This window comes from Dioscorea cayenensis, chromosome 8, assembly GCF_009730915.1.
Source record: "Dioscorea cayenensis subsp. rotundata cultivar TDr96_F1 chromosome 8, TDr96_F1_v2_PseudoChromosome.rev07_lg8_w22 25.fasta, whole genome shotgun sequence".
Taxonomy (NCBI): domain Eukaryota; kingdom Viridiplantae; phylum Streptophyta; class Magnoliopsida; order Dioscoreales; family Dioscoreaceae; genus Dioscorea; species Dioscorea cayenensis.
Genome location: NC_052478.1, coordinates 4,258,171 through 4,394,772, shown reverse-complemented (window position 1 = coordinate 4,394,772; position 136,602 = coordinate 4,258,171). Strand labels below are relative to the sequence as shown.

The 136,602-nt window shown below is 35.5% G+C and overlaps 17 protein-coding genes across 20 annotated transcripts in view; 7 read left to right on the top strand and 10 right to left on the bottom strand.

The window, feature by feature from the left end:
• Positions 1-2,133: 2,133 nt before the first annotated feature.
• Positions 2,134-6,260, top strand: LOC120266683 (probable folate-biopterin transporter 2). 3 transcript variants are annotated; one of them, XM_039274322.1, is made up of 6 exons: positions 2,134-2,430; positions 2,607-3,062; positions 4,317-4,576; positions 4,750-4,845; positions 4,937-5,107; positions 5,183-6,260. In XM_039274322.1, the coding sequence occupies exons 2-6, from the start codon at positions 2,648-2,650 to the stop codon at positions 5,798-5,800; spliced, it is 1,560 nt and encodes a 519-aa protein (XP_039130256.1). In that variant the 5' UTR covers positions 2,134-2,430; positions 2,607-2,647; the 3' UTR covers positions 5,801-6,260. The 3 variants fall into 3 exon arrangements, with proteins under 3 accessions (XP_039130256.1, XP_039130255.1, XP_039130254.1); XM_039274321.1 differs by having other exon boundaries at positions 2,528-3,062; XM_039274320.1 differs by lacking the exon at positions 2,134-2,430 and having other exon boundaries at positions 2,437-3,062.
• Positions 6,261-8,112: 1,852 nt separating this feature from the next.
• On the bottom strand, positions 8,113-10,679 carry LOC120266685 (aspartyl protease family protein At5g10770). The gene is made up of 2 exons (XM_039274323.1): positions 10,169-10,679; positions 8,113-10,065 (listed from the first exon to the last, which is right to left on the bottom strand). Exons 1-2 carry the CDS (start codon positions 10,332-10,334, stop codon positions 8,810-8,812), a joined length of 1,422 nt encoding a protein of 473 aa, XP_039130257.1. The 5' UTR covers positions 10,335-10,679; the 3' UTR covers positions 8,113-8,809.
• A 2,901-nt stretch (positions 10,680-13,580) lies between these two features.
• On the top strand, positions 13,581-18,262 carry LOC120266941. Its single transcript, XM_039274601.1, has 6 exons — positions 13,581-13,869; positions 14,766-15,053; positions 15,412-15,585; positions 15,662-15,768; positions 16,736-17,070; positions 17,489-18,262. The coding sequence occupies exons 1-6, from the start codon at positions 13,705-13,707 to the stop codon at positions 18,004-18,006; spliced, it is 1,587 nt and encodes a 528-aa protein (XP_039130535.1). The 5' UTR covers positions 13,581-13,704; the 3' UTR covers positions 18,007-18,262.
• A 430-nt stretch (positions 18,263-18,692) lies between these two features.
• Positions 18,693-21,990, bottom strand: LOC120267498 (protein HEADING DATE REPRESSOR 1). The gene is made up of 4 exons (XM_039275172.1): positions 21,820-21,990; positions 21,642-21,734; positions 19,417-19,778; positions 18,693-19,118 (listed from the first exon to the last, which is right to left on the bottom strand). Exons 2-4 carry the CDS (start codon positions 21,700-21,702, stop codon positions 18,909-18,911), a joined length of 633 nt encoding a protein of 210 aa, XP_039131106.1. The 5' UTR covers positions 21,703-21,734; positions 21,820-21,990; the 3' UTR covers positions 18,693-18,908.
• Positions 21,991-23,883: 1,893 nt separating this feature from the next.
• Positions 23,884-27,855, bottom strand: LOC120266515. The gene is made up of 4 exons (XM_039274154.1): positions 26,710-27,855; positions 25,020-25,412; positions 24,668-24,922; positions 23,884-24,323 (listed from the first exon to the last, which is right to left on the bottom strand). The coding sequence occupies exons 1-4, from the start codon at positions 27,407-27,409 to the stop codon at positions 24,082-24,084; spliced, it is 1,590 nt and encodes a 529-aa protein (XP_039130088.1). The 5' UTR covers positions 27,410-27,855; the 3' UTR covers positions 23,884-24,081.
• Positions 27,856-32,107: 4,252 nt separating this feature from the next.
• Positions 32,108-44,476, top strand: LOC120266485 (protein RRC1). The gene is made up of 18 exons (XM_039274121.1): positions 32,108-32,221; positions 32,434-32,523; positions 32,629-32,764; positions 32,918-32,963; positions 34,845-34,899; positions 35,674-35,826; positions 37,131-37,250; positions 37,346-37,511; positions 38,252-38,364; positions 38,642-38,713; positions 39,543-39,764; positions 40,746-40,804; positions 40,960-41,044; positions 41,133-41,270; positions 41,897-42,121; positions 42,203-43,026; positions 43,132-43,304; positions 43,918-44,476. Exons 2-18 carry the CDS (start codon positions 32,449-32,451, stop codon positions 44,202-44,204), a joined length of 2,949 nt encoding a protein of 982 aa, XP_039130055.1. The 5' UTR covers positions 32,108-32,221; positions 32,434-32,448; the 3' UTR covers positions 44,205-44,476.
• Positions 44,477-45,189: 713 nt separating this feature from the next.
• LOC120266669 (probable folate-biopterin transporter 6) lies at positions 45,190-49,683 on the bottom strand. The gene is made up of 5 exons (XM_039274309.1): positions 49,106-49,683; positions 47,740-47,985; positions 46,817-46,918; positions 46,027-46,197; positions 45,190-45,912 (listed from the first exon to the last, which is right to left on the bottom strand). The coding sequence occupies exons 1-5, from the start codon at positions 49,577-49,579 to the stop codon at positions 45,310-45,312; spliced, it is 1,596 nt and encodes a 531-aa protein (XP_039130243.1). The 5' UTR covers positions 49,580-49,683; the 3' UTR covers positions 45,190-45,309.
• A 5,587-nt stretch (positions 49,684-55,270) lies between these two features.
• LOC120267168 (putative leucine-rich repeat receptor-like serine/threonine-protein kinase At2g24130) lies at positions 55,271-58,518 on the top strand. The gene is made up of 2 exons (XM_039274868.1): positions 55,271-57,812; positions 57,905-58,518. Exons 1-2 carry the CDS (start codon positions 55,271-55,273, stop codon positions 58,306-58,308), a joined length of 2,946 nt encoding a protein of 981 aa, XP_039130802.1. The 3' UTR covers positions 58,309-58,518.
• Positions 58,519-63,222: 4,704 nt separating this feature from the next.
• On the bottom strand, positions 63,223-65,064 carry LOC120266426. Its single transcript, XM_039274051.1, has 2 exons — positions 63,666-65,064; positions 63,223-63,437 (listed from the first exon to the last, which is right to left on the bottom strand). Exons 1-2 carry the CDS (start codon positions 65,052-65,054, stop codon positions 63,414-63,416), a joined length of 1,413 nt encoding a protein of 470 aa, XP_039129985.1. The 5' UTR covers positions 65,055-65,064; the 3' UTR covers positions 63,223-63,413.
• A 1,238-nt stretch (positions 65,065-66,302) lies between these two features.
• Positions 66,303-69,420, bottom strand: LOC120266492 (calcineurin subunit B-like). The gene is made up of 6 exons (XM_039274125.1): positions 69,207-69,420; positions 68,993-69,117; positions 68,818-68,914; positions 68,616-68,725; positions 67,745-67,819; positions 66,303-66,686 (listed from the first exon to the last, which is right to left on the bottom strand). Exons 1-6 carry the CDS (start codon positions 69,274-69,276, stop codon positions 66,636-66,638), a joined length of 528 nt encoding a protein of 175 aa, XP_039130059.1. The 5' UTR covers positions 69,277-69,420; the 3' UTR covers positions 66,303-66,635.
• A 766-nt stretch (positions 69,421-70,186) lies between these two features.
• Positions 70,187-73,894, bottom strand: LOC120267566 (putative glutathione peroxidase 7, chloroplastic). The gene is made up of 6 exons (XM_039275245.1): positions 73,520-73,894; positions 73,082-73,158; positions 72,889-72,950; positions 70,805-70,923; positions 70,570-70,737; positions 70,187-70,481 (listed from the first exon to the last, which is right to left on the bottom strand). The coding sequence occupies exons 1-6, from the start codon at positions 73,787-73,789 to the stop codon at positions 70,452-70,454; spliced, it is 726 nt and encodes a 241-aa protein (XP_039131179.1). The 5' UTR covers positions 73,790-73,894; the 3' UTR covers positions 70,187-70,451.
• Positions 73,895-75,489: 1,595 nt separating this feature from the next.
• On the top strand, positions 75,490-76,035 carry LOC120267167 (pectinesterase inhibitor-like). Its single transcript, XM_039274867.1, has one exon. The coding sequence runs from the start codon at positions 75,490-75,492 to the stop codon at positions 76,033-76,035; it is 546 nt and encodes a 181-aa protein (XP_039130801.1).
• A 5,378-nt stretch (positions 76,036-81,413) lies between these two features.
• Positions 81,414-87,788, top strand: LOC120266897 (AUGMIN subunit 8-like). Its single transcript, XM_039274551.1, has 7 exons — positions 81,414-81,632; positions 82,691-84,087; positions 84,855-84,974; positions 85,444-85,560; positions 85,711-85,800; positions 86,896-87,003; positions 87,423-87,788. Exons 2-7 carry the CDS (start codon positions 82,807-82,809, stop codon positions 87,486-87,488), a joined length of 1,782 nt encoding a protein of 593 aa, XP_039130485.1. The 5' UTR covers positions 81,414-81,632; positions 82,691-82,806; the 3' UTR covers positions 87,489-87,788.
• LOC120266898 (pentatricopeptide repeat-containing protein At2g03380, mitochondrial) lies at positions 87,632-90,134 on the bottom strand. Its single transcript, XM_039274552.1, has 2 exons — positions 90,069-90,134; positions 87,632-89,974 (listed from the first exon to the last, which is right to left on the bottom strand). The coding sequence occupies exon 2, from the start codon at positions 89,702-89,704 to the stop codon at positions 88,004-88,006; it is 1,701 nt and encodes a 566-aa protein (XP_039130486.1). The 5' UTR covers positions 89,705-89,974; positions 90,069-90,134; the 3' UTR covers positions 87,632-88,003.
• Positions 90,135-90,401: 267 nt separating this feature from the next.
• On the bottom strand, positions 90,402-94,969 carry LOC120266896 (cellulose synthase A catalytic subunit 9 [UDP-forming]-like). Its single transcript, XM_039274550.1, is given in 14 exon segments — positions 90,402-91,143; positions 91,278-91,451; positions 91,454-91,633; positions 91,726-91,925; positions 92,016-92,217; positions 92,314-92,526; positions 92,661-92,924; positions 93,010-93,355; positions 93,443-93,709; positions 93,787-93,904; positions 93,981-94,086; positions 94,179-94,414; positions 94,500-94,695; positions 94,802-94,969. Coding segments are annotated over 14 exon segments (3,159 nt in total). The 5' UTR covers positions 94,877-94,969; the 3' UTR covers positions 90,402-90,561.
• An 8,266-nt stretch (positions 94,970-103,235) lies between these two features.
• On the bottom strand, positions 103,236-111,504 carry LOC120267856 (eukaryotic translation initiation factor). Its single transcript, XM_039275532.1, has 9 exons — positions 111,227-111,504; positions 110,473-110,544; positions 108,931-109,026; positions 108,597-108,794; positions 107,174-107,271; positions 105,608-105,695; positions 105,172-105,522; positions 104,840-105,082; positions 103,236-104,577 (listed from the first exon to the last, which is right to left on the bottom strand). Exons 1-9 carry the CDS (start codon positions 111,383-111,385, stop codon positions 103,558-103,560), a joined length of 2,325 nt encoding a protein of 774 aa, XP_039131466.1. The 5' UTR covers positions 111,386-111,504; the 3' UTR covers positions 103,236-103,557.
• A 15,054-nt stretch (positions 111,505-126,558) lies between these two features.
• Positions 126,559-136,602, top strand: part of LOC120267638 (putrescine hydroxycinnamoyltransferase 1-like) — a 22,101-nt gene continuing 12,057 nt past the window's right edge. Inside the window, exons 1-3 of one of the 2 annotated variants that reach the window (XM_039275308.1) lie at positions 126,559-126,746; positions 127,280-127,854; positions 127,964-128,307. In XM_039275308.1, the coding sequence (XP_039131242.1) occupies positions 127,453-127,854; positions 127,964-128,307 (746 nt within the window). In that variant the 5' untranslated portion in view covers positions 126,559-126,746; positions 127,280-127,452. Of the gene's footprint in view, positions 127,132-127,279; positions 127,855-127,963; positions 128,308-136,602 lie in introns of both variants that reach the window. The other variant, XM_039275307.1, reaches the window with a different exon arrangement.

The window sequence follows — 136,602 nt, the reverse complement described above, 5'->3', positions numbered from 1 at the left end:
TAGCTTAAGTTGCATTGAGTCTAAATAAACATAGAGTTAAAAAAAAAATCTAATTTTTTTTGGCACAATAGTTAAGAGTTTGCCATTTGTCCATATTTATAAAAACAAAAAAAATTATTTAAAAATTTTTGCTGACATTGTTGTCATAATTAGTAATATTATTATTGCTTGCACTCAACAAGGCAAAGTTTTCCACCATACAAATATTAAGACAAAAATAATCAAACATTTATCAGCAGTATATAAAGCATCATTGTCCTTCACTTTAAACAAATCTTGATTTTAAAATTTAATTTAATTCCAAGTTTTCCAATCTTTTGCTCCTTTTTGAATTTTAATTTCTTATTTATTAATTAATTTTTTATGGTCAATAACCATGTTGAAAAAAAGAAAATAATTAAAATAACACAAAACCAAAGTACTACTACTTATTATTGCTGTTGTTGTTGTTGTTGTTGTTATAACTGGTACCTTTTATTTTGCTTTGATTCAGGCTCCATTGACACCCCAACTTAGCCCCATCCATGCAACAATATAAATTTCACATATATACCATATAAAATTAAGATTATCATATGCACATCCATATTCCTAGCTAACCATTAATTACTGCACCAAATCATTAACCTACACTGTAAAGGACAGACTTAAGTACCTTGAAATTTCAATTCTAAGAAAATATGTCTCTATTATTATGGGAATGAATGCAATTACTTTTTAAAAACAAGTAAATAAGCAAATGCAATAATCATATAAGATAATGTAAAGAGCTATAAAGATGTAGCCCAAAGGCATATATAAAAGGCTGAAATGTTTAGAAGTAACAAAAGAGTATAAAAGCTATTTCTTTTATATATATATATATATATTGACAAAATATATAAATAAATCACTATCTGCACAGTTTATTACGCAAAGAGGGGCATTTGAACTCTTAACCTCTTATATAAGACTTCTGTGCCTTATTGTTGGGCAATATCAACACTGGCTATATATGAATAAATATTTTTTTTATGCTTGCATACACAAAAAGAAAAAGTAATTTTTGTTTTTTTTTGTTTATATATCTCTAAAAAACAAAAACAAGACATATACATTTCTTAATAAATAAAATATTATGTATACTACTTAAAATTAAATTTATTTGTATATATATATATATATATTCCTCCACTCCACACACTATAAAAAATATATCATAAACTATATAAAAATTATTTTTATAATAGTAAAATAGACTTTTATTTACATTCCTAAACTAGGTGTGATATAGCGGTATACATATAAACAAATTGAATTTTAAGAGACATACATGATATTTGGTTTATTAACAAATATATATTAGACAAATTTTTTTTAATAAAAACCCTTTGATGTTTTTCATGTTTGTACATAACAATCCACAAGACTGCAACAAAATAAAAATGAACTGAAGTGTTTTGTATATAACGATATTGCATTCCGTTTCCAACATTCCATGTTCCCAATAATATAATACAATACAAGCAAATTTATACTTTTCCGAGGTCTCAGATGCAAAAACGCAAAAAAAAAAAACTCTAAATTTTGAAATTAGGGTTGGTGTGTTGGTGGAGATCTCAAAGAATAATTTTGTCGTCATTATGAGGGCTTGGCCCAATAATAAGTTGTAGGCCCAGCCCAAATCTACGAAAAAGATACCCAAAGCCCACGCTGTACGAATCCCCAGACAAACATGTGCCGTAAACCCAGCAAAAGGTCCTGGATCTAATCATATTATGCCACGTGGACATGCTAACGTACTACCGATCTTGCCCCGCATTGGTTCAGTGCAATAACATCCCTTGTCTTTTCATAATTCCAACAGTTCTTCTTCTTGTGAGTGTGCTTTTTAAAGGAATTATATATATATATCTGGGAAAAAATAATTTTGTTGATAATGAATTGGGAAATATTTGAACCATCGACTTAGGATGAAGTTTATCAAAACACAAATAAAAATATTCCTTTATAAGGACTTCTTTTTTTTTTAATGGAAAATTAGGGATGTTTTAGGGTTTATAAATAGTTTAGGGATGTAAATGTAATAAATGGTTTTAATGGTCAATTCCATTATAATTTACGAGCTTTGGACTCTGTTTCTCTCTCATAGACCATTTCTTCAACGTTTTCATGTCCTTCGCTTCCTTGTTTTGTGAGAAAAACTCTCCTTGGATTTCTTGTCTTTTGCCTGGATCTTCATCAAAATTACATCTTTCTTTTCCATAATTTCTTTTTCTTTTTTGGATTAGATCCAAAGAAGAGAAGCATTGATGGTTTGGTGAAAAATCCGTATTTTTTTTGGCTTAAAGATTTGTCCTTTATGTGATTTGAGATCAGCACAGAAAAAGGAGAGATCCAGTGACTCTCTTTGGTTCAAATTGGGAAGGCTTGAATCCAAAGATGGTATTTGTAAGTAATCCTGTTTCACTTGTGATATTGGTGTTCGCATTGATGACAAATCTCCAGTTCTTTAGCTAAAAATTCAATTTTTATGTGATTTCGTAAGAGCTCAACTACGCAAGCTGCCTTCTTTTCTACAAATCTCTGAGTTCGAAGTGTTTGGATCCAATTTTTTTTCCTTTTAGAGCAAAGCTTGAATTTGTGAAAGAAATCTCAGTGAGAATCCATGGAATCTGCACCAACTTCTCAAGCTTCAGTGGATGAGGAGAGAGCTGAGGAAGGGGAGGCAGTAAGTCTTGTTAGACAGGACTCAGAGGAGAGTGGAGCTAAGGCAGAAGGGTGGCTTTGTGCTTCACTTTCTTCACCTGTGCATTGGTTCTTGATGCTCGCGGATGAGACACACTGGAGCTTTGTGTTTGGGGTTGTCACTGTGTATGGGATTAGCCAAGGATTTGGTGGAGCTATTTCGCGGGTTGCTTCTGATTATTACTGGAAGGATGTTCAGATGGTGCAGCCATCGGAGGCACAGGTGTATCAGGGAATAGCTTCTCTTCCATGGATTGTTAAGCCATTGTGGGGTCTTCTCACTGATGTGCTTCCAGTGGCCGGGTATCGGAGGCGGCCATATTTCATTCTATCAGGCAAGCTTCATCTTCAATATTGCCAGATCTGTTTGCATTTTTCTTTCATGCACACATAACAATTCCTGCAACCCTGAAGAAATGAATTCTTTTGATTTGCATAGCTTGGATATTCTTATCATGTTATAGATGGAAGGTGTTTGCTTACTAATTAGGAAGAGAAAAAGACAATGACAACCTTTTATAGAAATGGATGTACTACGTAACTCTTGTTGATTGGATTGGCCTGATCATGTTAATTAAGGTCATTGCTATCCTGTTTCGTTTTGACGGACAGATTGCATATTGGCATTGCTCGGATGGAAAGCATCTGCTTGATAATTTGATAAAAGAACATGTGAGAATTATGCAGATTGAATTCCCCTTGCATTATCTGTTTTGATTTTGAGTTTTATCTCATATGGCACATGTAGTTATAGAATGTGACGAATGAATAGACTCCACAATTACAAAGGAATATACCAGGCACTATTTTCATAAAGAGCTTCTTGTGATGTAAGGCATTTGCTTGATTATTAGAGAAAACAGGCAAGAAAGGGGAAGGAGAGATTCACGGGATCTGAGCCTACTTTACAAATGAAGTTATTGGAGAACTTTTATCCACATTGTATTGCATCAAATAATTCATAGAACCTTTTGAAATCATAAAAGAAATTAGTGGAGGAGATATTCTTATTCCTTTCTACACTACTTGACTGATGACACCTAAACAATTATGGATAAGCTATTTTTTGGTTTTTCTTTTAAGCACCAATACTCCTTGAACTCATGAATTTAAGAGGGTAAATACCTGCCCAGGGTATGAAATAATTCCATGCAGAATGCCTCTAAGTGTCCAATAAACATCCAGTTTTGTATATTAGTATTCATTAATTTAAAATAGGTTTTATCCTTCAGTTTGAATCTGGTGATCCTATAGTTCCTTTGGCTCCTGTTAGTGACAATGGGCATTTTATTTTGTCACAACTAAATGACCTGCTATTTTATCACCTTCATTACAAATGATTTCTAAATTCTAATCTCTCCACACCTCTTTTTTGTTTTTTTTTCTTGCTTGTGTACATTGTTTATAACTATAACCATTTCATTCTATTTCCTTACTTTTGAACTGCTCACCCCCTTTACCCATTTGTTGTCTGAATATGATATCCTTAATATTTAATTGTTTCTCTAACTGATTTGATTCACTCCCACCATTGTCCTTGCTATCGCTAGCGGACCTTTGTTCTGATTATCATGGACATTTTATTCCAGGTCTGTTGGGAGTGATCTCTATGCTTATACTTTCACTGCACAAAAAGCTTCATGTCCTTTTTGCGATACTAGCGCTGACTGCAGGCAGTGCTGGAGTGGCTATATCAGATGTAACTATTGATGCTTGTGTTGCACAAAACAGTATAAGTCATCCTACACTTGCTGCTGACATGCAGAGCTTGTGTGGATTAAATGCATCAATTGGAAGGCTTCTGGGGTTCTCCATTAGTGGCCTGCTTGTTCATGCCATTGGACCTCAGGTTAGCTTCTTAATTTCATAACTGGTAATTTTTTTGCAGCAATGAGCCTCCTTAATTAATGAAATTTGGATCAAATTATTTGTTGTACCATTATAAAGTTTGATGCTCACCAATTGATTCAAAAATTCAAAATTTCACTAACACTTAAACATATTTCTATCTCATTTTTAAAGGGGGTACTGGGTCTGTTAAGTGTCCCTGCTGCACTGGTATTTTCAGTTGGAATAGTGCTAAAGGAGTGGCGTATACCGAACTTCGTTTATGGGCAGGTGAACTTTGCTTTTCAGCTTTAGAACAACTAACAGTCCTTTTGCTTTTCTCTCAGCATGTGCAATTCTCTGAACTTTCTGCTCTGATCAGGTCCATGAGAAGTTTCTTCAAGCTACCCGAAGTATGTGGAGCACATTAAAATACCCAAATGTCTGGAGGCCATGTTTATATATGTACTTCTCATTTGCCTTAAGCTTGAAAATCCAAGAAGGAATGTTTTATTGGTATACCGATAAAAATGCGGGCCCATCTTTCTCCCAGGTATATCATAGGAACAACAATTTAATGCAATTGGGATCGCCTAAACCAAAATTAATACTTTCTTTTTTGATGCAGGAAACAGTTGGCTTCATTTTGTCAGTTGGCTCCGTTGGTTCTCTTCTCGGAGTGCTGCTCTACCAGAATCTGTTGAAGGACTGTCCTTTTCGTAGCGTGCTCTTCTGGTGTCAATTGCTTTCTGGTATTGCTGGAATGCTGGATTTAGTTCTGGTATTGCGTTTAAACTTGAGAGTTGGCATACCAGATTATTTCCTTGTTGTGATTGACGAGAGTGTGTCTCAATTGATTGGCAATCTCAAATGGATGCCACTTCTTGTTCTCAGCTCCAAGTTATGTCCCCCTGGCATAGAAGGCACATTTTTTGCATTGCTTATGTCCATTGATAATGCCGGCTTGCTAACATCATCATGGGGTGGTGGCTTACTACTTCACATCTTGAGAGTTACCCGAAAAGATTTCACTAATCTCTGGGGAGCAATATTGATCCGCAATATGATGAGATTATTGCCATTGACGTTTCTATTTCTTGTGCCGAATATTGATCAACATTCTACAGTTCTTCCAGCCGACATTTTAGTAGAAAATGGAAACACGAAAACTCATGAGGTTAAAACAAATGATATTGAATTGCTTTCTCTTGTTAACAGCAGCGAAATTGGAGTAGAAAAAGCTTGACTATTTTCTGGTCTGTGTCCTAGTACACACATAAATGACAAATTATCAGTTCAGGATGCTACATTGGTTGCAGGGGGAATAGCTTAGCGTATCATTCTTTTATCACTTCATTATACCAATGATAAACAGTACAATCAGAATCAAGACATCTATTGGTTACTGGTGATCGGCACTATGAATACAGAGATAAGTTCATACACTGCATGCAAACACAAATTTTTGTAGACTGGATGCAATGTAATTTTTCCTTCAAACAGAGAAGTTGTCCACTGATTTATGGAGAGGTGACCGCGATAATAGAAGATACCTTTTCATTTACTCTTAAGAATGTTGTTAGCATTCTCTACGTAAATGTAGTCCTTGAGTTTTAGCATCAATTTTTACCTCATTCTTTGTGGTTTCAGATATTTGGTTGCTTTAATAGAGGCATGATGCTTGTATTATTCTTCTTTAAATTCAATAATCAGGTTAACTCTGCTATCCTGGACTAGAAAGGTGATTCCACGGATCCTGGTATGCAAACAGGTGATAGTTGGGCCACATGCAAGTAAATGATTCTTTGTTCTCGTACTTGGTAAGTAGATTCTTTAAGTAACAAAACCATTTGCATTATTTATGAACCGATCAAAGTTAGGGGAACTGAACATGTTTGTTACTGACCTTAAGATGAATTTTTTTATTTTTTATTTTTATTTTTATTGATAAATGTGACAAGTACAGTAAAGTCATGAGCGTGCGCCCTCATCTGGTAACACGGGTTTAGACTGTAAATTTGCACTCACAATCAGGAATCTATTATCAGCATTATAGAGACTTGAATTTGAGCTGTGAATTTCTCACAGATAAGCAATCACACGAATCAGCCACACACCTGATGTGCTTTTCCCAGTGTGGTGTACTTGGGTTGGGAACCCTTGGCTTTCAGGTGAATTTTGACCTCGTTTTAGTAGTTTGTAATTTAGTGATCTCATGTTGTTAAAAATTTACTTTAATCAGAGACTCTGGCCACGTCAGTAGTTCTTTGAAGGTAATACGGTTTGTGTCTCTGCTCGGCATGTGAATATATTTTGAAATTTTCATGTTGTTCAAGTGATGCCATTTATTTCTTTAAACAGTGTCAGACATTCATGAAATTAATTACTGTTTTGACATTTTCACTACAAGACAGCCCACTGAAGCATTGCATTGCAGTAGAATGACTATTGTATGCAGCGTTTTAACATTGCCATAAATAACACGGCACTGTCTAAAATTTTGTTTCGTTTCTTTCCACATGTTTCAAAAGCAGTATTTTTCGTCCTTCTGTTTCTGTCTTCTTTTATATTATCATTCTGTCTCTTTCAGTGATGTATGAAATTTAGATATAATTTTTAAGTTATTTTTTATTGGGCAGTCAGAGTATAGTTTTCTCACTCTTCTGTACATACATTTTAAAAACCATTGAGAGTGCTTGCTAGGAATTTTAACTTCTGTGATTCTCTATTGGAATAAAGCACTAATTGTCTTTTATTGCTTGGGTGCAAAAGCAGTTGAAATTGATTGGCTACAAGTTGAAGCATGTCTGTTTGTGGAGGGATAATGATAGCATATTTTTTACATGATTTTTTTTTAATATCCTTTCTTTCTTCTCCTGAAGCATATTACTGCTATTACAAACAAGGTTCATGTTTGGTGTTTAAAATGAGTAAGGTTTTGTTGAAGGCATCCATGTTTTACCCTATGGCCATCTTATCTTCTTTCCCTGGAATCAAACTTCAAGATCAATGTTTTTCTCGGTCTCCAAGTGGCAGTTTCTTCTGGAATCTGGTGTTGATGAATTCAACTCATGTAGTATAGTGTTGATGAATTCAACTCATGTAGTATAGCAACATAGAGTTAATATATATATATATATATATACAGAGGCTAAACATCATCTGCGGATGTTCGTAGAGCGTCCGCAGATGATGTACAGTAATTTTAATAGGATTGGACGACTATGATTGATTTAATTACTGTGCTGAGATTGATTAGATGGTTCAGATTAAAATACTGTACATCCCACTTTTTACTGTGTTTATGAATAGTGCACAGTATTGCTATTTATAAAACGGTATGCAGCCGTTGGATTGAAATCCAACGGTCCATATCAATGTTCACAGATTACGAATCTGTAAACCTTGGCAGAGGATGCATCCTCATATATATATATATATATATATAGAGCAATGAATCTGTTTTCTTTTCTCTTTTTTCTTTTTATTTGAACTTTGTGGAACATAGTATCTACTACACAAACAAGTATATTGTTCTGCTGATCATGAATAGTACCATTTTTGCGTGTGTGGCTAACAATCATTTATCCAAGATAATACATTTCAGAATCATGTGATGTTTCTTGTTTTGTAGCTCGATTCGTTCAAATGTTGTAACTTGACAAGCTATTGTCCGGGTAAGATACACCACAGGAAATTGCTGACATGATCTGCTAATTTCTTGTCAGAAATTCAATTCTTGTGGACAGAGCAAAGTGGCAGAGTTTTCATCAGTAAAGATGAATTTTTACTATTCATGTCACACGTCAGTATTTGGAATTCAATTGGATTTATCTGCAGTTCAGATTCCCTTTACAGCCAACTTGCTAATGGACATGCTGTCTTTGGCCACAGAAAAATTATTATCAGACATGAATTGCTCTCCAGGACCATTCTGTGTGGAGAATTCAAGGTACCTGTCTACCCACTTGCCATGTTCTTTTATGCTACTTTCTCACTTCAAGCCAAAATACTTTTCTCAATTTCCATGATTCTCATTGTTTCAATTGATTACCTTGCATATCTTCGTAGAAACTACTGATTAACATTCTTTTGTTAGAGATTTGAAACTGCAGTTGTTGTAATAGAAATTACAGATACAAATTCGTCCGAAATCCAAATCAGATAAATGCACACAATGGAATCCTTGAATATACAATTCACACTACCTATGTTTTTTATACTTCTCTTAGTTATACTTATTCCTGCTCTTTCTCTAGTTATAACCACAGGCCTCTTCTGCAAATCCCAATCTATTTCCTGCAGTATCATATACAATGCGCAAATTCTTTTGCTGATAATTTCCAAAGATGGTAGTCTCATCTTCATACAAAAGACTAGCCAGAGCCAAACACACCTGAGAAGCATCCTTCTGAACAAAATACAACACACCTGTGGCATCTACATCCAGCTCCACCTCACCTTCAAATTGTAACCTCAATGTAGGAACACTCACTTCTGTGTATCCTGTCAAGTTGAAGCAAGTATCCAATATCGAGAAAGCCGGCGCAGGAGAGAAGCCGGAGAATTGCTTAACAAACTCATCTCTCAGAGCTCTGTAAATGGAAGGAACAAGCCTAGTGATCACTGTCCCTGAATCAATTAGAATTCTACCATTAGAGAAACCAGAAGCCTGCAATGTCATTCCTCCAACACTGATGCTAGTGAGATTGAGATAATAAAATGGTCCTTGCAGAGGATCTGAGATCAATCTGGTGTATACAATTGGTGTGGAATTTCTGTAAACTGAGGAATTACTGCCAAGAACTAGAGAACCTGATGAATCGAATTCACTTGCAGGCAAACAATAGGAGAAAACACCTCCAAATTGAAATGCAGTTTGAGATACCAGTGAGAGTTGAGTCCTGCCAAGCCCCATTAAACCTGATGTTCCTCCGAAGAGTCCTTGGTTACTCTCACCGCAACCAAAAATGAAATTTTTCACTAACGTGCCGCCAAGATTGATACTTTCACTGCTTAGCACTCCATGGCTGTAAGATCCATCTCCATAACTGAGTGAATAACTGCAACTCTGCTCATCAGTGCCACAAACACCTGAATTCCCTGTGGCCAATGAAAGGGAATCACAAGTGGGTGAGTTGCAAGGTATGTTTCGGTAAGAAGATGAAGCAGAGGGATCAAAAACAGGGTCTTGTTGGTTATAACAAGAAGTACAAGGCTTGCATTGGACCCAAGTAAGATCACTTCCAGTGTCCACAATAACTGTCATCTTCCTCCCTCCAAGCTCAATAGCCACAACATAGTTCAGTGTCTGCAGTGTGACTCCAGAGGACAGAGGAATTTGAACCTCCATTGAAGACCCTTCTTGTGCGCTCTCGTTGCTTCCATTTCTAATTCTGAACTGCAAGGATGAGACTCTTGCATCATCTGACACTAAAAACTTCAGGACATCATCAGCTTCCCGGGGTTTAGTTTGCTTCATTTCAAGTACTGTTGTTCCTTCTACAGTCCCTGCAGGCATTTATATATACAACCACAAAATCATCATTTCCAGTTTGACTGCTTGATAAAACATATATATATATATACTAATTACTAACCATAGTTATCTTACTTGATCTTTGTGGAGGATGAGGGAAGGAAGCATGGTTGAGGTTCCATTGGAGCTTGTTTAAGAACAAGAGTTTGGTTTCTTTGGACATAGGAACATCATCATGAATGGCAATGGCAGGGGAGAGAAGGAGATGTAGAAGGATGAAGATGAGCATTAATGGAAGCATTGAAGAAGAGTAACAGGAAGAGTAATGGAGTTAAGTGGTACTAAGAGAAAGAGAGAGAGGAAAAGGGGTGGTGGTGGTGGAGACTGGAGAGAAGGGATGTGGTTGGAGAGATTCTTTTGGGATGGGAAGTTGGAGGCTACCGTCACCGTGCATGAGAAAATTATTGATGCTTCACGTGCATGTCCTTACCTTCCACTGTCAACTCGGTCCCTCACTGAGCTCACTCGTTCTCACTTTCTATTTTTCTCTCTCTTACTCATTACACTGAGTGAACTCAGTTGTTCAGAGTATAATCCAGCCAAACTGTTCTAGTTTTTTAAAATTCACTTATATTACTCTTTTTAAATATATTTAATTTTGATTCATGTTTGAATTATGTGAAAGTTTGATCAATTTATATATAAATGCGCATTTTGACATTAAAAGAAGTTTTAAACTCATGTGAAGATTCCTTTTCTTTTTGTTTTTCTTTCAAATTTGATATTTTTTAAAATCATTTTATTTTAAATTCAATTTGATCGTAAAATATTAAATTATTTTAATTTTGACCGTTTGCGTCGATAGCAACCTGGTGCCAGCGAGCTGAAAGGGGTGTCAAGTTTGTCAGTGGGCATGCGAACAAGCATAAGGGGGGTAAGCTTACTTTTGTGTTTATTGTCATATACTTAAACACGAAAAAAATAAATTTTTGTACTAACAATTTAGGATATTTTTTATATTAAAAAAATATTAAAAAAATAAAGATTAAAAATAAGACACCAAAAAATAGGGGGAAAATGTTGAAATGATTGATTTGAAAACAATTTGTAAACTTACAACAATTGATATAGGTAAATTTTTCCCTGTTTATATATGAGATATGAGATATTATTTTGTTTTATATTTTTTATTTAAAAAAACAATCATCCCAAAGTTATTTAACAACCTTTTTTATATAAATTTAAATTATTTTAATTAAATATATATAATAATTTATAACAACATTTTCATGGGAAACCATCTAATCATCCCAAAGTGTTAATTAAATCATGATGAATTTTATATGATTTTTTTAAAAAAAGAAATAACACTTTGAACCATTGAATTTGTTAGAACCATGATACTAAATGTCACGGCCTTCCCGAAGGGTTCTACCTTACACTAAACCACCTCTTCATTTATTAATATCACATCGTTTACATACCTTATTTACTTATTACTAAATAAGTTATTTCAAATTTCAACTTATGAAGAACAAAAATCATATTTATTGAAATAATAGTTTTATGCATTTTTTCTGACGTGATTTGTACTGTATTTTATTTATCTATATATATGTCACATTGCAATGAATTCGTTAACTTAGCAACAATTCATATTATGAGCCCTTAGATACGCCAAGTTTCTTCATAACTCTTTTATTTCTCATTGCCATCAACGGAGCTTATTTAAACAAGTCGGACTTAAACCTATCATCCCATATTGAGCTTAACTTATATATAGGTTTGAATAAAAAATTAAATCCTATTCCTTTCCACACTTCACAAGGTACAACAATCAATGAATAATCAAATCATATTAAATGGATTTTTTTTAGTACTTTATATACTATAAATAAATCAATCAATACTCCTTTTGAAGTAAACAATTAAATTATTAAAGTGGGGGAAAAAGAATTAAAATCATTTAAAAAAGTAAGGGAAAAAAAGGCGAGAGAGACCGAAAAAAAAAGGGGCGAATATTTATTTAATTAATTATTTAAATAATTGGTGATTATCCAAAGGGTTGTTGGCGTCCGAGTCATCGCCCACGTGTGAATACAGCCGCCGTACACTCACGTGCCGCCGCCGATAAATGGCCGCCAGCGCAGCTGAAGGTTCATGAACCGGGGCCCACTGGGAATCTCTTTGGATAACGTTTCCCAAATAGGAATCGTTTCCCTTTTTAAATATATATATATATATATAAATATTTTTTTAGGAACAAAATACAAGGAAAATATGTACTTAAGAAATAGGGACCAACATTCTATTGATTTATTGGTACTAAGTTCTTTATGTGATGTTTTCATTTCAAAAAAACTAAGATTAAAATCTATTTAAGGTAAGGACATAATGTTATTAAGCTTACAGATACACTCCACATCAGTACACATCTCTGACTATTAATCTTAAATAAGAGTGTTTGTCATTTAGTGTAAAAAAATAACAATAACAATTGGGCCTTTGTATTTATGAAATAAATAAATATATAAACGGCTGGAAATATGGATTTGGAACTCCCACTTGTATTTGGCATGTTTTATGAGTTAAGTTCTTTGTTTTGAAATTTTGTTAGTTGTTGATGATTAATTTTTATTATATTAAAAAGATGTTTAGTTTTAGGTGTTCCATGTAGAATTTTGATTTAAAACTAGTTTTTAAAATTCTAAATTTTCTTCTTTTAAATAAAATACCCAATTATTTGAGCTATTTTTTTGGAAATGCTAAACACTCGATGTAAGCAGTGTGTGAAAGTGCTTTTTCATTAAAAAAATGTAAATATAAAATATGAATATCCTTATTTTTGGTGTCAATATTTGTTTTTTTTTATTTATAAAACAATTGAAACATTCATGCATTGGACATTGACTTGGTTTATATTAAGTTATATGATTTGCTGTACCATCTTCTTCATTATGGCATTAGACCAAGCCATTGGTTCAACTTTTCCTAAAATAGAAATTGACCATATGTTTTGAACAAATAATTTACCTATATCTATATTAAATTTTAAAATAACCATATCTTCAACATATAATTTATAAATAACAAACTATAAATATCTAAATTGTTTTAAATTATAAAAAAAATAATTTAATAACTAAAATTTATGCAATAGGATGACACTATATTATTGAGCTTGTGAATATGCTCCATATTAATGTATATTCCTAACTATTAATCTTAAATAGAGGTGTTTGTTACATAGCGAAAAATTAATTTAATAAATAATTCCAAATTATTGCTTAAATTTCCATATTTATATTCTCTTCAAAAAAAAATTTTAAAACTTAATTTTAAAAAATTCCACGTAATTCCAAAATGGATAAACCCCCGGTCAAACATAGAACAAAGGAAAGCCGGCTCGCAATCCAAGCCATCAATCTATATGTCCACGTGCTCTTGTTAGATATAGACACGTGTCTTTGTCGGAGAAATTTCTCAAATCCCCCCGAGTTTCTCAAAATTACGTCTAAGTATAACATGTTATAATATTCTTCTATTTTTCCAGCTACCTTCTCATCATCTCGCGGATTCCTCGCGTCTTCTTCTTAGCTTCTTTGTATCCGAGAATTAGGGTTAGGGTTTCTGGGAATCTTTGGATTGAGCTGTCTGGCTTGTGGATTTCGATGGTTAGGATGCCGAATACGGGGGAGATGAGGCCGGAATCACTATCGGTCGTGAAGGCGATGGGGGCGAAGCCGATGGCGGTGAAGATGGAGGTGGAGGACCATTTGGAGGAGGAGCATGGACCTCTTAGCAAGAGATCTAAGCTCGTTGGGGCTTCCCGGCAGGTGGATCTCTCTCTCTTGATTGTCTTATTGGATTTGGCGGAGATTGGTTTTGTAGGAACTCTTTTTCCCCCTTTGACTTTTGGATGTTGATCTCTGTTTTGGATCCTAAATTAGGGTTTTGCATCAAGTTGGTGTTTTGTTATGGTTTGATTGGTGTTTGATGGATTTGATGAGGTATTGGGGGCTGCAAATGGCTGCGCTGTTCTTTGATCTCGTAGGGCAGACTTTAGTTTTGGGAAAATATTTTGCAGTGTGTTATGAAAGTCTAATTTTTCTGTTAAATTTTGACTTTATGATGTATAAATCCAGAACCGTGCTCTTTTTCTTGCCCAGTAAAAGTGGGTATTAAATCAAAGGAACTTTATTCGGTTTGAATTGATCAGCGAAAATTTCTCGAATTTCATTCGTTGGATGGATACACATGAAGAGCTGGCCAGTTTAATGTGTACTGTGGAAGCGATTGCTGATTTTTTTTTCACCTGTGTTTAGACGTGTGTATTTTTCCTTCTCGTTATTACTCAACTGTTAGATGCGGCTTCTCTTTTTCTCCGAATCATTTCATTTTTATTATGGTTTCGTTTCAGATCTTGCACACGGATCTCCTGCCACTTTAGGATCTTTCTCTCTTTTAGACTTTTTTTTCTTGGTTAATTTCATGTACATTTGAAACCTATTAAAGTTTTAGATTCCCTGGATTACTCTTGAACTGCGTATAGGTTTGGTATAGCTGGACATTCTTTTTTAGGAGTATTAAGTATTTTAATTGTTAAGATACTGAATTCGATCAATATTATATTCAACTTCCATGCTGTTACAAAGTTGGCTTTTTTGTTTCGTATGAAGAATGTTTCTGACTTCTTTCCTCTTTGTTTTATCTGTATTATACTCAACTGCAGTGGAGTGAAGGTGCTGCTGATAATGTCCCATCAGAGGCCGTGTCCTATAATGTACTCAATGAGCCTAGTCCATTAGGATTACGTTTGAGAAAAAGCCCTTCTTTACTGGATCTGATTCAAATGAGACTTTCTCAAGCGAATTCTACGGCTTCGACATGCATTTCAAGTTGTGCGAGTCTTGAATCTGGGAAAAAGAAGGACCTTAAGTCTACTGCTGCATCAGCTATTACTGACAAGTTGAAGGCTTCAAACTTTCCTGCTTCTTTGTTGAGGATCGGGAGTTGGGAGGTATATAGTAGTTCTGTTTGATTGTGGCCTATAATGATTTGTCATGTTGCGGCATGATGAACTCTTGTTTGTAATTAGGTTTTCTCTTCTTTTCTCCTTAGCTTTGAAACACATGAACCAAAGCTATCTAAATACCGGAGTCTAACTAAGTATAGGCTAAACACAGTGCCTTTGGAAGCAAATCCTGAAATACGTAATTAAGTTATAAATACTTGTTATGGTCATTGAGCGATTTGATGGGTTTAAAATCTTGTTTAATGCCTGATGGATTGATTATAATTGTTAAATCTGTTTGTTTTGTTTTTCCTTGACTAACTGGTATTTACAGTATGATTGAATGAAGTCAGTTTGTAAACAGTGTGTTTCAAGATATGAAGGTGATTTAGTAGCAAAGTGCTATTACGCAAAACACAAACTTGTTTGGGAAGTTCTGGAAGGTGGTCTAAAGAGCAAGATTGAAATTCAGTGGTCAGATATAACAGCTCTGAAAGCATCTTGTCCTGACAATGGGACTGGCACTTTGGATGTTGTGGTAAGGTGTTGTTTCCATAGCGATGAGGTTCCTTCATTATTCCTGTGCATATCATCTCTATTACTTGTTTGTGCAGCTGGCTAGGCAACCTCTCTTTTTCAGAGAGACGAACCCCCAACCCAGGAAACATACCTTGTGGCAGGCTACTTCAGATTTTACTGGTGGACAAGCAAGTATACATAGGTAAGGGCATTACTTTCAGGCTGTGTTTGGACTGATGGAAATTGAGTAAAGACAAATTAAAGAAAGTAAAAAAAAAAAATGATGGAAGGAAAATAACAGAAACTTATGGAAGAAAAGTAACAGTAAATCTTAGTTATGCACATTCGATGATTTGCCTATCCATCTTCATTCCCATAACTGGACAAAATATTACAACTTTCTGTGTTAATTTTTTCCCCTCTAAGATCCCTCAATTCAAGAGTACTTTTATTGTTGTTGTCATGTGCTTATGTTTTTATGGACTTTCACGGTTTTAAAGAGTTTTCTATCATACCTAAGTAATCAGTGAATTCAAAGAGAGCTAATCTTGAGTTGCTGCTAATATTCTACCCTAACATCTACATCTCTTTAGTCTTTGTATAGTTTTGTCCCTTGCTTTAATTATTAACAGACTCATGTTCTGCTTTTCTTCACCAGACCAATCTCTCCTTTCTTAACTTGATTTATTAGTCATTTTCTGCCTGCAATCTTTTGCAAAATGGATTGCGTTAGGTGTTGATCATACAATTGTGAACATCTATTTATGATTTAGACCTCTAGTTCTAAACTGTTTGACAGCTGATATAAACTTGGTTTGATGAGGATAATCACTTTGATTTCTTTTCTTATTAATCATTCATTTTTTTTCCGTCGGAAGGCTCTTGAGTATGGTTGTTAGCCTTTAAGTGAATGTTACCCTGTACAAGTACAGCCATCATTTTCCTATGTACTAGCCCTTATGTAAATAGATACTGAGATTTCTTTTTATGATGGCTATTGAGTTCTGTTATCAACTCTCTTTCAAAAATTGCCTTTTTCTTTGGTAAATAGTAACTATTTCCATTGACCAGCATATCAAGCCTCATGGATCCTGACGAAAATCATTAATTTCTTTATCCACTCTTTACTTTTTATTCAACCATGATGCTGTTGACAATCCTTCCTGCAGGAGGCATTTTCTACAGTGTCCGCAAGGCCTGCTTGGCAAACATTTTGAAAAGCTTATCCAATGTGATCCTCGATTGTACTCACTGAGCCAAAAGGCTGAAATTACCATTGAATCTCCTTATTTTGAACCTCGGTGTTCCGTTTTCGAGGATCCAGATGACAGTAAACGTCATTCTTTTGATAATATGGATGATGATGTCAAGCCCACCTTCTCAGGATTCCACGAACCTGGATCCCCTTCTGATGCACCATCAACGTCAAATAAGAGCAAATCAAGGGATCTATCTGTTAGAGCACCTGACCGTGAGGCAAGAGAAACTCCTTCACCTAGCTCAGGTAATCTTGTAACCCTAAATTTTCAGCCTTATGACAAGCCTGTCAATGCTCAGGTTTCTCTTATCTCAGGCAGAAATAAATGATTTGGTAGTACTTGGCACTATTATATTTATACATGATTGAGGCACATATTTATTCGCCACAACAAAAAGTTTTTTGTCTACTGGAGTCTTTTATATGGTAATAGTATCCTGCGGTTGCAATCTTTAATAGCAAAGGAAGAACTTTCCTTTTAAAAAGTCCACATCAGAGTGCACAAATTTAATTTGGAAACCGTTTCATCTGGCATCTTGTCGCACCTGATACGCTGCAAATATTTGTTCTTTTTCAACTCCGTGAAAGTTTATTTAATTATTTCACTTTATCTTAATAATCTTATCCATAAGAAACTAAAACTTGTGGTTCATCATCTTCCCAGTGATGGATACTCGGGCAATCGAAGATAATGCTTGTAGTGAACCAGATGACTTAAAGGATCGGTTCCGGTGGGACCAGCTGAAAGTCCCAGGATTAAATCCATCCATGTCCATGAGGGATTTAGCAAATCACTTGGAGCAGTGCATTTCTGAGCAGATGATTTCAGGTGACCCGGGAATTAGCTTGCCAAGCAAAGGCATGCTGGAAGAGTTAACCCAATATCTTCTTAGCGACACCCAGGGTTCTTCCGCCTCTGATGAACTCTCGCTCATGTCGAGGGTCAATTCTCTTTGTTGTCTGCTTCAGAAGGATGGTCCCACGGCTCAAAATTTTCAGACAAGCGGCGGCAGCCACGAATCCTTGGATGAGGATGGACCACATGCAACTCCACAGGCTGAAAGATCTGAAGCCAAGCAACAAAGTATATCAAGAAAAGAGTCTTTTGGAGATTTATTACTGCATCTTCCTCGGATTGCATCAATGCCGCAGTTCTTATTCAATATATCCGAAGAAGACTGAGAATCAAGCCCAATAGCTTGACTTCTGTTTCCATGTTGAGTTTTACAAAACAGATCAATGTTCTGTCTGTCAATGATTGTATCGAAGTCCTATTATTACTGATCGGTATATGTATATATGTAGATTTACAAAATGGCTGTTTTGAAGGACCAATATGGCCCACCTCAAGCTCATTCATGGTTTTGTTGCGTTGCTGATGTTGTTCTGTGTGTATATATGTAGATTTGTTACTCTAAAAAAGCAGTCAGTTGGAGTCTCTTATTTCTTCCATGGATATCAAACATTCATTCAGTTTCTTTCAAGTCAAGCAAAATTGGAAAATTATGTTCGCTTGTTTTTCAGATTTCATATTTCAATTCCTGAGAGAAATGATGCTGATTACTGCTCATAGTTTTTGACATTTTAGAAAAAGAAACATTACTGTTTCTGTCATTATCTGTTGCTTCTCGAATTAAGTCTGCTGACTAAATTTTGTGAACCAGGTTTTCATGAATTTGTGTACATATTGCGTACATATTGCCTGAATTATCTGTAATTAGAGAAGTTTAACCAATTACCTGAAGTATTTGTGTACATATTGCTCGCAAATATTCAACAATATCTTATCAAACACAAATTTAGCATCACAAGAGGGAGACTCTTGATCACAATTTCAAAAGCTGAAAATTATAGAGTTATACACACAATAATAAATGATTTCTTTTATATATTGATGGTTTGATATAAAGTATAAAAACATAAATAAAGGTTATGAAATAATTACACATTGAAAACAAAAGCATCATCTCCAAGGGATACAATACTAACATTTCCTGTGTATTCACTGTATTGGGCAAAGCACGAAAGGAAAAGAACACATTGCACTCATAGGGCATAATATGAACATAATAAGATGGAGGCAATCAAGAATCCTCAGAAGCAACCTCCACATCTACTGGGGGTTCAGTTTCCTCCAACATGTTCATCAGCATTGAGATCTGCTCATGGAGCATTGAATTCTCCCTCTCCACATCCGTCCGCTTGCTGCGCTCCTGCAACAGCTGCATCTGGAGGTGTTCAAGGCAGCGTGAGTCCTCTGCTAATTGTTCATTAAGTCCATCAATTTCCCGATCCTGCATAAAGGTAATAAGCCCGACAGCAAAACAAGAAGCTAAAAAAATCTTTGAAGACACTAGTAAGGAAAATCTGTCAGACTTATCATCAGTGGCTGTTAAATTGACATCCGGCCTCAAAACCATATGCAGGCTTTGGTCTGTGAAATTATTATCAAGTAAAGGTGGGCACTAAATTGCTTGTTTGAGGTTTATAGTAACTACTTAATATTTGAGCAGTTAGTGCTATATTGACTTATAAGATAGCTAGTAAAAAGCAAACATTTAATTCACTATGGAAAATAAAATTATGTTAAACCTTTCGGTTCATCTCTTGGACAGCGATTCTCCGCATGCTCTCAACCACATCAACATTCACAAGCTTTCTCTTCTTCCCAACCAACCATCCTTTTGGGTAGGATGCAGATTCAAAGTCTGGTGGGGGGAGCAAGTCTTCAGCTGGGATGCGCCTTCCAATTGGGCCACTGCCGATAGGGTCCAATGGTTCAAACAGGGCTTTCCGTCGTTCAGAGAGGGCAGCATTGTCTTTTTCACCAATTGGAGTTTCATCTGCAGAAGTTGGTGGCACTTCATCCCCATTCATAGGTACATCACTTGGTTCATGGGTCGCTGTCTTTTCCAATTCCACTTTCAGTACATTCTCCAAGCTCCTTGTACTGGCTGAAAATATTGTTAGTTGGTTAGCTCCTAAGAGTTTAGACAAAGACTTTCTTTCGGTCATTCAATCACTTAAAACTAAATAAAAAGAGGAATACATCAGAGGATAGTTTTCTTTTTCCAACTAGAATTACTTGAGCTCAGGAATCAAGAACTTCTCTGTTATAATACAAGACCGAATCAAATGGGAAGGATCTAATATTGATAATATGTGCTGGGCCAAGAGAAATCTTGGAAGTAACTTGAGATAAATTTGCCTTGGCATAAGTTACTTCATTTACAAACTGCTTCATTATTAAGATAATTCTCCGAATTTTACTAAAGAAAAGAAATTCCTTGAATTGACTTTGCTACTTGGCCCTGATTTTCAAAAAACCTTCTGTGTTAGATTAGTTCAAACTACATAACATATCCTAAGCAAGCATAAGGTACTGCTAAACTAATCTCAATCTCTGACAAACAGGTTTAATTCAACCCTCGAGTTGTATTTGCAAATGCATTCAAAAGAGCTACAAAGTTCTTTCCTATGTGCTATCCTAAATTAGAACTAGGTTTTGAAGCATTGCATTGATTTAAGGCATGGGATTATCATATACTTTTGTTAAGAGGCATCCTGAAATTACTGACCCAGAGAAGGATACTATGAATATAACCTTAGGGATCATAATGTCTTGCTATTACTGCTGAAATTAGAGGCAAGACCATCTTTTAAAGCTGAAGACAATAAGAAGAATCTCTAACTTTGGCTATAAATGGCCTCAATCTTGTCAAATAACCATCCTCGAATATCACAAACACGTTTCACTCTACTAGAACATTGCTACAACACACATCATGAATCCAGTTAGGCATTATGTCAATAATTTTATGATGCATAAGATAATCTAACTTACATCAACCTGTGTAATTTCATTAAAAAGAAAAAAAAACCTGCAACTTACAAATGAGCATGATGGGTTTCACCAACACTAATAACGAAACAATGCAAAAAGTGCATTTTTTTACACAAGCGCACACAGGTTTAGGTTTCTACTTTACATAGAATCACCTAATACACATTCTACATTCAAATTAATATTTCAAAAAATTCAATCCTATCAAAAATCTTAAACTTTAAAACAGCAAAACACACTACCAACGCTGCAAATGAACTGAGTTTGCTTGAGCTGGGGACAACCTTGAACTTGGTTCAAAATTGAGTAGCTCGATCTCAAAATTAGCTCAAAACAATTTGTTCAAGCTTGGCTCAATTTTAATTTCAAAAGCTTGAGCTATTTAGCTCAAAATTAAAATAAAGTTAATTTATTTTCAAAAACTCATATCAGGCTCCATGTAGCTTGCTTTTTGTTCTATAAAATAAACAATACAAACTATATAATACACTCAATATGTTACATATACATATATATATATATATATATATATTCGACTGAACTCAATCTTTTGTCACAAACAAAAGTTAAGCTAAAGCTAAAGCATCTCACAAATAACTTCATCAATTAACAGCCCTGCACACAACCATTTGGAAATTAACAAATAGGAAATTTTCTTCAAAAACGAGCAAATATCAACAAATAGAAATATTTCTTGAGGAGCCGGCTAATATCAGCTACAAACAGGGACTAAAACGCAAAAAAAAATAAAAAATGCGAGCAAGACGGGAATATTCCCAAAACTCCAAGAAAAAGACCGCAACGTGCCGGTTAAGCAAGAGAAACAAGCAGACTGCACAGAAAGCAACCGGCAATAGCCGGTCAATACCCTTGGATACCGATCATCCTCTCCCTCTCTCTCTCTCTCTCTCTCTTTGAAATCTCTCAGAAACCCCCTCAAAAAACCTCGAAATTGAGATGGAGAGTTGCTTACCAGATCTCTTGCGGGAGTTCCAAAAGATCCGAGGGGGAGAGGATGGAGAGAAGCCCTCCATCTCCTTCTCCTCCGCCTTCCCTTGCTTTACTCCTATTGAATCCATCACCAAGAAACAAGTAATCAATAAGGAATCCAAGAAAAAAAAAAAAGGAGAAAAAAGGAGAAGATTGGAGACCTAAAAGAGTGAATTTGAGGAAAGGGCTTGGAGAAAGGAAGAGGGAGAGGACTGGTAATCAGAGAGAGAGAGAAAAAGAGAGCTCGATATTCACGAGTTCATTGTTTTTCTTGGAGTCTTGAGGGCCGGTATGTTTTGTTGGTTTTCTATCTCTCATTCGACCCTGGTAAAATTTCATAATTTTATTTATTTTATTCTTTTTTTTTTACATAAATGCCCCTGTGGGTATGGATAATTAAATAAATATCTCTGAAGATATTAAAATTATTTATTTATTTATTAAAAAATAAATTATAAATATATTTAAAAAAAAAACAAAAGAGTTGAATCAAACAGGATCACAAAAAGAAATATAACAGATTCACTAGTCGTGAAATATGAGAAAATAAAAAACAGGACTCCAGAGAAGAAGGGAGGGACTCTTCCTAGTACGACAACTCATAAATTTATTTATTTATACTGTTTTTGGCAAAAAAAAACTATTTATTATTTATATTTTATTTGTATAATTTTGAGATTTCACAGGCTATTTATAACTTACAAAAATTTACGGTATGTGTGACTGTACTCTCCATGAGCGCATAGATGGCAGGGTTGTACATGAAATTATGAGAGTTTGCAGGGGTATACATGCAGAAAACAGTTTGTTAGTTTTTGGTGTTTTCTCACATTGATAACGTTGATGATATGGTCATTGAGATAAAGAGGTGATTTTTTTTTTTTCTCCTTTTTTATTTTTTTTTTTATTTTAAAACATTAAAATTTGTTGGGATGTGAAACAGTGGCAATTATTGGTACCCTGTTTATGCAATGACATTATTAATTTGTTTTTTCTGGACAAATAAGTCATGTGTTAGAGATGGATGCACATGGTAAGCGTTCAACGCTGTAATATCTATACATTTATCTTACTTGTTTGTGTAGATTAGGGTTTAAATTTATTTTTAAAATAGAATACAAACATTTTATATAAGAAATTCAATATTAATAGATTATATAATTGGTGGGGTTTTTTTTTCTTGTTCTATAAATTATTTAACTAATTTATTTGCATTTACAAGAAAAGCTTTTTTCCCCTGTTTTCTCATAATCCAACACACTCCTTGGAAAAAAAAAAAAGGAAAATTATAATATCTTTTAAATCCATTGAAATATCTTCCTTCCATTCTTGATCCAGACACAAGAAAACATGTTCATTGAGATCCATTTTCAATGCCCAAACAAGATATCTTTCTAGCAATTAGTTCAACAAACAAAGATTTTTTTTTTTTTTTTTAAAGCAAACCATTGATCCATCATCCATGTGCAGAGAAGGTAATTACTATAACAAGTGCTATTATTTTTCCTTAGTTACATCGCATGACTCGAATACATCGAATTCAATTCAACTCAAAAGTTTAAACCAATGGAAGCAATCTAAACTTATTGCCTATATTAAATTAACCAAATAATAGTATCTCTGCAATGCATCCTGGAGCTGATAAATGGTTACCCAGAAATAAATAACCAATGTCAATGTCAAACACACAGTTACTTCAAAAATGTCAAACACACACACTGGCACACACAAAGAGAACATTTTCCTGATCAAAGAAAGCGATTCAGAGATCATACTCTGATTGATCACCTGCTCTGCTTTATTCGACAGGCAAGATATAATGGCACATCACCACGAAAGAAGAATGCAAGTTATTAACAGTGAAGAAGGTCTTTGCGCTGTTTACGGTTCCAAACACAGTTCACCAAATCATATCCTCTTTGCCAAAGGACTCATAGCCTAGCAGCATTGACTCCACTGTCAAAGTCGTTAGTGCCGAAAGTACAAGTGCCGAGTTCAAATCCTATTGGATGCAATAGTGGTAATGAGTCCCGATTATGAATGCGAGCTTCCAATCCAAATTCCGTCCTCAAATGAGGGAACATGGCCCGGACGAGCAATTCCGGGTCAGTGCACATGCTCTTATCGTATTTGTTAAAAAAAAAATCATATAATCTTCAATCAACTCCATAGAATGGCCAATCTCTTCCCATTCAATCACATCATATCGTTAGAAACTTAGAATGGAAGAATAAGACTATATATCATGGTATAATTTACTAAGAACAAAGACATTGAGCAACATTGACATTATAATGGCTGAGTATAGATCCCTGATCCTATCACTAATAGTTTGCACAGCCTTTTTTTTGTTATGGAGTTATAAGAAAAAATACAAAACATTAGATAAATGTCAATCAAAACCTTTGGTCAATGTTACTAATTCAGTTGGCAGAATTTGCTCCACCTTCAAGGCATTGGATGCAGGTAGGATCCTCGCCTGGTTGAAGAGGACCAAAAATATCTAGCAAACAGCTGTAATGGTAACAATGGCCGCAGGGCAAGACTGCATGAACGGATGGACCGGAGTCGGAGTTTCTTGACCCGTCTGGGTTGAATTTAAGATCGAGTTTGCATAGTTGGCATCTCTCTCTGAATAATTCAGGAGATTCAGCAAAGAAATCTTCTGAAAATGAACACAATCACAAGCATGTTCTTGTTAGTACTGTACTGAGTAAAAACAATAAAGAGTCAATTTATTTTGTATGACATATTATGTATGCAGTGTTGGTTGCATTCATTTTACATTTCAAGATAAATTGCCTCGTGTGACACTTCACTGTGCGCATGGTGTGCTTAATTCTGTATAAATCTTCATGATTCATGGGATAAAGGATATCAATTTCTAGACATTAAGGAGGGCAGGAACAAGATGCACCAAGGAGAGCAGCATGTATATTGATTCAACTCGAAGCATAAAAGATTCAAGAATTTGAATTGAAACACAATGAAGAGCATCTAGAAACAAACCAGCTTTGATGTGGTCAACTGGTTTCAGCTGCGGTTGTGTCTGACGCATCTGCAGCAGGTTCTGGAACTGCCGGATCAGATCTGTCTGCTGCTGGGTTAGCTTCCTTTGGTCCTGGAAAGCAATTAAGGCATTCTGCAGTTCTGACATGTTTAAGGTGTCAGTTGCATGAGCACTAAAGATTGGCTTTTTTGGCAACTTATTTGAATCAGTAACCAGTCCAGTATTCCGATTTATGCTGGGTGCAATTTCTTTACCTACAATGACAGACGACATATGCCCATTTACTTCATAGAAAGGCCAGAAATGAAAAATCAGAAGAATTGTATATATGCTACTGAAATCAGTACAAACCTTTATCAAGGATAACTAGACCCACAGGTTTACTAGAACCAGGTTCAACACTTGGACCACCACCTTTGTCCTTCTGAGCTCGACTGCGAGTTACTCTGGCAGCAGCCAAGCCTTCCTGTGGACCAGAAGGACTTTTTCTCTTGTTTGCTTGAGCTGGAGGTGCTTGTGCAATTGGAACACCACCAATATTTCTGGCTCCTGGACCTCGTTGAGCATCGAACTTGGAACCAAATGGAATTGCTGCTTGGGCATCCTGCCCACTAGCAAATGGAGTGGGTGGAATTGCATTGCTGCTATGAACTAGAGATGCAAGATTAGTTAGACTTGATTGGACCCATGGGACACTACTACCAATGGAGGATGTCTGGAGAACATGGTTGCTACCATTTGGACCTACAAGATTGTTGAAAAGATAACTTCCAGTTTGAAGTTGTGCAAAAACAGAGGGAAAAAATTCCTGAAAACTACTTTATTGGGGATTAGACAATAAGTGAAATTCTTGCTGGATTTGACGTGGAGTATAAAGTCATAAATAATTAAAAAGAATGGAGTTTTCACAAAGTCACTATTAAGCCTGGATGAGCTATAGAGAAGTTCAAAGCAAGCATGGACTGTAATATTTCTTGTCAGAAATGAAGAGATACTATTTAACATGTGATCAATCCCAGTCACAACCATTCAAATTCAAGGGACAGAAGATTTCCTGGGAATTTTGTAAAGAAACAGATGAAACTGCAAGGGATTATGAAGCAGAAAAAACAGATGGGTCATCCAACAGGAAGACAGGTACATGATATGGTAAAGTGGTAAACACCTATCACCTATGTAGTTGCAAAGGATGCAGTTATATACATGTGAAGTTGCAGAGCAGGCTTCTGGGATACAATAAAAATAAAGCATAGCAGTATCACGAAGCAGAAAATTGGAGAAAGATAAGGTGGCATATTTTGGTACTACTAGGAAGATGCTTTGGGCAATTTGTAGTTACTTTTCAAAATATGAAACTTAAAAGTCACAGGAGGTGATGCAAATCCCTGTTGACATAAACAGGAATGCCAGATACCAATAACAAACAAATAAAATTCAAGGTTATGAAACATTTTAAAGTATGATCAGATATATGACCTCAAGCATACACATTACTTTCAAGCATACTCATTATGTTCATGGAGGTAAATTGAGGCTTGAGTAGCTCAAGGCATAATAAGAGCTTAATATATATATATATATATATATGCAAGAATGAACTCTGGGGTTTATCTCAACTTTATAAAGTCAGTTCGTAGGATTAAGATCAGTATAAATTTAATAATGTTGAAGCATAGATCATCACTACTGTCATCCTTGAATAAATCTGAAATTCTATGCAGGAATCCCATACATCCTAATAAACCAACCCATAAACATAATCACAACCAAAAAACTAAAATCAAAACAATCACCTAAAACCGTTGGGCCTGTACACCATCGGTAATCATTGAACAATTACCATTCTAATGGTCATTCGTAAAGCGGAAGGACAAAGCATACTTAAGATGATGTCAACTTATGCTCTAATTCCTAATATTATAACCAATTCTCCGTTAAATGGGGATTCATTTTATGATTCAGATATTTCAATCTGACACTAGTTCGATGATTGAAGGGCATAAAGCTACGCCATAAGGCTTGGCAGGTGAAACAAGATTACCTAATAAGAAAGGTTGCGGGGGAGGAATTCCTTGTATAGGTGGCACTTGCCACTGACCGAAAGAATTAAAGTCGGCAGAATTGATGCCCTGAGGTGCAGGCTCCTGGTAGGGAAGAAATGGTCTTTGCCAACCACCAGGCTGGGTGGAATTCATTCTGATGTTGACATGATGAAGACCTTCCCCAGAATAATAGGGCAGAATACTTCCACTACTGCCAATCCCAGACCTCAGCTGATTCCAATCAGCATATGTTCTACCAGCTTGATTATTCTCATAAGATTGGTGTCCAGCTGCAGCATTGGTCACAGGTCCAAGGTTCAGCAGACTTCCATCATTATTATTGGGCCTTGTCAGGATATTCTGCCTAAATCCTGAGGTTGTATTAGCAACAAATGGGGGAATGCCATATCTTTCACCTGGCAAATCAAATTGTTGTGCATCTCCTATATGACTGGTCACAGTATTCCTGCTATCACGGTGTCCCTGTGAAGCAAGCATTATACCATTGTTGCTATTAAATCCACCTTGGTTGAAGTTAAATAAGTTTGATGCAGTGGTATCATTCTGACTATTATGCCTTGCTTGCCAAGTGTTTTCCACTGTCTGTTGAAGAATTCTCATATTCCTTGATTCTAAGTCCAAAGGGAACTCTCGGTGCAATATTAACAGTTCCCACTTGAGGATCAAAAGATCTTTCATTGTAAACTCCAAATTGATTTGCGTTTTCTGCAGTTTGTTGAAGTCTCCATAGATTCCTTGATTCTGATTCTACAGGCACTTGCTGTCCAATACCAATAGTTCCGAATTGAGGATAGGAAGATCTTTCACCCTGGACTTCAAACTGGTTTGCACTATCCATATGGCTGCTGATGATATTCCTGCTACCATCTGTTCTTTGAAAACCAATCCTTTGCAAAGCATTTTGCATTATATCATTACTGCCAGGAAATCCACTCTGGTTGAAGAACGAATATGGAGTACTGTCGTCCATGGCATTTGAAGAATGCCCACCTATTGGCGGAAAGAAGTTTGGATCAATTGTGCCTCCTTGAAGATTGTGATTATGCACCCCGGAATTATTATAATCTGCATGCATAACTTGCCCTGGTATTTCCTATGGTTTGTTGAAGAGTTCTCATAGACTGTGATTCTGATTCCAAAGGGAATTGATGTCCTATACCAATATAATCATTACCATCTTGCGAGTTATGAAAGCTCGAAGATGAAGTTTGAGATGCCATTGGAATAAAAGAGTAATGTTGGTGGCCCACAGCTGATATCCCAGAACCCACCATATCAATGTTGTGTTGAGATATACTGTGAATGTTACCTGATGGTAGGCCCATTGTACTTTCAACAAACTGTTGGCTAGGAAAGCCACTGAATTGCAATCCATCTAATGTGGTGTTGACGCCAGATGCTCGTTCAATCTGCCTAGCATTGGTTTGCTGAATTGTTCTCTCTGGAACACTTAGATTGTCTCGAGAAGCCATCAACCTTTCATGATGATGACCATCTTCTAGATCAATGGCATTAATTCCTACCCTTGTCTTTAGTAAACTCTCATTATTGCAGGGAAGCTGTGTCCTGCCTAGTGCTTACATTAGCTGGGGAACTTTGATGCATCATAAGTGATTTATTTAGATCCAATGGAGCAGTTGTTGGAGGGTTGCTTGCGGAACTGGAACCAGAACCTGACTTATTCTTCTTATTTTCCATCGAGGTAGTTGACTGATCAAAGTTACAATGAATCTCTTTCGCCGGTGAGCACTACTGAATAGAAGTAGCCATCAGAATACCCAAAACTGGATTTGCCCTGGCAATCATAAATACTATATATTCTGCTAATCTTATGAAGGTTTTCTTCAGGAGGTTAGTCTTCATGGAACAGTATAAGATTTCTCAATAATTGCAGTTGAATTTACATGCCGATAGAGTATGAAATTAACATCACGTGCTATGGGCTAACTGAGTATAACAAGGCAATCGTCACGGCATGGCCAGAGAGAATCCTTAAGGGAAAATTGCAATAAGATCAAGAAAATCAGATTGCAATTTACCACATTGAAAGTGATTGCAAGAGCAGTGACATTCGCATTCAGTGAAAGTTATTTAGCAACCTATCATTCATTATATTACAATGAGTTTGAATCTCCTGTTATTTCTAACTAGCTCAGTTATAGGGTGGTGGCTGCTATATATCACTGGGCATAGTTTCAAAGTCTCCTTAAGAAGAGTTCACTAACAAGAACTAAATTCTTGTTATTATTATGAGATTAAATTCTATTACTATCAGCGATAATATTCTAAATAGCAACCATCTTGTTTGAGGAATCACGTCACCCCTAAGTTATCATAGCAACATCCAACCTAACCTAATCTTACCTCGTTCCCCAAAAGTCAATCAAAAAAATCTCTTAAAACAAACTCACACTTGATGCAATAGGCAACCATGACATGCTGAAAACATCAAATCATCAACTTGCATTACAACTGCACAAAATTAATTTCATTCCAACAGAAAATGCACTTATAAACAAAACTAGAGCAATTTTCCAATGGACCCGCCATCCAAGAATTGGCAACCATATTTCTTGGGCCAAAAGAAACATCATCTTGATCCAACAACAACACAACAGAAACAGTATCCAAGAAAACACACACGTGCGTGTACACACAAGCACAAAAAAGACAAAAATAAAAAGAAAGTGAAAGAAACAAAGAAAACATCAATCTAGACCCAAAATTAACCTAAAAATAAATCAATAAGCACAAACATTTTCAAACAGGAGCTCTTGAATTACAAGCTCTTGGTATTGACTTATAACTTCATGAAAACTACATTATTAAAAAGCCAGCAAATTTTGAAAGAAATTAATCAATTGTAACATGAATAACAGACATCTTTTCTGGAAATCCCAAATCACTATCAATAAATCCAAGAAACATCAAAATCCTCTGATCATATAGCCCCATCATGCATAAGACTCAAAATTCATTCAGAGATTTCCTTCAACTCGAGCACATCTAACAACAATCCAATATTATTTCTATCCATTGGTGATTGATCGATCTCAAGAACAAAACTTTTTTGACTCATCCATCCTGACTAAAAAACCAACACATAAATCATTTCTTCCAGAAAAAAACAAACTTTAGAGAATCATATCACCATTAAAGCACAATAAAAAAACACTCCAAGCACATCAAAATCAAGCAACAACAAAACCAAATCCATCCCAACTTGGCCTTAATCCATCAGCAATTAAATAAACTCAAAGGATTTCAAAAGAGAAGCTCTTTGATTACCGATTCTAGATGAGAACCTTGTTCTTCTTGGAGATTGCATCAAGAGAGATCGGCGGATTAATTCATGAAAATTTTGAAATCCCGAAAAAGAGACCCAAATAGAGATGGGGTTTTAGCGCTTGGGGTTTCTTGGCGATATAAATAGGCTCCGGTGTGCCCGACCATTGTAATTTTTTATTTAGAGCCCTGTGGATAGTTTAATTATCTGGAAAGTCCTACAAAAGCTTGAAATTTTATAAACCCCTGCAAAACCTGGTATGTATATTTGCAACATGGCCCTCTAAGGCTCTAAGCAACCAATATATCACTATGTTTGTTTTCTGCTTTTATTTTATATAATAACAATGTGAACAAGTCGCCATATTATTTGTGTCATCATTATACATCGAAAGAAAATTAAATTGTCGCATGAAAGTCAGATATCTTAACCGCTTTGTTATTGTAATGATGATTGTTTTTATTTGTCATGTTCGATGAGAGTGGGTTGGATTATAGATGTTTTGTGAATTATAGACCAACTGAAAATAATAGAATTATTGAAACAAATAAAATGAAAATCAAATATATTTTCTTCATTACAAAGGGGTTTATATATTTCTAACATAAAAATAATTGAGTATTACTTTTTGTTTTGATTCATTTTTATTTTTTTACTGGGTGGACAAGCCACTGTGAGTCAACTTTGTGTGCAGTTATGTGTTGAATGCACCATGAGTACTCACTCTATGCACAAAAGATCCACTGTCTGCCATAGGGAGCCATATTCACCATGTTTCGAATGGAATTTAAATAAGTGTTCTTCTTATGGGAAATAACATGCCTTACTACTGGGCTATGCTAGTGTAATCTATCGTGTAAAAAATATGTATTATTCCAAGTTATAAAATCAAATGCGTTAGGTTAGTTCATATGGGTCTGAAATTGATCAGCCAATCTATACATTCTCAATAAAGGACGAGGGGTTCGGATTACAAGCTTATATTCACAATAAGTAACCAGTTACCACTATTGCTTCAATCAAGTTTTGAACTAGAGACATTTGAATGTCTCACTTTTGATTTTTAGTAATATTGGACTATGAGCCATTTGGTCTATTCTTTTAAAGTTAAGTTCACATTCATAAATTTAAAAACAAACTTTTAAAATTTAAAATCCAGTAACAGGTGGTAAAACTCAAGATTATGAAAAAATGAATAAAAATAGGAAAAAAAAAAAAAATCCAATTTTAAAGGATATAGATTTTATTTATTTTTTTATAATTACTTATATGCTAAGAAATAAATTGAAGTTGTTAAAATTCTATATATTTTTTCCCATCAATTTAGAGATGGCAATCGAACCCCACATGCCCAATGGATACTCTTAAAAAATGGCAATCATAGGTAGAGTAGATATCTATGGGAAGGATATGGGTAATTTTTTAAAATATTGATATTGGGAGTATTATAGTACTCTATCCAAAACCCTACCCATTACTATATTTACATCATTTCATATTTTTCAAATATTAATATAATAAATAGATGTGTACTCTCAATCATTTCCCGATAGTATTATTTTATATTATTTTATACATTATATATCTGGACCAATACTGCATTGTGAGAAAAATACTAATTTCATCACTTCATGCAGAGCAATGGGACTTTTCTAAAAGATCAGTAGATTATCATAATTAATGCACTTTCGTATTTTTCTATTTTTTTGATAATCTCTTAAACGAAGGTATTTTTCACCTATTTGTATTTAAAAAAAAAATGCACTTGTGGCATGAGCTAATTCAATTTATATGATATTATGAAATTCTTTTTTTAGAAAATATGCAGAAAATTACATATTTTTTAGGGTTTACATAGACCTTAATTAAAAAATATTAAAGAACTGTCTAGACAATAGGAAATTTAATGATTTATTTTTATCTCTTAAATCAAAACTCAAAAGTCCCACATATATATATATATATATATATATATAATCTTGAACTTCTATGCATATGAAATTATAAGTTTTTGGAGGGTTTGCATGAAAAAGAAGTGTCTTTTTCAGGGAGGTCTAAATGATATTGTATTTTCTATTTGGGGTTACATTATCCCGAGAGGACAAAAAGCAAACCCTCTCCGAGCCATTTGCGCCGAGTTGGAGTTCATCGAGCGGTCGACAAACCCTAAATTCGGTCCTTTCAATCACAACTAGAATTTCCAGGTGCGCATTTCTCCTTCTCCTCGTTCTCTCTAGGGTTTATCCCGTGATTCTGATGATTTTTGTTGGTTGTAAACTGCCAGTATTGCGAGTTTTCAAGAATTTGTTGTGGATTTCGAAACCGTAATTTGATATTGATTTTGAGAGTGATCGGGTTGTTTTTCAGGTTTATGTTTTTGTTGAAAAAAATTCATTGTGATTTTGTGTTATTTTAGCGCTTGGAGGAGAGGATGAATTCGTTCTCAGTCACTCGGAAAAAAACTCCCTTTCAGAAGCATAGGGAGGAGGAAGAGGCGAAGAAGACGGTGCGTGATTTTATATGCATTTGTTCCCATTTAGATGATTTTGACCTAATTGAATGTTTCCTTGGTTGATGAATGGTTTTTTCCTGCAATTGTTGGAAATTATAGAGAGCGGAGGATGAGACTGCTCGATTATATGCTGAGTTTGTGGAATCGTTTCAAGGGAGTGATACACCGGGGAGTAAAGCTTTTGTGAGAGGAGGGATGATCAATCCCAATGAAAATATCAAGAATGATTCTGAAGGTTAGTGCTGGGCAGTCCGTATGATACCTTTTTTCTATTTGATGAGAGATTTATTTTTTTAAGATTTATTTGCAACTGGATACATGATTGCTTATATTTCACGATAGCAAATTAATGAAAATATGGGCCTTTTTATTCATTGGGCGATGGCAGGTGGAAAATCCAAAGAAGGGATGTCTGTACCAAAGAAGGGGAGTAGGTAACTTAATGTTTTTGATTCTTCAACAGGGTGGAATTTTGGTGTAGCCGTATTCCATGCTTAGAATAAAGAGCTTTTATTGTTTGATTCAATTGGGCTTCAGTGCTTATTTTTAACTAGTAAACAGTCACCAAGTTAGCAATAAACCACTTGATGAAATTTTGATGCAGCACTCACTTCTATACTAGCACAGAAGAACTTTGATGTGCTGGAAAAATGCGTGTTTTGTTAGTTCATTTTATTTGGAAATTCGTTGATGTGTATGATATTTACCTATGAATGGTCATTTTTCTGTGCTCTTGTATCGTGCTTTATTCCGGGCTATTTTCTGTGTTGTTTTTGACAAAATAGTATTCCTATCATTGTAATCTTCTTTCTCCTCAACATTTAGATGAAACTTGTGTAATCTAAATTTGGTCAAAGGATCTATCCCTTATACTTTCCTGAGCTCGTAAGTTCTCATCTTTGGTTCCATAGCTCAGGTTCTCAGTTTATGATTTATAGGTTGCCCCCTTCAAATATTTAACTCTTTCTTTTATCCAAATTTTATTGTCAAAACATATATCAAAATGGCTAAATGGAATAACTAGCATTTAATTGAACGTAGTTCTTTTTATCTCATCTGTGCTCTTGAGTTATGAGTTCTATTTTTTCCACATGTGACAAACATCACTATATATCTGTCAGTTATTTATCATGTTATTTCATATTGGTTTCAAATTCTCATATTTTACGTTCATCTACTTGGATAAGGGGCTCAAGTTTTACTGTAGCATAGAACATTGCCAATGGTGGATACTTGATTTTGGATGAAATTACCTCCTGATTTATCATTATTTATATTGACAAGTCACCATGCTTTTTCTGGCTTGGTTAGGACTGCCTTGTTTCTTATATGGTCTCTGGTTTTGATCAAAAAATAACATTTTGATCCCATACATCACAATTCTATCAATAAATTATGAACATATGTATCACCATTGCAATATGGCATTTACATGTGAATCCAATTTCATCAAATAAGAAATTTGATTCACAAAGAGCATGCTCCAAAATTTTCCACCATGAATGGGCATTATCCATTAACAATGTAGAAAGGTAACTGAATGTGTAAGTGCTGAGTCATGGTCTAGTTCTGTTATAACTGTGAATTTATTTATTATGCCCATACTAATTCTTACACTAATATGTACTTAAGAAATACTTAATATGCCCAGTAATTTTAATTGTGTGAACCTTTAAAAACCATGGTCTCACCTTGCTAGCTACTTTAGCTTTTTTAAACCAGTGAATAAAAGATGAAGGTTTCTGCCAAGTTCCGTGTTGTCTCTTTGATTTGGTGTAGTCAGGCGCGTCTATGTCAAATCAAGGAGTTCTTGTCTTCATTGGGGCATGGTCTCACCAATGTGATAATGCGAAGTTGCTGATTTCATTTATTACAAACATGGGAATTGCTTTCCCATGTGTGGGCTTGTAACTGATTGTTAGAAATCTTTCCTTTGTTACTTTATGAAACAAACTTGGCCATTCACAAATATAATTTTTTTTAGGATGGAATTTCCATTTTATTAGCACAGGATTGCCTTCTTTTCTGATTACATTAACTTCTCATTGTTTGCGCCCGATGGAAATTTTGTTTGTGGCTTAGGTAGCTAGCTAAATTTATTTTTGGAATTATATCTATTAATTATCTGTCTGGAAATTTCAAAAGAAAAAGAAAAGAAAAGAAAAAGAAAAAGAAATCCATATGGGGGTTTGAGAAGTGTGTTGTGTGATTGTCCATTGCCATGTTTATAAGATCGTTTGTTTTTATTTGTTCATGGTTCAGAAAGAGCAGACTTGCTGCACTCAAACTTCAGTTATATTTTATTTATTTTTCAGGTATGTGCCATCATTTATACCACCTGCATCGAGAGGAAGAGAACTTGAGAAAAAGGTTGCATATGAATGCTTAATGGATGCTAATGCTAAATGATGTTCCAATTGCATCTATAGGATATGCTTGTCTTGTATCTCTTTATAACTATTGCATTTTTTTGTTTAATTATTATTTTTTCTTTCTTTCTGAACATGCCTGAACTGTAAAAATGAAGACTTTTTTCTTATTGGGAAATGGTACAAGTAATGCCTGTATTAATTGATTTAAAGCGCCTTTTTCTACATAGACCATTCAAGCATTGGATATCAGAAAGTTGGTTGCCCTTATACAAATCAATTGATCTTATTTACAGTGAGCCATCAGATAGACTTGTGTATTTTTGAGTGCAGAAGTCTTGCTGCGTAGTATTTAGCTTAACATTGATGGTGGATGGTATCTGACTGAATTAGTAGCTACAAGGCTTGCGCATTTATGCAAATACTTTTCTATTTCATCATTTGAGCTGCTATTTTCTTTCCATTTTAGAGCATTTGGTAAGTTTATTAGGATTTGTCTGGGGATGCCATTCTGAAAGCTTGGGTCACTATTCATGCTGCTCAATAGATGGCAAATCTTTTTTATCACTTTTTATTTAAAGAAGATAACGTGAAGTCAGTTGAAGTCCTTGCATTTATGCTTGTTGGTCATATCTTTCTCTCTCTTCAAATTTTATTTATTTTATTTTTTACTTTCTTGCTGGTTATGGTTGCCATTGAATTTTAACTGCAGAATTCTTTTCTTTTTTGTTCTACCATTGTATTAGAGACTGAATTTTGTTTTGACATCTCACAGAAGGAGGATGAAAAACCAAAGGAAAAGGAGAAGGGAAAGACACGAGTCATTGATAACTTTTTAGAGGAGCTTAAACATGAACAAGAGCTACGAGAGAAACGTGGCCAAGAACGTGAACATTGGCGTGAAGGACGTCACATTGACAATTCTGCCGTAAGTGCCTGTTGACCTGATTCAAATTCTGAGGGTATAATTGATAACCATGCTATAGCATAAAGAAGACAAGAAGACCATCATTTCTTTTAAGGAGACTTTATTGAAAACAAATGTAACAAAGTTTGCAACCTCCAACTTCTAAAATTGACCCCTTCTTAAGAATTCTCAACTAAATAACAATACCTTTTGTGACGACCTAAGCTCATTAAACTTAGTATGATACTAAATGAAGGAGATAAAGCTCGTGTGTGACCCGGTGGTAGGTTGCTGTTATATCTCTCTTTCTTTATATGTCTGTTTTTACAAATTTGCATTGCCATCTAATTGAGGTTAAGTTATCATGGACCTTGATTTTTGTCTGTTGAGGAAAGTTGCATCTACAGTTTGATTGATCTCAGAATATAACTGTATAATAATTGTAAAAACCTTATGTCCCAAATGATCTTTTACTTCTTAGCAACAATGTAATTTAACTCACGAGTATCACAAGGATAACAGCCTATGGTGAGAGTAGAAATTAGTCTTGACTTGATTAGAGGGAGGTTAGGTGGGGTTTTGACAACAGATGAGAGAGAGCAGAAGTATAAGCATGAATTATTTTGGCAGATATTATGATCTCATGTCTTTGTGTGCTCTTTGGCCTGTCATCTCTAAAGTATCATTGTGAATCTCTTGTTATGTAGTATTTCAATGCTATCTATGGTCCTTTTTTGGGGTTTCAAAGTGTTCACTAGGATTACACAGTAAAAGCGAGCTCACTTTTCCTATTATCAATCACTTGTTATTCTATCTCTAATTAGTGCATTTCTTTGGCTGGCACTTATGCGCTGACCAGCTTAGTGTATAACTTTTATCCTGAACCTCCGTCAATAACGTTATCAATTTGGTTTCTGTTATGTGGACTTCTTAGTCTAAGTGGGAACCAGGGGACCATGTGAATTGTCTATATTGAATGCAGACTGCATTTACCCTTTCATCAAAGTTTGATTATTAGGTTTTTGTATGCAGGTACATCATGCATCATTTATTCAAATATGACTAGGTTAATTGGAGATGCCTATTTCATCATTTTAATTTAGATATTAAAACTGTAAATATATTAAGAGGAACTGTGTTATCTGATGTGTGCCCCAAGAAATAGACATGCATAAACCTTGTGTCTTCAAAAGTTATTTTTAACATTTGCCTTTCTTCTTTTTAGCTGGTATACTTGTGTTTGTAATGTGATTTTATGTTTTGATTAAAATATTTATTAAAGTTATATAGATATTTGCTTGTAATGGAAACTTCTCTGTTTCTAGCCACCCAGCCGGTTTGATGAACTACCTGATGATTTTGATCCAAGTGGAAAGCTTCCGGGCTCATTTGATGATGGAGATCCACAAACAACAAATTTGTATGTTGGGAACCTTTCGCCACAGGTGTGCTATGTTTCTAATGTGTTGGTTCACAAGTGTTATTCATGCCAGTTTGGCTAATAGTGCTGGTGACATCATTACACAATGTGTTACATTAGGTGGATGAGAACTTCCTTTTGAGGACATTTGGTAGATTTGGACCAATTGCTAGTGTGAAGATAATGTGGCCTCGAACAGAAGAGGAGCGCAGAAGGCAAAGGAATTGTGGTTTTGTTGCTTTCATGAACAGAGCAGATGGGCAGGCCGCAAAGGACGAAATGCAAGGTTTGATGGCTCATTTTACTAGTGTCACTAATTGGATGGTGATTTGCTTTTCTATTCACCATAGATATTGGTAATTGGTGCTTCAACTGATTGTTGGAAGAACCTTATATTTGACTTTTCCCCTTGTATTAATTTCAAAGGACGATTCATGGTTAAGTACCATTTTTTGACTAGGAATCTTATGGGACTCACATGGATGTGATGATCTGTTGATGCTTTCTAATTATTTTATTTTTTACATTCCTACATTCGGATGTGAGATAAATGTTTGTTCATGACATTTGAAATTTGCTTGTCTAAAAAAAATGTGTTGCTTTTGTCTGACCTTTATAATGATATTGCATCTGTTAGGGATATCATCTACTGTAATCATTTATGACAATCTTTATTCAATAAACATTTAATTTAAATAAAAACATTCAAAGGAGGGGTAAAAGCACTAATATAGGTATTCACAGAGAGCCCAAAAATCGTGATTAACAACAGGGTGAAATTCCTGATTGATAGCCATGCTAAATAACCTTTAATCTCTGCTCTTGTTTTCAACTGCTTCAGAGTTCTTGTTGCTGATACAAGGTAATGTCTTCTACCATACTGACGAATGAAGGAGTGCATTTATACTAAGAGTTTAGAAGTATATCATAAACTCCTTCTACCAATCACCTTCTATTTTATTAGTCATGTGTGGTAAATCATTTATGACTGAAGGGTCACTCTGACAGCTGATTTGCATCTTTTAGGCGTGGTTGTGTATGAATATGAGTTGAAGATTGGGTGGGGTAAATCTGTCTCACTTCCAGCGCAGGCCCTTCCTGCTCCCCCTCCTGGGCACATGGCCATCAGAAATAAGGAGGTCAGTAGATTTTTCTTATTTTCATTGTTACTGCATGGTGTGCCTTCTTTGGTTCAAAAGAAAAATGAATTAATTTCTTAAGGGTGTATCTTCTTCGACTTTCTATTCATTGTGAATCAAGTAATAGTCTTGTTCTTCAGGAATAAGTTTGCAGATGAAAGAAGGCTTTAGTGTATGCCTTTCCTTATTTTTTTTCATTCAGCATGAATTTTATACTTACTTGTCTGTAAGGAATAATGTTGGTGGAGGCTTATCTTTTATTTACAATATCTCACAGGGAGGAACGGTGATTTTGTCTGGACCTGATGGCCCTCCAGTTACTTCTGTAACTAGCCAAAATTCTGAATTGGTAGGCCAAGCTATCTATTAATAGCTCATATTGGAATTTTATTTAGTAGAAAATGTATTTTCTGTTGTTTTTTTTTATTGTTTTAAACATGAGATTCATTAGATTATCGATATTGATTTTCTCTTTCTTTCAAAGAGTTTTTAGTGTATAAAGAAAGTTGAGATTTAAGATTCATAAATTTGAGGTTGAATGTGAATCAGTGAATTGTAGGTTGTTCTAGTCATTTTTGTGGCTGTTCTAATTGTTTGGCATCTATTATCGGCAATAAATGATCATATTTTCTCTGTTTATTGATCTCATTCTTAGCTGGAGTTCTATATTGCACAAATCAGCTTATATAATCTCTTCCAGTGATCATTTAGGCAAAGTGTTTCTCTGTGTGAAGTGTAATAATTCATTAAATAATTAAAAATTATACGTTAAGTAGAATTGAATTGTTTACTTTTATGCTTTTTCTGTGTCATTTGACTTGAAGAATTATACAAAAATAAAACATATCAAATGGAGGGTTGTGTGTTAGAGTGCACACACGATGTTACCATGATGTTTAGAGATTAGCTTTTGAGGCAATGCCTTGCATGTAAATGTATGTGTACTCAATGGAATTTGCTATTATAGTTTCTCTCAAATTATGTGTTATTTCATGAGGATATTTCAATAGGTGAAGCTTGTGGGGGGTTGGAACTCACTGGCCACCCATTAGGAAAATGAAGTAATTTTTTTTGTAGATTTTCTATCTCCTTGAGTTTAATTTTCTGAAGTATAATATTATTTACTCTTATGCTATAGAGTAGTGCTGATATTGTATTGGTATTTCTGGGATCTCCAGGTGCTCACTCCAAATGTTCCTGATATTATGGTTCTGCCCCCTGAGGATGATCACTTGCGTCATGTGATTGACACAATGGCTCTGCATGTGCTTGATGGTGGTTGTGCCTTTGAACAAGCTGTTATGGAGAGGGGTCGAGGAAATCCTCTTTTCAACTTTTTATTTGAACTTGGGTCCAAAGAGCATACTTACTATGTATGGCGACTGTACTCATTTGCCCAGGTATGCGTCAGAAGATTACTCTTATCAAGTCAAACTATCCTTGATAAACTTTACTGATCCAACACTATATTTAGAAAATTGAATTTGGGAATTTTTTCATCACTTGATATTGTCTCTGTTTAAGTTTGTTAAATACATAATTGCACCCTTGTTCCTTCATGTTGATGCAAAACATATAGGAGAAATATCTCATGTTTTCAGGATTCATTTCCACCAGCAGCCATATAATTCTTCCAGCCACTTAGTGTCATTCAACAATTTTCTCTGCATTCAAGAAAAACTAAGTGTGTGAGCTAGATAGTCTGTTGCTTTCTATTGTTTGAACCATTGATTTAAAAGGAAAATGCATTTTTTTTTCTGACTTTACATTTTTATGTTTTTCCTGTGTTATACTTGACATTTTCTTGGTTGTTGCTTGATAGTTGGACCACAACATGTATCCTTCACATGCTACCTTTTTGAACTAATTTTGTAGCAAGTCATCAGTTGGAATTATTTTGTGCTTTGATTTATGCTGAACAAAATCTATATGCGGCCTGGAAGTTTATCCTTGTTCAGCATAAACACCTAATTGGATGTCTGAAGCTCTCCTATTAAAATTGATGTTCACTTGTCGTTGATGTTTCTGGACACTCATTTTCTCTGAGATCTGGATTTTGATGTTTAAACTTTTGAAAATTCTCATTTTATTCTTTTGGCTTTGGAACAAATCCATATTTATAGGGTCAAGCTGCTAAAATTGAACTCCACAAAGATTAAAGCTTGCATTACTCAATTTAATTCTAATCTTTGTTTGGAGAAGTGGGAACACAAGAAAGAATGATGAAGTGTTCTCAGTTTCCTTCAAGAAGTAGAATAAAATCTCTTATATCTTCCTTCCTTTGATTGAAGTAGTGTGATTCGTAAAATAATTAAAACTTACTATTCATATACACTCTGATTGACATGCCATATTTCTAAATTGTTTTCACTTATACGCAGGGTGATACTCTGCAACGATGGCGCACAGAGCCTTTCATAATGATAACTGGAAGTGGGAGGTACATGACATCATGTCTTTGATTATATTTTCATGTTAATTTTTCCTACATGTAATGTTTCTTTATGTTCTATCATGTGAAAAACTAATTGAAACAGTGCTATTTGCATGATTGTGCACTTTATATGATACAACACCCTGTTATTGTACATATAGATGGATTCCTCCTCCTCTGCCAGCTGCTCGTAGTCCAGATGTTGAGAAGGACTCTACTGCTACATATGCTGCTGGTAGAAGCAGGGTATACATAGAAAGGAATTGATTTTGTTTGGCAATATGTGCATAAGGGAAAATTTGTCTGATCAGCCATTTATGTATTTATGTTATAGCGGGTGGACTTGGAGAGGGCATTAACAGATCCACAAAGAGATGAATTTGAGGATATGTTGCGGGCCTTGACTTTGGAGAGAAGTCAGATAAAAGATGCCATGGGGTTTGCTTTAGACAATGCTGATGCAGCAGGAGAGGTAATGTCTATAAGAGTAAATAGTTCCACATCAATTGAGGAAAATATGGATATAAATATATAATCCCTTGGTCTCTCATCCCAGCAGCTTAAGTTTTTTGGTTTGAATTGATTATCTGGATAATATGATTGGTTGTCATTTAAGATTGTATCAGGTTTGTTTGGTTTGTTCGTAAAGTAACTAGGTAGAATAACACTTAATAAGAGGGCGTATTAGACCAATTAATAGTCCATCAATTAATTTAATAAATATGAATTTGAATTTAAAAGTTCGGTTCTCTCATCCAATTAGCTTAACCTTTTCGGTTGAATTGTGCACTGATAATGCGACTGGCTTGCATCAAACAATGCCAACTTGTTCCGTAACAAACTCTGACGCGGTCAATAAAAGAGTATAGTTGTGCGAACTTCATTCTGGCAATGCTCCTGACGTTTTGGTTCGTTTTCTTGTCCAAGTATTTTTTGGAGGTTTTTAAGAAATACCATTCTTTTACAAGACTTACGTTTGCTTTCATCATCAATTGTCATTTCTTTATTCTTTGCTGGAAGAATTTTGTCCTTTGGGTATCCTGTTCTTCTCTTGGATTTTTACTGAATTTTCCTTTGCTCTCATTCTTGTACTTGCAGATTGTTGAAGTTCTTACAGAATCTTTGACTCTTAAAGAGACCCCCATACCAACTAAGGTTGCTAGGCTAATGCTTGTATCGGATATACTTCATAATAGTAGTGCTCCAGTGAAGAATGCCTCTGCTTATAGAACAAAGTTTGAGACAACCATACCGGATATCATGGAGAGTTTCAATGACTTGTATCGCAGCATCACTGGGAGAATCACAGCAGAAGCCCTCAAGGTATGACATTGCCAGGATATCTGTTGGCACTGATGATATCCAGTCCACTTTTTTTGTTAACAACACCAGTATTTGCTGCAGGAGCGTGTTATGAAGGTACTCCAAGTGTGGGCAGACTGGTTTCTTTTTTCTGATGCATATGTCGGCGGATTGCGCACAACTTTTCTTCGATCTGGGAACTCAGGTGTCATCCCTTTCCATTCCATATGTGGTGATGCATTGGATGTTGAAAACAAAACTGGCATTGGAGATTTTTCTGAGGAAAGTAAGCTTAATCAAGACACTGTACTTGCAATGGGCAAGGGAGCTGCCATAGAAGAGCTCTTACGACTTCCTCTTGCTGAACTGGAAAGAAGATGCAGGCATAATGGTTTGTCCCTTTGTGGCGGTAGAGAAATGATGGTTGCAAGATTGCTAAATTTGGAAGATGCAGAAAAGCATAGAGGCTATGACTGCGATGATGATTTGAGGTATGGGCAAAATCAATCAAGTAAATACTCTAGAGATGACAGCAGCTGGGCAGCAGGTAATGCTGGACGGAGGGAGTCCAGTCTTGGAACAGAGCCATCAGGCTCAGCTGGATGGAATCGACACAGTGAGGAAACGATTCAAGTGCATGGTAAAGGATCAGCTTCAACTTTAGCTCCAACTCTTGCGATTCCCCAGCCTGAGTTAAAAGCGTTTAGAAGCAAAAAGGAGAAATCTGATTCTGTTTTACCTGCTTCTAAGTGGAACCGTGAGGATGATGGTACTGATGAAGAAGACAGAAAGGGTTCCCAAGGTTTAGGTCTAAGCTATTCTTCTTCAGCGAGTGAGGATGCTGGTGGTATGGAAAAGGTGGACGATGCTGATATGGTGCCTGATGCTGGTTTTCATCATGACAGCGGCATCAGTGAAGAGCATAGGTTGTAAATCTCTTCCTCTCAAATACATACATTTATTACCTGCTCCAAACTGAGTCTTATTACAAGCATATTGTGTCAAAATTTGAATATTATTTGAATCTGCAGAACAAAACTCAGGTGCTTGGAGGTTGCTGTAATGGAATATCGAGATTCTCTTGAAGAACGGGGCATCCGAAGTTCAGAAGAAATTGAGAAGAAAGTGGCAGTTCGTCTCAGAAGGCTTCAATCTGAATTTGGTTTATTGGATTCTTCAGACAGTAGCAACAAACGATCTTCCCGTAAGTCAGATCACAATTCTTTTACTTAGAATTATTGCATTCTCAAATTATGACCTGTAAAGGCCTTTTAAATCTTGATTACTCTGTGCTTATTCCAAAATATATTTTTCTCACTTGACACTACGTTATTTTCATGAATGATGTGTTTATTTCCATGTTTTCTGAACAATATAAGAAGAGTTAAAAGATTTAATAGAGTGAATGAACAGCATATAGGAGTTAGATTAATTATTGTTATTTTCAAGAACAGTAGAAACCCACACGTCGGTTATTGTTAGGAAACCAAGGAGTATGGAATTAGAGGCAATTTTAACTAATCTGAGAAGCTTCTCCATATAAGAATAGATGCTTGTTTGGATAAAAATGGGCAGCTTCAAAATGAAGGAACTGTTCCCTTTGCAAATGATTCCATATACTGTTAAGGTCAGAGAGTGTATTACTCTAAATGATTTTTTTTTAGAAGTTTCAAGTAGTACCTAGGTGTTTTCTTTTTCTTTCTTTTATTCTTTCAAACTACTAAGATATTTTCCTTTCGTCTATTGGTTATTATGGGCTGTATCAAGGATAATGCATTTTAGCCCTAGTCTTGTTCTTAAACAAAGAATTATTGCAGAGAAAATAGAAAGGAAGGAGAGACATGACGATGCCCATGATTCTTCAAGAAAACGTCATCGGAGTCCAAGCCCTAGTCACAGTCCACATAGAAAATCATCTGTCAGGGACAAGGAAAGGGAGAGTGATGCAACCAGAGATCGAGATAGGCATCATGACCGGAGCCGGTCACGTGAGACAGATGGCGAAAGATTGAGAGACCGCGAAAAGAGTGGAAGTAGGGAGAGAGATGAGCAAGACAGGGATAGGATAAGAGACAGAGATAGGGATAGAAGAAGAAAGGGTTGATGACGCCGCCATACTATACTACATTTCAGTAGTATTATGAGGTGTTATAAAAAAAGGATAGGTTCATCTACAATTAGTAGATCTTAGGACCAGAATGCGGCAGCAACCATTTCATAACTTGTTAATTTTGTTTTGGCTGCAGTTTCATTCTCAAGTAACACTCTTTAATTTATTTACAACTTCTGAAAGCTTTCCTTTATAGTTTGTTCACATTCATATTGACAAAATATGTTATAGAGTTGGTCTTAAATCCATGGTGAAGTATTTTTATCTGTGTCTGAGTTTCCTGTGGCTGTCTGATTCAATGTGAAGGGTATATTCATCTGCTGTTGGTCATTACAAGGCTTTTTGTACTCTATTATGCTGTGAAATTTCTGTAGTAGTTGTCTACAATATTCAGAGTTGACAGTAATGTAACACATAGAATTGTATTTTTGGTATCTTTTCTTGCACAGATTATAATAACTTGCACTGATGTTTTTATATAATTTCATTTTCTTACACAGCCGTACATATGAGGTAAAATGGAAACTCTGTTTTAGTTCTAGGATTTTATGAGAATTTATGATTGCCTCTTGATTTTATAAGTTGTAACTATATTTATTTATTTATTTATTTGTTTGTGTATTTACCCTTGTAAAATCTCATAATTGTAATCATTCTTGAAATTGTGTTTGTTTGTACACTGTGGAATATAGATAGAGGGTTTTACATACCTGCGAAGGCATCTATTTTGTAGTGTGCTTTTGGCATATGCACCCTTGCAGAATCATATAATTGCATTTGCAGCCTCACAAAACTTAAATCCTTGCTGAGCTTAAAAACCGAGATTTTAACATACATGCTGGTATGGTATATGGTTGAATTTCACATATACACCATGTAAAACCTCATAATTGCATTTGTCATTTGCAGTTCTTTTTCATATAAACCAAGATTCTTAGGTATATACATGCCCTGAAATGGTACTCAAATATCAATAACCAAACTTTTCTGTGAAAAAAATTTCCAAGTTTAAAATGAGTATAAATAAACAAAAAAATGAAAAAAAAAAATAACAATGAGCTTTACATATAGTGAAATAGTAGAACGTAGTATAAATAAATTAAATCTCAACCACCTGTTCCTTCCCCTCCATTCTCACAAGTTGCAAGCTCTCCATTTCCTCATCCCCAACATCATGAACCTTAACCACCTCTTCAGAAATCAAAACCTCATTCTGATTCACATCAGGAATAAGAAAAATCAACCCCAAAATCCCAAACCTTAACAAATTCCTTATCAACACTGCCAACCAAAGGTTGTCAAAATCAGTACGTGTGACATGCAAAGCATGCAGAACAAGAGCTCCCACAATCTTGGACAATAAAGATCCTACACTATCTATGCACATTAGAAGAGCAAAGAAGCTCCCTTCAATGCCAAGAGGACAAAGCCTTGTGCTAAGAACCATCATCGGCATCCACCGAACACGGCCGATAATGCGAGAGAAGCATTCTTCAATGATGATGAACAGAGAATCAGCAAGATGAAGCCGGAGGTTCAACCGAAGAACGAAGGCAAGATCGAGCATGCCGGAGATGCCATAGAGGATTTGAACGTAAAAAAGGAGCTTTCGGAAGGGATACTCCTTCAAGAACTTGTGGTAGATGACAACTCCAACTATGGAGGCTATGGCTCCTATGGCATATATAATTCCTATGAATTCCTGCATGCATGGTTTAATTTCATTATATTATTTGGGCTTTTATGCTTATTTTATGAATTTGTCAAAAATTTAGGGTGTTATATGTAAAAAATTTGAATCAGCGATAAAATGTACCTGCGAAAATGCAGGACCACCTTTAGCGCTTGTGTACCAATAGAAGTGGCCTTCGTGGGTGCTGAAGCTGAGAGCCAATGAGAGGAACATATAGAGTGACGGTTTCCATACCTGCGCACAACGTACCGTCCTCCCCATCCCTTTCACTGCGACCATGGCCTTATCTAATGCCTACATAATACACCCAATAATTCACATCATCCACCGTCCATCAACGATCTAATGGCCCACATTGTTCCTCATGATCAAATTATATATATATATATATATATATATGAAACTAATAAAAATGATGATCTAACAACTATACGTCAAAGATGAGTAGGTTTGAATTTAAATATCTAATAAAAACTGTGAGCTTACTTCACATAACATAACTGTATTAAAAATATCTCTTTTTTTAATCTTCTGTTTAATTATTGAATAATATCGATCTAATTTGTGATTGAAACACTCTTTGCTCAAATTACGGTTTCGTAGATCATCAAAATAATATATTAAAAAAAAATTTAAGAAATGGTCATCTAGCCTAATATTGACTATGATGCACCAAATTGGAATATTTTAATATTAAAGTGAGCAAATTGATATATATATATATATATATACTTGATTGAATATGATCTCCCCAATTGAGAATTGAATTCAAAGGTACACTAACTTAAAATGCACTTGACCTTGATATTAAATGTTCATCACCTAGATATGAATATTATAAAAAAAAAACTAAAATATCTGAAAAATAAAATAAAATATATATGGATTTTTCATATAGTTAAGATAAACTTACATTTTTCTTCTCAGAGGGATGTAGTCTTGCTTTTAACTCAAAGATCACAAAACCTAACAAGATGAGCAGCAATGCAGGCATGGCCATCAATCCCAACGCTGCCTAAAGCCATGAATGCACACCAAATAATCCTCTGTTTTTAAAACATTTGTATATCTATAGAGTTGCAGGTGCTCTAAAAGCCTAAGAAAATAATCAATAGATAAATATAAAATTTTAAAAAATTTAACAAAAATTAAAATTAAAAACTATCCAACTAAAAATAATATTAAAAAACGGAGCTAAAATCAAGTATTATAAGAAAACTATTTATTTTAACCATGTATATATATATATATATATTCAAGGGGAGGGAGGCCGGGTTATTATATAACAGGGCAACAAGAGTTTTTGTTTTTTTGAATAAATATGGCAAGCACAATAGTCAGAGACATACATATAGCCAAAAATTAATTAAACATTCGGCCATGCATTTTCATCTAGTGGCACTTGAACACCCAACTTTTTGCACGAAAAAACTAATACCTTATATATTGAATTAGTCAATATTGGTTAACATGCACATTTTTCAAAACAAGTATAAATAATAAAAAATTATATATATATATATATATATCATTTTTTGGATGTGTATAGATAAAAAATCTATGGACGTCTAATTATTAGTCATTAGATCACGATCCAATGGTCGACATTGATAAATAGTAATTATTGTATATGCTACTGTAGCATCTACGTTTGTCAATGTTGCCCGTTGGATCGAGATCCAGCGGTTGATAATGAACGTCCATAGATTTTTTTATCTATGGACTTTCATCGAAGAATGGTACTTATATATATATATTTATAATAAAACTTTATTATTTATTTATTTTGTAAAAACTAAATTTATATTGTTTACAAAACATGTGTGAGCGAATTACCTGAGGTCCGAGTTTGTGGACGAAAATACCACTGGTTGAATAACCGACTAAGGCGCCAATAGATGAGACAAAACCACAAAGGCTTTGCATGTCTGCTGCCAACTCAGGTTTCTCAATACTGTTCCTAGCTATGCATGCATCAATGGTCACATCGGCGATGGCAACAGCTGCAACCATGCCCACCAGGCAAACCAATGCTGCAGGGATTGATAGTTTCTCATGTGTTGCAATTATAATCGATGTCCCCTGATCCTATCATTCCTGCATTCATTCATTATTAATTACAAGTGTTAATTTACTTTAATATATATTTTTTAAAAATTATAATAATATGCAGGTTTGTTGGTTTTTTTTTTACGAAGTCGACAAGCGATAAAACGAAGAACAAATATATACGGACGTACACCAATTACGGTGGCTTCATTAACCTCCTGAAGATAAGTCCCACAATCGAGAGGTATATCTCACACAAAACTTTTACAAAAGAGCCAAAATATAATTATAATTTAAGAGACAGATAATTATCGTTGGGCTAATCTATAGTTCCTATGTTTGTTAATAATTAGAATGAATAATGGTTTGCTTTGTTTGCAAAGGAGTGGTTGAAATTTATATTGAGTTCTACAGAATTAAATATGTATATATATATATATATATATAGACGGATGGCTCAAAATATGACTATATTTAAATAAAGTTTATTCTTTTTATTGGACTTTGAAATGCCAAGGCCCTACATTGTTTTGTTTTATTTAATAAACTATTATTTTTAAGTAGTTTAATCAGATAATAGTGAACTTAATTCCTAAGGAGGTTTTATTGGACTATTATTTTTTATTGGACTTTGAAATGCCAAGGTCCTACATTGTCCATTCTCCTCCTAACCAGGCTAACCTGACACTCTAAAAATGATTCTAAGTGTCATGAATGATCTTTCGGTATTTCTAAATCAATCAATGAATATAAACATGCATGATCTAAACCATTATATATATTAACTAAGCAGTAGATTATTTGACTCTTGCATGGGAAATTAAAAATTTTAATCACTCCCAATGTATATATAATGTATAGTAGGTAGAGTTAAAAAAAATAAATAAATAATTGTGTGTGAGATGGTTTTCTCCGCATTGTAAATATATGTATGTACACACACAAATGTCATGACAACCGTAAATTAAAGTCTAAACTGCTAGTAAATTTGAGATAATAATAAATACATGAATTAATTTCCAAATCAACCTAGCAGCACTTCATACAAAGAACATGCAACAAGTCAAAGTTCAACGGTCAAACTTCAAAGATGAAAAAAAAAAAAGCAAAGTACTTGAAACCTTCAATGCATGAAAAACATTGAAAAGAAAACAAAAGAGAGAGAAGATGAAATGAGAGGCTGACCGGCAATGATGAAGTAAGGCCGGCGGCGATAGCCGGAGATGGGGAAAACGTCAGTGAGGAGACCCCAGATTGGTTTCATAATCAAAGGGATGTAATAGAAACCCATGAACATTTGAACGGCGGATGGCTGCAGTTTCTGGACATCTTTCCAGTAGAAGTCCGTGACCACACGGAAGAAGGAGCCGGCAAAGCCTTGGCTGACGCCATAGACCAGAAGCACGCCCAACACAAAGCTGGTGTTGAGTTCTCTACATAGCATGCTTAGCCATTGAAATGGTTGCCAAATTAAGCTCATGATCATGGTGATGAACCACTTGAGAGTACTAGTACTTCTCTGTTGTTGTTGTTCTTGTTGGTTGTGGTGGTGGTGGTGGTCGGAGGTGGAGGATGGAAGGGAGTGGTTTACTAGATCTTCTTTCTCTGAGGAGGAGTCCATGACCATGAGAGAAAGAGTTTGGATGAAGATCAAAACAAGGACTAGAGAGGAAGATGATCTTTTTTCAGTAAGGTGTTCATGAATAATAGAAGAAGGAGAAGAAGAGAGAGGTTGAGAGGTTGACTTGGGCTAGATGTGTGACAATTGACAAATGAGGAGCATTAATTCAATTCTTTGACATGAATATGAATAATGTTAAGTGACTTTCATATATTTTTTTTTTTCATAAAATAGCCATAACCACCCTTAAGAAAGAAGTAATATGTCATAAAATAGGGATAAACACTTAAAAAAAAACAGAAAAGGAGGTGAATAAAAACGGAGTTAATACTTTAGTATGTTTGAGTCTACAACTCACATGCACTTAAAAGTGTTTTTTTAGAAAGCGCGATGTCACGGGAACCCGGCGACGAACATGTTGGGGAGCCGCGCTCACCACTGAACCGGGGAGCCACGCTCGATATTCAAGGTGAACACTTTACGTAAGGGACTCAATGCCAATAAACTAAATGGTCGTTGGCGTATTTAAAAGTTCCATCTTGAATTATTTTTAAAAAGAACATTTTAGATAAGAGATTTGGTGTAAATAAATTAAGCTGTTATTGGCAAGGATTTAAAAACCGGACCGGTTGGTGAACCGGTTGGCCAACCGGTTCGCGGTTCAACCGGTTCGACCGGCCGGTCCAACATTTTTTATTTTTTTAAATTTTTGTTAAAATAAGAAATGTCAAAAAATCATAAAATTATAAAAAAAAATTCAAAAAAATCAACAAAAATGCCCATTCATATTAGTGAATAACTCTTGATTAATAACTCTTGACGTTATTAAAATTGTTCAACCGGATTTAATTTTTTCAAATAAATAAATATTTAAAAATTAAAATAATAATAATAAATAAGTAAAAATAACTTCAAAAATAAAGAAAAAATAATAATAAAGATACAAAATTACATATTGCAAATTTAAATTACCTTTATAAGGTCACAAAGTCTTAACTTTATATAAAATTAAAATTTTTAAAATACAAATATACAAGGATACAACTATACAACAAATATTAAAAATAAAGAATTAAATAAAATATAAGTATACAAGTATACAACAATAATGATTAAAAAATAAAAACCAAACCATTGAAATGTTTGGTTTAATACTTTAATACTTTAATTTTTAATGATTTAATTGTTGATTAGCGTAAAAATTATAAGTTAATTATAATAAATTAATGATAATAAATCATAATATATTAATATCTTCAAGTATTTTTGTTTTTTTCAAGTATTTTTGTTTTTTTGACTTTTTTTGCCTTTTTGAAATTTGGACCGAGTTAATGAGTTTATTAACTTTATTTAAGTTTTTAATTATAAAATAAATAAACTAATTAAATAATTTAAATTAATAAATTGGCCGGTCCGGTTCAACCGGTTCACCGGTTGAACCGGTTGAACCGGCCGGCCCGGTTCTTTACTATTTTATGTGAGTAATCGGACCGGTTCCCGGTTCAACCGGTTCAACCGGCCGGTCCGGTCCGGTTTTTAAATCATTGGTTATTGGCTTTCATATTAATTATATATATCAAATATTCAATGATATATATATTTTAATTTTTTATGTTAATAAAAGATAAAAGAAAAGTTAATTTAACTTGAGGTAAAACATACTTTCATTAATTTTAAGGGGGCGGAAAGTAAAAACATGCCGGACCTAGCGGCCTTCATCCAGTAGCAAGTTGTTCACGTGGAAGCATGTGTAGCAATGAGAAAATAAATAATGAAATTAAAAAATCAAGTAGTCATGCCTGTTTTATACTCATCTTATTGTTCTTGAATGACAGACGCCGAGGCGTGTAAGCGATTAATAGTTTAAAAATTGTATTATTTTAAAATAAATAAAATGGCAGGTCATAACTTTGGAAGAATATACATCAACTTTTTATATATATATATATATATATATATAATATGTAATTTGGGGACGTCCGTAGAACATTCCAGATTTAAGAAAAATGAAAATAGACAAAGAAAATGAGAGAGATTGGAAGAAGTTAAGAGCTGAATAGTTGAAAAATTATGTAATGAGAAAGAACGGGTTAGTATGTTATTCAGTATTTGGGTTTTAGTTAAATTAGAAATAAGATTCACAAGTGTCAATTATGATTGAATGATTGAAATCAAAAGAGTATGCATCCTAAAAAATTAATTAAAATTAATTATTAGTATTATTTTTACTTAAATTTATCTTAATTTTTTAATGTTATCTTTTACTTTATTTAATTTCTCGCTCTAGTTTTAATGTTTCGGAATTTTCAATAAACGTCTATTGTAAAAAAATAATAATCCCCCTTCTCAATTTATTATACTTGCAGAGTAGTTAACTAAAAGCAAAATGGAAAAAAAAATTAATTAACGTTTTATTAAGTTCCCAAAATAACAAATGAAGAAGGAAAAAGAAAAATCTTTTAAAACATGACAAATATATATAATAAAAAAAGGGAGTATATATATATATATATATATATATATATATATGACAAATACAATAACACGAAATGATTGTAAAAAAAGTATAATGATGCATAAATTATAATAGGTCAAATGATCTTTTAGGAATTTATCATGTGAGAAGGACTAACAAGTGGTGCAATGACAATCATTGTCAAGTGTGTATATATTGCTATGATAACAAGTGTTCACCATATGTCACATTAATATAATAAATAATCATAATTAATGGATAGCCTAAGATTATGACATAAGAGTGCTTAGAAGGAGGGTAAGGGTTCAAATTCTTCCCTCAATAGTATTGTTTTAGTAGTGTTCATATACTGTACATTTGGGTCCAATACTATTTCATCACTATTGTTTATTGGCCTAGATGTGAGTTTTTTTTTTTGTGAAATAAATAGTTATTTTATCTCTCTAAAATTACAAAGTAGGGAGATTTCCTTATATGGTCCGTAAACCACCATAACCGTACATGCTTATTTTTTTTTGACAATCCCTTATATGAGAGGTGCTTGTCACCTATTCATATTATGAGCTATCATTAACCAATTATAATATGAGTTTATATTTTCATTGGCTATAAAAGTATTTGAAATATGTAATTAAATGTTTGTCAACAACATAACCACGTGAATCACTTCTTAAAAGTTGTTCACATTTTTTAAGTTTTTTTTTTAATATTAAAGAATATATACATATCTCTATATGTAGACATCCGCAATTGGTAACATGGTCATTCTGTTTTTAAGTTTTTATACTCTAGGTATTAGTAGAAGTAGAGTTTAACGGTTGTGATTTGTTTTGTGCAACAATTGATTGAACGATTAATATTAAAATACTATGCATCTAGAAATAGAGTTTAACAGTTCTAATTTGTTTTGTTACTGTACAACAACTATTTATAAATACAGGAATTCGAATATTATTTATACCACATTTTGCTGTGAACTATTTATAAACACAGTATTTACTGTTTATTCATAATTAAGTTGGATCTTAACTGTTTTTGTATAGGAGTTAATTATCTTAACCACATAACTATTAAGCATGATGTAATTTTAATTATTCAATGAATCCCTATTTTATTTATTTATTTATTTAAAAATTATGAAGAATAATTTAGTCAATCTAGAAACCACACCTCTGAAATTGGATTATCTCTAATCAAGGCGCTAAAACCTTCATCCATGGGCTAATAGCCTAAAACTATGTTTAATCCAGCCCACTACTACATGAGTTCATCTGCGCTCTATAAACTTTGTGATCAAGGTGATTAACATCATTATTAGTTTATCACCATTTTACATACATAAATGCTTCAATTTCAGTTTATGATTAGGGTTTTTCCCTACCTAAGAAAGTCTTAAGTCTCAAAATTTTACTTATAGGCCATGATATTGGATTTAGATTCATTAAAAAAAATAGAATTAAATATAAATATAATCAAACGAGAATTTGAATTTCATGGATATATATAAGCAAATATAGACATGTTTTCTTTATGTTGAATTTTTACATACATATATTTATATATGTATATCACTTTTTTAATACTAAAACTTTTCTTATCTCCAATGAAATAATAGTATCCTTTTACTGTACTTTTTACATAAATTAAAAATTAATTACATAATTACAAAATATTAAATACATACATAATTTTTAAAAATAAATATTAAGGAAAATAATTCTTTTTTATCATACTTCTACACAATAATATATAAGTAAAATTTTAATAGTATTATTCTTTTTTAGTCCATTCAATATAATAATCTCATTTTCGATTAAGACATGAATATGACTCCCACCTTGTAACAATGACTATTCGACCTCTCTAAAGTCAAATAGTCTTTTATTCTATTTGGAACTTATTTGGTAAGTATCCACAAACATTAGTTTTACATATAACTTTATGTATGAACTTAAATTATAACTTTCAAATCTTCCGTCTCTTTTTAAAAAAAATGTATATTTTAACAAGTATATACAATGAACAAGATGTCACAAAAATATTAAGTGCCTATAAAGATCAAATTAAAAATGAACAATAGGGTATTTAACAAATGTTATCTCAATGGAAAGTATACGTTTGAAGATCAACTTGCTTATGAATGCAATCAATTCAAGTCAATCAACTCAAGCTAAAAATCTTGTAAAGAAACATCTAAACCAATCCATAAGACTTGTTCTTTGGCGTCTTAATTATTAAATCACATGCACCAACCCATGTATGAGATTATATATATGTATATATATACACACATGATCAATTGATCATTTTATATCCATGATGAACTTCAACAAAGTTAAATGTGCAATTTAAAACTTGTTTTAAAAGTAATCCCAGCTATCTCATATAATTAAATAATAACGATAAGTTTTTTTTTAATGATCTTTCAACAGCATGCGTATTCCTTCTTTGATGTGGAAATCAACAAAAGGTTTATAATTGAAGATATATAATTTTGATAGTAAATATATAGAATTTTTTAGATACTAGATCAAAATTTTAATTATATTATCTTTCCTAGAAATACTTTTTATATTGTCGCTGTCTTTTTCTATAATTATGTTTGTTTTCAATAAAATCATGCAATTATATCACTTTTAATTATCTTATTTACACTATGTATTTAATAATACTCTAATTAATTAACAATAAATCCAAATATATGTCCATTTACATCAAATGATCCTCTAAATCCACCTCCATAATTCTCCGAATCATCCACCACTAACCTCAATTAAACAATATATATATATCAAATTAAACCACAATTCTCACACAATAATACACCAATTTCTCCATTACTAAAGTTCCAAAACAACAAGTATCAAATGGGAAAGGGACAAGCTTGAACCTTATCACATAAACCCACCAACAATAATTAATCAAGTACTAATCCCACCCTTAATCAACAGATTAGTGCATAGCTAATTAGGCCGCCCACTAGCCGACAAAGATACGCTAACGTCGTGTACGCCACTCTAAACTCCAAACTTCTAACGACGCTGACGTGTAATCTTCACCTAACTTCCACGTGTCCTATCTTTTCCCGCCATTCCAATTGTCAAAACATAACGGTTTTTTCAACGGTAGTTAGGCACGCATTTCCCGGCTTTTCTCCTCCCTTCCCTTAAAACCAAGGCCATGTAGCAGCTCCACTGCTCATACCTCCCCTTCTTTCCACCATGGCTAACTTCTTCAACTTCATCATCATCTTCATCTTTGTTTCCATCTTTCCATCCCCCGGCACCAATGCCGCACTCCTCGGCCTCTCTCGGGACCTCGCCGCCCTCTCATCCTTCTCCGCAGCCATCACCGGTGATCCTCACGGTGTTCTCCATAGTTGGAGATCCCCGGAGATTCATGTTTGCAATTGGACCGGTGTTACTTGCCATCTAGTGAAAGATCGAGTTGTTCAGCTTGATCTAAGTGGCAGGGACCTCATCGGAGTTATCTCACCGGTGGTGGCTAACCTTTCGTTCTTGGCCGTGCTTGATCTCTCAGGGAATTTCTTTAGCGGGAGGATCCCACTGGAGATTGGCTCTCTCTCAAGGTTGAAGCAATTGAGTCTTTCTTCTAACATCCTTGTCGGAACCATTCCGGCACAGCTTGGCTTTCTTCACCGCTTGGTTTACCTTGATTTAAGCGGAAACCGACTTGATGACCGAATTCCTGAGTCTCTGTTTTGCAATTTATCTTCATTGCAATACATGGACCTTTCGAATAATTCTCTAAGTGGTGAGATTCCTCTTGGAAATCAATGTAGCCTTCTTGAGCTGAGATTTCTTCTTTTATGGTCTAACAATTTGGTTGGTCCTATTCCTCCATCTCTAGCAAACTCAACAAAGCTAGAGTGGATTGATTTGGAGTCTAATTATCTAAGTGGAGAGTTGCCTTCCGAGATCTTCGATAAGACTCCTTACTTGCAATTCCTCCATCTTTCTTACAATAATTTTACAAGCCATGGTGGTAACACTAAGCTTGAGCCATTCTTTGATTCCTTAGTGAACTGTTCTCTGTTGCAAGAGATTGAGCTTGCTGGAAATAGCCTCCACGGAGAAATACCAGTATCCATTGGTTCTCATGTTAATCTTTTTCAACTCCATCTCGAAGAAAATTTCCTCTCTGGTCCTATTCCTCCAAGTATATCCAACCTTGTGAATCTCACCTACTTGAATCTTTCAAACAATGTGCTGAATGGATCCATTCCACCTGACATATCAAGACTAAAGAAGCTAGAGAGACTTTATTTGCCAAACAATTTGCTCTCTGGTGAGATCCCAGTGGCGCTCGGGGAGCTTCCACACATTGGTCTTCTTGATATCTCTGGCAATTTGCTTTCAGGGTCGATCCCGGAGAGCTTCTCTAACCTCACACAGCTCAGAATTCTCATGCTTAATAATAATCGGCTCTCGGGGATGATACCCCCGAGTTTAGGTAATTGCATGAACCTGGAGAACTTAGATCTTTCATACAATCAGTTAACAGGAAGGATTCCTAGTGATGTTGCAGCATTGAGTAGTTTGAAGCTGTATTTCAACTTATCAAACAATTTCTTGGAAGGTTCTATTCCATTGGAGCTGAGCAAGATGGACATGCTACTGGCATTGGATTTATCGGCAAACAACTTCTCCGATAAGATCCCTCCGCAGCTAGGAAGTTGTATAGCTTTAGAATATCTCAATCTCTCTGGCAATGCTTTGCATGGTCCTCTTCCGAAGTCCATTGGAGGTCTTCCTTACCTTGAAGCTCTTGATTTATCTTCGAACCGATTGGAAGGAGCAATGCCGGAGTCCTTGAAAGATTCTTCGACACTCAAGGTCCTCAACATCTCATACAACAACTTCTCTGGCATTGTACCAGAGGAAGGAGTGTTTGCTGTTCTTTCGATGGACTCCTTCTTGGGCAACCCCGGCCTATGTGGTTCGATCTCTGGCATGTTGCAATGCGGTGGTACTGGTAATCGAGCTCATCGATCCATGATCTTGCCGATCCTTATGGCCTTAATCAGCACACCTTGCATAATATGTTTTTGTGTCTGCTTCCTTGCAAGGAAATTGCGAAGAAAACTTCAATTGCCAATCTTCAAAAGAACAATCTCTTTAGAGGATGCTGAAGAAGGAAGACAACCGGACTATCCACGCATTTCCTATTGGCAACTCATGGAAGCCACTGGAACATTCTCTGAGTCGAACGTCATCGGTTCAGGCCGATTCGGTCAAGTATACAAGGGAATCTTGCATGATGAATCAACAAAGATAGCAGTGAAAGTATTGAATCCAAATAGTGGTGTTGATATCTCGAAAAGCTTCAAGAGAGAGTGTGAAGTCCTCAAAAGAACTAGACACAGAAACTTGATCAGGATCATCACAACCTGCAGCAAACCAGATTTCAAGGCTCTAGTCCTTCCTTTGATGCCAAACGGAAGCCTCGAAATCCATCTATATCCTCGAAGACTCAGCCTGGTCCAAGTAGTGAGCATTGCAAGTGATATTGCCGAAGGGATTGCTTACATGCATCACTACTCTCCTGTTAAGATAGTCCATTGTGATCTAAAGCCTAGCAATGTTCTTCTCGACGAAGATATGACAGCTTTAGTAGCCGATTTTGGTATTGCAAGGCTGATGAATTGTAGTGCTGATGAAACCAATGAATCTTTAGGCTCTTCTCCTTCATGCATCTCTACCACTGGCTTGTTATGTGGATCAGTTGGATATATTGCTCCCGGTAAGCATGAATTTCTATCTAGCTTTTAATCACCTTATGATTTTTTTTTTTTTTAAAATCCAGCTGATAATTATCTGAAAATATTCATACAGAGTATGGAATGGGAGGCCAACCTTCAATGCAAGGAGATGTATATAGTTTTGGAGTTGTGCTCTTAGAGATGATTACTGGAAAGAGGCCAACTGATGTAATATTTCAAGAAGGTCATTCTCTTCATGAATGGGTGAACAACAAGTACCCTCACAACATTGAGAAAATCATGATGGAGGCACCATTAAGAGATGCTTCGCAATTATCGAATTCTTTGTATTATAAGAAGTTAAGGAGAGATGTTACAATGGAGCTCATCGAGCTTGGTCTAGTTTGCACGCAGTTCTCGCCTTCGATGAGGCCTATGATGAATGATGTTGCTCATGAACTTGCTCTAATGAAGAGAGATCTCTACCAGCATGCAATGCCTAACCTTAACACTAATCTTGAATCATGTTCAGAATAAAGAAATTGTAAAGGCACTAGGATGAGACAGGGATCTGACCTGATTTTATTAAGCAGTGGTGGATCCTTTATTTTATTAGTCATTTGTTTTGTAGCTCCTTTATCAACAAATTCTTTTGGATTTTCAATTCAGAAATGGAGAGGTCACTCAACTCTTTTCAAACATTGATTATGAATTGATGAAGGTTTGTGGAGTTTGGTGAACATTGTATAGTTCTCATCTGAAATCCATTCTATCCAATCAAATAATAATATAAATTTATCAATGTCTAATGTGATTGTCAGAAAGTGAAGCCTAACACACTCCTCTCTTTCTTCTTCAGAGTTGATATTAACTGCAGGGGATGGAAGAAGCATGGTGCCATAGTTCCAGATAACTTTGACTTTTCTTTCTTTATTTACTTCTTGTATGATATCATCTTATTGTTTTTTTCTAGGCATGTGTTATATGACTGAAACTCCTCTTTTTATCTTAATGGATGTCATTTATTTATTTGTTGAAAAAGAAAATGAATAGTTTAGTGATCAATCTATATCAACTCATAAAAATAAAGTTAGTTAAAAGCGCTACATTTTCTGATGTAAATACACACCTTATTCTTCGTTATTAATGTGTATTATTATTATTTTCTATAATGTGAACTGTTACAACTTCACTCTCAAGTTTATATATTGAAGTTCATCACCTTTTTATATATTTCTCTCCACATTTATAGTATAGTTTCATCTGTGAGTGATTTTGTATTTCGGTACTAAAACAGAGTCACATATCTGATATATATATATATATTGTAAAGTTTCATCTGCTTGTAGTTGTAAAATCTCATTAGTTCAATGAACTTAATTTTTCCATATTATATTACATAGAAGTTTAAAACTTAGGACAGAGGATAGATATGAATACTTTTCATAAACTTCAACTAAAATAGTACATTTTCAATCTGTTCAGATAATAACTACTTAAATTTAAACAAGTTGGAATTGTCAAATAAGATGCCGAATGTTTTGATCATTTGTGCTAGTTTTACTGATAAATCAGAGTATACATTTGGAATTACTGTTCTTCAGAAATGCAGGGAGACAATGCTGGATTCTGCTAGATGATTTAGACTGCTAAAAAAAAAAACATTTTCCAGCTCTCTTCCTTCACTGAAGATGTCATCTTCCATGATTGCTATTTAAGTATTGTGTAGAAAGATTCAGCATAACAAGAATTTGCCACCATAAATTTCAGTTTTATTTAATCTTTCAAACTGAAACCAATCAAAGTTCTATTGCTGAAAGGACAGCAACCAATAACTCCATTCTTAACATACTAATGACAAGCAAATGTTCAATCCTCTGATGATTTCATATAAAAAACAAACCAATAAGAATTGAAACTTGTGGAAGTTCTCATTGATAAGATTGAAAGCATTAGAAGGAGAATTTCCAAGTCCCATGAATGATACCTAACCCATATCAAAAGGAGTGGGACCAGAAAAACACAAGTAGATAGAACACAGACTATATAGTTATTCGATTTTCCTATTTCGGTGAGTATTGATACCCTTGTGTTTCACGATAAACCACTATATAGTGCCAAAAATAAAGTTTGTCTATCCAACATGAACGAAAAGGATGAGCACTAGAAGGGTTGGAGTCTGAGTCAGATGCATGTAGTGTATACTTCTAATCGAAAAATTATGCAATCAAGTAGATAGAAATTTTTCTCATAAAAATATTTTATTCCCTCTCATTGTACACTTCTAAAGGACAAAATTAGATAACCAGTTTCACATTCACATGATACTAAAAGAAAAGGCAAAAATGACAAATCTTGACAGTATTGAATCTATCAATATGCATGCTTGAAGATGTTAAGGTAAATAGTATCTTAAAGGTGACTGGGAAAAAGGCAAAAGAAATAAAAATATAAATCCCTTGCAAGACTGGCTTCTGTCGGCCAGATTTGTAGCACAGAGCAAACAGGAGGTAGATATCAAGAACAAAAGGTTGATGCTAGTAGAAAAAAGTGAAGGTATGAGCAAAATACACAGCGTGATCATGTTAGTAAAGTTATTCAATAAAAATGCATAAAAAATAACAGCATTTTCCACTTAAATTTGAAGAACGGATGAACTTACTCACATTCCATGAGGAAGTCAAGTGAGTCATAAGTGTATTTAACTGTTCTTTTGGCTCCTCTAGAACTGTCATTCATCAAATGAAGTTAATGTTTAATTTAAGAACTGAAACATTAGTATCATCAAGAAAGTAGAATATGAATGCTAGATAGATGACAGCATTAATCATGAGAAGTTGAATAGGTAGAAGTGTCAATATAGATGTATGAAGCACTAAATTTCTTTGCCTTGCATCATTCCATCACTCAGAGTAATCATACGAAAGCTCTGGAAAGAAGATAATGAGAAGTGGGATAACTATTGCAGGAAGAAGACTCTGCTTCAACTTTTCAGTCTCATATGGTTAGTGCCGATTGCTCCTAAATTGGAAAAAGAAAGCCATCATAAAAAGTTTCCACTATCTCCCAAAGTAAATTTCTTGTCTCAATCATCATAATAAGATGATTTTCCAAACCTTTAAGCTTTATTGTGGCAGTGTTCACAAAATATCTGCAAGGCAAAGTTCTGAAAAATTCACACCGATTATTATTTTCTTCTCCTCTCACCTTCTCTTCATCTTCCATTGCACCTCAAAAATGGAATCAACATAATTGATTAGCACTTTTCTCCATTAAATTTCTTGATTTTTCTGATGTTTCATTTCATGGGCTGATACCTGAAGAGTTTGGAGCTTTACCAAATTCGCCAAAAGGCAATTTAAGAAAAAGTTCCATGTCGTTTTGGTAAGCTCAAGGCACTACTGCATATCAACTTCGGCAATAACCAGCTTCATGGAAGGATTCCAAAGATTTGGTTTCTCTTTCTTTCTCTTTCAAGCAAAATTCCACCTTCACTTCAAAACTGCACCAGTCTCTAGTAACCCCAAACTCTCATTCCTTGATTTCAATGGTGAACTACTACGAGGTGATGTTTTTACTTCATTAACGTTGCATTCAAATCATTAGAAATCATTTCTCCGGGACATACCCTGACTTTAAGACTGCTTTTGGTATGCACTGTCTCCATTTCAGCATTCCTTATCACAATCTAGTGTAGTCCAAGTATAAAACTATCAGTAGAATTCTGAATTTGGAGTAGTCCTACCCAAGAATAACCTGTAGAAAATTTTGTCTATGCTATTGGAGTTTTACACTTTCAAGCAACTCTTCCATGGAAGTTCAGAAAAACTGAAGAGGAATGGATAACCTGTACCACCATTCTCCAGTTCACGTCATCCGCTGTTAGTTAAAATCAAGTAATGTTCTCATTTACAATGACATGACTGTGATTGTGAGAGTTGCTAAAGGAAACATAATATCTGAAAGTGAGACCAGGTAACATTTCCTTTCACTCGAAAACTCAAGTTAATTCTGCTATTGTAACTAACAGGTTTGGAAAACAAGAAAAAGACTACAAATCTATTTTTAGAACTTCAGGAGCTAAATAATTGTTGTGATGCAGTGAAAAAAATCAGACAACTTAGAGCAGCCCAGTCATCTTATGCTTATCTTTATCTTATCTGGGAATATATGAATGATAAATTTTCTAATTTAAAATGAATTGTAGGATATGAATCTCTTCCAGAGTGCATGCACCCAAGAGGTCCTATTAATGAGATGTCCAATGCTTGATGCTGCTGATGATTTGGACAGTAAAATATGTTAACTACTTACCTCAACAACAACACAACTGCAATCTTTGCAGCATCATGTGGCATCTCATCATCTACAATCATCAGAGAAGAATATTGGTAAGATCTGTAAAGTTGTTTGCAATGCAATTCATTGTTTCAGAACTAAAAGTTCAGTAAGGTCAAAGGTAATAAGAAAATCATAAGTTGCAGATGATTATGATAAATGCCATGTCAACGAATCTTCTTGTACTCGATACCCAAATGATACCTCCCATTGCAATCTATATTAATATGTTAGGCTAAAATAACATAAGAAGTGGTAGACATGAAAGAATTGTCATATATTTGCATAGTAATCAGGAAATGAATGCCACTTCGTCAATCGACAAACCTGCATTAGGGAGCATGAAAGTAACTTCACTCTGAAATAAGAGCAATGACGGTAATCTTCTTATGGGGCCTATTTAGATTGTTTCAGATTTAATAAATCACCTTCTTTACAAGATTGAGTTCAGACTTTGAAGGTCAGAAGATTCATAAATTTGATAACAAGGCCACATTGAAGGAAGCAAGAAATTCAATTTATAGAAAAGTTCCAAAGTAAAACAGACTGTTACTAAAATTTCGCATGAAATGCATGTCAATCCAAAATCATCAATTTTTGTTATAGTTCAAAGCAGTGAACATGCTGGAAACGCAATATAAAACTAATGACAGGATATTATGGTTCCTCTTAAATACCTTGCTATTAGAACACCCCGAATGGCTTTACCTTAAGTAGAGACAATTGCAAGACTGACTCAAGTGCACATCCATCTGGCTCCTTTTGACATTTCAGAAGCCTTGCCCACCTCACCAATATTTCAAGCACCCAGATGTACACCATGCACATATCTAACACTTAACATGAATCACACAGCAAGGGAAAAAACCAAGGTGATCAGTAACCGAAAACAACTTACATACAAAGAATTGTACCATAACTGTAGTAACACTATCTAAGCATCCCGCCAGTTTTAAATGACAATTTCAATGAAAAAAAAAATATTAGTCCTACCAGGAAAACTATGTAATTCTTTAAGGGATGGAAAGAAACGATGCATATATGAGCTAAAGTTGAGCTCATGGCACTCACAACAGAGTGTGTCTTATTAAATATCTGCATTTTGCAGATCAATTCTCCAATACAATCTTCCTACATGAGTCGTGATCCAATCATGGTATAGACTGAGCTAACATAAAAGAATAAAATTGGCGACACAGAGGTTATTCACTTCTTTCTGAACCATCGCTGGCTACTGCAGGATGCTGCACCAGTTAATATATAACCAACTTCTCTTCAAAAGAGGTGGCACCAGTTTGAGAGAATTAAATTGAGAAGGAGAGGACTGCCTGATGGTCAGAAAAGAATGTATCAGATAAAAATCTTGAAGAAACAATGCATAGATTGCAATGTCCATTTAAATGATCATCTTAACCTATAGTAAAAAAAGGAGCCGGTGATATACTTAAAGATAAAAGTATGCACTCTTTCTCTCATTGATGGATTTTTACATTGATTAATCACATTATCATAAATGTCAAATAAAACAGAATAAAATTGAACATTGTATCTCATACCTCCATAACAGAGACTAATTTCGAATCTTCCTCTTGAGCATGCTTTTTCACATGTGGGTTTCTTATTTTCGATTCAATAACATTAAGTTGCTTGTATATCTCCTTCAACAACTTCAACTGCTCTTTGCCTCTGTCAGCACCACCCTGAATTGTGGCATTTTCCCTCTCAAATTGCTGGAGCTGACACTTTAGCTGTCCAACATTTTTCAGATATTCAGTGATTTCATTCTTAGGAGGATCTACAACGTGATAGTTCATGGATTTAGTTCTCATGGGCATTAAGAACCTCTTCCCATGGTTCATAGAGGTCCCCTTCCTAAGTTTGGATACCTTGTTCTCCTGATGAGAATATATGAGAGCTTTATTTAACCATTCATCATCTTTAAGAATGTAATTCATAGCTTCGTGTGGCATTAATATTTCCTTAGCTTTCAGAATGGAGTCTTCCAATACTTGATTGAAATTTTCATTAAGTTTGTCTCCTTTCTGATCCTCTGGAACTTCATATATGTCTTGAACACTGACAGAATGGAATGTGGTTACATTTGATTCGGTTTCCAAACATGAACTGCTTGGTGAACCACAGTCTGAAAGTTTCTGTGAGTTTTCTGACTGAGAAGGCAGGCGTGAAACATGTTCACCATTTAACTTGATCCTCACACCTTCACCACTCACTGCTGAATACCATGAGCATGCAGGAGAAACCTCTTCCACATTCACAGGATCTTTTATAACTAAACTTCCATTGCAACAACCTTCTTCAACATTTTTGTTCCATGTCCTCGTTTCTTCTTCAGAATGTTTCAAATCAGTATTACTGTCCTCAAACAACTCTGAATTTTCACCTTCTGTAAATTTCCTTTCAAGTTTGACACGGTAATCACCATCCTCTCCTGATATTAACTGCCTAGTAAGAAGTGAAGGGCTGGTTTCATCAATTATGTCCGGCTCATGGCACAAGCAATCAAATCGAAGAACAGGTAATGAAATGTTTCTTCTGAACAAGCATTTCTTCTTCCAAAGGGTTGATGGCTTTCCTAAGATTCTCATTTCTTTGACGTCAATAACAGATGTTGATTGGTGCTTGCAAGCCTTCAGCTGACTTTTGAGTGTTTGAATCTCCATTTCTTTCTGCTGCACAACTTCTTCAAGATCTGCCAAAAGCTCCTCGGCAAGATAGAGTTTTTCCTCGATCATTCTCTTGTATTGGCATGCTTCCATCTTCTCTATCGCTTTTTCTCTCTGAAGTCGTAAAATCATAGAGAGAGCTTCATTTGCAGCACTTGCCGAAGCATCTCTTTCCTCTTCAATTTCATTATAAAGTTTTTCCAATAGAACACATTGATTAAAGAGAGCATCTTTCAATACAGAAATCTCACCCTCAGCCATACTGCAAAATCACTCAACTAAACCTGAGAAACCATGTCACAATTAATAATCTAATAAAATGAAATAAATAACAGAGGTAGCCATTACCTTTCTTGATTAAAATATACATATGAGACAGAAATAAAGAATTACGATACAAATTGGTGACAAGTGACTACAATGATTATGTAGTTTCCTCTAATACATAATAATAAGGAAAATTTTTTTGGTATAGAATGAGTAATACAAATGTAGGCCATGCATCTCATTCACTGTTAAAGAACTAACACAAAATGAAAGATCAAAATACTTGTCCCCATATCCATGGAGAAGGTCATTTACAACTTATAACTGGATGCAAGGAGGTTCTCACTGTTCATAATCAAAGAGAAAAACAAAAAACAAAATTCCCAACATACCTGAAAAAAGGAACCACTGCACTATCGCTCATTAAAAGAGAGCACCCCCAACGCCATCTCAGACAAAACCTATAAAACCAATGAAATTAATGACAAAAATCACCAGCATATGGAGAATTAGTGAGCAACCAAATTCCCAAAATCCAACCTTTTCTTCTAACAAAGATTTCTCACAGACAAATGTCTGTGAATCAATCAAGCATGTAGACCTAGGGCTACCTCCCAGGCACCACAATGCTCTCCCAATCCCCATTTCTCTCAAAATCTAAGAAAAGCAAGGGCTCCTGCTGTTTGCCATGAAACGGAGAGGTACGCGTAGCTGTTGGATAAAATGTACCTAGAAAAGGGGCACCATGCCCAAATGGAATCCAATGTCTGGTCTCAAACCCTAACCCTAACCCTAAATTTTCTCCCCCTCTATTTTCGCTAGTTCCCTGGTTTTTCCGCGAAAAGCTATTGGCGCGTTTGGATATTTAAAAACTAGTTAAAACAACGGTAACTATAACGGCCCCCTTGGCCTCCTATCCACCGCACAAAATGCCTCGAGATGAGTGAGATCTGGAGCAGATTAAAAAACGCAAATTTATTTATATTTCAAATATCACCTTCCTGATTCTGGAATTTTTTGTTTGCTACCACTAACCATTTATTAATAAAATTTCTGAGTTTTGCAAGGGTATATTTACAAAAATTATTAAAGCAACAATTGAAAATGCATTATATTCTAAATCATGGACCATATTGGTCAATCAACCACAAATAATTCTGATAATTTGGGTAGCCAACTTTATCACAACATCAATACATCATCTCCAGAACTTATTCCCATTTCCCACCAACCATATTGATATACCAAAAGCTATATGGTTTTTCTTAAACACATTACAATGAGCACAATAACCACATTGTGCATATGGTCCCTGAAGAGCATGTGTATCTTCAAGGCCAAAATGTACACAAACTGGCCCCTTTTATGCTGGATGTTCAAGATTCAGCAATGGACAGCATCCAATGTAAACATTAAGGAAAAAAAAACAAAAGAAACAGAATCATGAGGTCCAGGAGCTGAAATTGTTGTATAAGTCTGGTGAAACATGTTTGGGCAAGCACAGATTGATTCCATTGCGAGTGTGTCAAGTATGGTCTGCTGGTGCACGGAAAGAAAATGGAAGCTGGCTGCCTGCTAATCGATTGGAACTTCCACCTCCATCTTCAATCCTGAGCTGCCAAGAATCTGAGAGACATACGGTTTAATCTGTGTTTCCATTTCATATATACATATAACCAACTGCGTAAAGCTTATAATGGCATGCTTTTAAAGATGTCCGCAAGTTTCTCAACCCAAAAACAAAAAAGTGTACACAAAGTAATGATATAGCAAAGACTAGAAAGAGATGAATACTAACAAGGATGAAAACATAAAGCCAGAGATTAAAAATAAATCTTTTTATTTGAGAAATATATGACCTAGAAACAATGTTGACGCTTTCACTTGTTGCCTTCTTGAAAAGCTTAAAATGGTTTGTGACTATTCTACTTTTCCCTAAAAAACGAAGCTCCAATTTTTATTTTATTTTTTTTGCATTTTCCCCTATTATAAAGGGCGACAAGTTATATCCAGATACAGATAGAAAAATAATTATTCTCGGAATGTTGAACAAAGTTTTTTTTTTCCCAGATGCATTATTTTATAATTTACAGAGCTCTTCATTAAATGCAGATTTCTTGGTTTTGTGGTAACAAAGAAATTATAATAAGGCACAACGGAATGACTTGAGTGAACTATTTATTTGTACCTGTTACTTAAGCCTATTTACTGAAGACCCTAACTATGTTTACACGAACTCCCAAACTACAATAGTGTTCCAGAAAATGGTTAAAAAATAAAAACTAAAGGAAATCAAAACTGGAATGTGACTAGTGGAATAGCCACAAGCAATAATCAGTGCACTCAAGTGTTTCCCAGTATCATCACCAAACCATGCAAACACATAATGTAAACGGTAAAGGGAAATAGACATCAGTCATCTGTTGGATGCAGCTTTTGTCTTTAATTTTCAATCTTACATGGGTTCTAGGTCTACGAGTGAAAATATAAGGATTATACTACTCATAGCAAAAGCTAGTGGAAGTGTAAGACATCCTTGAACATAAACCAAACATTTAATGCCCCTTGATGTTTTAACAGCAACATAGATCAATAACAAAAAACCATATATCTCCCAATCAAGAGCTTTCTGACAAAGTAAAATTTCCCATGTTCAATTCAGCTAATAGTTTGTGGTGAAGTACCTTAATGAAGTCAGATAGACTTAGCAAAGAATCCTCCTTGTATCCAGCTTCTTCCAAGACATGTGTCAAGACTTTCTGGAGAAAGAAAACTATGTTAGTATAGGTAAGCAGATAAAGAATGTAACTTAAAAAGTAGGATCAATAGCAAAAGCAAACATCAGCTTAAACAATATAGTAAACAATTTGATAAGTGAATTGCTGAGATGGTCACAACTAATTCACAATTTCCTAATATGCAAGAAATGAAAATAAAAAAGCAGAAGCAATTTTAATCTTGAAAAATATTATTCTCTAAACTAAATAGCATCGAATATACACACAAGATATACTCCCCATGCGCAAGTGCAACTTGTAATCATTATTTACCAGTAACACTATTGCTTTCATCAAGATAGCATATTGCTTCCAATAACCATTTTTCAAAATAAAAGGGGCCTGCTTCGTTTAGTTAGAAAATAGCAAGAGGTTTTCAAGAAGAAGGCCAGAAATTTACTATTAGATTAACTTCAAACAACAATCTAGATGACATACTTCCAGGAGTGAGGTACAGAATGGTGGTAACTACCTACATACATAGATTCAAAATAGTCCAGGTAAATTAGCATGAAGGATAATGATTGTATTTTACATCCAGCAAGACACCCAAACAATACACCAATCTCGGCAGCTGAAACATGTTTTCTTCAACAAAAACCTGTGGTCTCTAATTCAAAACATATGCAAATAAATATGGTTCTTTCAATTAATAAATGTATATGAAAGACAAGAGAAAGCAAAACTCACAATTTAGAGATCATACTAAAAAATCATATATAACACATCTAAATACTCATAGCATATATTCAAAAGAACAAAAAAGAATTCAACCAACCTGCCTCTGCTGCTCAGTCATAAAAGATCCCGTCAAGTCCCGCAGAACACTCAGTATACCATTGAAGGAAACCTTCCCGTTACAATCCAAATCATAAACCTTGAATATAACTATAACCAAAGGAGATCCACATTGATCTCACTATTATCAGAAAACAATCAATCAACAAAGTTAAGATCAATGAAAGCAAAAGAACAGCTACATTCGATCTTCTGCTGCAAACTAGTCCGAGAGCTGAAGGCTGACAAGAAGGCAACGAACTCCTTGAAATTCAACCCATCAAGCATTCTCAACAACCTCTGAATTAAAAACATCAAATTTCTTCAATAAGAACCACATTATTAAAAAAATGCGCAAATTTTGATGACAAAAACAACCTGGGAAAGGGGATTGACAGCGAACTCGGGAACGGAGAGGAACTCATCGCTGGAGATGAATCCACTACCGTTGCGATCGAGCTGGCAGAATCGATGGTACAACGACACGATCTCTTGTTGAGAAACTGGAAAAGTGTAAATCTTTTCAGCGAATTCCGAACCAAATCGCAGCCCTAGAAAGAGATACAAAGAAATGGAAAAGACGGAGACTCACAAGCGTGATTGCAGTGCTCTTGGACTTCTTCAATGTCGTATTGGGTGAGCATTGAGGAAGTGTTCCCCATCTCCTCGACAGCGAGAGAACGAAGACGGATTCGAGATCGAGACGTAATACTGGAATTATATAAACCCTAATTCCGCCATTAGAGGCGTTCTTCGTTGCTTGTTGGCCATTACGATACAAACGAGGTCTTGAAAGGTAACAACTGTTTGGACGATCTTGGCCGTCAAAATGGCCTTGAGATTCGAGACATGCATTTAGATGGTATACCTTCCCATAGAAATGAAATCTATTATTATTTATGTTTGGTAATTCTAATGCAAGAAAATTTTCATATCATTTATTTATTTGCAATAAATGATTTTTTTATTACATAATTATTATTATTATTTTTAATGGAGTGGATAAACCATAAATTTATTGAAATAAAAACTAAGTAAATAGAACAAACACAAACTGAAAAATAAAAAATAAAATAAAATAAAAATCTTACCACAAAGGTGAGGAATACTACATAATCATACTATTCCTCACCAGGCCCGGAATACTTTATAAATTATTATCACACAACATCAATATTTAACTTATTAGATCATATATACTCACTACCAACTCACATTGCTAGTGTAGCAATTCTAATTCTTAGGCTACCCATTCATACCCACTCATATCACAAGTGTAACTAATTAGAATCATGAATTATTAAAAATAAATTCAAATAAATAAAAATTTAACTTTAATCATAATTACTTTTAATCATAATAACTATGAAAGCTTAATAGCTATGTTTGAATTTCAACCATCCAACCAATACCATTATTTGAAAATCCACCATAAAAGAAGATAAGGAAATGCCTTGAGACCTTTTCTCAAAGAATTTCTAATAATAATAACTACACCTTCCTCTGATCCCTTGCTCAAAGAAATTCTAAATTTCTATCATCCAAGTGTAATACAACCACACAGACTGAGAATTAAAACAATTCCTCCTTGGAAGCTTTGAGTTGGAGTTCATTTATTATTTTCTGATAAATATCATAAACAACATACATTGTAGCTCCTCAACAATTCATCAAAACGGAGTATACATGAAATATAAACAAAATCATCCAACCTGTATGACATGAGCATATGAACAATCTCTTGCTATTTAAGAAATCAATTTAGTAAATTATAAATTCATTAAAGATGATCTCAGCAAGGCAGCACTCCTATGTACATCTGAAATTTTGGTGTACTTTATGCTGCAAGGAGCTTCTGGATATCCTTCTGCAGAACAGGAACAAAATAGCAAAAATTAGAGTTGACTTTGCAAAACTTGAGAAAGTAATCCTGAATTTTCAGAGCACATGCGTACCTCGATCTGAAAAGGCGATGTGGTCGGCTGATATCTTTCAACAACCTTGCCATTTTTATCTATCAAGAACTTCTCAAAATTCCACTTTATAAGATCACCGAAAAATCCTCCGGCATTTGACTTAAGAAACTGATAAACTGGAGCTGTGTTTGGTCCATTCACATCAACCTGTCGATTAAAACTGGTTTATGCAAGCTCCAAAAGTAAAAATGTCTTCTTGAAAATAAATAGATACCTTATCAAAGATAGGGAATTCTGCTTTGAACCTTGTGCAAGCAAACTGCTTTATTTGCGAATTCGACCCAGGCTCCTGACCCCCAAATTGATTGCAAGGGAATGCCAATATCTCAAATCCTGCATTTCATGTTGACTGGATAATTAGACTTATAGGAAGCAATCCCTAGTCTAGATCAAATGGTAAGTCAGATATAATCCTTGCTCTTTCTAACCCAATGTTCACGGAAGCCACAAACCAAAGAAACAACCTAATAATATATATATATATATATAATAACAGAAAAAGTATTCTTTTGGTTCAAAATTACAAAAGGACCATATTTACCAACCATTTGATCTTTGTTTAGCTCCAGGTACCTTGTTTCCCTTAACAAAATAAAATTTATGAGAACAAGACAACAAAGATCTAACAGCTTATCATCAATAAACTTTTGCAATAATTCTACACTGCACACTTTAAAAGAAGGGAAAACCAAAACATGTACTCATAGAAATGAAGGTACATTAGAGAAGCACGCAGAGTACTGCATGTGAATATAGTGCAGCTCAAACAGAAAATTGATGTTTATCATGGTTGCTATCAAGCTAGCTTCATTGATGCACATCTCGGAATATGTTATCAACTTCCACTGTAGGTCGAACATGTACTACTAATTCTAGCTTGAATTTTTTCCAGCATCCCAAATCAGACTCATACTTTCTCAAGCTTAGGGAAAAAGACATGTCATGCATTCATCTCACATATATATTGGACACATTGAACTTTGGACGCTTAAGACAATAGTTGCCATTTCCTTCTATGAAGATGCCAATAGGTAACACATTTCTACATCAAATGAAAGATGATAACTCTAAGTAATTCTAAGTGTCTTTAGTTATATAAAACACACACACACACAAGGTAATCAATATCAAGTAGAAATAAAGGCCAAATAAAATATGAAATAGAGACTAGCTTAAATCCCTCATTAACAAGGACTCAAAACTGAACACCAAAAAATAAAATTAAATAGAATAAAATAAGGATAACCATGATTCAAGCAATGTAATCACTAGAGGAAGTAAGAAGAGACAACATAAAGGGTGTGCGCACAAGTAAGAGGCAATGTATAACCAAATACAAATCCTAATTGGAACCACAGAAATTTTGGGCGCAATAAATATAAAGACATTCCCAGCACTTTAAGTTCCATATGTGCAGGATTGTGCAGTACAAATCATCGGGTCAGTGGCCATGATTGACAACCTATATTAGCCATGTAAATAAGACTAATGAACCTTCAGCAACAATGGCAGTAACTGGTTCCCAGCAGTAGGCAAGATCATCAACCCAGTGCTATGGATATTGAGATAGAGAAAATGGGTATGGCAGGAAAGTCAAAAGGTAAAATTAGGGAAAAAAAAATGTTGGAAACAGGGATATTGAATATAACAATAAATAGGAAACTAGAAAGCAAGGGCTGATGATATCAAAGAAGTAAAGGAACATACCAAAAGCTTAACTCCTAAATGCTAACACATATCAATGCAATACTAACACATATCAATGCAATGCTAACATAAATGACCTAAATCCACCTGGCAGGCAGAAAATTACAAGAATGATATTGAATTTAATAACATAAACTACAGGAATTTCGCCTACTAAATTAACCCACAAATGGGGGAAAAAGGTAAAAGGAAAGCTAAGAAGCCAGGGGATAGGCTTGCGCATAAATGTACTACAGATCATTCTTTTATTTTATTTAAATACAATGCCTAAAGCATCATAGAATTCCAAAGATAGAAGTTGCCAAGGAGATTGCATATATAAACAGTTATTGTCATAAAGGAGGATTGAATAATTTATAAACACTTTTGAGGTTAGGGCAATCTCATATTCTCCAAAATGCAATTCTCAAGACTGTATGGCATAATAATGAAAAGCCTAATTAAGAGTATAATACAACCTTTAACCGGGTTCTCTTAGCATAGGAAAAAAACATATAGCTAAAGACAGATGGAATAAAAAATAATATGCAAGGTGGCATGAAAAATGAAGTATGGCCAAAAGAAGCATGAATGCGTGATCTCTGAAATTACCTTGATTTTTGTACTTCTCATAGATGTGGGACAACTCCGTGTAGTTTGATGTTGTCAACCCACTGAAATTAAGCATCAATTGCAATCACCAGTGAATTGAAACAGCAGGTCCAAATAAATAAAGTATAAAACAAAAAGACCAAACTTGCTCACAGAAAGTGCCTAACGGTACAATCTAAGGAGAAAACATTACCATTTTGAAGCAACATTAACTATCAGCAGTACTTTCCCTTTGAACTTGCTAAGAGATACATCTTTCCCATCAATATCCTACATTAATAAGAAAAAGGCTCACCGAACTTAAACGCAGTTTCGTTGCATGCTACTGGAGAACCACCAGTGATCCAATTACAGTCAATTTTAATAAATATACCACCATTATGCTCTACTTCAATACGTCACGCTTCAAAAAACTAAAAACTAATAAAAACTAAAAACTTTTTCAACCCAAGAAAATAGAAATTAGAAGTAAACCACAAAATCAAAGAAAAAAGACACAGAATTAGAACATGTCACATAAAGCAATCACAAAATAATCCAACCTTTTCCAAAATCAACGATAAAAATCACAAATTGAGATCCAAATAAAAAAATTCATAAAACAAAGCACCCAAATTCGAACAAGCCCAACCTTAACAGTGAACTCATAGATGCTCTTCTCCGTTGCGGCAGTGGCGTAAACAACGCCGGGCACCCTCGAAATCTTCGATCCTGACCCCGAAAACCTCAAACGTCCATCAAAAATCCCACGGGCCGACAAGAGAGGTCTCGGCATCCCAGTCAGAGATCCCGCCGAGAAATTCAGAAACCCAACCGGTGTAGGAGCAAAGCCCGTCTTGCCACCTCGAAAGAAAGCATTCAAGGGACTCGTAGAAGTAAAGAGAACAGCGGAGAAGGCCATGGAGGCCAGAAGGGTTAGGGTTTCGGAGATTTGGATGGATTTCTTCGAGGGTTTCAGAGAAATCTCGGAACGAGGGTTGAAGAAGCGATGATGGAAGACGTGGATAAAGTGATTACACGTCGCATAATATCTTTCTTTTTTCTAATTTTGGAAATCTAAAAATTGGAAATTATTGAGAAATTTTTTTTTTTTCCAAATATGAGAATGGAAAATTTCCAAATATTCGTAATAATATTTTGATAAATGTCATGGTATTTTGTTTATATGTAATAAATTTTAGATGTAGTGAAATGTTACGAAAATGGTGAATTTCATATTTAGGTCGAATTTTTGGGTCAATAATATTGTTGTAGCATTGTACATATATTGCAGAAAATTGTTTATTTATTGTTTACTGGTCTATTGTAGAAAAATATTATTTTTTTCTCTCCAAAAGTGCATGTCAAAACACATCTTTTGGGCGCTTACACTAAAGAACTCTAATTGTTTTATGTGACGTTTAGCTGAGTTAATAAATTTTTAAAAATAGTTAAGCATCGTAAAGGTACATGACAACAACACCTGCTTATTCGCGGTTGTGGGACGATGCCTTTATTATATATATAAAATTATTTTCACTTATTTTTTTCTCAAAAAAATCCGTTATTAGTATAATTAAGTTATTATAATTAGAGGATGGGAAAAAATATAACAGACATAATGGAAAAGGTCGATGCTGGTGGCTGGTTTAAATTTTTTTTTTAATTGAAAATTATAAAAACTAGAAGTTTATGTTTATAATAAAAACTTCCCGATCAATAAATTAATAAAATTTATTTGATTAAAAGATATTGAAGGGTCCCAATATAGTAAAAACTGATATGCATAATAAATTATTTGATTTGTGTGATATAAAAATTGATTAATGATATAAATCATATCTAATGGTTTAGATTTTCTGCTTCAAATTTTATAATAATAAAATTGGACTTATATGTCAATTTAGACCTTCCCAACAAAATCATTTTGATTCGGATCATGTAAAAATTAATTTATCATTAAAGTTGCGTAAATTATTCAATACATTATTTCTCACCGGCATGCTCCAAATCTATGGCGAGTCCTCCTCCACCCATTTTATAACTTTCCAAAACCCCATTATAAAGACTCGCATGTTCAACTTTCCATCCATTTTTGCATTTAAAAAACTTTATGAAATTAAATATTATTTTTATTTTTATTTGTATGCCCCTTAAAAAAGCTTAAATCATCTATGGCACCAACAAAATTTATTTTTTATCGCTATATAACTCTTTAGAAAATATTTATGCACCAAATTATAATTTTATGTGCCATTCCAAAACTTTAAGCAGGGAGTTAACACAAGTATTTAAAAACCATACTACATTAAAATAAAATATAATATATTTTAGTTATTTAATTCAAGACTCTCAAATAATTAGATTTTTTTTATGATGATCCGTCAATTAAAATATTTTGAAAGGACGACATGCACTATAAATAAAAATCATATATAACCCTACCGAGTATAAATATATACAAGCATATTTTAACTTTTGAGGTGGATCTACATGAAAAAATACATACTAGAAATTATACCCTCATTAATATTCACAAAACGACATAAATACATACTAATTACAAACTCTATAAATGCTTCCAAACATTTATAATGCAGACCATTCCAAACCCTAATCATGATGGCCATGCAAACCCTAAAACTCCATCTCCTTCTTTATCTTCATCTCCTCATCATCTTCACCGCATCCCATGCACGTCCAATCATAATCCATGACGTGAACTTCATACGTAACACATGCAGCAAAACACAGAACCCATCCTTCTGCTTTTCCACTCTCAGCTCTGACAAACGGAGCATCAACGCCACCACCGTCGACACCCTGGCCGGAGTTTCTATAGACCTCACCGTCGCCGCCGCTGAAGCCACCCTCTCCTTCATCAACGACCTGGCTGACAAAAACCCAGGGACAACATTGGAGGAGGACTTGCACCTTTGTGCTCAGTTATACTCTAATGCCATTGATGACCTTCATGATGCTACTGATGAGCTTAACTCTAAGGATTATGGTGCTGCTTCCTCGTCGGAGGACCAGGCTGATGATGCGCCGGACTCTTGCCAGGGGGCGTTCACCGACGGTGTGACGTCGCCGGTGACGGACAAGAACAAGATGGTTAAGGATCTCGCTGGGCTTTCTGGTGATCTTCTTGATTTGCTTAATTCTTGAATCATGACTTTGTTTCCGAGTTATTGATCAATAATAAGAGTTTTTTTTTTCCTATCTGTGTTTGATTTTTTGAGGTTGGAGGTGTGATTGAAAATGGTGGAGTGATTTCTTAAAAATAAATAAATAAAATAAATATTAAATAAAAATATGAATGGAGGTTGAGTAGAGAAGAAATTGGATATATAAATGGTTTGAAAGGTGTTTTGGTAATTCAGTAAATTATCAAAGCTAATATGAGAGTAATATTCATTGATTTTGTCAATTAAAATTAACTACAATCTAAATCATATCAACCGGACAAAGAAATATGAGAAATATTTGGAGAAAATTGCTTGCGTATTCTTAATTATAGAAGTGGATAATTATTAATATATCCTTTCAAAAATTATACACGCTTATATAAATATTTAGAGGCCCTACTTTAATTTGGGTTATGAACCCATATAATCTGAGCTTTATTATTTTGTTCCATCTTGTTTTCAACCCCCAAATTTTTATGATCTCTTTGTTTCATATATTGGGCTTTTTTTTCTTTGGATTTTCCTTTTAACTCTGATTTAATATATATTCTTTCAGCTCTTAAATTATTATTTAATCATCAAGAACTCATGATATGATTACATGTTGAACTATAGTTTAATTCGAACAGGCACATACAATGACAGCAAAATAAATATAATAAATTGAAAAATTCTTCAGTTAAACGTGTAAAACTTGATTATGGGAAAAAGATAATCAATTCTTATTAGGAAAGATTCATCGCCATGTTAATTTATTTTCTCAATTTAATCACCCCATTATTATTGTAGATTATATTTAAATTTAAATAACGAAATTTCTTCTTTCAAGTACTGAACTGTCTGATTTGTGGTATCTAAACATGCATTAATTTATGATCTATATATTATCAAATCGAATTCAATTATATTAGAATGATAATATTTTATTCAGAAAAATATATATAAAGCTTTAACTCCTATTCATTATATGTAAATAAGTATTAATAAATGGTTATTTTATTTTTATTATTAATTTTTAAAGTCGCTTTGAATCGGTTAGAAAACAAGTTTAAGAATAAAAAAAATTGTGATTAACTAATGGGAACACACATGATAATTAAGTTATCATATTTATTTATAAATTTCTATGGTAAAATATTTAGATCATTTATATGTATATGCATGTGCATGTGTTTAAGTGAGGGGATATTATATATATATATATATATTTATATACATGCATTATGATTTTCTATAAATACCATGGTCTAAGCTAGTCCTGTATTTTGTACTATTTTTCCTATTAATGTATGTAGTTTATCCAATTTTTTTCAAAAAAAAAAAACCATATATTTTTTTGTTGATACACAAGATTTGCTGAAACATAGATTTCAAAAGATAGTATAAAATTTTAAAACATAACTTTAACTAATAATTTACAATTAATTAATTAGGCTTTCAAGTGGTTTTGGCAATTAACTAAAAATATACTTTGTAAAAATACAAAATAAAATTTTAAAAATAATTACACGAGAAAAAACTCTCATACCCTCTGTCGGAGGATTGAAAACTTATGATTTAGTTCCTTAGAACGCTGGCATTTGTAGAAAGTAAAAGTCCTTATGCAAACCATGCATTGAGATTGCCTAGAGATATGCTTTTGGTCTGATCATGAGGAGATTAGTTGGCCCTTAATACAACCAGGAAACATCATCATAAATAAAATTCCATATTTATACCTTGCCTCTGGCCCCTATCATGGCTTTTCAAATCGTTTTTTATTATTTAGTTTATTTATTTATTTTTTTGTGTAATATGCATATATATTTAATCTTCTTACATTATTCAGACCTCCAATAATAAATTTGAGATCTCTAAAAATGCATGATAAATAGATCATATTAGCTTTTTATTTGATATTTTTTCTTTTCTTTTCTTTTAATTTCATATAAAATAAATCATTGAAGCTTATCTAGGATAATAACAAACATATATGTTATATGAAAATGCTAAATTTTTCTTGATTTCTTCCAATATCTTAAACTCATATAGAGGTTTTAACAATGTTCGTTGTTTATTTTTTTTATTAAAGTAGTAGTCAAATTGATATCTACACACATATGATTTAAATAGTTTTACTTTTTCTAAAATAATAGCAAGAGTTTGTTGTGTGTATTTCTTTATCATGCTCTTGGTGTTTGCTAATTCATACAAGTGCCGTGTCTCGCCCATTTATGTGACTGTCATCAAGTGATTTAATTAAAAACTTAAAAATACTATCTATTTTAGCAAATTATATGTTAATTTTGGATGTTTAATTAATTTTTTTATAAGACATGGACAAATTATACGTGTAGTTACAACCCGTCCTTGTCCTATGTAAATTGAAATTCAAACTCATATTATTATTTTATACAAGAGATTTAATATTAATAAATTAAAAATTTATTGGCGGATGTTTGAAATTAGACATTGCTGATTGGAATATGCTAGTAATAAAATAAAATCTATAAATAAAGAAATAGCAACACATGTGCATTCACTGTTAATTAATTAAAATAGGTAGCTCAAACTCAAAGGGAATGCGAATAAGAAAATAGATTGGCAACATGGTATGCTTTTAGGATGAGCATGCAAAATTCCCCATCAAGTGGAAAGAGGTTGGTGCTTTGAAGAATGAGCTGTGGAAGTAGCCATTCATGCCTAAAGCTTGCGAAAAAGAAGCAGCAACAAGGGGGACAACATCATGATTCTTTACATGTTCTAATATTGAGCTTTTTGTTTAGGAATTTTAAATATTAAGAATATATATTTATGATATTTTTTAAAATGAGAAATATACAAAAGGCTGGTAACTTAATGACATCTGATCTCATTGCCGGAAAAGAATTCTGAGTTTAACTCTTTCTTAATGGTATGTGGTGAATTGAATTGGGTAACTCAATGCCCACATAACTTGTCCATTTATTCAATATATATATTTATATAATTTTTTTTTAAATTCTAACATATTATAAAGCTATTTTGATTAATTTATTTTGCCTAGGTTTAAGTTTTATTACTGTGATTTTAAAATACTTAATATTATTACTATTATTATTATGGAAATGTATGCAATTGGCATTACTTTTTTAAAAAAAATTAAATTTACAAAGTTTAAAAAATTTAAAATTATTTTTTATAATAATATAATATAAAAATATAATATTTTATATATTTATAAAATTATGACGATGTATAAGTTCCCAAGTAGAACCAAACCACTCCAAATGATGATAGTGAATACACATATAAACCATAATAAGTACTTTAAAATATATAAATAAAAATGAACACTCACGTAAAAATAGATTTCTTTTTTGTTCTTTTTAGAATATAATCAATAGAAGCCAATTAAACTTTCATCTCAATCCACCTTTAAATTTTTTTTTAATTATAGTGGATAAACGATAATTTTATTAAAAAAAGAAAAGAAAAAAAGACAAACGCAAAAAAATAAAATAAACAACATAAGAGAAAATAATTTAAGTTCTCTCACTAACGGTGAGGTACGTCCTCATTTTTTTTTAATAAATTATCATTTTTAATTAATTTGTCTCATATTATCTTTATCACTAATTTAACTAAAAAATAATATTATGATTATTCTTACCTATCACTTACTTTAAGGAAAAATTAAGACCAAGTCAAAATACTGATCCCTGTTTTCTAGATATTTTTTATAGAAAAAAAAAATGAATATTCTCTCTGCATTATTTTCCAAGGTTTTCAGACCCGGACCGGCCATCGACCCGGAGAAAGATAGGAGTAGGGGTCGAGGGGTTCAACCGGGTTAAATCGAGGTTGAACCGGAGTCAATAATTTTTATTAAAAATAATATAATTTTTATTTATATATAATTAAAAAAATTAAATATTGAAGAATAAAAAATAAAAAAAATAAAAACATGTTTTTTAAAAATTTAAGCGAGTATTTTATATAAATAAATATTGAAGTACACCACATTAAAAATGTAAAATACACCCAATAACCTAATAATAAACTAATATAAAATTAATTGAGAAGCATAAAAATATTCACAAGGAAATACACAACTAAAAAAATTCATTAAAAAATTAAAATAAAAATATTCCCTTGGCTTATTCCTTCCTTAGTTTTATAATTTTACATTATAACCCCCAAACATTAATATATTATAAAAATAAAATAAGAATTAAAAAAAATTGGTGCAAACCCGGGTTGATGACCCAACCGGGTCACCCGGGTCATCGGTTCGATTGCCCGAGTTGCAGGTTCAACCCCGGTTTTATCAAAATCCGGTTTTATATATTGAACTTGACCGGTTTTAAGGCCGGGTCCGGGTCAACCCAGGCCTGAAAACACTCCTATTTTCACTCCATTTGATAAATAAAAATAAAATAAAAACTCTTACCAAAAAACTAATAGCCAAATGTTATAAAAATAAATAGCTTGCATATAACTTTGCAATATCTCATAAATATAAATATATAATTTTTTAAAATTTAATTACTCCAAAATTCCTATAATACCAAAACTCTGACCAAAAAGTTTTTGTCAAAAAAATGTGATAAATTTCAAGTTGGACTTGAAGGCTTGAAGCCCTAGAAATTAAAAAAAAAATATATCTATATATATTTGCAAAAGTACCCTTGTAATAAGTGAAAATTAGAGACAAAAGTTGGGTACCATGCTGAGCAAAAAGTAGGCCCATTATGCAACTGTTGGAATGCCCCCACTTTGTGTCCTTTTAACGGGCCCATTTCCACTTTGAACACTCCAGATCAGGCCCACATTGACGACCACTTGCTTCGAGATTGGTTCACCAGATAAGCAAGAACTTTATAGCCGTCCGATCTAGAAAACATATGGTGGACCACGTTAACTAAACATTACCGAGAAGAAACAGTATCGTCCTTGAACCGCGTGCACCCCGATACCTGGTCTCCCATTTTGACCCGGTGACCGTTAGATCATTATTTTTTTCTGTAAAAAAAAGACATTTTTCAATTAAAATTTCATTAAATTGGATTTACATAAAATCAAAACTGAGCCTATATTTTAGAGAATAAAAAGATTTTAATAATTTTTTTAATGTAATATAAATTTTTTTAAAAAAAAACAATAAACATATATTAGTATCTCCATCGTGCGTAAATTAATATCTTGAAATGCATCTCTCATTTTGTGAGTGCGACGTTACTTTGAGTTAATTGAGTTAGTTTTTTAATAAAAATTCAAACTCTCATCAAATAGTTTTTCGTCTTTTTTAATTATTTTTATTTAATTTTATTATCCTTAATATGTGGAATAGTTTCTAATTATTGAATTAAAAAAACCTTCATATTTTCTCTCTCTTTCTAACTGAAAAACCGTTTCCTTTCCTTTCTCTCTCTAAAAACCGCGGGGGGCGGAATCGAAGAAGAAACCTGCGAATTCTCGGCGATTTCTTGATCTATTTTGGTTTTCGATTTGAAATTTTTTTCTTTTTTTATGTTTGTATGCTCGTGCAAATCGATTTCTTTGTCTGCTGTTTGATCGTTCCTCCGAAGAAGCGTGGACTTGTTTGTGATTCCCGAGGTACGACGCTGTTTCTGAATCCTTGTTATTTTGTGATTTTTAAATTTTTGTTGCGTTTTGGCGAATTATTTATTGTTTTTTTTCTTGTTTTGGAGTCGGATTGGAGAGAAATTTGACGAAATTGTGGTGGTTAAGGACCTTGTTTCTTTGAATTTGTTTCTTTTTTCGTTGAAGCTTTTTATTTTAGACTGAATTAATCTCTCTGGATCCGTTTATGCGAGAATTTTTTTTTTATAGATGATCTCCTGAAATTTTTTTAAGGGAAAACCTTGGATAAATCTCCAAAAAAATTGTTGCTTTTTCTCCCCTTTGCTCCATTTTCTGAAGTTTTTCTCTTTGGAATTTGGGGATTATCGTTGTTTTTCTGATTCCCAGCAGTCTTTGATATATTTTCTAACCCTGTTTGTCTCCCTGTCTCAATCCGGATTTAGTTTTCCCGTCCTTTTGGTAAAATCCAAAACCCTAGATGAACAATCCTTTCCGCGAACCGATAAATATCATAGCATTTTTTTTTTATCATTTTCTGCATAATTTGATAAAAAAAAAATCTCCCAACTTCTGCGACGTGCGTCTCCATGCCTCTCCCACAAGCCCTAACATCCTCAATCTATTCTCTTTTAACCTTTTCTTCCTTGTTTTTACCAATTTACTCCAGATTTTTCAGTATAAATGAAACTAAAGAATCAGGTATCCATCCTATTCCTCTCCCTCACTCCATTAAATTTCCTTCCTTTTTTTTTCCCCTCAGGTTCGCTCCTAGGTGTCTTCTAGTCATGAAACTCTCGTGAAAAGGAGATTAAACAATCCTTCAAAAGCTTGAAATTTTATCTGATTTAAGTATAAAAGCCATGGAGTTCAGATAATTATCCTTTCTCTTTCTAATTGTCAATATTTCCCATCCAATTGAAGCCTTCCAATCTTTCATTGATGAATTGGCAGTGCAAATCTGTTGATTTTTTGCATTGTAATTGTGCAAATATGCTATCTTTGTGCTCTATTTTTGGTGGTCTGCTATGTTGTTTATTTGTAGTTTGAAATGCTGAAGTTTTTGTGGATAGCTTGATTTTGATCATCCAATGGTGGAGGATTTGAGGGAGTGGGGGCATTCTTGTGAGTAAAGGTGTGTATTTTACGTGGAAGATATCAATGTGGTTTGATTTGGAAGAAGTTGTGAATGGATGTGAGAAGCTTAGTTCTTGAAGGATCTGTGGTGGAGCAGAAGGAAGATCCTCCTCGGCCGCCATTGGTACCATCTGAGAAGAACAATGCCGTCACAGCTGCTCGCAAGCCCCGCTTGCGGGAGATTTCATCAAGGTACAAGTCTGCAGCTTCATCAACCACAACTGCCCCGCGAAGATGTCCTTCCCCCAGTGCTGGACGGACATCCCCCACTCCAGGGGCAGCTCTTCCTAAGCGCTCCCAATCCGCTGAGAGACGACGCCCTTCCACTCCTACATCAAGGTATTCTGCACCTTCGTCCCCAACCTCCAGGCCATCCACACCGTCTACTCCATCCTCAAGGTCTACAACACCTGTACGTGATTCAGGAGTGGACTTGCAAAGTGCTACCCGGAGATTACTAGGTGGTAGAGCACATGATGGATTGTGGCCTTCAATGCGGAGCCTAACTGCATCATTTCAATCTGAATCTATTTCTGTCCCTGTTATTCGGAAGGAAAGGCCATTTAGAGATCCATCTCCTGATCGTTCATTGAAGTCTTCTATCAATGTTGGTTCTGAGAGGAAGAGAACTCCTCTAAGGGGGAGGAACACCTCTGACCAGTCAGAAAATTCTAGGCCAGTTGATAATTCGCATTCAAGGGTGGTGGAGCAACATCGTTGGCCTGGTATCAGTGGCGGGAAAATGTCTGTTCTTTCCTTGTCAAGAAGCATGGATCTGACTGACAAGGTTAACAGATCTGCCTCATTAGTTTCTACACGAGGAGTTTCACCAAGAAGAACAGCAGTATCTGATAGTTCAGGAAGAGGGCATCAAGAATCAATGAGCGAAGTCGGAAGGCGAGTGCTTTCCAATGGGAGCAGAAAGTTAGAACGTGATGTAGGTGTTGGTGTAAATGTTCCTTTAGCTCCTTCAGAGCGTTCTGCATCAGTTACACACCCAAGTAGAACTCTTTCTTCTCCCCTTCCTGGTTTACGTCGCCCTTCATCACCCAGTAAGACCTTACTCATGCCATCTTCAACCACCAGGGGTATGCAAAGCCCATCTCGATCTCGACCATCAACTCCTCTCACTTCCTCCAGCTCTGCCGCTGGTCGAATTGGTGCTTCCTCTTCTGTTCTCAACTATACTGTTGATATGAGGAGAGGAAAGAAGAATGCAAGCCAGATAGAAGATGCCCATCAGCTGAGGTTGCTTTACAATAGGAACTTGCAGTGGCTCTTTGTCAATGCACTATCAGATGCTATATCAGTCATACAGAAAATGGCAGCAGAGGTACAGATCTGACAGCTTTAGATTCATGAATGAGCTATTAGTTTCACTCTGTATTTGCGTTTGAATAGTTATTTTTCCACCCTAGTTTATTTTCTTGCGGGGTATTGCCATTCATGTTAGATGGTAGATCTTCTGTGTTTCTTTTCCTTGGTGAAAAGCAAATAATTTGAGGCTATAGTACTTATGAACTGCTGCCACTTGAAGTAGATTATAATTTCTTCCTGATTTATAAAGTCAATTTGTATGAAGTATTTTTTTTTTGGGAATGATTTTTAACTTCAATATGGCCTTTATGGTAAGAATTATTTAGTAATTTTCTGTCCGAACTTTCAACCATGTTCCTAGGTAGTATGCGTTGACATGAATTATGAAGCTATTAATGAGGTTTCTATTATCCTTAGAGACATTATCTTTGATAATAAGAATACAAAGGTGTTCTGAATCAACAAATTCATGAAGAAAATCATATAAGGAAACAAATAGGCAGTGTTTAGAATTTTTTTAAGTATGATATTCACAAGCAAGATAAATGGTGATGTTTGCTAAATCTCCAATTGAAAATTTGAGAGATTGTTTAAAACAGATTGGAGCAAAACCTTTTTGGTGTTTACTCAATATAGCTAAACAATGGTCTTTTTGTTTTTGCCTTGTCTCAAGATAGCTAAACAATGTTTTTATTTTATTATTTATTTTTTGTGTTTCCTCAATATAGTTGAATTGTGGTTCTTCGGTTGGCATGACTGTTGTATACTCAATGGATGAAACAGGATACTCTTTACACTGTGTGGAGTAGAATCTCAGAATTGGATGGCTCTGTCATATCAAAAAAGATTAATTTGCAATATCTGAAAGAAGAGATGAAACTGAATATGGTCCTAAAAGAACAAGTAAGTCTCGGATGATACATTTTTTTTCCTACCATAAAGGCTAATCTTCACTTTCCTTTTTTGGCATTAGATTTCTCATCCCTACTTGCTAAATTTGACACAAAAACCTTAATCGAGATTGATGCTGATTTGGTCCAGTTAGTTGCATTAGCTGCATAATTAACCTGCTATACTAAAGGACATTGCACCCTTACCTTCCATTACATAAATGAAGCGCCAACCTCTTGACACTTGTTGTAGTGAGTGGGTGTAGTTCCCTGTAGGTTTTTAGTGTTGCATTTGTTGGTACTCAGAAAATATAGCTTCTAAGTTCTAGGGAGACCAGTCAACAAGTTAACTTTTCATTTTTGCATTCAACATTCTTCTACTTCCTTTGTTTAGTTCTTTCTACTGCTGACTTTTAGGTATTTCCATGAGCAAATCTTTTGCAAGCATAAATGCTTTTCTAAAGCCCTTTTTTTCATCATAGATGGCATACCTTGAAGATTGGGCTACACTGGAAAAAGAACATTCTAGTTCATTATCAGCTGCAACTGAAGCTCTTAAAGCCAGCACTCTCCGTCTTCCGGTTACTGGTGGTGCGAGGGTATGTACTTAATGATTAGAGTGCTAGAATTGTGATATTATCACATTTTTGGATCATATTTTAGTCCTTCTGCCGTAAATCAGCAAAAATGGATTAATCATTATCTGTAGAGCAGTCACGTGATTTCTTTTTGGCTCATACTCATTACAGGTAGATGCTTGTGCTGTCAAGAACGCAATTAGTTCTGCAGTTGATGTTATGCAGGCCATGGGTTCTTCTGTTTGTTGTTTGCTATCCAAGGTAAAATTTCATTTAAATTTGCAAGTCAAATAATGGTGTCTCCGTTTCCTATTGTGTTGTGTTGTTAAAGAGAGAAAATATCAATATTTTTGAATTGCAATACCACTTTCAAAAATATAATATAGGGGGGAGCTGAAAATCTAAGATTATAATTTTGGAAGACCACCTTATGTAGATTGTCCCCATTGTCTAGAGATAACTCCTTGCACCACCAGATTATTATTGTTGCAAATGCTTCCAATATATGTAAATACAAGAGGATAACTGCAAAGTAAGGTCATCATGAAGGTGGATCATAATTTTCCTTTTTACTGCATTTCTGTAGTATTTAATGAAAGCAGAGAGGATAGTTGGCAGAAAACATCTTGTTGCCATTTTACATGTTTGCTGCAATGGATGTTCTTGTATAAGCAACATCATGTGTCTCCTTATTTTGTATTTATTTTATTATTATGTTTGTTGGGTGGTTGAACAATGGAATATTATTATGAAGCACCATGCATTGATATTAAGCTTTAAGACATTACAAATATAAAAGGTGGTTTGGCACATGATGAGAACCTTTACCTAACAACTCCTCATGAGCTTCTCCTTCCCTTGCCTTTCCAACTCCATGCCTTCTTTGGTGATGATCAGTACGGGAACATTTGTGTGTTGTTTTGCATTTTTCATTGATCATTGCTATGCATCATTATTAAGCTTATGCATATGTTTCCCAAAAAGTATGTATATTCATTGAATAAAGACTATCCTAATATATTCAATCATGTTACCTGATTTCTAATATTTGTAGAAATTTAATTTGTATAAAAATATCGTAGCCATGCTTCCCATTGAATTTTAGGGCTTCAATGTTTAATGTGTTCATCATTTAAAGATCAGACAATATTCCCGCTGCAGTGTTGGAGGCTGCTTTTTAACATGAAAAGCAGTTCACATGCTGTTTTTATAGATTGGCTAAAATGCTGGATTAACCATTGAGCATTGAGAAATATGCTTTTCCTTAATGAGCTGGTTGATTAAAAGTTCAGTACATCTAGATGGAACAGATTGTACAATTTTTTGTTTTTCTGAATTGACGTTTCCTGTCTGTAGGTGGAGGGCATGAACCATCTGGCTTCTGAACTTTCTGATACTGCAGCTAAGGAGAGAGCCATGCTCGATGAGTGTAGAGATCTGCTATCTTCAACAGCAGCAATTCAGGTAAAAATAAATTATCAGTCTTTGCTCTGTTTTCAATTGTGTTCACGTCACTAGTGGATTGCGAGGATTAAAATTGATTAGATATTTAATTTTCTGTCGTTAAAACATAGTAGGACACAAGATACATTAGCAATAAACAAATTCTACAAGATACAAAACTCTAGTTTGCCTTTTCTTTTTAAATTGAAATCTTTATGGTTAAGATTGATTTTTTTATCATTGCTCTGAATAATTAATAAGCAAACGATTATAGTAAAAACTAATCCTAAATTTCCCCATAGGTGATTTGTGTCCGGACTGTACCGTGACACGGAAAATGCTACTAATGTTCAGCATGCTTTGATTATTCATGCTTATACACTATTTTGTAGACAACATAAAATCTCAAATTTTGGTCGGTGATTTGTGGTATAAAACAGGTGCAGGAGTCCAGCCTAAGAACTCATCTAATCCAGTTGAGGCAGGATTTCTACAAGATGAAATAGCCATAAATTGGTGGTTGAAAGCTGAAACTTCAAATTAACCAAAACTTTATGCTTGGCTGCAACTAACAACTCAGCAGGATTGCTAGATAACTCACTTGCCTGATCCAGTGAGTGTAAATTTGTGGCAGAAACATTTGTTGTCATTTTTTTTTAACCCCCTTCTATCCACTTTTTATTTTTATTTTTTTTTGAGTTTTTGTGGAGGGCGTGAGACACACTCTCGCCCAATGCAATTTTTGTATCATGCGCATTGAAAAAGTAATAGGAAATGGAGAATGTGAAAGTTTGAAAGGTTACATAGAATATGAAGAGCACAATGTATATAAATGGAGTTTATGTTTGCCTTGCCAATTAGCAACATGTTGGTGAAGAGCAATTTTGATGGGGTTGATTTTGCACTGTCATTTGCATAAAACCATATGATAAGTCTTTTGCTAAACCATTTCATGTGGAGAAAATTAATTTCACTGAATATATTACATGAAAATGCATTTTCGATTGAGATAAACAATCAGCTAAAGGAACACTAGACTCAGTCCAGGTGACTTGTTCAATCTTCTACTTTTCATCAATGTCCTCACATTATCAGCTTCTGTCCACATACCCATTAAAGCATAAAAATTCGACACCAGAGCATAGTAATCTGCAGTTTCTGGATGCAATTCAATCACCCGTTGTGCCGCCATTTTGCCAAGGTCCAACCTTGAATGTATCCTGCAACCATGGAGGAAAGCTCCCCAAATATTAACCCCCGGCTTTATCGGCATCCTTTCGATGAATTTCAATGCATCCTCAAGCTGTCCAGCCCTAGCTAGCATATCAACCATGCATGCATAGTGTTTCATCGAGGGAGTTATGCCATGGTCGCGTGACATGATATCGAAATACTTCTGCCCTTCAGTGACCATTCCGGTATGTCCACAAGCAGATAAAATGTTAGTGAAAGTGACATGATTCGGATGCAGTTCTTCTTCCAGCATTTTACCAAACAAGGCAATTGAATCAGCAGAATCACCATGCACTCCATGCCCACCCATCATCGCGCACCATGTCACTGTGTTCTTTTCATTCATCTCGTTGAAGACCAACCGAGCTGAATTTGCTTCACCGCATTTGTTGTAAAAGTTTAGAAGAGCAGTACTCACATAGACATTGGATAGGAATGCATGTTTCATGGCATAGACATGCAAAGAACAGCCATATTGAAGAGCTCCTAGACAAGCAGAGGCAGAGAGAACACTCACGACAGTTATGGCATCCGGTGAGCAGTCAGCAGTCTGCATCTGCTGGAAGAGTACAAGACATTCATATCCGAAGTTATTTTGAGCATATCCTGCCATCATCGCATTCCATGTAACCACATTCTTCTTCAATACACTTTCAAACACAAATTTAGCCTCCAACATTTCACTACATTTTGCATACATATCAACCAGAGCATTCTTCATCACATCGTATTCTTCAAATCCAAGTTTAAGCCCAAGCGCATGAATTAATTTTCCAAAGAACAAATATCTCAGTTGCGCAGAAGCAGACAGAGCACTGGCAATGGTGACTGAATTTGGAACAATGGCTGCCCACTTTTTGTCGGCAAATAACTCCAACGCATCAATGGGGTACCCCTTTTGAGTGTACCCAACAACCATAGCAGTCCATGAGACCAAATCCACATCACATAGCTCATCAAAGACAGAACGGGCATCGATAACTTCTCCACACTTGACATACATGTCAAGTAATCCAGTGCCTACAAAAGAATTCATGCAAATCCCATTCTTTACAATGCAACCATGGATCCATTTGCCTTGATGCAATGCACCAAGCCTCGAAGCCCCAGTGAGCAAGCTGACTACTGTGTATTCACTAGGCCTAACATTTTCTTGTCTCATTTGATTAAAAAGCGCTAATCCTTCTTCTGAGGAATCATTCTGAATTAAACCAGAAATAATATTAGTCCAAGAAACAACATTTCTCTGTTGCAATCCATCAAACAGTCTTCGACTGCAGTTCATCTTCCCACATTTCACATATAAATTGATAAGCCCATTGATCACAAAACAATCAGGACTTCCAAACTTGATAATATCACAATGTACAATCTTTCCCAGCCTCAAATCAGGCAACTTGGCACAAGCCTTCAGCAGCATAGAAAGCAAAACATTGTCTTGCAATACAACATGCCGGCCGACACCCTTATACAACCAGATAGATTCCATATTGTATTTACTTAACAGATAGAAATAGCACCAAATTAAGAAAAACTAAGAATAGAAATCTGGTTTAAGCATTCTATCAAACACCTTGCATGCACTCCAAAAAGAATCATGCAAGCGTTGCATTACTTGGAAAGGCCAAACTTGGGCAAGGCCATTAACAAAGAGAAGGATTTTGGTTCTCTATAGAAGTATGAAATTCTGGGGCTTCAATTTAAGGGTTTCAGTGAATGGATCTCTGGGAGGGTAGGCCTCCCAATGAGGCAGAACACTCTGTCATGAAACCACGATTGTTTGTTAGTTTTCATAAAAACCCCGAAAAAATTTATAATTTATTTGTTTGTTTATAAAAAAATATATTTTTTACCATTACAAAAATTTATAAGCCTTTTTTCACAACCATGGATTAGGTAGAGTGTTGCTCCCAGTAAAGTGTTGCTCCCGGATCAATTACAATATTGTTTCAAATAGATCCAGTGATCTTTTATGAAAAGATATTGTATCACTCACCTAGAGGGTTAGATGATATGAGAAATTTATTTTTAAAAGATTTATAAATCACTATAATTAATGCCCTTTCATATTTATTTGTTTTGACGATGTTTTTTGTTATTTTAGTTAAAAACACGTTTGGAACATGTGAGGATAAACATTCAAATAACTTCTCTTAATTCCAACTGAAGCCAAAAATGAAAGGGAAAAAACTCAAATAAAGACATCCAACAACTTTCTTATAAATTTCCAAAACTTAGTTCATGTCCAAACACTTTGATTGACATTTACACAACTCAGAGACGGAACCTATCAATCACAAACACTTGTAACAAATAAAGCAGAACAAGAGACTCTGTAGCACATGATCAGCAATTAATGCCACATTGCTTCACATCAGGTCCTTTGGATTTGAGCACAAATGGATCAATCCTGACCCAAAGCAGTGAGAAAATGGACGCAAGAAGCACAGACCAAATGACAACAATGGTTGGAGTCCTGTTCTGCCTTCCCATCAACCCTTTGAGGAATGGATACAGATGAACAATCACCCAAAATGCAAAGAAGAGTTTCCCAAACAATGGCCCCCAAGATTGATATCCATTGTTAATTGCATCAGATACTCCGGCAACAACTCCGACAAGGTTTATAACTAGTAAGGTGGTAGGAGGGATCAGTAGAGTTGTCCATTTGAATGCATATAGCTCACCGAAATCTTCGTCATCCGAAGCCTTGGATGTAACAGTGAAGTTGGTATCAATGCCTGCTAAGACTTTGAGGAGGCCTTGAATGACAGCGAAGAGGTGGGCGGAAACACCACCGATGACCCAGAATTGTTCATTCCTCCACCATTCTTCGATGCTCACTCCGCTCCACCGGAGTTCTAAAATTCCGGTGGCAAATATTGAGATAAAGAGGCCAATGAAGAACAGACTTGCAAATGTACTAATCTGCAATACATCAAGAGCAACATTTATTTAATTAATTGATACGAGTATATTCTTGAGTATAAATTAAGAGTTTGAATTCTACTGTGACTTGTCCGCATTTCTTTCATATGTATATATATATATAACATACATACCGTTGGCATGATAAATTTTCCGGTGAGCAAACACACGGCAGGGAGGGTGCAGTAGGCAAGGAGAGGAAGTGAGGTAAAAGGGTAGATGGTGGTGTTGACATAGGCGAACCTCTCAAGCCATTTGAGATGGCCTTTTTTGTAACCATACCACACTGGACTGTGTCTACTGAAAAAAAGATCTCGACCGAACCGAGAGCCCATCGAAGAACCTGGTTAAGCCGATCGGAGAGATTGATTGGTGCTGATCCCTTGAATGCAGGTCTCTTCGGCATGCAATATATAGACCTCCACCCTCTGCAATGCATCTTGAAGCCAGTGAGAATGTCCTCTGTGATTGAACCATAGATCCAACCCAACTATACAAACACAAAACCAAAATGACCATTAGTTCTCATAGTCTTACATCGGTTAATTTGATTGGTATTAGTATATGTATATATAAACATACTTCCAATCCCCATTCAGTCTTGTCTTCGTAGCCACAGCTGATGACATGTATGGCTTCTTTGAGCAGGGCTGCAGGGCTTGAAGAAGGAGGAACTCCTCCTTCCTCCATTAGAGTCGATGTAACGAATGCGGCCGACTGCCCGAATCTTTTCTCAAAGTTCATCTGAGACATCAGCATTTCCTTATCGTCGTCTTCCATTGCTATTAAGTATAAAATTACGGTTGTCAGATACATTAGGATATCATCTTATATGTTTGTAGGATGTTACACTAATGTTCTCTTTTTTATACCTGGTTCGGCTGTGAATTGGCCATCCCCATGCTTAGTATGCTTCTTGCGGCTGCCGAAGCAAGGGCAGCAGTCACAAGTCACCATTTTTGGGCGTTTCGGTCCCTTGGGAGGGTTGTAGCCATATAAAGCTTGTCGTCTAAATACACATCCGGTACCGACATACACTGGGCCTTGAATTCCATCTAGTCCCTTCATGTTAATCTTCATAAAACCAAACACCAAATCAAAACTTTGTTTCACTGAATTGATCCATGAATAAATGAACATATTGAGGTGCACAAGGAAAATGGTGTTTACATCAAAGAAGACAGTATTCCGGTTGGCGTATCGATCATTTTTGTCAATGCCATCAAACCTCTGAGGGAACTGAACATAGCACACCTTCTTACCAACTTGTGGATCCATTAAGAAGCACATTGCTTCTCTGATAGCTTTGCTGTTGTTGATATAGTGATCACAATCCAAGTTGAGCATGAATGGTGCATTAGTAAGCACAGCAGAAACCCGAATCTACAACCAAAAATTTATATATATATATATATATATATATATATATATTCAGATGATGTATTTTGGTAAAAATAGATAAACCACAACTTTATAAGAAAGAGAAATAAAAGCAGAAGAATTTAAAAAAATGGTACCAGAGCATTCATAGCGCCGGCCTTCTTGTGGTGCTGAAACCCGGGCCTCTTCTCACGAGATACATATACGAGACGGGGAAGCTCATTGCCTTCACTGTCATGCCCTCCGCTATGGCCCAAAAAAACTTGGATCATGCCGGGGTGATCCCGGGTGTTGTTCCCCGGCCATGGAGTCCCATCCTGCATGATCCACCCTTCTGGAGGCACTTTCGTGGCCTTGGCCACCAACGCATTGATCCTCACTTTGAACTCTTCGTATTCTCTCTACACTCAGATTTATATGTTCAAATCAATATTTATTTTAACTAATCTATACGAAACTATTACCTTCAACAGCAAATTCACCTACCTTCATTGCGCGGCGTTCTTTAACAAAAGTCGGCTGAACTTTATCTTTGAGATAATCTACCTTGAGTGAGAAATACATCTCCGGAGCTCTAGGCTCAATGCTGAATTTCTTACAAAATGGTACCCATTTCCTTGCAAATTCTGATGTTTCTGCTAGAGCTTCAAATGTAAGCATTGAAGCACCATCATCAGATACATAGCATGATACTTTGTCAACAGGGTAATCCACTGCTAAGATTGATAACACTGTGTTTGCCGTGACTAGAGGTGGCTCCTTCAATGGGTCCACTGTACTCACAAATAGGTCCACTGGTGCTAACATTGAAGGCTCTCCTTCCCTCTCATATCTAATTAAATATAACATGGACATATACATTAGTAGATGTGTAAAAGTTAAAATAGACAAACTATGTTTCTATTAAACATATGCTTACCTTAGAGAAAGGCGATCGAGGTAAGTCTCACGATCGATGGGAAACCATTTGGGGAACTGATCAAGTATCCATGAAACAGCAAACCAAATCTCGCATATGATTGAGGTGAGCCATAGGCCTATAGCGTCAGGAACTGGGTTGAGAATCCGATATCGAAGGAAAAAGCCGAGGACTACTAGTCGGATGATGATGATCATTCGGTAAGGATTGATCTTGCTTGAGGCAATAGGAACCTTTCTTGATAATGGTTGCCTAGCTTCATCCATTCTGTAACATACACATATATGTATATATATACACCAATGCTTAAATTTAACAAATGAAGGGTCCATTGAAAGACTTACATAGGCATATCAGGATCCATATCATCAGGATCACCACCAAGAAGGCCTTGTTTGGATTTCCACTCATCCATCCTATCCCTCCACCCCATTTCCTTCTTCTCATCCCACCTTGCACTCCCTGGTCATAGACACAACCAAACCATTTGATCAAACTACTTAAACTAGAGATTAAATTAATCTCAAGCAATGCTCACCAACTTCAGGTTCAGACACTGGATAAGGATGAACACGCTTATGAAGTGTTGATGAGAAATCTCCATAGTTATGGCCATTGGACATCAGTGGAAGTTCTCCACTCACCTTCATTTACAGAGAATCAAGTTCAAGTGTTGAAATTCATAGCATTAATGCAAATGCATACGGTTTAAACAGTATATATATATATTACTCACAGGTCTAGATCTTGCAGTTATAATTGGAGGAAATTGAGGTGGACTACTGTCACCATTTTCAGGACCCCTACCATAACTCATTTTTCCATACAGCATTGCCTCTGTGATATGCCTGTTTTGCAGCTGCTGTTGCTGATGATGTTCTCTTTTGTTTTGCTCTTCATCTTCGATCTTGAACTCATGCTCGATATCATCAATGTCTTCTTCATCTTCATCGCCTTCCACTCTCGGACTCCCTTACCATTCCAAATTATCTTTCTTTTAAGTACTAAGACTAGCCAGAATAAAAGTGAGGATGCTCACCTATGTCAATCTACATACCTTTAAGACGTTTATATCTAGTCTTGCACTGGGGACACATTTGTGTCCCTTCCCTTCTCTCATACTCATAGCAAGGCCGGCACACCGGGAAGCCGCACTCATCACAAGCTACAAAAAGATCTCCATCCACTGTCATACCGACTTCGTCCCCGCATATCTCACACACTTGCCCATTCAATGCCCTTATCGGTTTCGGCTACGTTCATAGGAAATACAATATGATTAACAATAACAACAACAACAAACAATGATGATGATAAAGATTGAAAATAACACAGAGAACACACTGCTACTATATATACCTCTTCATGGCCACGGATGAGAACGAGCTCATTCCGATTATGAGAGCCAGCAACCAAGCCAGCACTGGCTTCCATGGTTGGCCAATACAACAAAGAGAATGTGGACAAATGGTGGAATGCAATGGAACGGGCAAATGTGAAGAAAGAAGAGAGATTGAATGGTTTTTATTCGAATTTGGAGATGAGGTGTTGTTTTTGCTTGGAGTATCATGCACTTACCAAATGTGTTTGTTACCGGAGGTTGGTTGGGTGCAGAGTCGCCATTGCCATCTTCTTAAGCGATGCCCATGTATGTGTCTCTGTATTCCTAACTCAACCACCAATGCCTGTCAATTTCCCGCGCCTCTCAAAAGTTAGGTAATTTGGGGACACTTGACCAAATTGCCCTTTTTCTGGGTTTTTATATGTTTTATTATTAGTTTGCTTTGTTTTATACTTGGATTAATCTTGCTTGATTTCTAATCAAATGAATTTGATGGCCAAAGATTTTAAACTTAATTTTTATTTAAATTATTTATTTATTTATTTTTGATAAATAGGCGATAAAAGACCCATTTAAAGGAAGTCAACAATATGCATAAACTGGGGTTTTCTCCTAAACGAACACTCAAGACACCCAATGTCAATAGACCAAAAAAACTGTTGGCAAATAATTTATATATTTCCTTTAAATATTTTATTAAAATTTTTGCTAGGAGAGATTAAAAATTGGATTTGGGTTTCAAAACTTGGGAAGTGATTTATGAGGGTCCCATGAAGGAGGGCCTTGCATTCCAAGGCAAACAGAGGGTCTTTGGCTTTCCTTTGGGTTGAGGCATCCCCATCCTTTGACAGAGGGAGGATCAATGCTTTTTTTAAAAATTCCATAATTTTTTAGGATATAATCTATAGAATGTTAATTAGATATATATTTATTAAAGTGGAAATGTGTTGAAGAATCAGATGGGGTTAGGTGTATGAAGTAAAGGTCATAATAAATGTGGAGGTTTTCTTTTGGGCATGATTAAGCTGCTTTATAGACTAAATATGTGAAATATGTGGTTACAATGATAATTGTTGAAAAGTTGTTAAGACTCTTTATCCAATCACTTAGCTAGAGTTGCTAATGCACATTGGTGAACTTTACAAACATGAATTGGCTCCAATAGTGCAATGGCATCTTGATGAGAACCATGTCATTTCACAGCATTGTGTAAACGTATAGCTTCAAGACCACATGAGCCAAGTAAAATTGTTAAGTTTTACTTAGAAAACCAAAATTTCTAGGTGTGGCATCTTATTCAACAGATGGTAAAATTGTTAGGGTGGTTTATAAATACATGAATAATGATGTTGATCCTGATGACAATTGGAAGGGGTGGAAAAATTTGTAGAATTTAAGATTTGCTCATTGGTTAAAAGTGTTTATGTGAAAACTACTTCTTTATTTTTGTTTCTTCCTAATGACTAATACAAAAAACAAAGAAACTAACAGACTCTAATCAAAACAAAGTCCAGCAGCCAAAATTGCATCTTTAATCCTATTAGGAAGCAACATGCCCTCTTGTGGAAGAGGGATAAGCCGGGATTTGGACAGGCATAATTAATTCGTCAAGCTGTAAGGTTTAAACATTCGGCCTCATATGCCTTGTGTGTTACATGATTTAATCATTAAATCAACTGAGCATCTCATGTGGAAATGCAGTAAAATTATTGCTTTTTGGAGCATGCTTGAATCATTCAGGTACCAGGTTCAGCAGGATTCAAGTTTTTAGTTCTGGTTATGGGCTACTTCAGAGTTTCAACTCAAAAATTGGCTACCACTTACTAAATGCCTTGTGTCAAGACAGCTAGCTACAATAAAGTTAAATCTGATTTCCAGAAAATTCATCAGGCCAATATTAGAAGCACTATGGAGCATCCCTGTGAAACTTGCTTATAACTACATCAGGGAGTTTTCTTATTTTTCTCACTCTCTTTATAATATTACTCTTCTTGTGAATCATCTCATTAAGTGGGATAAGTTTTGTTATCTTTGCTAATTCCAGATTTGTCATCCTTGTTGGATGCTCTGCAAATGCAATAGAATCAAGTCTACATGCTGAAGCTTTGGCCATGCTTATGGCGCGAGAGTATTGCTGGAAGACGAATCTTCGACCGGATAACGTTGTTAAGCTCCCTTGGGTAATACGCTAATTCCGTCAAAGGGTTTTGATTGAGAAGGTCTTTAACAAGTTGAACATCTCCATGAATGCACCAATCGCACTGAGGGTTATGACCACCTAAGAGTGCCAGAACTGCTGGGCAATCAGTGTATATTCTGTCCAGTTCCCAACCTTTTCGTCTACATTGTTCCACAATCAACTACAACTGCTAAAACTTCTGCGTGAATGCTGGACTCCGCTACCACCGATGATGATCCAGCAAGAATACAAGTATTCGCTTCCATGATCACTGTGAAACCTACACCAGATAATGGGAAGTTAGTGTGCCATGATGCATCACACATAATTGTAATCAAGTTTTTATGAGTAGAATTATTAAGATACTCCCATGCTTTTATTTATTTATTTTTTTTGACAGGAGGAACAGACGGCCCGAAAGCCCTGCTAAACCGTCAGGGGCGTGCACAAACCTCGGTGGAGTAAGTGGAGGCGGGGTCTACGCACACATGGGCGCTGGGACCATCCACACACAACCACCGCTCACATCTCCCAGAAATATGCTCTCAGTCGAGAATCGAACTCTCACCACTTGATGATCCTTTGACGCTCCACATGTAGTATTGTGTCATCTTGAGTGCTCGTTGGAAAATTTGAGAAGCTTGCAAACATTTGTTGTTGAAAACTAGATCACACCAGGCTATCCAAATGCTCCAAGCATAACTAGCCACTAGAGCCTTATAGAATTGATTTTTGTCCCTCCCAAATCTCCCATGGTTGACGATCCACTGGCCCTCCATCAAGTTTTTTTGACAAGAGGAACTGACAGTCCGAAGGCCCTGCTAAACTATCAGAGGCGTGCACAAGTCTCGATGGAGCAAGTGGGATCAGGGCTAGCGCACACATGGGCGCTGGGACCACTCGCACACAACCACCGCTCACATCTCCCAGAAATGTGCCCTCAGCAGAGAATCGAACTCTCACCACTTGGTGAAGAGCTCTATCGGTGATTTGTATACCAATAGACCATTTAGTCGTTGGCATTGGCCCTCCATCAAGTTGGCAATATCATTATAATTTAAACTAGTACAGCCATAGACTAGTTCTCAACATCCTCTAGCGATGTAACAGTTTTGAATGAGATGATCTATAGTCTCTTTTTCCAAACTGCAGTGAGGACACATCATCTGATGTGGCTTATGTTGAGATTGAAAAGAAATTCAAATGTTGGAATTCTACCATAAAATAACGTCCACTTCCATAGAAAGGTTTTAACCCTTGGAGCTATTGGCAATTTCCATAATTTAGACCAACCATCCCAATGAACAAAATCAGAGTGACGATCCTGATTGATATGGTTATAAACAGCACTGACAATTTTACCAGAAAAGGTATTCGGAATCCAGACTCAATGAAATTCACAGTTAGAATCAAAAACCATTTCACCCACACTGTTCCAGTCAATAAGATTTCAAAAACAATCAGAGATTACAGAACAGTTTAGGGACTTTCCAATCAAAAAACTCATAAATACTCAAGTTTTCCATAGGCAGGCAGATTCATGTTGATAAAAGTAGATTTTAAGGAAATAGAACATCAAAAATCCAAGGATCCTCAGAAAAATTTGTGGTTTAAGGGTTGCAGACATTGATCCGCAAATTTGCTTTAATGGTAACATCAATTTTGCACAGTCCTTTGTAAAACCAAGGGACTTTCGCATGGTTAGGGTTGGACCAAAGATTAAAAATACCATATTTGCAGTGAAGAATTTGGACCCAGTATTTGTCCTCATGATTTAAAACAGTAAAAACATTTTTCACCATAAGAGAAGTTTTAACATTTCTTAAACTTCTGATTCTCAATCCACCCTTAGTCTTTGCAAGTGTAGTAGTGTCTCAATTCATGAAGCGGAAACAATGCCCTTACCCCAAAAGATTTTTCTAATCAGTTAACATGTCATGTCCAAAACCGAGCCAGAAATAGGGTAATAAGATAGAGAATAAACATGGATATGCATCAAAGTAAGGTTAATTTTTTAGCAGGATACCAAATTATGGTCATTTTTCATTATAGGTCCGAACTTCAACTTGAATCAAAATGATTATTCAACTTCAATTTTGTTTTACAAGATGGTTACCTGAGAGATTCCGACCTATTTTTTTTTATGATATAAATGCCGAAAATTCTCTATCAACATATGCATAACACACTGTCCGCCTAATTGGCAATTTCATTTCAGATGTTGATAGAATTTTATAACATCAAATCATCAAAAATAGACCAAAATCTCTCGGATGACCATCTAGTGAAACAAAATTAAAATTGAATAACAATTTTGATTCAAATTGAAGTCTAGACTTCAAAATGAAAACGGGCTATAGTTTAGTACCCTATCAAAAAATTTACACCATCAAAGTACTTACAATATGTTTGGATGGAGGTAATCATCCCCCTCTAGAGGGGGATGATTACTAATCCCAATGCACACCCATGTTTGGGTGTGCATTGGATTCTTTGATTACCCTCCATGGGGTGATATTATCACCCCATGGAGGGTGATCATCATTCCCCCCAATTTTGGGGGGAATGAGGGGAAGGGAGAGGGTAATGGACATGAAATGTCAATTTTACCCTCTCCCAATGTATATATATATAATATTAATATTAAAATAATTAATTTATAATAATTAGATAATAATTCTATATTAAATAAATAAATATTTGGGGGTAATGGGTATTTTTTCACGGAAAATTTTTATTTTACCCTAATCCAAATTATTTGTATTAAAAAATATTAATTTAATTAGGAATTAGTATAATTAATTCCAATAATTATTAAATGAAGATATGTTATTTAAATATTTAATTTAAATATTAAAATTAATAAATGATATTTAAAATATTTATAATTAAAGAAAATTTATTAATTAACCGTTAATTATAATAATTAAATCATAAAGTGAGAAAACTAATTAAATATTTAAACATAATTAAATATTTTATAACTAAAATAATTGATTGATTTAATTAGTTAACTATAGTGGAAATTGTCAAAAACACCTTGTAAGTTTGCAATATTGCCAAAAACACCCCGTTAGTTTTGCACTCCTCAAAAACCCCTTCCTTTTGAATACAATGATTTTTTTAAAACCCCCAAACATCTAATAGTGATTGATAGAGTTAATTTGGAATTTTTTTGGACGAAATTGTCCCTTGCGTGGGAAGTTATGGCAAGTGTGATGGGGTTTGACTATAATGCCCTTGGAGTACAATGAGTTTCTATTTGAAAATGAAGCTTTCTATTTAAAAATATGAGGTATGAGGTTCCGTTTAAAAAAATGAGTTTCCCTGCTTTAAAAAAATGAGTTTTTTTGTTTAAAAAAATTGAGTTTTTCTGTTTAAGAAAAGAGGTTTCGTTTAAAAAAATGAGGTCTCGTTTAAGAAATGAGTTTTTCTGCTTTAAGAAATGAGGGTTTTTGTTTAAAAAAATGAGGTCTACTGTTTAAGAAATGAGTTTTTTTGTGGTGTATTTATCACCCCCAAAATCTCTTTATCTGAGCTTGGATCGGGCCGATGAGACAAAGCATGCGGCTCACAATCACAGTCACGTTGCATGAAAAATGGGATTTCATGTTCAGAGAAAATGGTGCAACCTTTCGATGCCTTCGCTCGACGACGAGGAGCATGCGGTCTTCCCCGAGGTCAACGACGAAGAAGATGAAAGAGATGAGGTCGACGGCGTGGGAAGACGATGAAGACGAAGACGAAGACGGCGAGATCGAACCCTCACTCCAGGCCGCTTCCTCCCTCCGCTCCCTCGCCACCGACTTAGGCACCATGGATCCAAACCCTCGGAATGATCCCTAACCCTAACCCTATTGCTATCCATGTTGCGGTCTCCGCAGTCGAGAATGGTTCCGTTCAAGTTCACCCTCGCCTTATCCGACGCCGCCACCGAAGACCTCACCACTCCGACCGCCGAGGAACGTCGCCAACCGGATCGCCAACGCCGATAAAGATTTTCTCCTTTAAGACCCCACATGAGCGAGGCCACCTTCGAGATCGCTCGCCGGATCCGGAGCTCAAGACTCAGCGTTCGCGCGAGATCGACGACGATGAGATACTCAATGTCCCTACTCAATGAGGTCTCTGCTTTAAAAAAATAAGCTCTCTGCTTAAGAAATGAGTTCTCTGCTTTAAAAAAATGAGTTCTCTGCTTTATACGCTTGTTTGTCTTTGTTTAACTACCGAGTGTTTCGCTTAATATATTGCGTTTACGTTTAAAAAAGTGCTTAAATATCGTTGTTTCTATTTAAATATGTACAAGTGCAACCTTTCGATGCCTTCGCTCGACGACGAGGAGCATGCGGTCTTCCCCGAGGTCGACGACTGAAGAAGATGAAAGAGATGAGGTCGACTGACGGGGAAGACGATGAAGATGAAGACGAAGACGGCGAGATCGAACCCCTCATCGGCACCGCTTCCTCCCTCCGCTCCCCGTCACCGACTTAGGCACCATGGATCCAAACCCCGGAATGATCCCTAACCCTAACCTTATCATATCCATGTTGCGGTCTCCGCAATCGAGAATGGTTCCGCTCAAGTTCACTGTCTTATCCGACGTCGCCATCGAAGACCTCACCACTCCGATCGCCGAGGAACGCCGCCAATCGGATCGCCAACGCCAATAAAGATTTCTCCTTTAAGACCCCACACGAGCATGCCACCTTCGAGATCGCTCGCCGGATCCGGAGCTCGAAAGACTCAAGCTGCTCACGCGAGATCGATGACGATGAGATACTCAATGTCCCCTACTCAACGAGGTTTTCGCTTTAAAAAAATGAGGTCTTTGTTTAAAAATAAGCTCTCTGCTTTAAGAAATGAGTTCTCTGTTTATATGCTTGTTTGTTTTTGTTTAACTATCGATGTTTTCGCTTTAATATATTGCGTTTACGCTTTAAAAAGTGCTTAAATATCGTTGTTTCTATTTAAATATGTACGAGTGGCCAAGATTAATTGGTTTTTATATCCGGGATTAATTTATCATGTAAATATTTGTTTTTTCTGCTTTAAATATTAATGTTTTTTTGTTTAAAAAAATGAGTTTTATGTTTAAAAAAATGATGTTTCGCTTTAAGAAATGAGTTTTTCTGCTTAAGAAATGAACTCTGCTTTAAGAAATGAGTTCTCTGCTTTAAAAAAATGAGCTCTGCTTTAAGAAATGAGTACATGCAAAAACGAATGCAAAAAAGAATGAAAAATGTATGCAAAAAGGTTTAAGAGCAATGATGGAATTTCATAACGCAGGGGTAAAAAAAGGAAGTGAAACAATAAAGGAAGGGTTGTCCGAGGGTATGCAAAAACTCACAGTGTCATTTGGGAAGTTTTGAAATTATCGAGGGGTAAACAGTAATTTTCCCTTAACTATAATAATTAATATGAATAATACAAAATATTGTTATAAATAAAAACTATTTATTATTAAAGAAAAACTCACTATATTATTTAGTATTATTTGTTTATATTAAGGGCACAAATGTAATTATACACTATCTTCCTTTTTTATTTTTTTTATTTCTAATAAATTACTTATATACTTTTCTCATTCCCAATGAATTACTCTCTCAACCAAACAAAGTTTTCATTCCCATCCCCCTCTCCAAAGTTTTCATTCACATCCCCCTCTCTAAAGTTTTCATTCCCCATTCCATCATCCAAACGGTACCTTAAAACTAAGACACTAAGACAGTCTGCCTGCTACAGAAATAGAATGATGATTCCAAGAATTTAAACTGTGATAAATCCTCTCCACTAGGTATTAAAATTGATGAACAGAAAGTCTCTTTGGAGAGATTAGAGCAGCACCCTAGTACTTAACAAGGAAGATTCCTATTTTTATACCTATGATGTTTTCAATTGTTGTCCTAATTTTCCTATTACCTCAACTGGGAAGATGAATAATAGACTTAGCTAGGTTAGCTTTCTGGCCGGTAACCATATGGTAAATGTCCAAACAAAACCTACAGTTCCTGGCAGCAGACCTAGATGCCCTAGTGATTACAATTACAACATCAAGTGTCTTCTAAACCGGTCCCAATGAGCCTCAACAACTTATCAGACTGCCTGGCGAACTTCACTAAAGCAAACCCAGGAATGAATCTCCCTTCCATAGGATTCAGTTTCTGATTTGTTTTTATGTACTTGTGTTTGCAGATAACTGATCAGCTCTATTGTTAAAAGAACAAACTACAAGAAACAAGTACCAAATAGTGCACATTAAGCAAAGTACAAACTTGACAAATTAAATATTTGCTGCTATTAAGCCTTGTTTTTGAATACTTAGACGGGGCAAAACCACCATTGAACAAAATCCATGGTGCTTCTTTCCCTACATAATAAAGAAATAATAACACTTATGTGACCTCGCAAAATATACAAAGTCATAAGATTAACAGCTCTCACAGCTCCATTTTAGGCAAATTGTAACAAGTTGCTCACCTCAAGGGGAAAAAGAGGAAAGACGGACAAATGAAATAGAAGAGAAAGGCAAAGAGTTTGGTTTAACAAAAGAGTACAGAAGTTAAAAAGAGGCGAACTCAGGGCCACTGCATTAATTCAAGAAAGTAGGCTCTCACACACCTTGATCTCGGCCGCTTGCTCTCCTGTTATGGCCTGGCCTGACGAGCTGGATTCTATAGTTTTCATTATGGCATTGAATATCACCGACCGGAAAAACGTGTCTTCTACCTTATTCAGTACCTCCACCATTGTTTTGAAAGCCAGCCCGCCTGCCAAAATCAGATTGCCAAGAACTTCCCCAAAACAAACCGGCGCTTTAGGCAAGTCAATTGCAATTTCATCCAACATTGACGCGTAAAGCATACAGCCCGCCCTTAAGTCCTGTGCGGTGAATACCTTTTTAGAATACAAAAACTCCAAGAGCTTGACAGTGGGATCCACAAAACTTGATCCCTTGTCCAGAGCAAGGTTGATGGCTTCCTTGACAACTTCAGGATGATACTCAGCGCTCTGCAACTCCTTCACACACTCCAGTGCTTCATCAAGGATACGGATGTGGAAATACTCTTCCAAAAGAGAGATCGTCTTCTTGCGCAATTCATTAGGGTTTGCTTTGGGTGCAGTGCTAGCTTTCTGAGGGGATGGAGCTGGAGATGTCACCCGATTTGAAGGCATCGAGGGCGAAAGGTTTTGAGTAGCAGGCTCCACATTCCCAGAGATGAGATTGGATTGACGAGCTTGTTGAACACCGCCACCCTGCAACAATGCACTAGTCTTACCACTAATCAGACCACCACTACCTTGAGGAAGTAGCCTAGTGTTTGTTGTTGATGCTTTGCTGACCAAGGGAGACTGGATGCGAGATTGGTCACCTCTTGGCATGGATTTGGTTCGTGGAACCTCCCAATCATCTCCATCTAACCCTGGCATCCCAGGCATCCTTCTTGCTCCTGGCATCCCGGGCATCATGCCCCCGGTCCCAGGTCGGGCACCTGGGCTAAGGCTGCCCATGGCAGCGGCGTTCCGACCATTTCTAATATTTGCCGCTGCTCCGGGACGAAGTCCAAGATTCTTTTCTGCCTCGCTATGGATTTCAGAAATGGTCTTGGCTTTCACCTACAAAATTACAAATAAAGACCAAAAAATATGAATATAAGAAATAAAAATAAAAAGATTACAAATCAATATTCTTGCAAAATGCTATATAATTTATTATCCCAAAGAAATCAAAACTGATGTCTTCTGTAAAAAATTGTCATGCGCAATTGGAAATGTTCTTGCAGTTTCAAATATATTCTCCTGGTCTTTGGAACCATGAAAGAAGACTGCCGGAGGTAGCAACAGCATCAAAACATAGCTCTAAAATAGAAAGTGTTACCTCCTCACGCCGGGGGACCCACTTATTGGCACGCAAATCAAGGACATCGCGGACCATAAACTTCAAACGAGGTGCAAGCTGAGGATTTTTTGCGAGTTCCTTCAGCCGGTTAAAATATGAATCATTGAAATGGCGAGATTTTGGGCTTTCATCCAACTGCTTGCCAATGGTATTGAAAAATTGACAGATAGCCTCAACATTTTCCTCTTCAGGGCAAACCTTGGCATCAGGTCCCAGCAATTCCTGAAACCAAAAGCTACATGAGACAAATCTAGAAAGGAAAACTTTCCGATGTTTCAACAGAAGTTTTGAAGAGCAATCACAATAAATACCTGGACAATGTGATGAACAATCTTCTCTGGAACCATCTTTTGCTTCAACAGCTCCCCAATAAGGCGTATATTCCCAAGGGTCCGCAACTTGACCATTCTCTCCTTATCCTTGCGCTCCAATTCTTGATCCGGATCAGTCATCTTTCTTATTTCAGCCCTTAGATTGTCTGAACCTTCAAATGCCTCTTGGCAAATATTTAAGAGCACTCGTTTGAATGTAATGTCTTTCCCACCAGGTTCCTCGGCAGGGAATGAAGGAAGCTTTTCATTAAGATCAGAGCACAGTTGAGCATACATGGGGCAAAAGGTAGGCTCTAGAACAGCTTTGTCAAATATGAGTTTAATGACTTCCTGCATGCAACAATTAGTTTGATGAAAAAACTTTGAATTAAGCAAAAATGATTAACAGAATTATTATTTTGAATGTCAAACAAACCTTCAGAATATCAGTTGAAGTAATTCCTGAGTCAATTAGCTGTCCCTTGAGAACATCAAATTTCTCTGGTGTAAGCTTGTTTAAAATACTGCATGGAAAAATAAAAGGAAAATATTGATAAGGTAGTCCCAGAAAAATTCATGGGCTAAGCTACATTACAATGCAAAACTTAATTTATAAACAAGCAAGTGGTTACTATATTAAATTAAGAACCAAGAAGAAGGTATGGTTCAAATCCAATAGAAAGAAAAAAGAAAAGACATTCCACGGCTTGCAAGAACCACATAACCAACGCTTTTTAATGTTCAAAAAGGGTAGGCCATACCCACATGGAGAAATATATAATTAGATGCTAGCAAGAAAAGCCCCCAGCAACATGTGAGATACATTGTATTGTGCATACCATAGTATTGTCAAGGTGGCAAATCATACCTAAGAAAGAAGGATCCCCCATCCACATCTCCTGGCAAACTACCTTGTTACCCAGCAGTAATTCACATAATCTACAAAAATTTGTGAGAAGATCCTTGTTTTTTTTTTTCATTTTCAAACATTAAGTTATGAAACCGCCTGCTTATAAATTGGGGATGCTCAGATTTTTTCGGTATGAATCAAATGGATTGTCTTGAATTCAAGTTGAGTAGCACTTGTTCTGTGTATCTAACTGTCCTGATAGCTCCTAGATTGTTAGCAATCAGTTGATGACTAATTGATCATTAATCAGCTGACTATCAAATAGGCATCTATTTTCTATTCAAATCACCAAAATCACCTGCACAACTACACACTTCAAAAAACATTTGATGTTATTCAGAACACTAGCTCTCAATAAGGGTACCATTTACCCATGCAAATGCAATATTTGCTTCATGAATTACAGAAGGTCCATTTCCCAAAAGAAACAAGTAAAAAGAGAAAATCCAGATCATATAAGCATTGAAAATATCATCACAAATCTGGTTCCACATGTACAAGAAGCCTTGATGGTATAACATTAAGATTCTTTCACCTATGAGGATCTTGCTCATTAAGCTAACTGCTGAGCATCTTCATGTCAAACTGGGTTGCAAGTTCTAATCAGAGGTAGGTAGGCATCTTAAAAATAGACCAAAGTTCCTCTATTTTGCTAATCTCTTAAAGATTGACCACATAGATGGTCTTTTTGTTAAAAGAGGCAATTCATCCTGTGATACTTAAAACTTGATTTAAAAGGGCCCAAGACAATTTTTACCATGTCAATCATGATGAACACCATGGATTGTGTATCTACCAAAGAAGGTTAGCATGGTCAGTGGACAGATGCCCATATAATTATGATTTGTAAGCCCATATACTTATAATTTGTAATGTAACAATTCATCCTGTGATACTTAAACTTGATTTAAAACGCCCCAAGACAATTTTTACCATGTCGATCATTATGAACACCATGGATTGTGTATCTACCAAAGAAGGTTGGCATGGTCAGTGGACAGACGCCCATATACTTATGATTTGTAATGCAAATATGAATTATATAAACAGTGAAATTCAACACAGGAAAAAAAATACCAATGGGAAAATTACCCTTTCACCGTCTTCAAAACCCTTTCTTTTTCAGAGAGACTGCCACGTCGCGCAGACCACGGCACTTCAGCCTTAATTAGTGCAGGAGTTGTCCCAGGCTAATCAATTAAATAATAGCAACAATTAGATACAAAGCAAACGAATACAAGTATGTACTAGTAAAACTGATTCTTAAAAATGAACTGATGATACATTTATACTGAAAAGCACTACAAGTTTCAAGTGGGAGCAAAAGCAGAATAGAAAGCATTCTACCAGCTAGCTAGGAATTCATTAAATAACTGACTATGGTTAGAACAACAGCTATTTGAGAAAACTACAAATTGATCAAGTTGAAAATTTCTCATTTACTTTCGAAAAAACTACTAGTGATAACCCCAAAATCGAAGAACAACCAGCCCAAAAAATCTCAAACATAAATCCATTCAAAATATAGGATGAAAATGATAATTGTCTGCAGATAGAATATTGGATGTTACTCTATTAAAAATGCTAAACACTAATTTTTTTGAGAAATCAAGTCCCAAAAATAAGCAAAATTTTACAAAATGGCCTCAATATTAGTGAAAGGCGTCAAAGCCTCATTGCCACCATCAACAATAATTATCTGGTTCATTCCTTATCTGAACCCCATTACATCACACATAAATAAACATCACAATGCAATGCAAGCCCTAAAACTTGCTCATAAGAAGCGACTTCAACTATAACATTCTCTACATCAAGATGTCATTATTATGATTCCAAGTGCTACTAATATCTTGCATTAAACTGGGTCAACTAATCCAGCTTTACTTCCAGTATTACCTGCCAACATTCTAAGAACTTGCCAAACCAACCAACCAGCAACTTAAGCATATTGGATATTGAAAATCCAAACACTTGTTTACAGTCCATTGACTAAAAACGACATAACACAATTATTCATCTCATCATGAATGTATCCAATCACCACAAACTGCATGGCAAAATTCATCAAGTTTTTTTCCAAAAAAAGGTTACAGTCAAGACAATAATGGTCCTTGCTGGAAAGCCAAAGCTTTCAACTAGTTAAAACTATCCGTACAAACAAGCTTAATGGGAAGTCTCTAAGATGCATTAGAGAAAAAATGCGAGAAAGATTTCAATTCAGGCAAAAAAAAGGGCTCCATAATTGTGGAACTGGAAAAATCTAATTCATAGTGCATCAGGCAAACATCATCATAATTAATAAATAATTCAAGAACCCAGTCTAAACTACATGTCCTAAATAAACCATAAAAACACATCTACTTTTTAGAAGCATAAAAAAAATGAGACTAATCCTGACGCAGGATTTAAAATAATAATTAGAGGAAAAAAAAAGACAAACTTCCTATACATATACATATATATAGAGAGAGAGAGAAAGAGAGAACAAGATACTGTGTATTTTTCTTATTACCCCTTGATTGGAAGAAACTTGAGCCCTTGAGGAAAATTGTGAACTAAGATGATTAATATCATTTCTAGAATTGGATGCAAATGAGTCTTTGTTATCATTCCAGTTCCTCTCCTCTCCAACAGAGGGCGATTGTCCTGATCTTCCACGCCAATCCCGATTGTCTGGCTCAGAATAACGACTCTGAGATTGATTTTGGATCTGCGACAGGAAAATAAAAAATGCATTCATCAGAGGAATTATTTCATGCAAGGGGGATACCTTTAATCAAGGATGCATGAAGTAATTAATCATCACAGAGATATGAGATGAGATAAATAATGAAAAGAAAACTCACGTTTATGTCACCACGAGCCCAGTTCTGTTCTTCACCAAATAATTCAGACTCAATCCCTTGTTTAACTTTCAGAATGGCTTCTGGTACATCAACATTCTGCCAGGAAAAAATTAAATTAGCTACATTCAGAAAAACAGTAATACTGTAAATCCAATAGACTTAGCCAATGAATGAGAACCAGCTCGAACAACATACTTTGGATGCATCCACATTTATGCTGAATTTACATGTGAAAAACTTACAGGAGCTAATGCAAGGCAGTTGAATTTACAAGAAAATAAGCTTACACTCAATTTACTAGTTTAATGGTCCAACCAAATGCAGAGTCAGACTCTTTCTCCCACAAATGGTTTGTTAAAAAAGAATAGCTCATATACCACTAAGCCAAAAAGAAAAAGAAAACAGACTGCTGATGAATAAAACAATAAGCCCATTAGGCAATATGATAATGGAAGTATAATCCATACCAAGGAAGTCACAATTACAAAGTACAACAGAGTTAGCAGATTCAGCTTGTACATACTAACCAAGGGCCAGTTTACCTAAGCTTTTTGTTATAAAGCTCCTCCCAATAGCTTACTATTGGAACTTTTGTCAAGTTACAAGAAATTATATTCAAGCAACAATCATCAGTTTGTGCAGAAAAAACTTCGTGATTAGGACCAAAAACACATTAAATGTCACAACCCTTTAGCCTGTGATTGACAAAAACCCCTCACAACTCCTTGCCACTATTATAGCTTTGATGATACCACTGCTTTTAAACTCCAAGTGCAACTCAGCTACATTTGCAAATTTAGCACAAATAAACAGTGCATTTGCAGAGAACTTTCCAGCTAAGTTGCTACTATTTAACAAAAATAGAAGGATCAATTTTTGTCAACACAGCACATGAAGTAAAAGTCTTGAAGCATGCTGCGCTATTAAGAGTATGCTAACATATACTATAAAATTAATTACATTGCCAAAAGAATAACTTGGAAACTTTAGAGAGCTTCATACTGTTTGATCACAGTCTAATTTGCAACATAAAAATCTGGTAGCACTCAATACCACAGGTAGAATTCAAAATGGATGCGGAGAGCCAAAAGAAAATACATAACAAGGAAGCATGCAATATTGAGAAGAGAAAGGGTACATCGAATCATAGAAATGGTAATTGAATTGCAAGTTACCACAGACTATGCCTTCTGGATACTACTACTGGTGCAATTTTGAGTTATACTGAAGGAAAGAAATGTGTGGAAAATTTAAAAAATTCAGCACACTACTCAACAATGAAAAAAAAACAAATGACAAATATAACAAGATAGAGGAAAAAATATTTCTTCTAATTCCACAATTAGGGGACATCTTCTGAAAGATTACTTCATGTGGTACTGCTTTTCAGTTTTGCAATGGCAACAGAGCCATGATTTTCCAAGGAAAGAGGATAAGTACATGGTACATGCTGAAAATTAGAAGAGCCCTCACCCAGGGCTTTAAAAGCAGTAAGACATCAATGAAAGAAAACTAAAGCAACTGAGAGAACCAATAAGATACCTCCCTGAGCTGCAAAAGTTGATCCCTGGTGTAACGGACGCGATCACCGCCATCAAACCGCGCATCCCCAGACTGCAACATAAAGATTCATCTAGTATCACTAAAAGATGCCAAGTCATCATTTTCTTATCCAAGCCAGCGCAGAAAAACAGAGTCAAACAGCTCATTCAAGGGCAAAGATAGAATATTTATATGTATATATCAAAGATCTTGTAACCCAGAATAACATAGTTCTAAAGACAGAACCAATTCACTCATTAAGCGTCCATAGAAACCCTACTTGTAGGTGATAAAACTAGGATTAGACAATCTGAAGCTAAGCAGTTAGGAAAGAAAGAAAACGGAATAAAAACAGCACTGGATAAAACCATAAACAAGAACGAATAAATAATACACGCAAATAAACACAAAAGCATAGGAATTTCGAAAGAAAAACACCACCTTTCTACACACACACACACACAAAAAGAGAACTTGACGCAGACCATCAAGAATTTAAAGCAAATCAACATAAAAACATGTTTTTTTTCTATCAGACCACAAGCACAAAATATTCAAACAAAATACTAAACAAACAAAAAGATATGGAATAAAAGAAAAAAAAATGACTACTTAAAATTAAAAGCTTACATCACCAAAGATCGAAAACAAAAACCACATCAAACACAAACTTTAAATACAAACAAGAACAAAGAAACCATCTTTATCGATGAGAAACGCGAAACCCTAGATCCAGTGTCCGGAAGGCCCAAACCTTGAGATTGGCGGCGGCACCATGAGGACGGAGGGCATCAGCCGGCGATCCACCAGCGGCAGCGAAGGCAGCGGATTCGAAGCGCGGGACAAGGAGCCTGCTGCTTCGGTTGCCTCCACCTCCAGGCCTCAAGCTAATGACCGTCTGATCCGCCTGCATACCTTTCCTCAACTCCGATTATCAACCCTCTGCCGTCCGATCTACCGGAAAACGCGCCGATGATGGTCGAAGACGAGCTCGCGGCGAAGCCCGGTCTTCCAAGAAGAGGCCAGAGAAAGGCAAGCGAAGGGGAGAAATAAAGGTCTGCATCGCATCCTATATTCGATAATCCAACCAAAATCTAAGGGTATATACGTCATTATAGATCCAAGTTTTAGGTAATGAGAGAGACCATTAACCCTAGATATGACTGATAGTGTTATTGTCCGGAGTTTATGGACGAAATTAGACTTGAGAACTGGAGAAAATTACGGATGAATGCCATCGGGCGGTGGAAGTGCGTTTGCTATGACGTTAGGGTTGACACGTGCGATGGGTCCGTGTCGAGAGGTAGGTGCATGTGGGCTGGGCTTTATGGCGGTGATGGATTGGGCCATGGGTTAAACTTACCACCCGGTGAGTTTTAGGCTGTTAATTTTTTTATTTTATTTTTAGATTTTATTTTTTTTCAGTTTAATATTTTTAAATCATTTAAAAGTAAAAAAAAACCTTCTTGATTAGCCCAAACCAAAACAAAAAAGACAGCAATTAACAGAAGAAAATGACAAATTGGGTACAAAGATGTGGATGTTTTTTATTTCTAGCTATGATACATCAAGGAAAAAAATCTTGCTGAAGGCCCCAAAGTCCTAGAGTCCCTACTTTCAATGCACACTAATTTAGATATTCATTCCCTTCATCATCATCATCCACAATAACAAAAAGCGAAGCAAAGATTATATATATACACACACATTCACCGTCACTTTCTCCATCTCTCCGTGGTTGGTGGGTTAATGTCGGGTGCAATTATTGAGTTTAATTTAAAGCCTTATAATGTGTCTTACATATATAGTATTACAAACACATGCAAACATATTTATATACCTATACTGCTATACACCATGTACTTCTACATATATATACATATATAGTTTTACAAACACATGCAAACATATATATATATATATATATATAAACCAACTTCTGCATATATCAACATGGACAATGCAAAACCAAACCCATATATAGCTAGCAAGGCAAAGCTCACTCACTGCTCACATGGCCCAAAAAACCCTAGACAAAAGCATGCAAACTTAACTAGTCTACCTCTTCTATCTTTGGTTCAGCTCCTCCACCATCAGCGCTGGACTGATACTCTCCACTGGCGTCTCCGTCCATCCCTTCCGCAGCTTCACCACCCTCCTAATACATCGTTGATATAATAGGGTTACAAGTCTCCTCCAGCTCCTTCAACTTATGCTCAAACTCAACAACCTCAGCCGACAGCCGCGGTTCCCTTCCAACCAGTGTATAGTCTCCTCCACTGCTTTTTCAATCCTCTCCCTATCACTGCCTGGCAACTTCCCCTTTATCTTCTCATCCTTCACAGTATTCCTCATATTATACACATAATTCTCCAATGCATTCTTAGCCTCCACCTTCCTTTTCACTTCCTCATCTTCCGCCTTGTACCATCTGTAATGAATTAATCAACAATTCACTCTATTCACCAGAATTTCGATGAACTAACTCAAAGATCTTCAGTCAAACAGTAGATCTGTGATCTAAACATCAAGTATGGTTCATGAGATGATCTCAATCATCAACAACCAAGCAAGTAACTAGCAGGATGAATTCAAAAGCAGTAAAAAAGCTCACAGAGCTGTAGATCGGACACAACTAAGTAAGAAAAACAGTAAGATAAGATGGGAGAGCACTCCCTCCTAATCCTCGCCGGAGATAGCACCGGAGAGACGATCAGGCCCAAAGCTTCTAGCTCCTTCCTTTTTTCTTTCCTCCTTTTCACTGTTCTCCTCTCTTCCTTTTATACACCTCCCAGCTAGCATAACTAACTATAATTCTCCACCAATAGCTGCCTTCCTTAATGCCATGTCAGGATAACCAATTCATTCTCTCCGCTAATCATAGCCTTTTATGTTGCCACTCTTCCAGGAGTATGATAACTCGCAAGTCTAATGCTCCTTTTTCCTCTCGATGCTCCCTGCGACTAGTGGTGAGGATGCTTTCCACGTTAGGCGACTTATCCCGATCATCTTCCACAACAACTCCCGCGCTCTCCACAACATTACCCCCCATGACAAACATCCTTGTCCCCAAGGATGAAGGATGGAAAATGTTGAGCCATATAATCAATATCTTCCCAAGAATTATCAGAATCCAACATGCCTTCCCATTGAATCGAACTCGATCAAGCGGTCGAGAATTTCGGAGAATAGTTCGGTGTTGTAGAATACGAACAGGTTGTAATGATGGACCTATTTCAGTAGTCATAAGAGGAAGAGGAAGGCAATTAATTTGAGATCCGGGATCACCTTCGCATTTCTTCAGTAAGGAGACATGAAACACAGGATGAATTCTGGCCTGTGGAGGCAAGGACAACCTGTAAGCTACTGCTCCAATTTTCTGCAGGATTTGAAATGGGCCAAAATAGCGCATGCTTAGTTTGTGATGTTTGCGCAAAGCAACAGAATGCTGTCTGTAAGGCTGAAAGTTTCACAAAAACCCATTGACCTTCGTCAAAAGAAACTTCACATCTCTTCTTATCAGCTAGCTTCTTCATTCTGACTTGAGCTTTCAGGAGATTTTGCTTCAATTGCTTCAAAACTTGATCTCGTTGTTGTAATAATTGTGCAATGTCTGGGGGATCATTATCGTTAGTATAATAGTATAACAAAGAAGGAGGATCTCTTCCAAAAACCACCTTGAAAGGAGTCATTGCCGCACTACAATGGTAAGATGTGTTATACCAATACTGTGCCCATGGAAGTAGTTCTACCCAATTTTTAGGATTTTCTGCCACAAAACACCTCAAGTACAATTCCAAGCACTTATTTAATGCTTCTGTCTGCCCGTCTGATTGTGGATGATAAGAGGAAGTCATAGACAATGTAGTACCCATTGCTTTGAACAAAGATTTCCAGAATTTGCTAAGGAATACTCTATCCCTGTCAGTCACAATAGAGCGTGGAACTCCATGCAATTTGATAATATTATGAATAAAAGCTGTAGCCACTGAATCACTTGTGAAATCACCTTTTAGGCGAATGAAATGCCCAAATTTGGATAATCTGTCAATCACAACTAGTATCACTGTAAATCCCTTAGAATTTGGAAGTGCCACAATGAAATCCATAGCAATCTCTTCCCAAATCTGCTGAGGAATAGGTAGTGGTTGTAATAATCCTTGAGGGTGAGTATGATCAACCTTTGCTTTTTGACAGATGAGGCAAGTTTTGACAAATTTCGCAACATCACTTCTCATATTCTTCCAATAAAAATGTTGTGCCAACCTAGCATGAGTCCTAAGAGAACCTGAATGTCCTCCCAACTTTTGTGGCATGGTATTCCTGCAATAATTGAATTTTAATTTGAGGATTGTCTGGAATTACAATCCTATTGTCATGCCATAATAATTCCTGCTTCCAAGAGAATTTTGTGTCACAAGAAATTCCCTGTTGTAATTCTTTAACTTTCTCCACACAGAAAAAATCTTGTTGCTGTAATTTCTGAATTTGAGGAATCAATGAGCATTGCATGGAAGTCAGAACCAGACAATTAATTCTGGACAATGCATCTGCTGGAATATTTTCCCTGCCTGGCTTATATTCAATAGAGAAATTATATCCTAGCAACTTTGGCAACCATTTCTGTTGTTCAGGAGTTTGAATAGTTTGTTGGCACAAATGTTTCAGAGATTCCTGATCTGTTTTGATGATAAACTGATGACCAATCAAATAGTGTCTGAATTTGTTCACTACCTCTGTCACAGCGTATAACTCTCTCACATAAGCAGATTGTTTCTGCATTGAAGAGGTCAATTTCTTGGAGAAAAATGCAATTGGATGCTTGTCTTGACTCAGAACTGCACCTATCCCCACTCCTGAAGCATCAGTTTCCAAAACAAATGTCTTACAAAAATCAGGGAGTTTTAGAACTGGAGCTTCTGTAATCCTGCTTTTCAACTCCTGAAATGCTTTCTGTGTAATATCTGTCCATAGAAAAGCATCTTTCTTCAGTAATTCAGTGAGTGGATGTGCAATGCTAGCATAATTGGCAATAAATCTCCTATAGTATCCACTCAACCCCAAAAATCCTCTCAGTTGTTTCACATTAATAGGTACTGGCCATTTCATAATTGCATCTACCTTTGAGCTTTCCATCTGTACCCCTTCTGCAGACACAGTATGCCCCAAGTACTCAATTTTCATCAATCCAAATTCACACTTGGAATACTTTGCATATAACTGATTCTTAATCAAAGTAATCAGTACAATTTCCAAGTGTTCCAAATGGCTATTCCAATCCTCACTGTAAACAAGAATGTCATCGAAAAATATTAAAACATACTTCCTCATTGCAAACTGAAAAATACTGTTCATCAGAGATTGAAATGTTGCAGGAGCATTGGATAGACCAAATGGCATTACCACCCATTGAAAATGCCCATGATGGGTTCTAAAAGCTGTTTTATATTTGTCCTCTGAATATATCAAAACTTGATGGTATCCGGACCTCAAATCCAGCTTTGAAAAATACTGGGCCCCATTCAATTCATCAAGTAATTCATCTACTGCTGGAATGGGAAATGCATCCTTGATGGTTATAGCATTTAAAGCTCTGTAGTCAGTGCAAAATCTCCAGCTGCCATCCTTTTTCTTAACTAGAATAACAGGAGATGAATATGGGCTACTGCTTGGTTCTATAAACCCATCTTGAAGCATCTGATCAACCATTCTTTCAATTTCAGTCTTCTGACTATGTGGATATCTATAGGGCTTCACCTTTACTGGATTGGAATTGGGCTGTAATGGAATCTTATGGTCACATAATCTTGTCGGTGGTAAACACCTGGGTATACCAAATACCTCTTGATACTTAAGCAACAATTGCCTTAAAGTATCAGGTATTCCATCTGGCAACTGTATAATATTTTCCTGAACTCTCGCAACTCCTTCTTGCTCTTCAAAAGTATCTGAAACTGATTCTACAGATTCATGAGTCATCTGATAACACTGTGCAATTGATTTCACAGAATTCAACCTGTATAATTGATGTACTGAAGCAATTTGAGGACCCTGATTTTTTTCTCCAATCAATGTTACAAATTTGTCTTCATTGTAGAATTGTACAGATAAATTTCTGTAGTCCATAATGTGAGCTCCCAACGTTGATAACCATGATGCTCCCATGATTACCTCAGCACCTGCTATAGGTAGTAAGTAGACAGGAAATGCCAATTTACAGCCTTGAATAGAAATTTTAAATGGATCAATCTTCCCTTCAACTTGTAAAAAATTCCCATCTCCAACCAACACTTTGAATGTAGCAGTAGGTTGTATGTCCATTTGTAAAAATTTTGCAACTCTAGGTTGGATGAAATTGTCATCACTTCCTCCATCAAGTAGCACCTTGACTGATTGTCCTTTTACATAACCAGTAAACCTCATAGTACCTGAAGCTGCAGAACTATTCATGGCATTCAAAGAGGATTTCGGGTCAATTTCTTCAACAGTTGTGCCTTCCTCCACTTCAACTACAAAATCACTGATTTCTTGATCACTACTGTTTGATATCTCCTCACTCCATTGCAACAGTAATAATTTCTTGTTCTGGCATCTGTGTGTAGGTGAAAACTTTTCATCACAATTAAAACACAATCCTTTTGCCTTCCTCAGTTGCATTTCATTAAAACTAATTTTTTTGTAGGGTGGAGCATTATAAGATGAAGTAGGAGCTGGCAGTTGAGGTACATTCTGAACTGTTGGCATCACCTTTTGTATAGGTACTATTGCTTTACTTGTGTGCTGAGTAACATTAATGTCAGGAGTATACTGGATTCTCCTAGTATTAATCTTAGGCAGCACAGGATATTTATCCTCATAAAGTTTAGCCAAACTTGCTGCTTTAGAGATTGATTCTGGAAGCAAAGGAATAATGTCTCTTTGAATTTCCTTTCGCAATCCACTTATGAAACACTTCAACATAGCAGCAGGGGATACTCCTTCCACTCTATTGGCCAAGGATACAAAAGTAGCATAGTAATTGGTTACTGAATCTTCTTGAATCAACTTGAATAATGCAAATTCTGGAGTTTCAAATACTGATGGCCCATATACCTCTTCCAATGCATTCACCAAGGATGGCCAATTTTCAACTTTTCCTTCTTTCTCTAACATCTGATACCAAGGTACCACTTGTCCATCAAAATGTATAGAAGCAATTTCCAGCCTTTCTCCATCAGTAACCCTGTAATACTTGAAGAATTGTTCTGCCCTATATATCCATTGTAATACTTCTTCTCCATCAAACCTAGGAAAATCCAGTTTAACGGATCTAGTAGTGAAAGGCTTAGATCTCACATACTCCATTTCCTCCCTGAATTCTCCTCTTTGTTTTGAGTCCTCCATATTGACATTTGTTGTTACAATCTGATTCTCAATATATTTAGAAATGGTTTGCAAAGATGTTTCTAACATCTTGATCTTGTCATCCCTCTGCTCCAAAGCTGTAATCATTCTTGCCTCTCGTTGCTCCATAGCAACTTGCATACTGTCAATCTTTGCCATCAAATCCCTAAACCGAGTTGCTTCAGCCATGAACGAAAGCACCAAATATGTAATGAATTAATCAACAATTCACTCTATTCACCAGAATTTCGATGAACTAACTCAAAGATCTTCAGTCAAACAGTAGATCTGTGATCTATTTGCATTTTTACTTCAATTTAGCAATGAATTCACAAAATTTCAGCAGATCAAGCATCAAATACCCGAAACATCAAGTATGGTTCATGAGATGATCTCAATCATCAACAACCAAGCAAGTAACTAGCAGGATGAATTCAAAAGCAGTAAAAAAGCTCACAGAGCTGTAGATCGGACACAACTAAGTAAGAAAAATAGTAAGATAAGATGGGAGAGCACTCCCTCCTAATCCTCGCCGGAGATAGCACCGGAGAGACGATCAGGCCCAAAGCTTCTAGCTCCTTCCTTTCTTCTTTCCTCTTTTTCACTGTTCTCCTCTCTTCCTTTTATACACCTCCCAGCTAGCATAACTAACTATAATTCTCCACCAATAGCTGCCTTCCTTAATGCCATGTCAGCATAACCAATTCATTCTCTCCGCTAATCATAGCCTTTTATGTTGCCACTCTTCCAGGAGTATGATAACTCGCAAGTCTAATGCTCCTTTTCCTTTCTCTGATGCTCCTGCGGACTAGTGGTGAGGATGCTTCCACGTTAGCTGACTTATCCCAGTCATCTTCCACAACAACTCCCGCGCTCTCCACAACACCATCACTCAGCATCCTGTCTATCTCCTCCTTGCTGATCAACCTCCCTTTATCATTTGTTATGGTAATCCTGTTCTTTACTCCGGCACTCTTATCCTCTGCCGACACATTCAAGATACCATAAGCATCAATGTCAAAGGTCACATTAATCTGCGGCACACCGCACGGCGCTGGTGGGATACCAGTGAGTTCAAACTTGCCCAACAAACTGTTATCCTTAGTTCGAGCACGTTCCCCTTCATAATCCTAGATCAAAATTGTTCACACTATCAGCTAAGAGAAGTATATATGAGGAAGTTAATCAATGGTGAAGATATTAAGGGCAGCAAGTAGAGTTGCAAACTGGGCCGGCCCGAGCCCGGCACGGCCAGCACGGTTTGGGCCGTGCTTGGCCTGGCACTGACAGCTACAGTGCCAGGCCACAAGTTGGTGGCCAAGCACAGCCCGCCACTAGCCGTTGCGGGCCGGCCCGGCACGGCCCACCATTTGTTTTCATAGTTTTTAAATAAATGGCAATTTTTTTCCTATATCTATTTGTAATTTATTTTTAATTTATCTCTATTTTTTCTATGTAATTTTCTATTCATGTAAATTTAAATTTTTTACATGTTTTTTAATTATTTTTTCTAGTCTTTATGTGTTGTATATTTTTTACAATCAAGAAACTTATATTTTATGATATTTAGATTTTTTTTAAAAAAAATTTCCTTAATTTTTAGTATTTTTTTAAGTATTTTTCTTACAATTTTTACAATATTTTTAAAGAATTTACAAATTTTATATTTTAAATTAATTTTAAAAAAAAAGGGCCGGGCGACCCCCCTTGTACGGTGGGCCGTGCCGGCCCGGGCCGGCCCGAGCACGTACAGTGCTTGGGCCATATAGCATGTACAGTGCTCGGGCCGCACCGTGCCGGGGCGGGCCTGCCCATCTTGCACCTCTAGCAGCAAGTATGCTTTGAAAAAACTAGCAATTCACTTCACTACCTTCATTTATGTGGGTCCCACCATTTTTTAATTATAATATTACATTTTGTGGTTATTTATTTATTTTAATTTTATATTTTATATTTTATGTTTCAGTTATTTTTTTCAAAACCCTACTAGGGATGGGCATGGGGCGGGGAATCCCCGTCCCCCGCGAGGATCCGCCCTGTTTGGGCCGGGGAATCCTTGGTTTCCTCCCCCGCGAGGGCTAGGGTGGGGGAATAAAATTCCCCGATTACTGTAGCGGGGTGGGGGTGGGGAGTGATCTCTCCGCCCCGCGGAGTCCCCACCCTGAAATGTTATATATATATATATATAACAATATATTTGTTGAAATAAAATAAAAATAAAAAATATATAATATAATACAATGTTTGTTATTAGTAATGATTAGTCTCAATTAATATCTAATTTAATTGATTTTTTTCCATAGATTATTGGATTTTTGTAAGAAATGTGTTAAAATAAAAATTAAAAAATATATAATATAATATCATGTTTGTTATTAATAAAGATGAGTCTTAATTGGTATCAAAGATTCTAAGTTCATGAATTTAAACATTATATTAGTGGATTGTTTTTTTTTTAAAAAAAAAATTGTGTTTGGAGGCCGGGGTGGGGATCCCCGTCGGGCGGGGAGTGGCGTCTTCCTCCTCCCCGATTTCCCCAACTGGGGCGGGGACGGGGAATCCCCACCCAAGATGGGGGAATGAGTGGGGAGATACTTCCCGTCCCCACCTCGCCCCATGCCCATCCCTAAACCCTACGCACCCTTCACCTCCTTCTATCTTAGTCGTGTCATTTAAGAAAAGTTAGATTTAGCATTTCTCCTTAATTACGTGTGGTGTTGGGGATGAGGAAGAGGGAAAGATCTCACAGTCACGGGTTTGATTGGTTCACTATTATTTTTGAGGTAAGCATCCTCTTCCTCGGATTTTTGAAAAAAAAATTGTAGAATTGTTAATATTGGGTTAAGGTTCTGATTTATTTTGTTTGCCCTCTTCTTAAGATTGTAACATGATACTAGTTAGGGTTAGGGTTTGGTTTGGTGAGAATGTTGATTTGATTTAATGAAAGGATAATGTTCAGAAATTTCCTGTAGCATAGCAGACATCCCTCTTTAATTTGGGAAGATCTAAAAACTGAATTGGGGTGAGATCAAAATATGAAATTTATAGATCTTAATCTTAACTAGTTTACTAAAAAATTTCAGAATTTTTGCAGTTTTATCCTATAAGATATAAGCTTCAAACGCAGATGACATGGTCAGGATTTCTGTGCAACCTTGATCCTCATTTTGATTTATTTCATGATTTTAAGTTCTTGTTTATATTTAGATTTATATAAGAAAGTTGTAGAAGATGATTTTATCTTTGTCTTTGCCAAATTTTAGAATTTTTACCCTGTACATTGTGAGATATGATCAGATTTTTATAGATGTGCTCAATGACATTTCTGCAGGAAGCATGAAGATTGATCAGAGAATTTGAGGATTTTAGAAGTTTAATCCGAACTCATGTTTAATATAAAAATTTTTGTATATATTGATGTTACCTAAAGACCTGAAATTTTTCATATTTTATACGATTATATTTTATGAGATATGATTTTATTAGTAAACTATCTTGGATTGGATGTCTGTGCAGAACATTAAGAATGATGGGTATTTTTTATGGTCATAAAGATTGAATTGGGTAAGATGAAAAATAGAAAAGTTGTTTATTATTAAATTATTTGATTGTTAGTTAAAGTTCATTGCTTTTTAAGTTGTATATTGAGAGTTATGCATGTTTGAAAGAGATGCGTCTGAATCACAAGTTTGCAGAAATAGTTGGAGATTCAATTTAATGGTTTACATTGAGTAGTTCTCTAAACCATGTGAATTTTGGATATGTTATAGCCTTGGCTGTCTAATATCCTTAGAATTTATAATTTTATGATTTGGGAAAAGATAGACAGACTTATGGTTGGTTTAGTACTCATGGGTCATGATAGAATTTTAATATGACCATTTAGAGTGGTTAAATGCTATTATACTCTTGGAAGTAATCTAATATTTGGGAGAGCAAAGTGATAGCTTGACCTTTTTCATTTGTATCCTTCTTACAATTTTCTTGCTTGTGTTAAATAGGTTTTTGATATCCTTAAAAATTATTCTCAAATTTAGGGTATTCTGAAGAAACTTGTTTGATTTGGGATTTAGAGTTTTTAGGTGTTAATCAGGTAGGTACCCGCATATAAATGATACTATATGGAGTTTTTGGGAGTTAATCAGTTAACACACCAACATATTTTCCCCGTGATTGAAGGTTGCACGCACCCACCTGAATTCTTAACATGTTATGCTTCTGGATAGTAGAGGCTTGGTCAGAAGATCAGTAATCTGCTCAGTTGTGCTGCAATGTTTTAATATCATGACAATGCCATTACAAATTAGATTTCGAAAGTGATGAAACTTAATGTCTATGTGTTTTGTCCTTCTATGATGCATTAGGTTTCTAGCGATTGCAATTGCAGATTTATTATCACACCAAATCTCAGTTGCATCTTTGCCCTCTATGCCACAATCTCCCAACAATTTCCTAAGCCACAAGCATTGGCAAGCTACTGATGAAATGGCGATATACTCATCCTCGATTGTTGACAATGCAATCACCTCTTGCTTCTTGGATATCCACAAGACTATAGTTGAACCAAGTTTGAAAACAACTCAGGATGTGCTCTTTCTATCCTCCAAACTCTCAGCCCAATCACTATCTGAGAAACCTACCACTTTACAACCATTTGAGTAAGCATACCATAGCCTATAGTCAATTATCCTAGCGAGATACCTCAGTACTTGCTTCCCAGCACCTGCATGAGTTTTAGAAGCTTTGTTCATATACCTGGAGAAAACCTCGACAGCATAAACTATACCTGGTCTTATGTGGGTTAGATTAATTGGCCAACTAAGCTCCTATACTTCTGCATTTCTGCATCTCCTGATTCATCATTAGCTTGAAGTTTCTCATTCAAACACATTGGATTTGGGGCAGGCTTACAGTTGAGCACATTGAATTTCTTCAATATTCTTGAGCATATTTTCTCTGTGACACAAACACTCTATGCTTGTCTTCCAATACCTCCATTCCTAAGAAATAACATAGCATTCCTTGGTATGTTGTATCAAAATTCTTCTGCATCTCCGACTTAAATTCAATGACCAATTCTATTGAGGAACTCAAACACAGTATGTCATCAACATGGATGCAAGCTAACAACACCTCACCATTGCTTTCGGTCCTTCTATAAAGAGTATGCTCAGTTTCACTCCTTTAGAACCCTTGCTGAGCAAAATAGGAATCAATTTTACTATACCATGATCTAGGTGCTTGCTTCAGCCTATAGAGGGCTTTCTTAAGTTTGTACACCATCTTTGGCTTCTTTTCAATCTCAAATCCCTTTGGTTGCTCCACGAACACTTCTTCAAGGATTTTTCCATTCAAGAAGGCAGATTTGACGTCCAAATGAAACAAACACCAACCTTTTTGAGCTGCCAGAGCAAGTAGAAACCTTACAATTTCCATATGAGCCACAAGTACAAACACATTCTCCACATCTATTCCCACCTATTGAATGTACCCCTTGGCAACAATCCTGGCTTTTAACTTTTGAATTTCACCATTGGCCTTGTAATTAAGCATTGGTGTTTGCATTCTGGTCCCAGCTTGACTGTTCTCTAAACACTACATCCCTGCTTAATGTGACCTTGCCCATGAGTGGATTGTACATCTTGTATGCCTTTATCTTCAAGCAGTAATATATGAATATGCACATTTCTGCTTTGTCATCAAGCTTGTGTCATCTCTACGATGGAATTTGCATGAAACCTATGCAACAAAACACCCTTAGAGATTTCTCACTGAAGGCTTCACACTAGTCTAAGCTTCATACGGTGTTTTTTCTGGAACTACATCAGTTGGCATCACATTAATAAGATAGATTGTCGCTGCAGCAGCTTTTGCCCAGAACGTTGCCAGCAGACCACTGCCCTTTAGCAAGAATTGGGTCATCTCTACAATAGTTCAGTTCTTCCTCTCTACTATCCCATTGAGTTGTGGTGTATAGGAAGTAGTTAGCTCTCATTGTATTCCAACTCTGTCACAATGATCATTAAACTCCAATAAGAGGAACTCTCCTCCTTTATCCAATAGCAGGATTTTAATCTTCTTCCAAGATTCATATTCAACAAGAGCTTGAAACTTCATGAAGCTTTCGAATGCTTTTGCCTTTGACCTGAGAAAAAAAATATCCAAGTCATACGTGTAAAGTCGTCCACTAGCGAGAGGAAAAAATGATCCCCTTCCCCAAAGTCTTGACATTCATTGGGCCCCAGATATCCATATGAATGTGTTGTAGGCATTCATTGGTTCTTCGAGATTTCCCTGCGTCATGGCAGAATGGGAGTCGTGCTTGTTTCCAAAAGACGCACTCATCACATGAACCTCCTTCCCCAATGCGTGGGTTAATGGAAACATGTTAATGGCCATTCCTCTCATCTTGGCCACGTGCACACCGGAGCTCCATTCAACTATAGAACAAGCATAACCTTTGAGCACAACATCATATCCCCTCGAGAGTAGCTGTCCCACGCTCAGGAGATTATGAGCCAGTCCAGGTACGTACTGAACGTCTTGCAAAAGCTTCATAGGCTATTTTCTGCTCTAATGACAATCATTGCCTAACCCAACACAGGTATCTCCTTATCGTCGCCCAGCCTGACACTCAATATCCGGGACTCGTTGAAGTTCTCAAATAGCTCCTTCACACCTATCATGTGGATAGAGCAATCACTATCAATGATCCAAACAGCGTTTACACTCTTTTCATTTGTACTGTGCACCAGAAAAGAGTTTGCACTGTTATCTCCTTCAACATGTGCCATGAATAGTTTTTTGACATCCTTCTTCTTCTCTTCAGCCATCATGATAGTGCCTTTGTCCGCTGGCTTCACAAACTTGCAATTAGCTTTATTATATCCATACCTTTTGTACTGGTAGCACTGGACATTGCTTTTAAAGCCTCTAGGTTCACTGTCTTACAGCTTCTGTTATACATCCCTGCTCTGTTTCTCCCGTGACTACTAGCTCTGTAAAAGCATCTCCTATGACCTCGGGATGGAGCTTGATCACCTTCCTTTACAGTAGAGGATTCTCCTTTTATTAAAAGTACTTTCTCCTCCACTTGATCAGCTTGAATGATCAAACGAGTCTTGTGAGATTGAAGTGAGCCAGTGATATCATCAAGGGTAAGCTTTGGTAATGTCTCTCAATTCCTCTATGGTTGTCACGACATGGTTGTACTTGGCTCCCATGCTTCTTAGGACCTTGCCAACCACCATGGGTTATGTAATGGTATCTCCCAGAACTGTCATATGGTTGACGAGCTCTGTAACTCTAGTCACATGAATAATCTTGAACCCTTTCATTTCTTTTCAATCGAAGGTTTTTAAAAGCTTGCCTCAAAGCCTGCAACCTTACAGCCATAACTTTATAATTCCCTTGATACCGCCTCCTCAGCTACTCCCAAGCATCTTTGGCCAAAGTTGCTATAGATATCTGAGGAAACAAGGACCGATTCAGTAACTGCTGAATCAAGTAGAAGGCCTTAGCATCCCTCTTCTTATGCTCATTCAACCTTGCTTCATCTTCACTCTTTGGAATCCTTTTTCCACTAGATCCCAAAGATCCTGAGAGCATAATAGTGATCTCATCATGATGGCCTAGTCTTCGTAGCCTTTACCATTAAATACCAGCAAGGGAGGAAGCCCATTTGCAGCCATGAGGAAGAAGTTGACTTCACAGGAGAAGATTGAGAGAGAGATAGTAGCTGTTAAATCTCTGATACCAGTATCACATTATCAGCTATGAGAAGTATATATGAGGACGTTAATCAATGGTGAAGATATTAAAGGCAACAAGTATGCTCTGAAAGAACTAGCAATTCACTTCACTACCTTGACTGAAAATTAACAACATAAATATACTCAAGACACAACACTGGGTATGTTTGGTTAGCTGTAAGTAGCTGTGATGTAAGTGATTTTTCATGTAAGTGAGTGTTTGGTTTGATGTGAAAACAATTTCATATGTGAAAATTTTTACATGAGAGGCATGTTTTATAGCATTTCCACTTACAGATGAATTAGCTGTAAGTGGAAATACTGTAAAACATAACCCTTACAATCACCACTATCACCCTCCACACCTCCTCCTCTGAATCTGAACCCAACTCGACCTCGCCACCGCCATCGCCGCACACCACCTCTTCCCTCTCCGGTCCCGGCCCCTGTAAGTCCATCATTGACTCTGCTTTGTAGCCACATAGCTTTGTCACAAATATTAAATTTGTTAGTGTCGTAAAATTGGTCACAAAATATGGAGTAATTGTGACCATTTGTCTAAAATGATTACCTTGTATTAGCTAGCATCAGAGGTATTTGTGACGGGATGTGACAACTTCTAAAATTTCCTATTATTACTAATTGTGACTAAAATTGTTGCTTTTAGTGATAACTTTTGTTATCGCTAAAAATACAATTTGTTGTAGTGATGTAACTCTCTAAAAAACTTAGGGAAGTGTACTGTATCAACCGTGTAACTTTCTGGAAACTCAGAACTTGGACAAAGACTTACATGGGCATGTATCTGCCCGTCAAACTCTTTAGAAAACTTAGTTTTTTGCCAAAGAACTACATGGCGTGTATCTGGCCGTGTAACTTTCTAGAAAATGTTATAAAACTACATGGGTGTATAACAGTGTACCTGAAAATTCATAACATGGGTTATTGTAGCAGTGGTAATCTTATCCTTCTTGCTTGGTTTCTCCTCATCCTTTTATCCTTCTTGTCCTTCTTCTTTGGTTTCTCCCCATCCTCTTATCCTTCTTCCTTTGGATGATGATCAAGACCTTGAATCCTTTCATCCTTTATCCCAAGTGAAGCTTGTTTGGTTCTTTCTCTTTCTCTTTAAAGCTTGACAAGGTAAGTCATCTTCTTTCTCCTTGTTTCTCCATGCTTAATTAGTTTGTGTTAACGTTGCTATGTCTCCCTATCAATTGATAAAAATGTAATCGAGATTGTATTTCCTCTTTTTTCAATCTTGTTGGAATCATGGAACCCCTTGTGCTATAAACCATGATTATTTTAGTTCAGTTAATGTACACCGAGAAACTCACAACTCGAGTACAAGTGTGATTCGCCTCATAAATTCGGGATCTTAAAAATCTTTTTTTCTTTTCCAAATCAAAAGCAAATGAGAGAGTTCAAAAAGAGGGGTTTTGAGAAATTGAATGACGAGCGATTAAGATTAGTTGGTAAATTCCAAAAAACTTGATTTGATCCTTCAAACAAGTGAAGAAAAGAACAAGTAAGCTTGTGATTTATGTTTGTAAGCTTCTTTCATGTTTTCTCTTCTTATTTGTGAAGTAATTGTTTGATCTAAACTTTATAAGCTTGTAATATCTATCTTTTAAGATTATAATGGAATTTCTCGTCGCGTCTAACTGTGGTTGTAGGCTTGAAGGGCAGAACTATGTTAAATTTTACTGTTCTTTGTTGATTGTTTGAAGTGTTTGTAACTGCGCCCAATCTCAACAGTGTAAAGTTTGCTACACCTTAATTAATAAATACCTTCTTCAATCTGCACACTAGAGAAATAAATAAGAAGATAAAGAAGGTAGACAAGAGTATGCTTGAGATCACTGAGTCCTGCTTGGTTGTTCCTAATGAGGAAACACCAAAACATAGGCTATGGCTCTCCAACCTTGATGTTTTCGCACCAAGAGACCATGCACCATTTTTCTTTCTTTACAAGCCCAATGGAGATCCAAACTTCTTTTCAGTAGACACTCTTAAGATGGCCTTAAGCAAGGTCTTAGTCACCTTCTACCCACTAGCCGGAAGGCTAGTGCTTGATGGAGATGGCCGGCCAGAGGTGGACTGCAATGCCGAGGGCGTGCTCTTCTCCGTTGCACGAGCAGCGTGCACTGTTGATGGCTTTGGTGACTTCCGACCAACACCTGTTCTCCGGCAGCTTCTCATCCCCTCCGTCACGGGCCCTGAGAGATCATCCATCTTGATGTTGTTTCAGGTCCAATCTTTACATCATTAATTACATATATCACTTTTGTTTTTGTTAATTGTTTTCTTGGATTAAAATTATTAACGTAATTAAATGAGATATATATATATATATATAGTTGACATATTTCGAGTGCGGTGGAGTGTGCTTGGGCTGCGCGACGCACCACTCGGTCACGGATGGTGTTTCTGCACTCCATTTCATCAATGCATGGTCTGAGATTGCCCGTTGTGGCTCTGCCATTACCAGTGTTCCTCCTTTTCTTGATCGCACTGTGCTTCGTGCTCGGTCACCACCAACCGTCATGTTTGATCACATCGAGTACACTTGTGATCAGCTCTACTGCAAATACGTCCCACTAGACGAGATGGGACAAGCATGTCAGACAGCTATACTCACAATATCTAAAGACCAGCTCAACACACTCAAACATGGTTTGAATGGGGACCGAAATCTTAGCACATTCAAAGCAGTAGGCGTGCATCTATGGCGCACGGCGTGCAAGGCCCGAGAGTTGGCCAACGAGCAGGATACCAGGGTTTACTTGACTGCCGATGCTCGTCCACGGCTCAAGCCGGTACTACCGATGGCATATCTTGGTAACGCGATACTGAGAACTTAGGCGCATTTGCGAGTTGGGGACTTGATTTCCAAGCCATTTGAGTGTGGAGTTGTCAAGATTGAATTGAAGAAACAGTTAGCAGTCTTGATGATGAACATATAAGATCATTGGTGGATTTGTTGGAGATACACAAGAGTAATAAAGAGAAAGTGCTGGGGTCTAGGGCGTTCAAAATGGTGGATTTTCATGTAAATAGCTGGTTGACATTGCCCATTTATGAAGCTGATTTTGGATGGGGGAAACCGTGGTTTATGGGAAGAGCATGCATGAGATATGTCGGTCAAGCGTACGTGATGCGTGGTGGTGCTGGGAATAGTGGAGGTGTTTCGGCTGCTGTTGCATTTGAGAGTGAGAATATGGCACGATTCAAAGAGACTTTTTACAAGGATTTAGATTCATATGAGAGTGAGAATATGGTACAATTCCAAATAAAACGCCAACGGTTTATGAGCAAATTTTAATTATCATTATCGAAGCAGATTGATGGAGCATGACTCAAATATTGCAGATGTTAATTTGTTCATTGGACTTGGTCTTCAGTTGGCTGTTAGTTCCGTAAATTTCTGTTTTGACCATATATGTATGCACTAGTGCCAATTATTTCTGCATGTATTTTGTCAGCCAGTTGTTGTTTAAAGCCTATAAAGAAAGCACGTTATGTATCTCATGAAGTTAAGACAGTAAAACATTTGCAGCATATATATATATATATATATATATATATATATATATATATTTTATAAAGTGGATAAACCACAAATGTATTAAAAAGAAGAATAGAACAAAGTAACCAATACAAAAAAAAAGGAGGGGCTCCACCCAGAAAAGATAACAAAGCAGACCAAACAGCAGAACCACAAGAGGTGGGATAAGGCAAGCCACAAAACAATACAGCTAGAAGGAGAGAGGGGCTCCTCCTAGACCAGACAGCACATCTGCAGCAGTTTCAATCAGCAATTTGCATTTCTGCTGTTTTTCCTCTTTTATTTTTTTACTCTGTTCTTTTCTTTCAGCCGCACAGATAAAGTTTTGGATGATATTTTCATTAGTTAGGTTAAATGCAGAAATTCAATCACATAAAACTGCAAACTCAAAGAGAAGGTGAAAAACAAAAATTAATGTACAAGCATTCCACAACAAGTATTTTTGTATTAGATAGAGCTCATATATGACTTACTCAAGTTTGTACTACTTCAAAACTAGTATGAGAATCCAAGAAATTAATAGTTTATCTATTTTTGTGCAAACAGCAACCATACAAAATCTAATCTACAAATGCTCAACATAAACATTTATATATGCTCAAAGTAATTAAACAAAACAAGTACTAAAGCTAAATGTATTAAGTTAAAGCATGCTGACTAATAACATATGGACTAGCATTAGATGCAATAAACCCATCTCCTACATGATCAGTAATTAATGAAGAATTTGTATAATCCATCATCACAGGAAATTTATGTGTAAACAGAATGCCAATTACAAGCAACCTAGTACTGTTTCTGTCCAGCAAACCTTAAAGAATTGGTCAATAAATAGTTTCCATCTTTGTCCAAGTGGAAGAAATGACAGAAATTATTTATAAAAAATAACATAATAAAAATACCATACGTTAAGATCCAGTTTAGACTTGAAACTCCAAACCCTTGTAAAAGATCTCCTTGAAATGGGAGATCTATATTATTTAATAATTTTGTTAATAATATTTAAAATTTTATTAAATAAATATGTTTTAATAAAATTTATAACGTAAATAATTAAAAAATTAAATGAAATGATTGTGTATCCTATATTATAATATAACTATAATAAAAAATAGTTTAGTGGTTGAGGGTTTAATAGGTTGATAAGGTGACATGAGCATCAAATTCTAGAATAATATCACAAATATAGTTGCACTAAATTTTTTGGTTAATTTTGTATCTTTAAAAATATTTAATATGTTTTAAATAAATAATAATGATATGAAGGTTTAAAAGAAGACTAAATGGGCCCGACAGGCAATCCGCTGTCATATTATTTTATTTATTTTTATTTAAAATAAAAATCCAAAAACATTAAAAAAAAATTATAAATGATAAATAACTAAATATGGAAGCACTTAAATAACTATCTTAAAATAATCATTCATGTAAAAGGCTAAAAAGTAAACTAGTGTCACTATTGTAAAGACAAAAAGATACTAATGTTAATCGAGAAAATATCTTAAAATTTGAGATATATTTACCTATGTAATATTTTTTTTATTTCAAGAGTTTAAATATTCATAAGAGCTATTTCACATACTTTATTAAGAAATTATTTAATAAAATTAGTTTAAGTCATTTCTATTTTCACTTATATATAAAATATAAAAATTCAAAATTTAAAATATAGGAAATATAATTTTTTTCAGATATCTTGTTATAACCAGATTTACTATAGATTGAACTAGCCTATTTCTATAGATTTTTCAACCCAATACTGAAGCAATATTGTCCTGTAACAGCTTGATCATGTAGCAGACCGGTCCTATAGAAGCCTGGTCCTGTAGTGATCTGTTACTGTAGCAACACGTTACTGTAGCAGCGCGATTTTCTCTTGAAACCTTTCTTCTTCTTTTCTTCTTCTTCTTCTTCCCTAGTTGGCCGAACCCTTCCCTTTTCTTAAAATTTTTCCGGCGAGGTTTTCCGGCGAACCAAGTGTCCTCTTCCTTCCTCCCTTATTCTTGAACTTGGTAAGCTTGGATTTATTGTTTTATACCGTATTTTTTTTGTATTTTTCCTTGTTTTTAGCTTTTTTGTAAAAAAAAACCTAGAATTCTCCATGGATTTGCTTGTTTATAGGCTTAAATTGAAGCCATTGACTTGTTGTTCATGTGTGAGAATGCTTGTGATGAAATTTCTTGATTTGGTGCTGTAAATTTGGAGAAAATCATAGTTTAAGGCCCGAGTTTACTGTAGCAATTCAGAGGTTACTGTAGCACCAGCAATCTTTGGTTGTTTCTTTGATTTCTTTGGAGTAGAATGAAGCTAAAACCCCTAGAAGCATAGCTTTATTAGAAGAATACCGATAACTATATATATATACATATACTTATATTGGTTTCTATCATGGTTTAAGTAAATCTTTATTAGTTTATACTTGTTTGGCATTTTGGTTAATGATAGTTATTATTGTTAAAATTCTTGGATGTTTATTTGGTATTTGATTTGTTAATGTTGGATTTGTAATCGATATCTTTCAATGAGTTTGTGAAATCCTTGTTTTGTGTGAAACTTGGGATTTGTTGTGAAAATCATTGATTTTGTGAAATCTAAGGCTTGAAACTTATTTTGAATTGTTGAAAGGAAAGGATTCCCATGTTGTTTCTTGTGTTGGGATTTGTAAATTAATTTGTGTTAAGAGCTTGAGCTTTGCTTGTGTGTTTATCTTGTCCTCGCGCAAATGGTCGAGGTGTTATTGATTTATGATATGGATGGCTTTTGTACTCCGAGTGGAGTTGTGTTTATTGTGGTGATTGTATGGTGATATCCTACTGCAGTAGGCGGTCTCAACGGCCAGCCTGTTGAGGTGGCGTGCTGACCGACTGATTACTACGAGGGCAAGTTCAGGTGGGAGTGTAGAGCCATGACTGGATATTCATCGGATAGCCAGAGTCACCAACCGGTGAACTGATGGGTCAACGTCAAAGGCATGAGTACCTTGACGGCTCTGAACCTAGCCATGGCCACGGCGAAGGTTTAGAGAGTTTTTTTAAACCACGTTATGCTGGGTGAGTGTTGGGTATTGTGCTTATTTATTTCAAAACCATGACATTTGGTTGTTTTTACTTGTATTTGAAACCATGTTTTATGATTTTTGTGTTGTAAACCCTAGTTGGGGTAAAAAGGGTTTTCTCGGTATTATTATGTTATTTTAATTCTTTTGAAGACTTCTATTATATGTAATAATGTTTCTAAACTAGTATTGTTTTGGTAAAGTATTTACTTTGATGATTTATTTTTATTATTATGGTTGTTGGTGTATTTCTGCTAAAGTTGTGCTAACCTCCCCTCACTGAGTAACTTTAGTTGCTCACCCCCCTCTTCCCTTTCCCCAGGTTTCAGTTCAGCAAAGCGATGCGGATGTGAAGTGCATGGCAAGAATTTGTTTTAGGGTAGCTAGTTTAGTTATTTGAGTATTTTTTTCAGTTCTTAAGTCGTAGTGTATTAATTGCATTAATGTAAACTTCTTATTAATATTTATGTATTCATTTCTGTATCTTAAGAACCCTTGCATTATTTGTGGTCTACTCTATATCTGTGTTAGATATTGTGGAATTTCAGCTGTATTGGGCAGCCTTGCGACATCCCGAGGGTTAAGTGGCGATGTATCACTCCTCGGGATCGTTGCGGCGGTTGTCACGTTCTGTGGGTCCACGGGTCGGGGCGTGACATATCTTATTTAAATTTTTTTTAATACATCAATTTAAAACACATGTATTATTTATTGATATATATATATAAACTTATTCCATTTTAAAATTTAATTATATATATCTATATCTATATCTATATATATGATAATGATGATGAATTTTCTCCCTTGTTTTGTTAATTAAATACTATTTAATAAAATAGGTTTTGCCTGTTAGCTATTAACTTTAGTCATAAATAATTTCAAAATTTTAATTAAGAGAAAAAATGAACTGGGCTTGCGCGGCATATATAGTCTGGTTAACACCTTGAGACTTTAAATTGAGTAAAAATAATAAATAAATCACTAAATTTAACTCTGAATTAAACATCAATAATAGTAGTTAGTAATTAATAGTAATAAATAAAATCTCGTTGTGATGTGACTACTTATACTTTTTATTTTGATAAAATATAAATAAATCATGAATCATGAATCTGTACAGATATTGAGTTAATTTTAATACACTTGTACTCTCACTCTGCATAAGATGATCTTCGAATCCTCCTCCCCAACAAGACATGAATACTTATGTAGGGATTTGATGCCAATAAAATAAGAAGTGATTGATTACTAGTTTTTCTTTACATCAAGTGATTTTTATTAATAAATTATTTAAAATGCTTCTATTATAATTGATCATAGTGGAGCTTATCTTGTGATAAAGAGGCTTGCGTTTGTTTTTCTTTATCTTTATATATAGATAATTAACAACACACCCCACTTTTTTTCAAAAAAAATAATATATATATATATAAATATATAATATGAAACCATTAAAAAACTATATGTTGTTCCCAAGATTCTCTAAAAACCTAGTTTTTAACCATAAAAAAAAGCAATAATAATATGGACCAATAAAGTAAAAAAAAAAGTTTTTTTAACCATCCCTAAAAACCTTATTTACAAGCTATATGTAGTTCCAAGATTCATGGTTGCTCTAAAGCCCTAGTTTTGCGGAGCTCTCTATAATTCCATCAGAGTTATCTAGTGCATTAGATAAGGAAATGTTATTAAAAATAGCTGCATTTTATCCATATATATAAGTTATATAAGTTTTCTGGTGTTGATCTTATAGCTCTCCAACATCAATTTAGAAACTACACTCATGTGGATATATATTGGGATAAAAAGTTTATTAATTTGAATGGAATAGAAGAGCTTTCACAAATGATGTTCAACACTACGAAACACAGCATTTATCCATTGGTACATTTGTTACTAAAATTGGCATTTATCCATTGGTACATTTGCTACTAAAACTGACATAAATTTTATTTATAACTACAACAACTGTAAAATGAGCGTCTTCTGCAATGAAGTTGATAAAACTGATTTATGAAATAAAATGAGCGAGTTGTAGTTCCCTCATCTTCATATCTCTCTCTCTCAATAATTCCATGGTGAAGACTATGCCGCCACCGGTTACAATCGCAGCGCCGACGCCACAACACCAGCAACAACAAACCATAACCCTAGCCCTCTCGATCCATCTTCATCCTCAAGAGAGGACTACTGGAGCGAAGGGCAACCTCAACTTTCATCAACGTCTGGGGAGGCCACTTCCTCAACCTTTTCTGCGGCAACCTTAAGCAAAAGCACTGGCAAGACGTTGATGATGCCATGAGTTTCCGCAATGACTATACCAAGTATAATGACTATGGCATATATAGGTACCGAAGTTTTTTGAAAATATCATAACAAAGTATACCGACTATGGCAATTATGACATATAAATGACATTTGTTACAAAAGTCGGTATAGAGCTATTGCAATGGTTTTTGGCTATTTATGACACATGACAAATGTCACAAAAACTCTTTTTTGTTGTAGTGAGAAGAAACTGCGCATACCCTTTAAAAAAGGAAAAATAGCATCCCATCACCTTCACACTTAAATTCAGAAGAAAAAAAAAATTAAGAACAAAGAGATTTACCATAAGTTAAAAAAAAAAATATAATTATCATCTCATCACCATCACACTTAAATTCAGAAAAGAAAAAAAAAACTAAACAAACTTTGAAGAACATAAGAGATTTAAACCCCATAAGCTTAAAAGAATTAACGTACCATCACAATGACAACCAAATTCACAAGAAGGGGGTAGTAAATAAATAAATTAATCAAACTTTTAAACTTCAAGAAGTCGACGAAACATAGCCATGTTAGCACTGATTCCCGGTGGAATGATGATCGGCCCCATCACAGTCCCAGGATTGATTACCACCACATCCAACCCATTCTCTCTCACAAACTCGCACGCTGCCTTCTCCGAAATCGTCTTCAAAGCCGAGTACCATATCTACACCACCAAATCAATCAATTTTTAAAAATTCTAAATAAAAAACCAAATCAAAACAAATACATAGGCAGAGGCTATAGTGGCGAACATGGCGAGCATAAAAAAGGAGATCAACAATCGCAAGGGAAGCCCCGGCAAGTGGTGACTAGATCCCCGACTTTGCATTCCTCATCAATCCCCCTTCTTGGATATATCCGGAAATCGTTGGATCGAAGATGCATGGAGAGTGAGAGAGATTATAGAGATCTCGAGTTGTTGGGAGGCGGTGGAGGCTAAGTGGTGGTGATGATGTGGGCCTTTTACGGAGTGACTTTGGCTGGATCGGCTTGTGGGTAGGACGAAGGAGTAGATCGAGGTGATCGAAGAAGGGCCATGGAGATCAATACGCAAGTGAGTTCGAGATCTTGGATTTCTCGATTTTGTACTTCTTTTTAGGGTATCAATCTAATTCTTGCACTAGACGTTGGCAACCTTAAGCTCCTTCTTTTCCAGCCATTAATAGAACTTGTTAGGACCTCGCCGACTTTGAAACCAAAGCGAGCACGGTGACCAAGGCTCTGATACCACTTGTTAGTTCCACCAATGTGGTTTGTGGTTTAGAGAACACTTAAACACTCATAGAAAACTCACGCAAACCAAACAAGAAGGAGACACACAAGATTGGTAACCCAGTTCGGAGTCCACTCGCTTACGTCTGGGGGTCAATCCCGGAGATAAATAATCCATTAAAAGAGATGAAAATAGATAAGTACAAACACTTGTCATTCACTCTCCCAATAATAAAGATCACTACCTTCTCTACATTGTCTAGTGCTCACACACTCTCCTCAACAAGAGACACCCAATCTCAGAGCAAGGTAGCTTATATAGACGCCTTCCAAATATAGCACATACCTCTTTTATAATCTCCGCTGCTATTAATTTAAAAACCTTCTAAAATTAGCTGTTGCAACTCCTGTTGTAATATGAATTACAACATGGCCCTAACTACTAACTTGACTGAGTTCTGGTTAAGTTACAAACGATCTCAAGACCCATTAACCTCCCCGTCATGCTTAGTCTAAGTCGGTACAGCCCGATCTCCTGATCTCGATTATCAGCAACTAGCCTACCTCTTAAGTTCCCCGCCACGCAGTCCCTTCGCAAGGGCGCATGTATTTATGCATCTTCACGAAACTTACCGAACTTGATCTTCAATTCATCCAAAGTTTGGCCTTCAAATCTTCCCAAGAAAGATCTTCAATCAATCATCTCAATCATGCCAACAATAGGCATTTCTTCAATCATACCCTTAATAGTCTTCAGTCATATCTATTAAAGTTTTTCAAATCATACCATCAATAGTCTTCAATCATACCATTGATAGATATTTCTTCAATTAAACTCTATCCATATT

Coding starts and splice junctions, on each gene's coding strand:
- LOC120266426 (XM_039274051.1), bottom strand. CDS start 65,054: ATGGCTGAGGGTGAGATTTCTGTATTGAAAGATGCTCTCTTTAATCAA. Junction 63,438..63,665: donor AATTAGTCTCTGTTATGGAG/GTATGAGATACA, acceptor TCTGACCATCAG/GCAGTCCTCTCCTTCTCAAT.
- LOC120266485 (XM_039274121.1), top strand. CDS start 32,449: ATGAATTCGTTCTCAGTCACTCGGAAAAAAACTCCCTTTCAGAAGCAT. Junction 34,900..35,673: donor GAAGAGAACTTGAGAAAAAG/GTTGCATATGAA, acceptor GACATCTCACAG/AAGGAGGATGAAAAACCAAA. Junction 41,045..41,132: donor ATGCTGCTGGTAGAAGCAGG/GTATACATAGAA, acceptor TTTATGTTATAG/CGGGTGGACTTGGAGAGGGC.
- LOC120266941 (XM_039274601.1), top strand. CDS start 13,705: ATGGTTAGGATGCCGAATACGGGGGAGATGAGGCCGGAATCACTATCG. Junction 15,586..15,661: donor CTGGCACTTTGGATGTTGTG/GTAAGGTGTTGT, acceptor TTGTTTGTGCAG/CTGGCTAGGCAACCTCTCTT. Junction 17,071..17,488: donor AACTCCTTCACCTAGCTCAG/GTAATCTTGTAA, acceptor TCATCTTCCCAG/TGATGGATACTCGGGCAATC.
- LOC120267167 (XM_039274867.1), top strand. CDS start 75,490: ATGGCCATGCAAACCCTAAAACTCCATCTCCTTCTTTATCTTCATCTC.
- LOC120266669 (XM_039274309.1), bottom strand. CDS start 49,579: ATGGTCATGGACTCCTCCTCAGAGAAAGAAGATCTAGTAAACCACTCC. Junction 47,986..49,105: donor TTTCATCTTCTCTCTCTTTT/GTTTTCTTTTCA, acceptor TGATAGGATCAG/GGGACATCGATTATAATTGC. Junction 46,919..47,739: donor TCCACAAACTCGGACCTCAG/GTAATTCGCTCA, acceptor TCATGGCTTTAG/GCAGCGTTGGGATTGATGGC.
- LOC120266898 (XM_039274552.1), bottom strand. CDS start 89,704: ATGGAATCTATCTGGTTGTATAAGGGTGTCGGCCGGCATGTTGTATTG.
- LOC120266685 (XM_039274323.1), bottom strand. CDS start 10,334: ATGCTTCCATTAATGCTCATCTTCATCCTTCTACATCTCCTTCTCTCC. Junction 10,066..10,168: donor TCATCCTCCACAAAGATCAA/GTAAGATAACTA, acceptor AAATGCCTGCAG/GGACTGTAGAAGGAACAACA.
- LOC120266683 (XM_039274322.1), top strand. CDS start 2,648: ATGGAATCTGCACCAACTTCTCAAGCTTCAGTGGATGAGGAGAGAGCT. Junction 3,063..4,316: donor GCCATATTTCATTCTATCAG/GCAAGCTTCATC, acceptor ATTTTATTCCAG/GTCTGTTGGGAGTGATCTCT. Junction 5,108..5,182: donor CGGGCCCATCTTTCTCCCAG/GTATATCATAGG, acceptor TTTTTGATGCAG/GAAACAGTTGGCTTCATTTT.
- LOC120267856 (XM_039275532.1), bottom strand. CDS start 111,385: ATGCAGGCGGATCAGACGGTCATTAGCTTGAGGCCTGGAGGTGGAGGC. Junction 110,545..111,226: donor GTGCCGCCGCCAATCTCAAG/GTTTGGGCCTTC, acceptor TTTATGTTGCAG/TCTGGGGATGCGCGGTTTGA. Junction 109,027..110,472: donor AACTTTTGCAGCTCAGGGAG/GTATCTTATTGG, acceptor TTTTCCTGGCAG/AATGTTGATGTACCAGAAGC.
- LOC120267498 (XM_039275172.1), bottom strand. CDS start 21,702: ATGGAGGGCTTCTCTCCATCCTCTCCCCCTCGGATCTTTTGGAACTCC. Junction 19,779..21,641: donor GAACTCCCGCAAGAGATCTG/GTAAGCAACTCT, acceptor CAATATTTTCAG/CCAGTACAAGGAGCTTGGAG. Junction 19,119..19,416: donor TCCAAGAGATGAACCGAAAG/GTTTAACATAAT, acceptor ACCTTTATGCAG/GATCGGGAAATTGATGGACT.
- LOC120266492 (XM_039274125.1), bottom strand. CDS start 69,276: ATGGGGAACACTTCCTCAATGCTCACCCAATACGACATTGAAGAAGTC. Junction 69,118..69,206: donor AGAGCACTGCAATCACGCTT/GTGAGTCTCCGT, acceptor ACACTTTTCCAG/TTTCTCAACAAGAGATCGTG. Junction 66,687..67,744: donor GTCTATCTGACTTCATTAAG/GTACTTCACCAC, acceptor TATGTCTCTCAG/ATTCTTGGCAGCTCAGGATT.
- LOC120267566 (XM_039275245.1), bottom strand. CDS start 73,789: ATGGCCTTCTCCGCTGTTCTCTTTACTTCTACGAGTCCCTTGAATGCT. Junction 70,738..70,804: donor AATTCCCTATCTTTGATAAG/GTATCTATTTAT, acceptor TTTAATCGACAG/GTTGATGTGAATGGACCAAA. Junction 70,482..70,569: donor CATCGCCTTTTCAGATCGAG/GTACGCATGTGC, acceptor CCTGTTCTGCAG/AAGGATATCCAGAAGCTCCT.
- LOC120267168 (XM_039274868.1), top strand. CDS start 55,271: ATGGCTAACTTCTTCAACTTCATCATCATCTTCATCTTTGTTTCCATC. Junction 57,813..57,904: donor AGTTGGATATATTGCTCCCG/GTAAGCATGAAT, acceptor ATATTCATACAG/AGTATGGAATGGGAGGCCAA.
- LOC120266515 (XM_039274154.1), bottom strand. CDS start 27,409: ATGAAAGATCTTTTGATCCTCAAGTGGGAACTGTTAATATTGCACCGA. Junction 25,413..26,709: donor CCCGCAACCTTTCTTATTAG/GTAATCTTGTTT, acceptor ACAATCTTGTAG/GTCCAAATGGTAGCAACCAT. Junction 24,923..25,019: donor TCTAGTTATCCTTGATAAAG/GTTTGTACTGAT, acceptor CTGTCATTGTAG/GTAAAGAAATTGCACCCAGC.
- LOC120266897 (XM_039274551.1), top strand. CDS start 82,807: ATGGATGTGAGAAGCTTAGTTCTTGAAGGATCTGTGGTGGAGCAGAAG. Junction 84,975..85,443: donor ATATGGTCCTAAAAGAACAA/GTAAGTCTCGGA, acceptor TTTTCATCATAG/ATGGCATACCTTGAAGATTG. Junction 85,801..86,895: donor TTTGTTGTTTGCTATCCAAG/GTAAAATTTCAT, acceptor TCCTGTCTGTAG/GTGGAGGGCATGAACCATCT.